The 144,179-nt window shown below is 37.0% G+C and overlaps 1 pseudogene; it reads right to left on the reverse strand.

The window, feature by feature from the left end:
* Positions 1-66,263: 66,263 nt before the first annotated feature.
* On the reverse strand, positions 66,264-67,307 carry LOC149145230 (B2 protein pseudogene; annotated as a pseudogene).
* Between the last annotated feature and the right edge of the window lie 76,872 nt (positions 67,308-144,179).

The raw sequence follows: 144,179 nt of genomic DNA on the forward strand, positions 1-144,179 counted from the left end.
TTAAGATGGATATAGGTTGGTTTTATGATAATGAAGATATTAAATAGACTTAGGAAATTATATTGTAAAAAACATCTTAAGGTGAATGGTTAAAGCTACATTTAGTCCCTTCACAAAATTTAGTAAAAAATACCAATATCTCCATTAATATTGGTTTTTCTGATCTAACGAAAAAAATTCAACATAGTAAAATCTTATCACTCTTTAGGCATCGCCCTCGCAAAAGAGATATAGTCACTGCCCAGATTTCCCACCATTTTTCAAACATTCTCAATATGATATCTTCATGAAAAAGTGAAAGAGTTAAGGTACTGATGTTGGATTAGTTGTTTGAAAAATATGTTGGTTTGTACAACGTTTCATCTTCTCTGTTATTCTTAGTTTGTTGTAATGATCTGTAGGGGTTGGGCCACTACACCATATTGTCCTAAATGGTGGAGATTGTGCACCAAGAAGGAAATTAATCCACATGCTACAATATTCTTGAAAAATTCAAGACGTATGAAGGTAGTGAATTATGGTAATAAGCAATTTAGATTAGAAAGACGTAATTAAATTTTATTAGTTAATTGAAGATTTCCAATTAAAATAATAATAAATATATATTTATATATTGATTGGAAGGCTTTTGGCAATGGTCACTTTTTTTAATTAGATCCCCTTTCGGCCTTTGGGATACCTACTACTTTCTTATATTATGTAATTGGGGCTTGCTACTTGTTGGTGTGTTGGGGTAAACAAACTTGATGTGTTTTCTTTTATCTCACAATTGGAGTCTATGGAATAAGAAAGAAATTTGATAGCTTGACAAAAGTGGTAGAGAAAAGATTAATCTCTCATATCTTGACAAAAATGGTAGTCAAGATCAACACCTACAGGAACTTTGTTGTGGAATATTATCAAAACTAATAGAGGGATATGAAAGAGTGTACAGTAAGAACCTTGACCTGGCAACCGAAACTTGCAACATTGTTTGTAGGAAGACAAAATTATGTTTCTTTTTTCCAAACATGTATATTAGCATATTACAGTTTAATGAATATGCTTTCCTATTATCATATATGGTTTCACACTTTAACAAAACATTCACCAAGACTTCACAATGTTTTATTATTCAGTGAAAGATTTGCCAAGATCTTACAAGATTTTATAATTTAGTGAAAGATTCGACATCACTTTTCAAGATAATATAATCTGGTGAGAGATTCACCAAAAAAATTAGATATACATATTATATTATTGATAAAATTACCTCCCATTTTTCCTATGTATCATGGGGATTCACCCATTTATTCTACGTATAAATTTAGGGTGGTTCTTAAAATTTTCCCTGGTCCAAATCCCCTATATTGTGAGGGCACCTTTAAGCCCATCTCTAGAGATATTCACTATGATTTTTGCCATCATGTGTAGGTCATGCACTGTGACTCTGCTTCTCACAAAGAAGAGACACAAGTCATGATTAGAACTATTTTTCATGTTGTTATGTAAAATTAAAATAATGGTTTTGGGTTTTTTTCATGTTATTATGTAAAAGGAGAAAAGTAATTTTATTTGTAATTTACTAAATATAAATCAGTTGATTTATATAAATGGTAATCTTTATTAAATTATAGATTTAAATTCTAGGAAAAAATAAGTGAGAGTGAAAATAACTAGGACAATAATTATAAAACAAGTCTAATATGCAAAGTTGTTGCTTAGTACCTATTTCTTATGCAAAAGTTATCCATATTAGTCCATATTAGTTGCTCTACTCTTTAGGCATGAAAGTAAGTGTATATCTAAATAATTGCAAAGTTCATTACGCACACAACTAGGAAATTAGTATTCAAAATGCTTTTTAAAATTTTATTAACTCTGAAAAAATAGAGCAATGAATGGATTTTATTAAAACTATATTAGTATTCAAAACACATTTTAAAATTTTATTAACTCCAAATTAATATAGAAATGAGCGAATTTTATTAAAATTATAGAAATATAGAAAGTTTATAGTTATTAACATTTTACTATGTGAGAGTTTTAACATATTTTGAAATTCCTTTGCAACTAGTAAACATATGGTGAAAATAAATGTAATTAAAATTCTTTTTAAATTATAAAATTTAAAAAGAGACGACAATAAATTGAAATAGAGGGAAGCAAACAAAAAAAACTTATAACTAATGAAAAAGCAAAAACCAAAAAATGTTTTATTGTTAAAAATAAGTATGATAATAAATGGAAAAAATATACTAATAATGGAAAAAAATTCTTCCACGTATTTCGTAATCTGTTTTATTGAGAAAACCTCAATTATTTTCAATTTATGAGGACACTTTTTTTTTTTTGAACAATTTTTAATTATGACAAATTGATTTTAAAAATTAGACAAATTCAAATTTTAAAACTTTAAAAATTAATTTTCAATTTCTAAAAATAATATTAATATTTTATTTTATGAGAACTTTAATAAAATTTGGAAATAGTCTTTAAAAATATGCAAATTAATTAAGAGTAAAAGGATTTTGACACAAATTAATTACAATATAGTATGCCTTTGATAGGTATAAAAACTCAAACTAAAGCAGATTATCCTTTAATTCATTGCTACTCACGTCATGTAAAAGAACCTAATTTTGAAAAATGGAAAGAGTTGCCATGCAAATTAAAAATATTTCCTCAGTGATAAAGATTTAGTAGTGCAAAGTGAAGTGAATATCGCAACATGCAATGTAGAGTTTCTCACACTCAACTTCTAACTTTAGCAGATTTTGTAGTCTTTGGTGTATGTCCAAGTTCCATTATTACATTGTAAAAGTAAAATATTATCTCAAGAGACTGTGAATCATATTCAATGAATGTGCACCTTGGGAAAATATAATTATTCCCCTTATGTATCATAAAATGGAGCAGGCCAAGGGTGTTACATCATCCAGTTTTGGAAGTTTCTTTAAGACATCTTTGAGCATCGATCCTACTAGTTCATATAATTCATTTAGTGAAACAATTCCACTTGGTTGATAGCACAATTTTCCATCACTTTCGTATTTTCAGTGAAATTTCCTATTTTGGTAGTTTTTAGGTTCTGAACTTCAACTGCTATTTTGAGGCCCTAAACAATTTTTTTTGCGAAATGGGAAAACATGGATTGACGATTGATGTTTTGATTCCGATGTTTCTCACCTAAGATAGAAATTTATAATGGGATATTGTGTGCATCAAACGGACATCTCATGCCAAATTTATGACCCGGGGAAGTTGATATTCCAACTTAACCCCATCAGGCCCCATAAGCCTTTGGTGCTTCATCTCCTAGGGTTAGGATTTTAGATGATTAGGGCTTCTCATTGTTTCTTCATGATAAAATGTTCTTTGAGACTCATTATAACAGAGTTGAATAAGGCACATAGCCATCACATCTCTTCTTAGAGATAAGCTACCACCATTCAAGCTAGTTCCCTTCATTTTTCATGTAAATAGTTTCAACATTTCTATTTATTAATTGCAATTCAATTTCAATGTATCCCTATTTTTTATTTTAATATGTATTTAATTTTGTTCTTTCCTTAAATCCAAATCAATGAGAATGAGAGAGGGAAGTGGGATAGAGAGGAGTGGAGAGATAGAGTGAGAGAGGGAGGAAGTGAGAGATAGAGTTGGAGGGGTAGAGAGAGGGAGCGTAAAACAAAGACATAGAGTTCTAGAGGTGGAAAGAGAGAGGGAGTAAAAAGGGAGTGATGGAGAGTGAGTGAGAGAGAGAGGAGGGAAGGAGGCAAGAGAGAGAGAGGAGAGAGAGAGAAGGAGAGGAGAGAGGGAGAGGGAGAGAAGGGGAAGAGAGAGAGGGAGAAACAAAGATGGATGGGGGAGAGAGGAAGAGAGAGAGGGAGAAAAAAATATGGAGGAGGGAGAGATGAAGAGAGAGAGAACGATATGGAGGGGAGATAGTGACAAAGTTGGAGAGATAGAGAGAGATGGGGCAAGAAATAGAGGGAGGTGGGAGGGGAAGGGAGAGAGAGGAAGGAATAGAGAGGAACTAAGAGAGATAAGGAGAGAGGGAGGGAGAGAGAGATGGAGTTGAAGGGGGAGAGAAAGCGAGGTGACAATAAAGATATAGAGAGAAAGATGGAGTGACAAGGGAGAGATGGAGAGATAGTGAGAGAAAAAGGAGAGCAGGAGGGAAGAGAATGATAAGGAGAGAGAGAGGGAGAGAGAGAGAGATGAATAGTTATGAAAAGAGTGTTTGTGTATTTTTTGGAGGTGAGATAGAGAGACAAAGAAGGAGAGACATAGGTAGATAGAGGTATAGATGGAAGGGGAAAAGAGTGAGGAAGAGAGAGACAGAGATAGTGATGGAGGGGGATCTAGATATATATGGAGGCAAAGAGCATGTGTCTTTAGGGGTTGGGATAGAGAGACAAAGAAGGGGATATTGAGGGCGATATATTTATATATGGAAATGGGAAAGAGAAGGAAGAAGAGAGAGATAAAGAGAGGGAAGAAAAAGTGAAGAGAGATAGAGATGGGGGAGAGAGGGAGGGGGGTAGATATAGAGAGAGAGGTGACAGAGAGGGAAGAAGAAAGACACACATAGAGACAAATACAATTATTATATAGTAGTATATAATATTGAACATTATTAACCATAGAGGAAGAGAAAATAAGGCTTTTAAAAAAAGGTAAAACAAGCTATATTTAGAAAGCTATTAATATTTTGGTTTTTCACTGAAATAGATGCATTGATTTTATTGTAGTTGTTGATTTCTAATCCTATTTGATTGCTTTTTGTTACATATCATTTTGGCGCATTAAGCAAATCACCACCAGTCTAGATCTTTTGCTATCCATTAAAGTGTTCCAAATGATCCCACTACAAGGCTAGAACATAAAAAATCCCAAAGAGAATGAAATTCGTCGATTACAAGGAACAAAAACTTATTTTTGACTGCCTATGCAGTTCCCTAATCAGTTTTTGTGCATACGCAGAAGTGACCATTAGAGGAAGCATAAATGTGCGCTCTGTCTTACCCTATGACCTACGCACATGAGTCAACATAAGTAAAAAAAAAAAATTTAAATTCTAGAAGCTTTGTTAGTCAAATATTTCTCAACTAACAACTTCGAGTTGATGCTTACTTAAGCCTGATCCCTCCCATCATGGAGCTACTTCCCTCTCTTTGTGGATTCGCTATCCCACCATTTTTGGATCTCATCTCATAAGAAGAGGATCTCAAACCTCCTACTCTTGGCCTATAAATCAAACACATGCCAAAGGACTGGGGAGGACCATTCAAGGTAAGCTTATGCTACAGAAATAGGGCTAGAAATATTTTCATCCAAGGAGAAGGTTAGAGATCATGGGAAGAGGCTTGTAACATCAAGGCAATGAGGTTGTAAGTTTTTTCTCCTTTTTATTTAAAAAAATGCAATTGTTCTTTCCTAATCATGTCTATTCTGTTATTGTTTATGAGATTCCTTTATCACTCACATAGTTTATGACTAGTTATTGATTCAATTTATGATGTATTCTGAGTTTAAAACTTCATTAATATTTTCTTATATATGCTAGATGCTTTAATCTTTTGTATGTTTCTGTCTATGCAAATATCCTTTGGAATATCATGGAGAACCTATGGAAATAACTAGAAAGGCCTCTAAATTATCAAGGAGAAGCCGAATGTGGAAGTAATTGAAATGAATTCGATAGGAACTTTGTTAAGTTGCTAAGTGATTCCTCACATAATACTTGTTTCAATCAATCATAAGCTAAGTAAAAGTAGAAGACCTTTTCTTGTTTGTTACTAGAATTCATTTGAGATCTAGGTAGATATATCTTGTCTGAAAGAAGGACTAGTTTGCCTAAAAAATTTGTGACTCCACTAAGGAACGTCTCGTTCTCCATCATCTCCTTGTTTTGAAATTTGATCCTTTTGTCATAGCCATCTCTGAGTGTTTGGAAAATATTGAAAGTCTGGATTTTATGATTTGTTTCATTTATTTTTAATTTTCATAAAATTTCTCATTTTGTGCACATTATATTTAGGCAAAGAGCGTATTTCTACACACTTAGCTTTTAGCAACAATGTGTATGCAAACTAGATTGAACTATTGCCTAGGCACATACCTTAAATTTTTGAAAATTTGAGTTTTTCATTCACTAAGTCTAGGAACTTTTGCTTTTTCTCCTTGATTAATTTTTTTTACACCTTTAAAAAGTATATGTCAGTTCAGTTGAGTGTTGTGAAAAAGTCTTCTTCAAAACATCTTGTTTTCACAAATTAGGTTAAAAGCTTCATCTAGTGTGTTGTAGATCTATCAAAAGAAGGATCAATTGGCCTTGGTTTTCTTTCTTCCTGTCTTTTTTCTTTTGATCAGATCATATTTTTTTGTTTATTTTACTTATTTGTGAAAGATTGTTTCGTTAATAAAAAACAATGATTTTCAAGAATGAGTATCTTTTATGAGAGGGCTTATTTTGCTGAACTTGAAATGAAAATCCATTTTTCTTTCCATACTGAAGTTTTTTAGAATTGTACTCTTCACAACATTAAATTCATAGAACTCATTGGGAGAAATTCATTTTAAGTTTTTGATTGGATTCCTCATGAATTTTGAAAATTTTGAGTGATTGTATGTCAAAGGAAAGTCTCATGATTTTTGAGTTATTGGATGAATTGAAATTTTAAAAGTTAATTTCTACATTTGGGTCCTTCGAAACTAAAGATTTGCATTCATGAAAATGGATGTACTGGGAAATTAATATTTTTTCCATTTTCTTTGAAAATTTGAAAAGTCTCTTTCCTTACTTTAGTTAGAAATTCATAAAAAAGAAAATATTACAATTTCATGTTTGATTGCATTAATGTTTTGTGTCAAGTTATATCACCATTAGTTTCACATCCATACACCCTTTGAGTAAGTAAAAAATTTAAAAAATAGTGGTAATAAAATCAATTTAGATTTTTATTTTTTTTATTTTAGGGCTCCTTTCCACCTACATTAGATCAGGTTGTAGGGAATTGGAATAGGGAAGTGAGTTAATTTTCCAAATCTACAAACAAACATTAGAATCTTGCGATAGGGAGTAAATCAATTTACAGTGATTTGGCTCTAGGAATCTCCCCTTACGAAGGAGTTAAGCACGAGATCATGGCTTACCTAGTGGAGTGATCGACCCCACTTCATTGGTTACAGTAGAGTGATTTACACCATTAAAAATGGAGTTAAAAGGTACTTGGGTTTCACTTGGACGTAATCCTCAAATTAACCATGTTGAGGAACCTTTAAGGGGATCAAGCTTTTTTACTCTTCCCTTGTGTGCACGTTCGATATGTGACTTCCACCCTAGGTTAAATTGTCTTGAGTAGTAACCTTAGAGACCCTAATATTAGGGCTATTACCCAAGGTGATGGTAGAGGAGGAGTCTCTGTTTTACCTGGAATAGACATTGGCTAGAATCACTTCGACCTTTTTGGAGGGTATTCTTCACTCAAGATGGCATAAGTGAATATTACTTTCACCAGATTGTGTACATTAAGTAGGTTGTCAGTGTAACTAGCCAATTTTCACATTGTTCTCTGTGACGTTGATTTTCATCACCAACTAGTAACTTTCTTATCGAAAGCTTGTTTGCATGGTTTTATTCCTTATATTTACTAGTGCATGCTATTTTCTTGTTTTTACTTTTTACAGACCTTAGGTGTGGATTGTGAATATTATCTAGTTTCTTAATAAAATTTCATTATGGTTGATTAACCAAGCCATTCGCATAGAATGCAGGATTTACCCCCTGAATATAAACCTAGTCAATTGAAAAATATTAAAGTTCACAAGTCAAAATCAACAGGGTTCAAAACCTCAGAAAAACCTGAAACATCTACAATTGTAGGATCTGAGACAGTAGAAACTAAAGTCATTCCAACCTAAGAAGTAGAATCAGGCTTAATTCATTATGGACTAGAAGTTACAAAAATTATTCAAATTGAATCTAGTAATAGAGAAGTTTTAGACACAGAAGTAACTGAACCAGAAATTGAAGAACTTGAGTTTGATATTTCTCAACCTGAATCACCTTCTGTTGTTATAGCTCCTACTCCTGAACCACCTTCACCTCAAAGGAAGGATATAATTACAACTAGACTACCTCTTGGTTTAATTAGTATTGAGGATATTATTGGGAATGAGGAGGAAGAATCACCTCATACTCTAGTTAATACTGGTGGACCAAGAGTTTCTCCAAGAGTTCCTTTTGATCCTTTCTAACCCGATCCTTAGTATTCTACCCCCTTGGACTTTTTTGGTCAAGGTATTCCACATCTCTACACTCCATTTTACTTTTGACTCATATGAACCATGTCATAAATTCCTCTTGGGATTCAACCCACAGATACCTCTATGTTTACTAGATCTCCAAAGTCATTATTGTATGGTGGTTGTTAAGTTCCTCCTGGGTACTAGTCACTTACTAGGATTTTTTCAGGAGCTACTCCTTCCCCTCAAGCTTTTACTTGGTCATCTAGCTTATCTACTGCTACTGTTCAAAGTATGAAATCCATTCCTAAAGCACCTTTGTAATTATACCAGTATGTTCACAAGGCATATGGTAACTTAGGTCATCATTAAGTAACCCCAACTAGTGTTTATTACCTGCCTCGGGGGAAACCACCTTATCCTTCACTTGGTGTAAAACCTATTGTCGAAGCATATCCTACAGTTGGAGGACAAACTTTCACTAGAACTTATGGTTAGATACCCCATGTTGGTCCATGTCAACCTATTGTACATCAACCCTTGATTGGCACTCCTTACCTTGGGATGAATACCATTTGGAACTCTTCTTTTGCTCTACGACTTATTCCAGTGGCTCCATAAGTGCTAGTTTATCAGCCTATTCAACCTACTCGAAAATCTATTCCATAAATACCTAGTCCAAGTACTTCAATACTTGTCCAGGGGATTTCTCAAACACATGTCCAATGACCTGTCTAAGAAACTCCACAAACACCTATTCAACAACTTGTCCAAAAACCTATTTAGTAGCCAGTTCAACAACGTGTTCAAAATAAACATCAAGCACATGTTCAGACTATTGTTCAGACATCTATTCAACAATCGGTTCCAAGTTCACCTCAAGTTTTGAAAATGAAGTTTCAATTCTATAGAGTTAAGTTGAGTCTCAAATTTAAGTAGGGGATCTGAATTTTCTTGGGGTTTCAAGTTTTTTTTTGTGACTAAAAAGAGAAACCCTAGTTAAAAAAACCAAAAGAAAAGAATTCATAAAAATCCCTAATTGAGGGGATTTACAAAACCTTACTTGAAGAAAAAATTGGTGGACTCAACAAAATTTTATCATTAATAAAGTAGGAAGAAATGGAAAAAATGACAAATGCTAAGTTTGAGGTGGAGAAATTCACCGACAAGAATAATTTTGCATTGTGGAAACTAAAAGTAAGGGATTTTCTGGTGCAACAAGGGTTGCACAAAGCATTAGACGAGGTTTAAAAAAAACCCATTGGCATGACATACTAGGGTTGGGAGGAATTGGAGGCCTAATCTCTCAGTACCATTAGGTTGTGCCTAGTCAATGAAGTTCCCTTCAACATTGTTGAAGAAACTATGGCATCAAGTTTGTGGGTAAAATTGGAAACATTGTATATGACCAAGTCTTTAACCAACAGAATTTATTTGAAGAGAAAATTGTATAGCCTTCAGATGAAGGAGGGTACTAAAATTTCATAACACTTAAATGTTTTTAATACACTTATTTTCCAATTTTCAAATATGGAAGTTAAATTTCAGGAAGAAGAAAAAGTTATTACCTTGCTGTGTTCCTTACCCAAGTCTTGGGATCACTTTTTGACTTCTTTCTGCCTGAGCATAAATGAATCTTTGGAATTTGATTCAGTTGTGGGAGCTTTGTTATCTAAAGAAGTACAGAGGAATTCCAACACTAAAACTTCTACACCAGAAGCTATGGTAGCAAGATGCCAGTCCAAGGAAAGAGGGGAGAAAATAAGAAGTTCTTCCAGATCAAAATCAAAAGATAATAAGTGTAAAGCTAAATTTTGGTACTGCAACAAAATAGGGCATCTCAACAAATAATATTGGAAAAGAAAGGAGTTTGTTGAAAAGACAATGAAAGAAGAAAAATAAAGTTAACTCAGGTATGATTGATGAGGTTTTATTTGTTGAATTAGGTATGATAGATGAAGCTCTACCTATTTGCAATGTCTCTCAGAATTATGAAAATTGGTTGTTAGATTCTAATGCTTCTCATCACATGATTCCGTACAAAATTTGGTTCACTTCATATCAAGTTGTGAATGGTAGTTCTGTGTTTATGGGAAATAATGTATCTTGTCATAATGTTTGGGTGGGAAACATCAAAATTAAAATGTATGATGATACAGTTAGAGCATTAACTGATGTTAGAAATGTACCTAAGTTGAGAAAGAATTTGATTTCTTTGGTAGTATTTGACTTGGAAGGTTACAAGTTTATAGTTCAAAATGGAGTGTTGAAAGTTTCAAAGGTGATTTGGTTGTTATGAAGAAAGAGAAGATCGAAAACCTTTATAGACACAATGGAAGTACTCAGGTCAGTGAGGCAGTGGCTGTATTTGAGAAGGCAGAAGAAGATACTTGCCTATGGCATCAATGATTGGGTCAAATGAGCGAGAAGGGCCTTCAGGTACTGATGAATTGAAAATCACTTCCTAATTTTAAATGCTTGAGTTTGGATTTTTGTAAACGTCGTGTATGTTGAAAACAGTGAATACAAAAATTTAAAATCGGAAGTCATAATAGTAAAGAAATTTTGGACTATATTCATTCTAATCTTTGAGGGCCATCTCCTACTGTATCTTATGGAGGTGCATTATACTTTGTAACATTTACTGATGATTTATCCAGGAAAGTCTAGGTCTATATGTTCAAAAGGAAATTTGATGTATGTAATGTTTCTAGAAAATTTAAAACTATGGTGGAAAAGAAAATAGGAAAATTAATTAAATGTTTAATAACTGGTAACGACAGTGAATTTACTTGGACCTTAGAATTTGAACAATATTACAAGGATGAAAGGACTGTTAGGCATAAAATTGTTGTCTACACTTCTCAACAAAATGGCATTGCTAAACGTATGAATCAGATTCTTATGGAAAGAGCCAGAAGCATGATCAACAATTCATCTAAATTTCTTCAGTTACCGGAATTAACCAAGATCTTTTACTTCTATGATGTTAATATAATTGCATTTAAAAGAGCATAAAATAACGAAATGTTCATGCTTGAACAAGAGGAAAAATAATGATTATCAACAATCTAATAACACAACACATTGACAACAGAGTTCACCGAGTGTGGGTTGTGTCTCCAAGCTCGGTGTCAAGATAGTGGAGGATGCTTCATATAATGTTGTAAATGATGATGATGTACATGGAATATTCTTTGTTGTAACAAGGACAAATACCCTCAACAAGAGTGGCTTGTCTCTCCACAAGATGTTCTCCCTACAGGAACTCCCACTCAAAATGGGTCTTCCTTTAGCATGACAAGCTAATATAATCTCATAGTGATGTGGCAAAAAGCGTCCCTCAACATAGTGTGAAATAGGGATCTTAAGAATAATACATCATCTCAGCAAAACAAAAGAAAGCATAACACAAATATATCATATACCTCCACTTTCTAAGATGGATGAAAAATGCAAAGCTCGACTCCTAAAATGGACTAAACTACTGAATTTTTGGTGATGAGTAGTGTAAAATGGACTTTCAACTCGTCCAATTCTAACACCACAAAATTTTGGGCCTTCGAGAATCTTGAAGATTCCCCAAATATTGAACTCCAATGGCCGAATGGAAATATGCTACTCTTATGACATATCTAATCTCACCATCACGATCCTTGCGAAATTCTGAAAAGAATGAGTATAAAGTTGGGTGCATTCTGACATTGGAAAAATTCATCCTCCAAGGGAATCTAAAGATTCCTCAAGATTCTTCTGAGATTCCTTATTGTGGGGAACCTACAATTATGCTACTTAGATGGTGGATCTGACTTCACCATCACGCTCCCTATGAAATTCTGTGAAATTTGGCTTTAAACTTGATATCATTCTGACAATGTGAAAAATTTACCTCTTCGGAAAATTCACAAAGTTCAGGGTTCCACATCTCCTTTTCCTGGGTAAGGTTCTGCTTCCTGGAACTATCTCATGGTTTTGCATTTCATGGTTCTGCTTCTCTTCTATCCCTCTCCCCTCTTGTTCGATGATCTCTATTCTTAGTTTCGATGCAACGTTAAGTATCTCTGGGAGGGCAGAGTTGCCAAGGCCGAAGTCGTTGGTGTTTTGGCTAATCGGAGCAAGTGGTTGTCGGGCAGGCACAGTTCAAACCTTGGCCCACCCATAATATTATTTTTTTATCATGATTTCCACGAGCTTATGTATTAATATCCAACGATTTATATATTGATACTCAATCGTTTGTCATGGGGTTGGTCAGGACTATCGAGGGTGGCTCACCCCCCCAACATAACCTTTTTATGTTAAAACTACAACCGTTGGTGGTTGGGGGGTGGCAGGTGTGACAACCTGCCCCTCAAATATATATTTTTCATTTTTTTATAACCAACCACATTTTTTAACTTAGCTGAAATTAAGGGTTCTTAGACAAATTAACCATTCGACAATTTCGCCCATTTGGTGTTGAAATTCCATGTCCCATGACTCGTTCAATTTGTAGGATCATTAAACCTAGCTCACTTTGACAAAACATTTTTCCAACTCTATCTCCTTCATACGAACTTGGATCTAAGTGTTATTTGCAATGTTGGAATCAGGGCGACAGGCACTTTGATGTGGTCATGGTTTGAGAGAAATCTAACCATTTTGAATTTTGAGCTATTATAAGCCCTCTTTGACCTTTGAGAGTCTCTGGAGCCACCTTGATCAACAATGATAACCTGAAAAAGCAGTTATGGGAAGAAGCAATGTCTACTAATGAAGAAATGGATTCCTTAGCCGAGAATAAAATTTGGGATCTTCTAGAACTTCCTGAAGGGAGAAGTGTTGTCAGATGCAAATGAATCTTCAAAATGAAGTGAAATGTTGATGGAAATATCAAAAGGTATAAGGCAAGGCTAGTAGAAAAATGGTATTCTCAAGTTGAAGGTATTGACTGTCATGATATTTTTAACCAATTATAAAACTTGTTTCTATTCTAACTATGTTAGTATTAATTGCATTACTTGATATTGAGTTAGATTAGTTAGATTTTAAAATAAATTTTCTTCATGGAGATTTAGATGAAGAGATTTATATGGAACAGTCGGAAGGTTTTGTACAAGGTCACAACAGAAGATTAGTTTGCAAGCTTAGGAAATCATTGTATGGCTTGAGGCAGTCTCCGAGGAAACGGTACAAGAAGTTTGACTCCTTCATGGTGAGCCAAAATTTACTAGAGGTGAGTATGATCATTATGTGTACTTTAAAAGTTTCAATGTCCTATTCATTATCTTGGTCTTGTATGTTGACGATATTCTTATTGCGAGAAAAAGCATGGAAGAGATCAACATGTTAAAAGCTCAACTCTCCAGGACGTTTTATTTGAAGGATCTTGGAGTGGCAAAACATATCTTGGGCATGGAGATACACAAAGGAAAAGAAATGGAAAGATCTAGTTATCACAGCAAAATTTTATGGAGAAAGTACCTGAAACATTCGGTGTGAACAATGTGAAATGTGTTAATTTTCCATTAGATTCCCATTTTAAGCTTTCATCGCTTTTGAGTCCTAGAATTGATGAAGAAGAGAAGTATATGTATCATATACCACATGAAAATGTGGAAGGAAACTTAATTTATGTGATGGTATCTACAAGACCTGACATCTCACATACAGTTGGAGTTGTTAGCAGGTTCATGGAGAATCTAGGAGAAGAACATTGGGGAGCAGTGAAATGGGTGCTTCGGTATTTAAGAGGCACAAGTGACCATTGTATCATCTTTAATGGTAGTGAAGGTCTAGTTTTCAAATATGTGGATGTTGATTATGCAGGTGATTTGGATAAGAGGAGATCTACTATAGTATATGTCTTTACTCTTGCAGGTAGAGCAATTAGCTCGATGTCAAAACTTCAAGAAACAATTTCTTTGTCTACTGCTGAAGCAGAGTATATAGTTGATTTAGATGCCTATAAAGAGGCAATCTGGTTGAAAGGTCTACTTGATGAGATTTCAAGGACACAGGAGAAAGTGAATGTATTATGTGATAGTCATAGTGCTATTCATTTGGCTACCAATACATCTTACCATAGCAAGACTAAGAACATTGATGTAACGTACCAATTTGTAAGACATGTGGTTGAAGGTGGAAAATTAACTCTCAAGAAGGTCCATAGACAAGAGAATAGTGAAGACATATTCATCAAGACAGTTTCAGTAGAGAAGTTGTGATGGTGTTTGGCTTATCTTGTTTTGCACAAGAGATGAAGAATGGGCATGGGCAAGGGATTAGTAAAATTATTGTCAAGCTGGACATTGTTAAAAAAGATGACAACAAACTAATGTAAATAATAATTATTTGGGCAAATGTACTTTATCGTTCAGTCATTTTTATAATGAAAGGAAGTTAGCTAATGAAGTAGTCCATATTAATTGGTGATTTCCAAATAGTTGGATGTAACTTGGAGAAACATTCTTGAGAAATAAAATTTCCAATCCATTTCTCTATGGAGGTTTCCTTGACACATTATCAGGATTTTACCACGATATTTCTTGTGTTAATATGTTCTGTTTCAGTATCTCATTTTTAAGCATTTCTTTCTTGTTGAATGATTAATCACTCTAATTACCAACATAAAATTTTGTTCACGAAAATATTGAAATAATTTTAGAAGACTTAGATTTATGAAGAAAATTGTGAAACTTTGCCTAACCATAAAAATATAACTCATCTGAAATATAATGATATAAATGTTAAATATTAAATATCAACATAGAGTATCTTAACAGGAAAATCACTTCACATGTAATGAACCAAATTTATTTAATGTTGGGTGAGCTATTCTCAAACACTAAGAAAAGGCTATCTCCAATATTAAATATAAATATACGTGAAAAGGCCATCTCTAATTTTTTTTTTAAATCATGCAAATTAATGATTAAACTTGTTAGACCTTGTAAGAAAATTTCATGCACAACATTTCACTCCTAGTTTCCATTCAAAATGAAAATAATGAAACCTTGATATGGTCTATTTGACTTGAGGATCCAGACATGCACCACTTTCGTTCGAATTTTTCTTATTTGAATCTTATGGAGAATTGAGACATGGAGGATTTATAGTCTCAAATACCTACAAAGTGGCTAAGTTATAGTCTAAACTACCTACAAAGTGGTTGGAACTCGAGAATCTAGGCAAGATTTGAGCATTGGACAAATAAGGGTTGAAGACATATGTTGTAAAAGTCGAGTCCATCAGGCCATTCCTAGGTTGAATTGGGCACCTAGTTGAGGAGTTTTAGGAGAATTTTGAATTTGGGCATTTTATATTGTTGGGTCATAGGATATTAATGAGGCAACAAGATATTTTCAGTGCAACAAGACTACCCAACAAAGGTCACACAGTGGGACCTAGGTTATTGGTTTCCAAATACGAATTCCATGGTCAAGTGAATTGGAAAGGAGGCTTAGAACACAAAGGATGTGATGAGATTGAAAAAATTGCATAGAGTTAGACAAATTTCAAGCATTACTTCTCTATGGATATGATGAAGGACGACCTGTTAGCTTGTCATAAAATGCCCAACGATGGAATTTGGGTTTCTCTTTTCCCATCATGTAAATTGTTTTTGACATTTTTGGTCCTTATGCTACTTCGTTATGTTTAAAATTTTTCCCTTGAAGAGTCATGTTCTCATAATAAATTAGCTCTTCACCAATAAAATGTTGATTAAAAATTACCCTTCAATAACATAACTATGTTAAAAAATTTCACATATTTATCATAACAAAAAATTCAAAATGACCATAACATACAAATCATTTATTTGTGCTAGAGCATATTAGTCTAGATGTGTTTGAAAAAGTGTTGTTATCAATCAATATGGGATATAGTAGCTAAAATGAAAGTTATATCAGGCCAAAAAATTAAAATGGTAAGTGAAAAGAACTCATAATATGCAAATTCATGTTTTATTAATGAGTTTTAGAGTTTCATTTTGAGAAACACACGTTCAAATTCAAAAATGAAGTTGAAGGGAATGCTAACCTGGGATAACCACTGTCCACTAGTATTTGAGGCTAATATTTGTGAGGTGTCATGGATGTATATTACCAAGCTCAAAGCTCCAAAACTCCAGCATCCTTCACATTAATTACTAGGGAGGTAGGTAGAGGGATCAAATGGTTGAATGAGTGGTCGGTAGAGGGCCCAAGTGGATGAATGAGTTTGACACACTGATAATTTTCTAGCGACAAATTGATGGCTAGAGGGAGGTGAATCTATCCTAAGTCTTGACTGTCTATTATTTAGGAGGCCCTCAAATCCATATTCATCAAAGCCTATAGGCATGAGATCATCAGTATTTGTTGAAATTTATTGTTGTAAATATCAAGAGATTAGCATAATCCTCAAGGAAATCATGACATTATGCATATTAACTAGATGAGTGAGCACTATTATAATCCACATCACCCCAAATCAGATTGGGAATCAAGATTCAACATAGTTGGTTTATTAATGGATGATCGATGATATCATAGTGTTTTCTTTACTCATATTATTCTAGACTCCAACCATCCTCTCGGTCGTCCGAAATGTGCATAGGCGTCCACTCAACTACTCCATGCTTCATTTATTATTATTATTATTATTATTATTATTATTATTATTATTATTATTATAATCTTAACATTGTTGCAAACTTGCAAGTTGCAACACACAACAATGAATTCCAACCCTCAGATGACAATCCCCTTGGTCCTTGACAATTCAGTTTCATAGAGATTTAATGCATGACTATATATGAAGCTACATTCCATAAATGTTTTCTAGTATATGGGTATACGTTTAGATACATATCAAATCACTATCAATCAATTGTTCAAAAGAATCAAACTCTTCGGTGTGCATAGTTTATAAAGATACGTAGCTTTTAATGTGAAGTCTCAGTATATACATTTTTCTGATGAACTTGTTACTTCTAAATACATTATCAGTGGATTAAGATGGAAAAAATTGTCCTTATATGTCGTGACACATATTTCTTCTTCCGAAAGGAAAAAAATTCAAAGTAGCTAACATGCTTTAAACATCTACCATACTAGATTGTAGGGTACGCTGAACTAAAAAAAGTGAAACTATACTCTGACCAGATATTATTATGAAAAATAAAACGTGTTTACATACCTGATGAATTCATGCAATGATTTTAACATGGTTCCATATGAACTCGATTGCCCTTGTTCTATTTAGTTTCGATTATCCCTAGTAATATTGTTCATATGCAATTTACATTAAATTGAACCTTGTACATAGAAAGTTGCAAGTTTGCGAGTTGCAACTCATCTCATATCTCTATTATTAATACAAGTAGACATACAATACTACAAAAGTTAGAGTGAAAATAAATAGTCTTTAATAACATTTTGAGAAAATCATTGCATGTCAAAAATATGTTTCCCACGATTCCAAGCATGTTCGAAAAGATGGGCATCCAAAAATTTTAGACGTAAAATATGGGTAAAATGCCCTATGACGAGAAAACTTCCCGTCAAATTCCATCTGTGGCTGCAACCCGTGCTCTCTGGTTATCATTACACAATAATGTCATAAATGTCTAGCCTGCAAAGTGATTTAATCCATGTACTCCTTATATCATTACATAATAATATCAACAAAAACATAGCCAATTAAATGTACCAAAAATAATTTCAAAATATTTGAAAAAATAAAAAATTTTAATGTGCAATGTTACACTATAGAAAATGTGTAAATAGTTTTAGTGAAAACTAAATTTATATAAACCTTAAATAAAAACCCAATGATTTATCACGCAGAGATAATAACAATAAATTTATAAAAATTTATCAAAAAATTATTATATTATATTTAATTAATTATATAACAACTCTAACTCTGACCCCTTGTGGCTTGATGAGGATGGTAACCTAGCTAATAGATTCAAGAGAAACTTTGAAGACATAATCTAGAACGTATTCGGCATCGAGCTCCTCAAAATTTCTATTTTGCGGGACCTAATAATTTGTAATGGTATTAAAAAGTGGCCTCTCTCTGGTGAGGTGACATGTTTCCATGGGTTGGGTACTAGTGTCATGGATTATCTGAATTCTGACACCTGTATCGTCAATTGTATTACAAAATTTGAGCTACTTAACGGGTACGAGTCTGACTCTAACCATAGACCTTTTTCTTTATCCCTTAATCTTGTTATACATACCACCCACATGCAGGAGACCAGTGAAAGAAAAAGGTGCATTCACTTTTATAGAAGTAATGTCGACCTTTTCTTAAGGGATTTAGGCTCCCTGACATATAATAACATCATTGATCAAATCTATTACCATTTTACTACTACGCTTTCCACTACCGTTAGCAAGTTCTCTAATGAGACATCGTATAAGAAGAATAATAGAACTTCCAATCCTTGGTATGACAAAGATTGTAAAATTACCTGGAAAGAAATCAAAGACACCCCTAATGAAATCATTAAGCTCCAGAAGATAAGTATATACAAATCTCTCATCAAGACGGATAAGAAATCATTTATTAACAAGAGACAAGAGCTTATTCTCCACCTTTCCAAATTTGCACCCAAAATTTTTTGGTAGAATGTGCTTATTTGTAAAACTAAATATAACCATTCTATCCCCTTAGAAAATTGGGATAACTATCTTAAGAAGTTGCATGATTCTTCAGACACCATGGGCACTATCTTAAACACTCCTATTAAGGAAGATATATTTTCTTTGGAAGGCGTTGAGTTTGGGATTAATAAGCTTGCTAATGGGAAAGCTAAAGGTATTGAAGGATACCAAGCTGAGATCTTTAAAATGGGAAGATCTATCCTCATTCTTCATCTCCAAATGCTTCACAATTTGGTTGTAAAGCAATACTTCCCTAAGCTTCGGATGCAAAGCCTTATTGTGCATATCTTTAAAAATGGGGACAAAAGCATTCCCTCTAACTACAGGACCATTATGATTAGCCACATCCTAGCCAAGATTTATAGGCTCATTTTAGAAAAGAAGCTTAGCCTTTAGCTTAAGAACAAGGGTAGAAAGGCTAAAGGGAAAGCTAGTTTCAGGAGACAACACTCGACTATCGACCACCTTTTCACTCTCAAGATCATTGTAGAGGAATGTCACAATTGTAAAATGGATCTCTTCTGTTGTTTTGTAGACTTTATAAAAGCTTTCAACACTGTCCCTCGAGATAAGCTCTAGGAGAGACTTGAACGGATCATGGTTCCTCCTGTACTGAGGATTGTTGTGATCCACCTCTATGAGACTTTCATTTCCAAGATTAAGACCAACAATGGATGGTATAAAGATATTAAATTCAATATCATGGTTAAGAAAAGGTGTCCCCTATTCCCTACTTTTTTTGGTATTTACATCGATAAGCTAGATGAGTGTTTCGAAATTGCAAGTTGCAAGGGCACCGAGCATGCTCTCATGATAATTACTATTCTCCTTTATCTTGATGTTATGTTCTCCTTGTCAAATCCCATGATGACCTCAGAAAGAAGCTTAAGACTCTTCATGTCTACCGCTCCAAGATGGGTATGATAATTAATACCAACAAGGATAAAGTCATGGTCATTAAATCCAAAAAGCTCACCCATGGTAGTTTTGTCTATGATAACCATTATCTAGAGCAGGTTTCTTCTTATAAATATTTGGGTATTCACATTCCTCATCAGCGCAACTAGAATTATAACATCGAGAAAGGAATCATTGGAGGTTGGAAAGCTTATTATGAGCTTAAAAACAATTATAAGTCAATTGATCTCTATTTGGAGTAAAAAAAGGTTCCTCTTTGAAACTCTTGTCACCCATTGTTGTCTTATACGGATGTGAATTTTGGGGTTGTGGTATATCTAGAGAGTCATGGAGAAATATTGAGACGATCCAAAAGAAATTCATAACTTATAACCTCAAGATCAAGGGAAGTACTCCCTATCCTATCCTCTTGACCGAAGCGAGCTTGTGCCCCATTGAAAGTACAACTATGTTTATACATCTGATGTATAAGAATAACCTTTACAACATGGAATCTAAGAGGCTCCCAAAAATTTCTTCTAACTTTAGTCAAAATGCCCACCTGCACCTCAAGAATAGGTGGTATAAGGATGCTTAGTGTTGGCAAAACCATTGGGGGGTTAAAGAGGAGATCATCATGGGAAGCAAGGATAGTATCAAAGTTACTATTACCTCTAATTTTAAGGACAAGATGTGGGATGGTAAGGAGCTAGAGGGTAAAAGGAAGCTAAGATATTATAAGGATGTGATCAACCCCTCCCCCCCCCCCCAATAACCAAAATTATTTCTCTATGTTGACCAGCACTAAGAAGAAAATGAACATTGCTAGGATAAGAACTATTTCTCATGAGCTTCGAAGTGAGACCTGATGGTGGTCTACTCCCAAGACTCCCTGGTGTGATAGAATCTGTCATATTTGTGATACTAAGAAGGTGGAAGATGAAAATAACTTCTTTTAGACTTTCCAGATCTTGCCCACATCTGCTCTCAATTCCTTATCATTAACCACACCTCCAATATTATTGACTTATTAAGCCAACACATTTATAACAATATTGGAGCACTTCTTTCCCTGGTCCTTGATCACAAAAACAAGATTTGAAGAATGAAAATTAGAATCTCTTTTTTTACTTGAGGTCCAATAGACCACATTGGTCTTAGTGGATGTTAATCATTATCACCATCATCGTCATCACCATTATATAATTACTATAACATTTATTATTTCAAATTCTATTTATTTTATGTCCAAATCATGGTAAATTTTATCCCAAGGGTGAAATTTAAGGGGTTTTTCGTTTTAGGGGGGCGAACGTTTTATAAAACACCCATTTCATACATTTAGGCCAACTTTTACTTTAAAAATAATTTATTCTTTTTCATTTTAGCCCAAGAAAAAGGGGCAAATAAACTATGAAAAGACTCATTTGACCCGATTCACCTGGTTTGGGAGGTTATATTCCATTACAATTGCCCGATTTTGTGCTTTGCAATGTTAAATTCGTTTGCAATCACCCATTTTATGGTTTGGGAGGTTTTATTTGCTCCCAATAAATAAAAGTATAAATAAAGTGGAGGTATGGTAAATAAATAAAACCTCTTGTTATTACTCCAAAGGTATGGTAAATAAATAAAAATATAAATAAACTAGAGGTATGGTACATAAATAAAACCTATTTTTATATTTAGTCCATAACCCTCTTTCTATTTAAGAGGGTTGTGAATCCTATGGCCAAATACCATATTTATAAAAGAGTATGGTAAATTAATAAAAATATAAATAAACTAGAGGTATGGTAAATAAATAAGACATTTTTTTTATATTTACTCCATAAGTCACCTTATATTTACGAACACGCAAGATTGTAAATAAATAAACATATAAATAAAGTGGACGTATTGTCAATAAATAAAAATATAAATAAACTAAAGGTATAGTAAATAAATAAAATCTCCTTTTATATTTAGTCCATAACCCTCTTTCTATTTAAGAAGGTACAGTAAATGTTTTATTTATTTACTGTACCTCTCGTTTATTTAAGTGAATTCTATGGGCCAAATAGCATATTTATAAAAGAGATATGGTAAATTAATAAAATATAAATAAACGAGAGGTACAGTAAATAAATAAAACATTTTTTTATAAGTCCTTATATTTAGGAACACTCAAAAAATGCGTTATATTTATCCAAATACTATGGGCCAAATTATTATTAATACCATGCAAAAAAAATATTATTAGTCCTAATCTTGGTATTAATAAAAATAAAGATGGCACATGGTATTGACCCAGGGTATTCATGTGGAATGTAGCCTATTTAAATGGGGGAATTAAACCAACATAGATCCATCTTTACTATGGATCTACTAACCACCGAGAGGATCAAATATCAAATATCATGATATGCAAACTAGCATAGAGTGAAAAAATATTTGATCCCACTCGGGGCTTGGTAGATCAAGAGTAAAAATGGATCTTGTAAATCAATATCATTTAAAAGTTTAACTTGGTTAAAATAAAAAGGTAAAATAAAAATCAATTATTAATTTTATTAATTTTTATAAATTACTAATAGTAGTTTTTAAGCTCCAGGTTTATGATAACCCATGGTAATACTATGTTATTCATGTGAGCATAAACTATTTAAAGGGGAAATTCTATCAGCTTAGATGCATCTTAATTTTGGGTCTACCAAGTGCTGAGAGGGATAAATAGATTTCATCCCACTAAGAGTGGTAGATGTGGAGTTAAGATGGATATAGGTTGGTTTTTATGATAATGAAGATATTAAATAGACTTAGGAAATTATATTGTAAAAAACATCTTAAGGTGAATGGTTAAAGCTACATTTAGTCACTTCACAAAATTTAGTAAAAAATACCAATATCTCCATTAATATTGCCTTTTCTAATTCAACACAGTAAAATCTTATCACTCTTTAGGCATCGCCCTTGCAAAAGAGATATAGTCACTACCTAGATTTCCCAACATTTTTCAAACATTCTCAATATGATATCTTCATGAAAAAGTGAAAAAGTTAAGGTACTGATGTTGGATTAGTTGTTTGAAAAATATGTTGGTTTGTACAACCTTTCATCTTCTCTGTTATTCTTAGTTTGTTGTAATGATCTGTAGGGGTTGGGCAACTACACCATATTGTCCTAAAAGGTGGAGATTGTGCACCAAGAAGGAAATTAATCCACATGTTACAATGTTGTTGAAAATTGCAAGATGTATGAAGGTAGTGAATTATGGTAATAAGAAATTTAGATTGGAGAGACGTAATTAAATTTATTATTTAATTGAAGATTTCCAATTAAAATAATAATAAATCTACATTCATATATTTATATATTGATTAGAAGGCTTCTAGCAACGATCACTTTTTTCCATTAGATCCCCTTCTGGCCTTTGGGATACCTACTACTTTCTTATATTATATAATTGGGGCTTGCTACTTGTTGGTGTGTTGGGGTAAACAAACATGATGTGTTTTTTTTTATCTCACAATTGGAGTCTATGGAATAAGAAAGAAATTTGATAACTTGACAAAAGTGGTAGCTTCAAAAAAGTGGTACAGAAAAAATTAATCTCTCGTATCTTGACAAAAATGGAGGTCAAGATCAACATCTACAGGAACTTTTTTGTGGAATATTATCAAAACTAATAGAAGGATATGAAAGAGTGTACAGTACAGCAACTGAAACTTGCAACATTGTTTGTAGGAAGACAAAATTATGTTTCTTTTTTCCAAACATGTATATTAGTATATTACATTTTAATGAATATGCTTTCCTATTATCATATATGGTTTCATACTTTAACAAAACATTCACCAAGACTTCACAATGTTTTATTATTCAGTGAAAGATTTGCCAAGATCTTACAAGATTTTATAATTTAGTGAAAGATTCGACATGACTTTACAAGATAATATAATCTGGTGAGAGATTCACCAAAAAAATTATATATACATATTATATTATTGATAAAATTGCCTCCCATTTTTCCTATGTATCATGGGGATTCACCCAATTATTCTACATATAAATTAAGGGTGGTTCTTAAAATTTTCCCTGGTCCAAATCCCCTATATTGTTAGGGCACCTTTAAGCCTATCTCTAAAGATATTCAGTATGATTTTTTCCATCGTGTGTACATCATTCACTGTGACTGTGCTTCTCACAAAGAAGAGACACAAGTCATGATTAGAACTATTTTTATTTTGTTATGTAAAATTAAAATAATGCTTTTGGGTTCTTTTCATGTTATTATATAAAAGGAGAAAAGTAATTTTATTTGTAATTTACTAAATATAAATCAGTTGATTTATATAAATGTTAATCTTTATTAAATTATAGATTTAAATTTTAGGAAAAAATAAGTTAGATTGAAGAAAACTAGCACAATAATTATAAAACAAGTCTAATATGCAAGGTTGTTGCTTAATACCTATTTCTTATGCAAAAGTTATCCATATTAGTCCATATTAGTTTCTCTACTCTTTAGGCATGAAAGTACGTGTATATCTAAATAATTGCAAAGTTCATTACACACACAACTAGGAAATTAGTATTCAAAATGCTTTTTAAAATTTTATTAACTCTGAAAAAATAGAGCAATGAATGGATTTTATTAAAACTATATTAGTATTCAAAACACATTTTAAAATTTTATTAACTCCAAATTAATATAGAAATGAGCAAATTTTATTAAAATTATAGAAATATAGAAAGTTTATAGTTATTAACATTTTACTATGTGAGAGTTTTAACATATTTTGAAATTCCTTTGCAACTAGTAAACATATGGTGAAAATAAATGTAATAAAAAATTCTTTTTAAATTATAAAATTTAAAAAGAGATGACAATAAATTGAAATAAAGAGAAGCAAACAAAAAAGAAACTTATAACTAATGAAAAAGAAAAAAATAAAAATAAAAAATTTGTTTTATTGTTAAAAATAAGTATGATAATGAATGGAAAAAATATATTAATAATGGAAAAAACATCTTCCACATATTTTATTGTATTTCATAATCTGTTTTATTGAGAAAACCTCAATTATTTTCAATTTATGAGGACACCTTTTTTTTTGAACTATTTTTAATTATGACAAATTGATTTTAAAAATTGGACAAATTCAAATTTTAAAAATTTTAAAATTAATTTTCAATTTCTAAAAATAATATTAATATTTTATTTTACAAGAACTTTAATAAAATTTGGAAATAGTTTTTAAAAATATTCAAATTAATTAAGAGTCAAAGGATTTTGACACAAATTAATTACAATATAGTATGCCTTTGGTAGGTATAAAAAGTCAAACTAAAGCAGATTATCCTTTAATTCATTTCTACTCACATAATGTAAAACAACCTACTTTTGAAAAATGGAAAAGAGTTGGCATGAAACTTAAAAATATTTCCTCAATGATAAAGATTTAGTAGTGCAAAGTGAAGTGAATATTGCAACATGCAATGTAGAGTTTCTCGCACTCAACTTCTAACTTTAGCAGATTTTGTAGTCTTTGGTGTACGTACAAGTTCCATTACTATATTGTAAAAGTAAAATATTATCTCAAGAGACTATGAATCATATTCAATGAATGCACACCTCGGGAAAATTTAATTATTCCCCTTATGTCTCATAAAATGGAGCAGGCCAAGGGTGTTACATCATCCAATTTTGGAAGTTTCTTTAAGACATCTTTGAGCATTGATCTAACTAGTTTGTATAATTCATTTAGTGAAACAATTCCACTTGGTTGATAGCACAATTTTCCATCACTTTCCTGTTTTCAATGAAATTTCCTATTTTGGTAGTTTTTAGGTTTTGAACTTCAAGTGTATTTTGAGGCCCTAAACAATTTTTTTTTGGGAAATGGGAAAACATGGATTGACGATTGATGTTTTGATTCAAAAGTTTCTCACCTAAGATAGAACTTTATAATGGGATATTGTGTGCATCAAACAGACATCTCATGCCAAATTTATGACCCCGGGAAGTTGATATTCCAACTTACCCCCATCAGGCCCCATAAGCCTTTGGTGCTTCATCTCCTAGGGTTAGGATTTTAGATGTTTAGGGCTTCTCATTGTTTCTTCATGATAAAATGTTCTTTGAGACTCATTATAACAGAGTTGAATAAGGCACATAGCCATCACATCTCTTCTTAGAGATAAGCTACCACCATTCAAGCTAGTTCCCTTCATTTTTCATGTAAATAGCTTCAACATTTCTATTTATTAATTGTAGTTCAATTTCAATGTATCCCTATTTTTTATTTTAATATGTATTTAATTTTGTTCTTTCCCTAAATCCAAATCAAGGAGAAGGAGAGAGGGAAGTGCGAGAGAGAGGAGGGGAGAGATAGAATGAGAGAGGGAGGAAGTGAGAGATAGAGTTGGAGGGGCAGAGAGAGGGAGGGTAAAACAAAGACAAAGAGTTCTAGAGGTGGAAAGAGAGAGGGAGTAAAAAGGGAGTGATGGAGAGTGAGTGAGAGAGAGAGGAGGGAAGGAGGGAAGAGAGAGAGAGAAGGAGAGGAGAGAGGGAGAGGGAGAGAAGGGGAAGAGAGAGAGGGAGAAACAAAGATCAAGGGGGGGAGAGAGGAAGAGAGAGAGGGAGAAACAAAGATGGAGGGGGGAGAGAGGAAGAGAGAGAGAACGATATGGAGGGGAGATAGTGACAAAGTTAGAGAGATAGAGAGAGATAAGGCAAGAGACAGAGGGAGGTGGGAGGGGAAGGGAAGGAGAGGAAGGAATAGGGAGGAATTAAGAGAGAGAAGGAGTTAAAGGGGGAGAGAAAGCAAGGTAACAATAAAGATATAGAGAGAAAGATGGAGTGACAAGGGAGAGATGGAGAGATAGTGAGAGAAAAAGGAGAGCAGGAGGGAAGAGAGTGACAAGGAGAGAGAGAGGGAGAGAGAGAGAGATGAATAGATATGAAGAGAGTGTGTGTGTATTTTTTGGAGGTGAGATAGAGAGACAAAGAAGGAGAGACATAGGTAGATAGAGGTATAGATGGAAGGGGAAAAGAGTGAGGAAGAGAGGGACAGAGATAGTGATGGAGGGGGATCTAGATATATATGGAGGCAAAGAGCATGGGCTTTAGGGGTTAGGATAGAGAGAAAAAGACGGGGATATTGAGGGAGATATAGTTATATACGGGAATGGGAAAGAGAAGGAAGAAGAGAGAGAAAAAGAGAGGGAAGGAAAAGTGAAGAGAGACAGAGATGGGGGAGAGAGGGAGGGGGTAGATATAGAGAGAGAGGTGAGAGAGAGGGAAGAAGAAAGAGACACATAGAGACAAATACAATTATTATAAAGTAGTATATAATATTGAACATTATTAACCATAGAGGAAGAGAAAATAAGGCTTTTAAAAAAAGGTAAAACAAGGTGTATTTATAAAGTTATTCATATTTTGGTTTTTCACTGAAATAGATGCATTGATTTTAGTGTAGATGTTGATTCCTAATCCTACTTGATTAATTACACTAGATGCATTGACTTTATTGTAGTTCTTGATTTCTAATCCTATTTGATTTCTTTTTTTTACACATCATTTTGGCGCATTAGGCAAATCACCACCAGTCTAGATCTTTCGCTATCCATTAAAATGTTCCAAATGATCCCACTACAAGGCTAGAACATAAAAAATCCCAAAGAGAATGAAATTCGTCGATTACAAGGCCCAAAATTGTATTTTTGACTACCTACGCAGTTCCCTAGTCAGTTTCTGTGCATACGTAGAAGTGACCATTAAAGGAAGCATAAATGTGCGCTCTGTCTTACCCTATGGCCTACGCACATGAGTCAACACAAGTAAAAAATAAAAATTAAATTCTAGAAGCTTTGATAGTCGAATATTTATCAACTAACAACTTCGAGTTGATGCTTACATAAGCCTGATCCCTCCCATCATGGAGCTACTTCCCTCTCTTTGTGGATCCCCTATCCCACCGTTTTTGGATCACATCTCATAGGAAGAGGATCTCAAACCTCCTATTGGCCTATAAATAAAACACATGCCAAAGGATTGGGGAGGACCATTCAAGGTAAGCTTATGCTATAGAAATAGGGCTAGAAATATTTTCATCCAAGGAGAATGTTAGAGATCATGCAAAGAGGCTTGTAACATCAAGGAAATGAGGTTGTAAGTTTGTTCTCCTTTTCATTTAAAAAAAATGCAATTGTTCTTTCCTAATCATGTCTATTCTGATATTGTTTGTGAGATTCCTTTATCACTCACATAGTTTATGACTGGCTATTGATTCAATTTATGATGTATGCTGAGTTTAAAACTTCATTAATATTTGCTTATTTATGCTAGATGCTTTAATTTTTTGTATGTTTCTTTCTATGCAGATATCCTTTGGAATATCATGTAGAGCCTATGGAAATAACTTGAAAGGCCTCTAAATTATCAAGGAGAAGTCAAATGTGGAGGGCACTGAAATGAATTTGATAGGAACTTTGTTAAGTCGCTAAGTGATTCCTCACATAATACTTGTTTCAGTCAATCATAAGCTAAGGAAAAGTAGAAGACCTTTTCTTGTTTGTTACTAGATTTCGTTTGAGATCTAGGGATATCTATCTTGTCTACAAGAAGGACTAGTCTACCTAGAAAATTGGTGACTCCACGAGGGAACGTCTCATTCTCCATCATCTCTTTGTTTTGAAATTTGATCCTTTTGTCATAGCCCTCTCTGAGTGTTTGGAAAATATTGAAAGTTTCGTTTTTATGATTTGTTTGGTTTATTTTTATTTTTTATAAAATTTTCTCATTTTGTGCACTTTATATTTAGGGAGAGAACATATTTCTACACGCTTAGCTTTTAGCAACAATGCATATGCAAACTGGATTGAACTATTGCCTAGGCACATACCTTAAATTTTTGAAAATTTGAGTTTTTCATTCACTAAGTCTAGGAACTTTTGTTTTTTCTCCTTGATTAAATTTTTTTACACCTTCAAAAAGTATACGTCAGTTCAGTTGAGTGTTGTGAAAAAGTCTTCTTGAAAAAATCTTGTTTTCACATATTAGGTTAAAAGCTTCATCTGGTGTGTTATAGATCTGGCAAAAGAAGGATCCATTGGCCTTGGTTTTCTTTCTTCCTGTCTTTTTTCTTTTGATCAGATCATACTTTGTGTTTATTTTAACTTATTTGTGAAAGATTGTTTCGTTAATGAAAAACAATGATTTTCAAGAATGAGTATCTTTTATGAAAGGGTTTCTTTTGCTGGAAGTTACAAAAGTTATTCAAATTGAATCTACTAATAGAGAAGTTTTATACACAGAAGTAACTGAACCAGAAATTGAAGAACCTGAGTTTAATATTTCTCAACCTGAATCACCTTCTGTTGTTATAGCTCCTATTCCTAAACCACCTTCACCTCAAAGCAGGCTATAATTACAACTGGACTACCTCTTGGTTTAATTAGTATTGAGGATATTACTGGGAACAAGGAGGAAGAATCACCTCGTACTCCAGTTACTACTGGTGAACTAAGAGTTTTTCCAAGAGTTCCTTTTGATCCTTTCCAACCCGATCCTTGGTATTCTACCCCCTTGGACTTTTTAGGTCAAGGTATTCCACATCTCTACACTCCATTTTACTTTTGACTCATATGAACCATGTCATAAATTCCTCTTTGGATTCAACCCACAGATACCTCTATGTTTACCAAATCTCCAAAGTCATTATTGTATGGTAGTCGTTCAGTTCCTCCTGGGTACTAGTCACTTACGAGGATTTTTTCAGGAGCTACTCCTTCCCCTCAAGTTTTTACTTGGTCATCTAGTTTATCTACCACTACTGTTTAAAGTATGACATCCATTCCTAAAGCACCTTTGTAATTATACCAATATGTTCACAAGGCATATGGTAACTTAGGTAATCATTAAGTAACCCCAACTAGTGTTTATTACCCACCTGGGGGAACCACCTTATCCTTCGCTTGGTGGAAAACCTATTGTCGAAGCATATCCTACAGTTCGAGGACAAACTTTCACTAGAACTTATGGTTAGATACCCCATGTTGGTCCAAGTCAACCTATTGTATCTCAACCCTTGATTGGAACTCCTTACCCTGGGATGAATACCATTTGGAACCCTTATTTTGCTCTACAACTTATTCCAGCAGCTCCATAAGTGCTAGTTTATCAGCCTATTCAACCTACTCGACAATCTATTCCATAAATACCTATTCCAAGTATTTTAGTACTTGTGCAGGGCATTCCGCAAACACATGTCCAATGGCCTATCTAAGAAACTCCACAAACACATATTCAACAACTTGTCCAACAACCTATTCAGTAGGCAGTTCAACAACGTGTTCAAAGTAAACATCAAACACATGTTCAGTCTATTGTTCAGACATCTATTCAACAATCAGTTCAAAGTTCACCTCAGACACCTATCCTAGGAGTATCACAAATGACTGTCCAAGTTACCCCTCAAATACATGTTCCACAGCCTACATAGCCTCTCCCTTAGACATATGCTTATCAAACTAGTCCTAATTTCCAGTCTACAACACAAATTCCTATCAGAAAACCTAGTATAAGGACAACAAAAACACCTTTTCAAGATCAAGCTTTTCAAAGACCACCCTTTCAAGGTCAATTTTTTCAAAGCCAATCTTTTCAAGGTCAATTACTTCAAAATCACCTTGTTCAAAGTAATTTGTTTATGGTCAGCCATTGAAAGATCAACCGTTACAATGGAAATATTACTTGGGTCAAATGGGTCAAAGTACACCTTTCTAGATTCAACAATACCTTGGTCATACTTATCAAGTTCCATTTCAACCACAATCTGGTATGATCCACCCTGGTTATCGTGGAGGAATAAAAATAACAAATACACAATCTATTCTAGGATATTTTGGTTATCCTTCTCCAGGGGTTGACTTAACCCTCAGGGTTATCAAAATCCATAAAAAGACTTCAACCGACAGTTACCATTCATCGCAAGCTTATATTTTCTAGATTTATCATGGCTTACAAATGATCCTATCTATTATTATCCTTTTTGGCCGACAATTACTAACACGTTATCGAGTGATATACCAAAATTTGAAGGTAAATCAGGAGAGGACCCATCAAATCATGTTATTACATACCATATTTGGTGCACATCAAATTCATTGATCGATGATTCTATCATCTTATGCCTTTTCCAATGAACTTTAACTGGTTCGGCACCAAAATGGTACATTGAGTTAGCTCATGCTTCTTTCCATAATTTCAACTCTTTAGCAACAACATTTTTCACACATTTCTAGGTACCAATTTGATATGACACTGGTAATAAAATTTAGACTTCCCTAAAACAATTTACATCCACTTACATTTCGGATCATATACATGAATGGAGACGTAGGCGTCGTTTAGTCAAAGTTTTTATTCTAGATCAATTTTGGCTGAATGGTTTACAAAATCATTACTTCTTGATATTACCGAGGATGTTGATAAAGGAGGTGTTGTAATGGAAGAGCAGGTAATTTCTTGTGCCCAGTACTTAGACTTAGTCTATACCCAATCTGGCACCTTGTACAAGAAAATCCCAAATTTACCTCGCCCAACAATTTTAGATCAACCAGATTCAACTCCTATAGGATCTAACATTGTTGATGGTGTAATTGGTTCTATCAACCATCAGTCTAAGAGTAAAAAGAATAATTCTAGAAACACTCAGACTTTGGATATACAAGATTCACCCAGTGAAAACCTTTCTCTGAAAATTAACTTTGAAATTAATGTTGTAGAATCATATACTAGAAAGAATCAACCATCTGGAGGTAAAAACAAAGGAAAAGGTCAAACGAAAAATAATCCTTCTTAGATTGAGAAACTAGCTAAGAATAAATGTACTGACGAGAAAAATAAGCCGCATTATCCTTGCCTAATCTATAATGAAGATATTTATATGAAGCAATTCCCACATCAGGCGGAGTTTACCAAATTCATAAAAGGTTATCCTACTCTTGTTTTTTTAAGGATCCTTTTCTTTCTCAAGACAGTGAAATGGTTTCACATAATCCATCTTCTTCTTCCTTATCGGAAGGTACCATGATAATGTCTTTGTAGTAATTTATGATAGAAACAATATCGAAAGATTATGGATCTAAGGATCCTGTAGTAAATGGAAACAATGCCAATCCATCTAGTCAACCTTCCAATTCAATTCCTCCTCCTTATGAACCATTACAGATTGAGAAACCAAACCCTGACATGATTATTGAACTATCTCCAAAAGTTTTTGTTCGAATATCATCTTTCAACCCACTTGCTAGAGCTTCTCAAACTATAACATTATTAAAGAACTGTTGATGTCTCCTTCAGCAATGTCAGCTCTTGAGGTGTTGCAAACATGTCCAATAGAAAGAAAGTTACATTTTTTTAGCTATTGGAGAAATTGATCATCAGGATTCTAATCTTATCATATTTCATCTTGAAATTCATATACCTAGACTCCCACATAAACTGACATTCCGAATACAAGTTTCTGTCAAAACCAAACGAGTGTTTCACACAGTTATTGATGAAGGATCATCTATGTGTATCATGTATATTTCTTGTTGGAAAGCTTTAGGTTCTCCAACTATCAATCAATCTCCTACCACTTCAAAATCCTTTGATGGAAGAGGTTTTCATCCTTATGGAATCTTAAATGATCTACCCATAAACTTAGAAGGTAAGACGGTCACGATCAAAGTTGAAGTTGTTAATTCACAGCTTGATTACAACCTTTTACTCAGTCAAATTTGGACCTATGTTACGTCTGCAATGGTCTCATCACTTTTTTGCATGATATTATTTCCCCAATAAGGGAGAATAGTGAAATTTGACCAGTTATCTTACTATACATTTGACCCTAAATTTGTTGGTAGTGTACCTTTTGTGGGGAAAATTATTACTCCTTATGTGTATATTAGAGTTGGTTTGCTTGAGGATTCATCACTGGTCAGAACTTTTGCAAACCCTCCACAAAATTTTCCTTCTAATACTGTTGAGGTTAACATGATCTCATCAAGCACTATGGAATCTTATAATCCGTAGATAGCACCTTTAGAATATGTATTAACCTTGTATGCCAATGAGATGCCTTTAAGCCCATTTGAATTGCTTTATCAGGTAGTTCAAACATTTTTTGATCCACCACCTTCTGAAATTTATCAAGTGAATGCACTCATTGATAATTATTCTCAATTACCTATTGGAAGCAATTTTAATACTAAGAGGGGGGTGAATCAATATTAAGGCTAATTTTTACTTCTTTATGCCAATTTACTTTTACTTTCTAACTTGGCATTCATCCATATGACTAGTAGCAATATATAATGTGGCAGCAGCATAAACGCAACACACAAGAAACCCAACCATAAACATCATACATATTAGATATAGGTTTTTCATGTGGAAACCATTTCACGAAAAAACCAAAAATATTTTTGTTGTTATTTATGTAAATAAGAGATCCTACTCTATTACATCAATCTATTTTGTGAGAACCCACTTACAGAGAGCACCAAATCCATTTATTTGTAGAACCCTGTCCAGCTTACCAGAACCACCATGTGAGGAACGAACCTCATGGATTTATGCAAGCACCAACTTGCAAGATGCACCGACCCCCAAGCCTTCTCAAGCTCCACTAGAGATGGAACCACCAAATTCCTGCATTATAGGCACCAATCCACATTAAAATAAGAATTATTTGTTCTCTGTATTTTGGCAACAAATCTTCCTGATCTTAGCTTTTGTTCTCAGCTCACTTTGCTACACTTTGCAGCTCTCTGCAACAATATTTAATAGCCCTCTGGTCTGCTTAACATCAATAGTCACTCAACTCTTGGCCTATCTTCTCTCCACAACACACAGTTTTCTCTCAGCATTTCTTCACAAAGTACAAGCTCATCTCTCTACCTTCTTCCCACAACAGCTCATAGGCTCCTTCGACCTTTCACTCAGCACATAGATAACTCACACCTTTCATACGAAGCTCTTAGGCAACATCATCCTTTTTCTCACACCACATATCTTCAGGTCCCTTTACCTCTACATAGGCAATATCAACCTTTCTATGATGATGAGGCTCTTTCACAGCCTCTCACATTAGTGCACTCACATAGACAATGTTTCTCTAAGGAACACATAACACTATGTTGCATTCCCCCCTTTCCTCATCAGAGCACATGTTTTTTTCCTTTGTTGTTCACACAATCGATGCTCCCACACTATCCTCCTTCATCATTGCGCACTGTGCTTACGCATGGCCTCTCCATGCTATTGTTGTGTCTACCACTGGTTAGTCCACCTGCATACTCAACCTAGGCACATTCCTCTCTATCTACAGTGCTCCCATCACTAAGACTCACCATGCACTTCAACGCTCACAGAGGTTCACATTACTCAAGCGTGGATTCTCTGTACATCAGGCATGGACATTCATTGGATCATTATCCTTGTTTCCTTGCATCAAGATCTTCGACCAACCCATGAAATTTTCCATTTACGAATGCAACTTTCGACCCATATGCCCCTCAATACTCTGTACTGTGATTTATTGGAGGAATTACACTATAGTTCATTATCGGAGGCTTTTCCATATAGAAACTTTTACTCTTTAAATTCAAACAAAAACAACAAAATCCAATTGTCCTTGACCCCTTTTTGTTTAATATTCTTTTCGATTTCCTCTCCATAGTACCAAGGGCGGTGACTAGGGGCTTAACTTTAAGTTGCTAATTCTTTCAGTGCCATGTCGAGAGCCTTTTCCCTTTGCTAAAGCTCTATGCCTTTGATTTCTTGTTGGCTTCATAACTAGGTGCTAACACTATCAGTACTCTTTTATCAACGATTTTCATCTGTTTACCTGTCCCAACAACCATAAATCATAGATTTTCAATTTCCGATATGCCCCTCTGCTAAAGCTTCGCCTTGGGTTCCTTAAGACTTTGTGACCACGTGTTATCCCTTACATCAAAGCCCTCTAATTAGTGATTTTGCAATTGTGACCAATGTGCCAACCATCACAAACCTTCGATTGTCGATCGCTGATGTGACATCATCACTTCCACGTGCCATCTCCTGAGTGGTGACACATGTTGACACCTATATGTGGCCCATTAGGCCACCTAAAAATACCAAAATTTCCTTCCATGTGTCGCTTTGTACCACCACGTTATGTTGTTGTCACCAGGCACGTGTCCCTTATTAGAACCAATCAGATCCTGCCACTTGTTGACATTGGAACTCATCTGAGGCTGCCATATATCCTTATTGGACCCAAACGGATGCCTCCATGTGTCCTTACTGGAGGAGAGAGAAGGAGGCGTCACCTACTCTTTTTTTCAACAAATTTATTTGTAAATTCCCTTTTTTCCTTCCCAGCGATTTAACAAAGAATGCACTATCCCCACTTGTTTAACTCAATCAGCGTTCGTTGATCGGTGGATTTCAAATGCTTGTCACCTATGAAATTGTTGAACGTTGATCACTAATATCGCCTTGTCCTCCAACATGTAGGATTGCAAGTCAATAATTGGTGAATTTCCTTTGGCTATGTATGACACCTTAGATCCTCTTATTGCCGATTCTTGGGGCCTCCGATATTGCGATATCACTAAACGTTAATCGATAGTTCACTTCTGCTGTGAAATGCACCCTAGAACCTCTGAACTCCAACTTGTGAGGCCTTCGATGCTCCGATCTCTGATTTGCGAGGGTTCTGATATGTGGGATCTCTGATCTCCAATCTTCCTCCCTACTTAAGGCTTTAATCACCCTAAACTTCAGCATGCCATATCTTTTGAACCACAAGTCCATTTATGGACTTCCATAGACTGTTGGAAAGCTCTTCCAAAGAAATTTCCAATGGAGGGAGTCTGATTAGCCACTGAGACCATCTGCTACCTCAAAAGATATCTCCAACATCTCTTGAACTCTCCTGATAACTAGAATCACTCCCACCATGGTGATCATTTGCATGAAACCTACTGTCATCTTGAGATTCCATCTTGACCAACACAATAGTTGGTCATTTTATGGCTTCCTCAGTAAGCCTACTACTATGGTGATTCTCTACAAGAAGCCTATGATTACAATGCACTTCTATTTGGTCCATCACTGCAATCATCATTTTATGGCTTTTCAAATAATCCTTCTACTATGATGATTTTCTACATGAAGCCCACAACTACCTTGAGATTCCTCCTAGGCCATCACTACCAGCATCTGCTAGAACAAGAAACCAATCTTGTCCAGTTGACATTAATGCCAACACTCCTACCAAATATTAGGCAAGCCAGCTTCCCAACACAACTCCTCAACATCATTGTTGACATCAATTCCAACACACCTGTAGGTGCCTTGTCAAGGCCATTGGTCATGCACACAATTCCAACTATCCAACAATCTGCCCCTTTGGCATTGATTGCAACACACCATCCTTTTCTCCAAGTGATAGCCAAACCTCATGTTGCTTCCACCCATCTCATTAAATGAGACACCAATAGCTTTCTTGCCATCACATCCAAAGATTTTGTCGCCCTTTTACATCAATGGCAAGGGGCTACAAGTTTCCTTTCTCTCCTCATGCAATCGCCAATTGTGAGGACCAGGTCCTAGCTATCGAGATGTGCATTCTACCTCGTAGACCTCTCTTCTAGGATTGTCTCTATTGTTGTTCCATAAATTGGGCATATATTGTATGCTCCCCCTAAAAATATACTACCTTTGATTTGTCCATCAATGTTTTGGACACCTTATGGCTGTTGGTCGATCTTTCTGTCCACCAATGCATCTTTTTATATCAAAAATATTGATGCCCATTAAACTGCACATGGTATTACTACTACAGCAAATACCAAGTTATAATGATGCATTTTGTTTCAAACTTCTTCATTGTTCTTGCTGCTACTCCTTCTGAGACTGTGCTCACATATTTTTACCATCACCACTTCTCCCCTTGAGATAATTCTCATACACTAGGGACTGCTTCTTATACCAATTGCACCAAGGGAAGTGATACAAATGGAACAATGTACTCAGAAAACTCTAATATTTCTTTTCAAAAAGAAATTTCCATCTTCACATAAGGTTACTCAACATGAACCCAACACAACCAATTGACATAGAAATACCAATTGAGAGTTAAGGGGCATGGAAAGCTTACACAAATTGTGTTTTATGAACACAAGACTGATAATCATTATCAAACTTACAACTTAAATGAAATAATGGTATTTCACCAAAGATGCAAACATTTTCTTTTCTTACCAATCTTCCTTTCTGAGGTTTCCCATTGTTTCCTACTACTTCTTATCAAAGTAGCTCCCCCTCATCCAATGCTCCCTGATATTTTGTAAAGCCATCTTGCCTTAGCATGGGAACTTATGGACATGATAAGACTATGAGTTTCCTATCATTCCACACTTCCACTACAGCCTATCTTCTTCCCACAACAAAATATATCCTTATTTATTCCTCATGCTTGTTTCACCCCTTCATCCATAATATGCACTATTTTTATTATTCTTCTTGGCCTCCTGCATCTGACTTAATCGGCCTCACTTGAGTCCCTTCTCTTCCTTCACTAAAGAGAAACAAAGGATCTACTCCCCCTATGAATATCATCCTCTTTCTTCCTCCAGATATTTAAAGTTCGAGCCCTGATAGAGAAAAGGGTAGAGAAAAATTTTCATTCAACTCCTCTTTCTTCACCCAAACCCACTTGGAGCCTGTCTTCCTTTTAGAAGGGACTACTACAAGAGTAGTAGGATCACTCTTTTGACTTCTTCCTCCTCTATGCACCTTTCTCTGTTAACAAAGAGCATTGAACACATATGAGTATGTTTTAGCTCTAATCTTTCTCCTTATCTTCAAATTCTGAGTTGATGAATTCGCATGCATATGTTGAGAAGCATTTCGTTCCTTCTCATTTTTGCAACCAACTCTCTTGTGCCTGAGATTTCCACAATCGTAGCATATTCTTTTTCTTAAGACTGAGGTAGAGGAGTTAACCTTTTGGCATCCCTTTCGTCAAAACTCCTCTCAAGGCAAACATGACTTCTTTTAGCCTTATTGTACATTCTTGGGTTGTTTCTACTGAACAAATCTTGTTTCCTTGCATTCCATCTATAGCCTATGGCTCTATGTCCAAAATTATTGCAAGAGAAACAATATCCATGAAAAAACTTTTGTTGACAAATATTACCTTTTCATTGTAGTCTTTGTCCTTAAGGAGGAGGGGTCATATGCTAGCCCTTCTTGTGCCTTCTATGATAGCAATAATTTCTATCATGCACTCTCCCTTGCAGATTCCTTGCCCTCTTCTGCTGCACTTGTTGCTTCTGCTGCTTGGGATTTTGCTTCCCTACAGGCTACTAATTCTTAGCCTTCTACTGTTGCCTTCTCTTCCCTTGTTATTGTTTCTTCTTTCCATGTTTTTTTTTGTTGTCCAACAACCTTTCTTTCCTTCTTGTTGGAACCTTGGACTTCCTTCATATTTTTCTATTGAGACAACTCTTTATATGAATTTTCTAATGCGAGTCTCAATGAGACTACCTTAGCTTGTATTCTCTCACAACAAGCCTCATTTATACTCAGCTGATGAGTTAACCTCCCAGTCAGTTTGCTAGCCTCTTCTTATTGAGAAATTAGTTCAACTATTGTTTTTCTCAACTTCTCATGCTCATGCTCATAGACTTTCATTTTCTCCTCCTACTTGAGAACTACTTGTGATAGATCCTTGACCTCTTTTAGAGCCTAGGTCAAGCTATTTCTAGAAATGGTTGTTTCATCTGGTTCCTTTTCTTCACCACCAGAGATGCTAGCTTCTGAGAAGCATTGTCTCTCTTCTGATACATCTTCCTCATCAATGGGAATGTGATTAGCAACAACTTCACCATGTTCTGGTTCGTTTCTAGAGAAACAAAGTTGCTCAACCTCTTCTTGAGCCACACGGCTATCTCCACCATACAAACATTGTAGTTTGCTCAACACTTCTTTTGTTGACTCACAATGCCTCTGTTGGGCGAAGGATCCCCCAAGGGAAGTTTAGGGGCTAAAAGACCAGATTTTGGTCACAAATTGTAACTTCGATGTAAAAGATTCACATTTTGTGGGTGCGGAGCGTGTAGCTTGTAAATGAGTCATAGGGTTGTCCTCCCTTAATTTTGTAATGTAAGGTCAGGTATAGAGATCTACCCATGGTCCACGGACCATGGCATTGTATAAATAGAGCGAGGCTCTAAGTCTAAGTCAACAATGGAATCAAGAAGAAGTCTAAGGATGAAGAGTTGAGTCGTATCTAAGTGTAAAGTCTAGCTTTGGGTCGTAGAGTAGGAGAAGGCTCTGTTGTTGAGTACGCAGAGGCCTAGTAGTCCACAGCTGAGTGTGCGAATCCCTGTAGTTGAGTTCATAGGGCGAGTCAAGTCTGTAATAGTTGGAAGCATTAATAAATAGAAGTTTTATATCATTCATGTGTATTTATTCCCTGTTTTCTACATTGAATGTATTGGGTATGAATTTAATTTCTACTGTTTATATGATGCCGGAACATATGTGACTGTGGTAATTAAGTGAATATGAGATAAAGTATCTGATTACGTGAAGTTAACTAAGATCCTTAGGAAGATAAGTAAGATTCACGGTATAGTTTGGGAAATAGCGCAGATTGCTGCCATAGTAGCGTGAAAGTACCTCGGCCCCTAGTTAGGGCTATGCGAAGGCAATTATAACATATCATAAAGGTCTCACAAGTTAGAAGAGTGCACGAAGTAACTTGTACAAAGGTAGGTACAGTTGGACTAAATCGACCCCTCAAACATCTCAAGGGTGTGGAAACTTGGTTCCAGCATCCCCCCATACTACTTCGGGTGAGACTTCAGTCCAAGCCCCATGGGCTGATGCCGAAAGGGCCAGTAGTGTAGGGATTTTCTTGGCTAAATAACTATGAACCTGGGTCAGGTCCCATGAAGCCAACAAATGGTTTTGTTGCACTGCACGTCAGGTACTCTGTCTAGCAGAAGAAGGAACTAGTGGTGCAGACGACAGATTTCTCTATCATTGTCGGCACCTATATAAGATGGGGAATGATGAGATACTGCGAAGGTATGTACACGAATTTGAATGAATCAATATCCTCGCGGATGCTTATATGGGCACTACGGGAGGACATTTTGTAGGGAGAGCAACTGCATAGAAGATTCTTTGTGCAGAGTTGCGGTGGCCGACCCTTCATCAGGATTCAAAAGCACATTGCAAGGCCTATGATGTATGTCAAAGAATAGGTAAACTATCACTAAGTGATGAGATGCCTTTGAATCCCCAAATGACATTGCAACCCTTTGAAAAGTGGGCAATTGACTCTATAAGACCTACCAAACATCAAGGAAAGACAGGTGTGAGGTATAATATCACTGCGACAGAATACCTGACTCGATGGACAGAAGCATAGCCAGTAAAGGATTGAACTGTTGCAATGGCCATGAAGTTTCTGTTTGAACACGTATTGATGTGATTCGGATGTTCAAAGATCTTGATCAACGATCATGGTACACATTTCCTTAATGAGATGATCAGCGCACTGACAGAAGAGTTTTAGGTGTATCATCAAAAAAGCACACTGTATCACCCACAAGCTAACAGGATAGTAGAAGCATTTAACAAAGTACTAGAGATTACACCCACCAAGATATGCAATGCGCATTGAAGTGATTGGGACCTACGCGTAACCGTAGTATTATGAGCTTATAGGACAACATGCAACGAACTGACACGACAGACACCTTTTAGGCTTGTCTGTGGAGTAGAGGCCATAATGCCTATGGAGTATATCATGCCTAGTTTACACATAGCAGCACTCATAGGTATGATGGATCATAGAGCCCTAGATGAGAGGCTCGTGTAGTTAAAGGAGCTTGAAGAAGAATAGATTTTGGTTGGATTTCACCAGCAGGTAGAGAAGCAGCGCGAAAAGGCCTGACACAATCAACATATTAAGTTGCACACCTTTACGGTGAATTATTTGGTGTTGCTATATGATAGTAAGTTTGATCAATTCCTAGGGACACTCAGAATGCATTGGTTGGGACCATGTGTTATTAAGGAGATCACAGATGGTCGCATGGTGCATTTGGTAAAGCTAAATGGAGAACTCTTCCTAGGAAAAGTCAATGTAATTATTTGAAGCTATACAGAGGTGGCCCAACCATCTGACTAGTTGGAGGAAGCATAGTCTTAGCACTCTAGGTAGCTGAAATGAGGCGCAAGAATATAAACTACTCTGCCCAGGAGCTGCGCGATGTTAGGCCTGCGTGCAGTAGTGAAGTGTCACAGGGTCTGTGACAACGTGAGGGTAGTTGTGTTGCCACGCAGATTGATTGGAAAGTAACCGTTACAGTCACTATTCATGATGTCATGCTTGGATTGAGACCAAATGGAGATGACGACAGGCATTTAAGGCAAAATTTATGGGCTAGATTTGGGAAAATCTGCTGCAAAGGGAGCATTAATGAACCAAAAATGTGGGGAATAGTCAAACTCGAATTCAAAAGGCACTATAAATTGCACAGGGCTGCCCATCAAACAATACTTAGCCATTTGAGAATTGAGTTGTTGCACACCCAAAGATTCATGAACCCAGATTTAATTGATCTTTTGAAGTCGAAGGCATTGTTTGAGCACTTACTCAACCCGTTGAGAGAATTTTGGAATAGCAGTATGGCAGCACCTGAGGAAGCCATGGAATCTACCCAATGACCACTGAGGAGGCCGCGCAGGCCATAACAGCAAACGAAGCCCCAGAAAGTGTCGGGATAGTTTTAGAAATCCCTAAATCATTGCACATGCTGAGACCCATGAAAGACAAGCAGCATATGGTACCAGTACACGTGTCCCCTATAAACCCATTGAGAACAAGGCTTACTATGGAAGAAAAGGGGAAGGCTATCAACTTGGAAGCTGATGAGGAGGAGGAAGACTTTGAAGAAATCCTGGTAGAAGAGGAGGAGGACGTAGAGATGGAGGTGGAAACCCACAGTGCAGACCCTCTGACTAGGCTGCTTGCATATGTTCTTCCATGGAAGGGCAAAGCAAGGGTGCCCAAGGACCTAGATGAGAGCAAGAGCTCTCTGCAAACTCCGTTGTTCCCTCACAACATCATTTTTTACATAGTGTAAATGGGGCAAGTTTTTGTGCTAAAATTTGAAGACTTGAATCTCGCGAAGCACGAGAAGTTCCCACATTTGGCAACCATGCAACTCATGCAGCAAAAGAAAAACACACCACCAAGAGTTATAGAGTTGGAGCCGTGCAAGAGGTTGCGAGGTGTAGAGAAAGCAGTATTGTTAAACTTGCTCTAGGTGCCGCATTACCATCACGCCCCAGTGACTATTTTCATCATTAGGTAGCTACTTTGCCCAGTGCATGATGGGTGTTTGTGGCTAGAGGAACCCATCCCCATCACAGATCATATGATTCACATAATTACCCGACTCCCTTGCAAAGGGGAGGATCTAGCTAATATCTCAGAGGGTAAAAGTGATGATTTGGCCATTGCAGAGGCCATGAAGAAGAAATTCAATTTGGAGAAGAAGAAAAGAGGGTATGCGATCTCCAACATCAACAATGTGATGGTCAAAGTCGTGACACAGATACTGGTTGGGAAGGTTATGCGGAAGTGCCAGGCGGATGAGGTACCCATGTTAGTGGTTGCACTTGTCATGCAATGCATAGAAAGCGTCTAGTTTAACTGGGTGGATTACTTGTGCAAAGAGTTCCTGGAAAACTGTTGCAAGGAATAGGAGCAGGGGAAGACTTTCCACTATGCACGGAATTTGCTATCCATAGTGTTGGTTGCTTGGGAATTGCTCAAGGATAGCTAGTTCCCAATGATTGCATAGGATCTTCTGGAGGCAGCAAAGTACGCTTCGGTGGGGGAAACCAGAGATGCGCAACAAATCAGAAAGAACAAAATATTTGAGGTGTTCATGGAGATGAACATCAGAATGGGGATTAACTGCAAGTAGCGGTTATCGCCCACAATTTATAACAGTCTACAGAGCTTCACGAAGTTCAAGGCAGACTTTCACCATGTTTATATTAGGGCGCGAAAGGACCCTGCAAAGACATGGAATGAGCTACCTTATCTAGTGACAGATGGTGTCATATTCATCGTGCTTGAGTTGTGGCCACCAGAGTGGCATGCTCTAGCTAGCTCCACAGTCGAAGCAGAGAAGTCCGCTGCACAAAGGAAGAAGGAGGAGGAAAAATTGCGAATGGCACAATTGGCAGAGAAGTGTTAGAACGAAGCAGTAGCAGCCAAGGTACAGGAAGTGCATGACGCTGTGAAGGCAGTAGAGAAGAAGCACGAAGGGTAGAAGTCACCTTTGCCTGAACAAAAAAAAATTCCAAAGGAAGGTGGCACGGACCCACAAAAAGCATCCACACAGTTGAAATGATAGTGCCCAAGAGAGCAGGTGGGGACATGGAAGAAGTCGAAGGCCTCAAAGATTTGTTTCAACCCAATCAACCTCACTAAGGGGTATCTACATGACATTGGGGAGACAGTGAGGGATGTCACTGCGGAGGCCCTCCAGTAGTTTGTGGAGGAACACCAAACTATGTTGGGGGCCCTCCAAGTGTAGATACGGGAGTTGCAGAAGCACAATCCATAGGTTGGTATCATGTCAACCAACCTCGCCCTAGGCACGACAGCGATGAAGGAAATGTTGCGCGCCCACATGACCAAAACTATAGTGCTTCCAGAGGGAGAGTTGGTTACAAAAAATGAGTTCAATAGGCCTATGATCAGTGCCCTAAAGAGAGTTTGGATAAATATGGTTGCGCTCCCTCGGGAGATGCTTTATGTTTTGTAGGAGAGATTTACTGCAGAATTTTGAGTTAGGGAGGGTCAGGCGCTCTAGTTCATTAGCGAGCAACGCATCAAATTCAAATAGTTTATCCTACAGCACAATAAGGTAGTGGCATAGAACTAACAAATTGTGTAGGTGTTCGACAACGCTGAAAAAATGGTCCCAGAGTTGGCCATCCAAGCAGAGGAACTAGTGAAGGCATGCATGCGGAAACTAGCAGTAGGGGTGCACGAGGTGAAGGAAGAGATGGCCAAGGTTCAGCTGGAGTTGAACCTTCAGATAGCCGAGCTACAATTTAAGGCCCAGCCTTCAATGTAGCTGAAGGTTAAGGAACAACGCACCAGCATGATTATAGCATCCATAGAAGAGGTCAACAATGCAGTGAAAGACTGCACCAAGCTATTTGAAGAGTCATTTGAGGTTCTCACCACTCTGCAGGAGGACCCGAACATACAGTGCTTAGAAATAGAGATGCGCGAGTTGCAACATAAATATGATGAGATAAAGGGGACCATACATATGGTTTCCCTTACATAAAGTCTTGCACGGATGCAGCAGGCAAAAGCTCTCAAGGACCAGGTGGATGTTGCTCGACACAAGGAATCCATTTTGAAGGCCCGTGTACAACCATGGATTGATGAGTCCTTCATCATTACAACCTCTATTGAAGCAAATCTCACACAAATGCAGGGCACAGAGGAACAGGTTCAGGGAAGCAATTCAGCAACAGCGGTTTTTGAACAACATGCCCAAGAAGTGCAGTAGGCAACTGCTAAGTGCGTTGCCGATCTTGCAGCAGTCCAGGCAGAGTTGGGAGGTCTTTGTGCCAAAATCTCCACACCAACAGAGTGACTCGAGGGTGAGTCACGATGTTTGTGTTAGGGACTTGTTGGGTGAGGGATTCCCCAAGGGAAGTTTGGGGCTAAAAAGCCAGATTTTGGTCACAAATTGTAACTTCCATGTAAAAGTTCCACATTTTGTGGGCGCTGAGCGCGTAGCTTGTAAATGAGTAATAGTGTTGTCTGCCCTTAATTTTGTAATGTAAGGTCGGCTATAGAGATCTACCCATGGTCCACAAACCATGGGATTATATAAATAGAGTGAGGCTCTAAGTGTAATCAACAATGCAATTAATTAGAACTCTAAGGATGAAGAGTTGAGTCACATCTAAGTGTAAAGTCTAGTTTTGGGTCGTAGAGTAGAAGAAGGCTCTACAGCTGAGTGTGGAGAGGCCTAGTAGTCCACAACTAAGTGCGCCAACCCCTACAACTAAGTGCACATGGCAAGTTGAGTCTGTAACAGTTGGAAGCATTAACAAAGAGAAGTTTTATATCATTCATGTGTATTTGTTCCCTGTTTTCTGCATTGAATGTATTGGGTATGAATTTCATTTATACTGTTTATATGATGCGTGAACATATGTGACTGTGATAATTAAGTGAATATGAGATAGAGTATTTGATTACATGAAGCTAACTAATATCCTTAAGAAGATAAGTAAGATCCTCAATATAGTTTGGGGAAATAGCACAGCTTGCTGCCATAGTAGCGTGAAAGCACCTCAGCCCCTGGTTAGGGCTGTACGAAGGTGATTATAACATATCACAAAGGTCTCACAGGTCAGAACAGTGCGCTACATAACCTGCACAAAGGTAGGCACATTTGGACTAAATCAACCCCTCAGACATCTCAAGGGTGCGAAAACATAGTTCCAGCATCCACCCATAGTTCTTCAAGTGAGACTTCAGTTCACACTCCACGGGCTGATGTCGAAAGGGCTAGTAGTTTAGGGATTTGTTTGGCTAAATAACTTTGAACCTAGGTTAGCCCCATCAAGCCAACAACCTCACTTTATCAGCATCTGACTCAGATAGCCCTTTTAGGATGACCTCCTTGGATTTTTCATTATTTTCTCCATTCAATATGGAGAGCCACGTATCCCCATCCAAGGACATCAAGGAGGCTTCCATTCTAACCTTCCATATTTCATACTAGAGCACATACTCTAATCTATCTAAGAATGGAACTCCTTCTGATATTATCCAAACTTTATTAGCCATTGTTTCCCTTTGTTCTACCTTCTAGCTGTTAAGTTATTCTTGAAGGAACCTTGCTCTAATACTAATTGTTGGGAACAATGTTAATACTAAGAGGGGGGTGAATCAGTATTAAGGATAATTTTTACTTCTTTGTGCCAATTTACTTTTCCTTTTTAACTTGGAATTCATCCATATTACTAGTGGCAATATTTAATGTGGCAGCAACATAAACTCAACACACAAGCAACCAACCATAACCATCATACATATCAGATATAGGCTTTTCACGAGGAAACCCTTTCGGGAAAAAGCCACAAAGATTTTTATTTTTATTGATGTAAATAAGAGGTCCTACTCTATTAGATCAATCTATTTTGTGAGCACCCACTCATAGGAAGCACCAACTCCATTTGATTGTTTGCTAGCACAAGCTAGCAGGAAACACCAACTCCCTATGTTTGTAGAAACTTTTCCAGCTTACTAGAAGCACCATGTGAGGAACCGACATCATGGATTTGTTGCAAGCACCAACTTGCAGCGAGCACCAACTTGTAGGAGGCGCCGACCACCATGCCTTGTCAATCTCCACTAGAGATGGAAGCACCAACTTTATGTATTTTAGGCACCAACCCACTTTGAAATAAGAACTAGTTGTTCTCTATAGTTTGGCAACAACTCTGCCTGATCTCACCTTTTTTTCTCAGCTCACTCTACTACACTTTTCACCTCTCTGCATCCATCTTTAGCAGCCCTCTGATCTACTTAACATCAAAAATCACTCAACTATTAGCCTCTCTTCTCTCCATACCACAGTCTTCTCTCGCCCTTCCTTCACATAGCATGGGCTCATCTCTCTGCCTTCTGCTCAGAGTAGCTCACATGCTCCTTCGTTCTTTCACTCATCACATAGGAAACTCACAACCTTTCATAGAGAGTGCTTAGGAAACATCGACCTTTTTCTCATAGTGTAGCTGTTAGGGTCACTTTAACTCTACACAGAAAATCTCGGCTTCTCTATGCAAATCAGGCTCTTTCACAACCTCTCACGTTAGTGCACTCACAAAGAGCACTTTTCTCTAAGGTTCATAGACAGCTACTTTCCATTCCCCCATTTTCTCATAAGATAAAATGTGTTTTGTTCCTTTGTTGTTCATACAATCGATGTTGCCCAACTATCCTCATTCATCACTACAAACTGTACTCTGGAATGGCCTCTCCATTTTTTTGTTGCATTTGCCACTGGTTAGTCCACCTGCATACTCTACCTGGGCACGATTCTCTTTGTCTACATCTCTCCCATCACTAAGACTCACCTTGCACTTCAAGGATCATAGAGCTTGACATTACTCAAGCATGGCTTCACTGTGCATTAGGCATCAACATTCAGTGGATCATTGTCCTTGTTGCCTTGTATCAGAGATCTTTGACTCACCCATGACAATTGTCATTTACTCACGCAATTACTAACTTGTATGCCCCTCAATACTATGTACTCTGCTTTATTGGAGGAATTACACTAGAATGCATTATCAGAACCTTTTCCATATCGAAATTTTTACTCTTAAAAATCATACGACAATAGAAAACTCCAATTTTCCTTGGCCACATTTTTTTTAATATCATTTTCACTTTTCTATCCATGTGCTTGAGGGCAGTGATCGGGGGCTTAACTTTAAGGTGATAAGTCTATCAGCACCATGTCAGGATCATTTTTCCTTTGTTAAATGTCTATGCCTTTGAATTCTTGTTAACTTCATAACCAAGCACTAACACTATCAGAGCCCTCTTATCGGGGATTTCCATCTATTGCACCTATCCCAGCAACAATAAGTCATCGATTGTTTATTTTTGATAGGCCCCTCTACTCAAAATTTTCCTTTGATTCCTTAATAATTTGCGACCACATGCTAGCCCTTACATCAGAGCCCTCTAATTAGTGATTTCATAACTGTGACCAATATGCAAACTATCACAAACCTTTGATTTTTGATGTGATGTCATCACCACCATGTGGTGTCTCCTGAGTGGTGACACGTGTCACCTGTATATGGCCCATTAGGCCATCTCAAAACACCAAAACTGCATGCCACATGTCCCTCCATACCATCATATCATACTGACATCAACAACCACGTGTCCCTTATTGGAACCAATCAAATCCTACCACTTTTCCACATCAGAGCTCATCTGAGACTACCATATGTCCTTATCAGACCCAATCAAATGCCTCCACATGTCCTTCCTAGAGGAGAGAAAATGAGGCCTCACCTACTTTGTTTTTCGAGTGAATTCCTTTGTAAATTCCCTTTTGGCCTTCTTGGAGATTTAACAAGGAATGCATTGTCCCGACTTATTTAACTCAATCGGCGGATTCCCAATGCTTGTCACTTATGAAATTGCTGAATTTCGATCGTCGATATGGCCTTGTCGTCCAACATGCGGGGTCTCAAGTCAGTAATGGGTGAATTTACTTTGGCGATGAACTGCACCTTAGATCCTATGATCATTTATTTTCGAGACCTCCAATATTGCGATATCACTAATCTCTAATCGATGGTTTGCTTCCATTGTGCAATACACCTTCGAACCTAAGAACTCTAAATTGTGAGTCCTTGATGCTTTGATCTCTAATTTGTGGGATTTTGATATGTAGGACCTCCAATCTTCGATCTTCCTTCCTGCTTAAGGCTTTAATCACCCTAAATTTCAATTGACCATATCTTTTGAACCAGAAGTCCATTTCTGGAATTTTTCATACTGTTGGAAATATGATTTAGAGAAATTTCCAATGGAAGGAGTCTAAATAGCCACTGAGTCCATTTTCTACCTCAAAATATGGCTCCAAAATCACTTCCAATCCTCTTATCCTAAACTCTTCGGACAACTAGAATCACTCCCACCATGGTGATCCTTTGCATGAAGCCTGCTGTTATCCTGAAATTCCATCCTGACTAGCACAATAGTTGATCATTTTATGGCTTCTTCAGCAAGTTTTCTATTGTGATGATTCTCTACAAGAAGCATGCAGCTACCATGGGCTTCTTTCTGGTCCATCAATGTAATCATCATTTTATGGCTTCTCCAATAAACCTGCTACTATGATTATTTTCTACATGAAGCTGACAGCTACCTTGAGATTCCTCCTAGGCCATCACTACCAACCTCTGTTGCAACAAGAAACCAAGCTTGTCTGGTTGACATTAGTGCTAACACACCTACCAACTATTAGGAAAGCCAACTGCCCATTGTAACTCCTCAGCATGACTATTGACATCAATTCCAACACACTTGCAGATTCCTTCTCAAGGCCATTAGTCATGCACACAATGCCAATTGTTCAACATTACCTTGGTTAGAACCAATTTCATTTCCTGATCCTTTTGATAATACATTTCCAACTGATGAAATTATTATGGAGATTATGAATTTGGATTAAATTTCATGGGATGATTATCATCATCATTCATCATTTCTTCCTAAACTTGATAAAATCAAGAATTATTTTTCTGCTATATTTTCATCATAGATCATAGATAATCTTGGATGTCTCATGTATGTTCTTCAATATGAATCTAAAAATAATTTGGGAAACATATCGACAATGATTGCAATTGATATCTCAATCAAATCAGGAATTATTGAGAACATTCACATAGGTGCTTCGTACTCACTTGAAGAAATTAAAATGTACAAAGCCCTATGCCCTATTTCAAGAATTTCATGACATTTTTCTTGGTCCTATGAGGAAATGTCAAGAATTGAACCAAGTATTGTTGTTCACGAAATTAAGACTTACCTGGATGTTAAACATATTAGACAAATATTATGTCCATTGCATCCACAAAAGCCTGATGTTATCAAAGTTGAGGTTAAAAAACTCCCTAAATTAGGGTTTATCTATCTTATTCCCTTGACTGATTGGGTTTCCAATATTGTTCATGTTAACAAAAAGTAAGGGACGATCAGAGTATGCATAGATTACAGGGATATTAATAAGGACTTTCTCAAAGAAAACTATCCTACCCCATATATCGACCAAATCATTAATGATTGTGCTGGTAACAAGATATTTTATTTCACGGATGGATTTTCTAGATACAACCAAATTAACCTACTCCCCATATATCAACATAAATCCGCGTTCATTTATCCATGGGGGGCTTTTTCTTATCAAAAATTCCCTTTTGGATTAAATAATGTCGGTGCAACCTTTCAACATGCCATGTCTTACACATTTCCTGATATCAAGCATATTGTACAACCCTAGTTCGATGATTTACCTGCTCATTTGCTAAAACGAAAAGATCATCCAATGCATTACAAAGCTATCTTTATCAGGTGTCGACACTACAATATACGTTTGAACACTTAGAAATGTGTATTTTGTGTGTAGTTCGATCAATTGCTGGTTTTTTTTTGTACCAAAGGAAGGCATTCGTGTCCATCCACTTAAGGTAGAGTTTATTATGAATTTTCCTCCTCCTTCCAACTTGTGCTCACTCCAAAGTTTGCAAGGGAAAGCAATTTTTTTACGTTGATTAATCTCGAACTACATTGAGCTAACTAAAGGTTTTAATCAATTGCTGAAAAAGGGCATCTCATTTACATGGATGAAGTTTCTCAAAAAGATTTTGATGCGGTCAAACATGTGTTCACTCATACAACAATGTTGCATCCACCAGATTATCAGGGAGACTACTTTTTGTATTTAGTTACATCTAATGTCACCATTCACATTGTTTTATTTTAGGAAGACAAGTTCAATGATGAGCATGTGATATATTATTTGAGCATAAATCTTATGAAAATTGAGATAAAATATGCACATGTGGAGAAATTAGCCTTGGCAGTCATTCAAGTTCTTCAAATATTTCATCACTACATTCCCTTACATAACAAAACAATGATTTCAGAATGAAGCCCTATGGTCTACATTCTTATGAGATAGTTGCTAGGGGGGAAATATTCTAAATGGATAGTTATCCTACAAGAATTTGATTTAGAATTCATAAAATCTAAGTCCAAGAAATCATTGGTGTTTGTCGAATTGTTATGTGACTTTCCCTATACTGAGACAGAAACCGTGGCAAAGGATTCTCTTCTAGATGAATCCCTCTTTCTTATCAGTACTTTAGACCCTTGGTATGGAGATATTATTGTGTATCTTCAAACCCTGACTTTTCATCCAGAATTGACTCGAATAGACCGTCATCATATTCGGTACCAATCCAAACAATACACAATTGTTGGTGATACTACGGTCCAGAAATGCCTCAATTTCCAAATCTAGGATCACCAAATGCATGCACCTCCAGCTCCTCTTCACCCAGTCATTGTTGTCTATCCTTTTGCAAAATGGGCCATCGACTTCCTTACATGTAACCCTCACTCGGTGAAGGGGCATGGATTCTTTTACAAAATGGACTGAGTGTTACTGGGATTAGTGTCTATTTAGAACTACTCTATCCCACTAAGGTATGGTAGCTACCTTAGAAACAACAGAAGAAAGTCTATCTTGATTCCTTTTATAATAAGTAGATAGAAGAAGAATGAAGGGGCCAACCTTTGTCTTTCGCTTGAACTCCTTGTTTGATTCTTCCTCTTTCTCACAGCCTTTCGATGCTTGCCCACTTGTATGCCCAGCTTCAAGGAATACCTGCAAGATCCCAGCAACACAAGACTATGCAAGAACAAAGATCTACTAATATAAATAATCTAGGGTCAGTATAGATTAACCATTCAAATGCATAAACATGGATTACACAAAGAAATGGAAGGAAACAAGAATAGCTTTATTGATAATCAAAGTGAAGTCAAGAGAGTTACAACCAGCTGTTCTGACCCAGCATCATCCTCTTGACAAGAAAAGTTCTCTTTTCACCTCATACAAAAGCTTAGATCACCCAACAAGCACTGATATCACCTCAAGAAACTATCAGCAATTCCTTACAATAAGCCCAATTCCAACCTCTGGATCTCTTGGATGAGGGATCCATATATAGCCTTGGCAAGGAAATGAGTCAGCTTCTATGTTTTTGATTAGTGTCCTCCCACTGATAGTCCTTGCTTCCACTTGGAGATTGAGCATCTCTGACTCATCCTTGGTCGAATTCTGAGAGGCAAGTGTCACAGGAGAGAGTTATGGAAGATTCCATGCCTTTCCACCTTGCAAAATGACACTGCCATTTGTCACTTTCCCGCTCAGCGCACCCCATAGAAGGGCTACCTGCTCTTAAGCGCACCCCCACAGTGTATTCAGGTGGGCTTAAACGCACCTGGACCATGGAGCAAGTGCTCTTATCTTGAATTGACCCATTTTGAGTAGTTTTTCATGGAGAACTTTCTGGGAGGAGCTGTAATCTTTTGACCTTGTTCCTTTAGGGGTTGGAACAACACTTTTAGGGACTTAGGATCCCTTGGTTTATGGATATTTACTACTTGGGGTTGTAGGGCCCAAAAATATCTATAACACTGAGGCGATGCCTACATATAATGATGATGATGAAACGAATTTTATTTTCATATTCAATCATGTGATTTCTAGGTTTGGTGTTCCACAAGCCATTGTCATGAATCATGGTAGGCATTTTCGAAATTTTATGATGACCGAACTTACTACGAAGCTAGGCTTATGTCACGATAGTTCCACTCCATATTACCCGCATGAAAATATCCAAGTAGAAGCCATAAACAAGATTTTGACTACCATGATTAAGCAGATTTTCAAATTCATAAATGAAATTGGCATCCGATAATTTTTCCAACCTTGTGGGCATATCATACCTTAGCAAAAACTTCAGCTAGTTTTACTCCCTTACAACTGGTTTATGGTCTAGAAGTAGTCTTTCCTATTGAACGTGAAATATCATCATTAAAATTGGCAATTGAATTATCACTAGCCACTTCTACAGAGGAGGAATGTTTTTTTTACTTAGCATGACTAGATGAGACTTGTCATGATGCTGCACTAGCTAGTGAGACTCATAAGAAACATAATAAGGAACATTTTGATAAAAATGTAAATCCTCGCTCATTTTTAGAAGGTGACCTAGTATTTCTTTATGATCAAGAGAACGATAAATTAGGTGTTGGTAAATTTGAGCCTATGTGGCATGGTTCTTATATTGTAAAATGTGTACTAGCAAAAGGGGCTTATCAACTAGTTTATTATGACAACATTTATTTAGGAAATACCAGAAATGCTCTTTACCTAAAGAAATATTATGCTTAATTCACTCCATGAAGAATTTGTACATTTCAATATCATACTTTGTGTGTGGAAAACTTAGTATCTTTTTATGATTTTCTGCTACTTCTCCTACTTATCTTGTGTTACACTTGATTTGTATATGTAGATGCTCCCTCAAACTTACATTGACTTTTCCAATGGCACTAGTCATAGTACTCATTATTTGTCTTTCACAACTTGGGCTATTTATTCATCCATTAATGAGATAGTTTCTATTAGTGGAATATTCCTTGGTCAAACAATGAATAACATCGCAGAATATAGTGCAGTTATTGAGATATTATCTGACACCATTTCATTTGGTATTCATTTGGAGATCATTAGGTTAGATTCTCAACTCATAGTATTAATTTTAAACGATGTCTATTTAGTAATAAGTTCTACAATGTTAAGAATGTTTTTGCAAGTTCATCTCTTGGAAAGAGAGTTTGATTACATCGAATATCAACACATTCCAAGACATTTAAACACATTAACTTATGCATTGGATGATTATGTGTTAAATAAGAATTTGTAACATCTGTAAAAAAGAAAAACAATATTCATATGAATATTATACAAGATAAACTGGGATAATAAGTAGTATTTTTCATTAGTAAAAATGTCTATAAAAAGTGTGGCTTTACAAAATGTCATCCAAGACATGAGCCCTTCTGGCCTTTATTATCCAAACATGTCGATACACCAAAAAACAAAAGCTAGCCCCATGACTAGTAGCTACACATGATGATAGCACGAGCTACTCATCATAGCAAGTGACTAATCATTCCAAGAACCCCCATGGTATGCCTCTTGTAACACAGAGCAAATCAACAATCTCAACATCTAGGATATATAGGGTCAAGCTCAGGCTATGTTGTGCTCCATCGCAAATAAAGCCTCTACTACATTAGGGTTCTATACTGCGGGAGATACTGGCTCCTCACCACATCTATCGAATCAATTTAGTCTTGTTGGTCTCACCAGGCCCACATTTGCATGATTATTTTGAATATTTAGTTTTGGATGTCGAAAAACAAAAAAAATGAAAAAGACAAAACAACCAAAATGTGAAATGTTTACCTAGGTCATCCCACTTGATTCTAGCTAGAAGTGGGATATTTGGATCACACATTTAATCCATGTCTGCATATGGAAAGTCCCCGCTCATAATGATATGATGTTCCAACCATCCAAATAAAATAGGAGTATATCGAATAGTTGGACCTCACCACCTCTGGGGCGTGCCATCAATGTAACCCACTTTATCATATGAGGATCCCGCGACCCTCCTATATATATGGCTACCTGTGGGGAGATAAGGGGAATCCTCTCTAGAGTGAATAAAATCATAATGGCACCATACCTAAAATTTTAGAGTTTTCTAGTTTTCACTCTAGTTAATTTCCCTTTGAGGTTGGCAACTACCCCTTCACACTAGTTTAATATCGTAGGCTACGAGAACTCTACAAAAATATGCATCTGAGCCTTGGTGAGTAAATGAAGTGTTTCACTTCAACATAATCATGGAACAATAAAATAAATAGTACTCAAAGGGAGCCTCTCAATGGTTTTGATATCAACTCATCCGTCTTTGACTTCAGACCCTGGAGAACAATGTTGCACTAGTTAAGTGGCATTTATTTCACTGCCTCATCTGTGCCCATGCAAAGAAATGTAAAATCCACAGTGTGAGAGCCCAATAAATAAATAGATGTCATCAACATCTATAGTGAGTTTATGATCCCCAATTTAGAAGCACTCTTATTGTACATTCCATTTTCTGACCATCTATTGCAACAAATCAAACTAGGCCTCCATGCCTGGGATGACAAAATATTTGTATAGGCCACAGTATTTCAAATCCTGTAGCATTTCTAGATGATTCAAAGATGCTACATCTTGTTCTCTCTCCCTCCACTCAATTTTTGTAGATCAAACCCTGCAAATAAACATGGAAGATCATTAGAAAACATTGTGATGTTTTTCACAAATAAATTTGGTCATTTTATTTAATTTTTTCAAAACCCTCGGCATTGTCCATAAGGTCTTTCGAGAGAAATGTGGATTTGCACAGTTCTAGCTTAACAAGTACGGAAAATCTCATTTTTACATGTAAAAAATCGGGTTGGTGTGTGCAGACCTAATGAAGAGATACTACGCACACCCACGAAGATTTTTGAATTAATAAAACCCCCAAAAAAACTAAATACATGGTGAAAATAAAAATGAAAGAAATCAAAACGTAGATATCAGAGAGATATTTTACCTAGAGAAAGCAACTCACGATTTGGTCCACTAGTTTGGCTAGAATCCACCTCTCGACGTTTGGGTGAAAAATGCACTCAGTCACCATCCAATGGAAGGAAACAAAAATGGTAAAAGATTTTCTACTTTTTGGATTTCATAAGCTTTTTGGGCCCAGTAAAATATAATGTTTTTGCCTATTAACCTCTAAAATCCAAAAAATTTAATGTTTTTACTATGTTTTTGAGCATTGATGATAATTTTTGAGCTTTAATGTGTAGAACACGGGTTATTTACAAAAATTAATCATTTTGGTGATGAGTACATTTTTATCACTTTTTCAAGCACGTTAAAAACTTACAGAAAAATGAAACCCAAGAGTTCCGCTTAATCCCTTTTCAGACTCCCTAAACATGAAAAGATCATCAAGTACTTGACTATTCAAACTCATAAAAGTAAATGGGCAATCATCTCTTCAGTATAAGTTTACCCATTTTACGGACTGAAGTAGACTATTTATGAAAAACGTATGTGTTGACTAATCATGGTCAATAGAGTTCTCTCCTTCATTATTTTACCATTTTCCAAGCTTGAGAGATTAAATTTACGAAAAAGGACACTGTGGAGTTTACTTATGTTTTTCTCCTAACTCCCTCAAAATGAAAAACATCGAGTTTTACTTTCTCCAGGATTGTTAAAAATTTACATAGAAAGAATTGAATGCGTTTTATTTTCATGTCATTTCAAACTCTTTAAACATGAAAATGGCGTCGAGTTACCCCTTCGCTGGACTCGTAAAACTTAAACATTGTAGGACTTGTTAATCATAGCAATACAGAACGACTCTTTCCCAGGGCTCATTAAAAATACTTTGAAGGACTCATCTAAAGGATGAGCTTGAAGGACAAGCATATGTTATCCTCCTCAAGCTTGCACAAAAATAAAGAGGTACTAGGAAGTAATGGTGGGGAAAATTGGGAAAGAACATTTGTTTATAGTGTAAAAGGCAACATGTCGCTCTTCAACATGACACTCTGTCACCTTTGTGTCTAGTTTGGGAAATCCGTTTTCCACTTAGTTGACCATACCTCATTGAAATTTTTCAAAGTGGTTTCCACTCCTATTATTTTTGAGTCAAATGTTGCCAAGTCAGAATGTCGTGTCATCAATATGTTTAAGATAATTCCAACCTCAGTAAAAATTAACTTGCAATTCATAGCGTTCAATTGTGTCGGCCATCCCTGTGTTAGTCTGGGATTACTCCAAATTTTTGTTCTTTAAAACTTGACATGAGTTTCATGTTATAGGCCCTCCTACGAACATTCACTTCCTATCGACTTCAGCTTCCTATCTAGGAAGTTTATCTTCAAACCTTCTTTAGTACCTTGGAGCATGCATGCCTTAAGAACAGGTGTCTTGCCTTCGATGACAGGTTCTCATCGTTGACCCCGATCGAATGATTCTAAGAGTGTTCGACTTCAGGACATATTTTCACACTTCATAGATTTTATTGGAAGTACCTTGGTAAACATTGTCCATTGAAGGAATTTTGAGGTCTAGAATGGGCCTCCTAGGAAGAATGTACAACCAAAATAAAATTTATAAGAACCAACAGGATTCAAGATGGTGATGTCAACCATGGGGATGATTCACCATTTTTGGAGTAAAAAAGTAAAAAGATTAAAAAATAATAAAATAACTTGTTCGACTCATATTTTCAACATATATCCTTAATGTTTTACTCAAATTTTGAGCGTGAATACATGTTGGATGCAAAATTTAATTCTTCATCCAAGGAGTACCCATTTTGCATACTTTTGATGGAGACTACTTTACGAAAAATGAGAAATACATGAAAAAATGTGATTACAATCACATTTTTCATGTATTTCTCCTTTTTTTGTGTAGTAGGGTCCATCGAAAGTATGAAAAATGGGTAACCCTTGAATGTGGAATCAAATTTTGTATCCAACCTACTCGAAATATGAGTAAACCCATGGGGAGATAAGTTGACTATACAAGTTGAAAAAATAGTTTTTTTCTTTTTTCCCTCTAAAATTTGATGATGTAATCTAATCTTATTTTATTATTTCCACTACTATTCTATAATTTCCTTGGGGGGGGGGGGGCATTTTAGACCTAAAAATTCCCCTAATGATTATTGGTGGTTTCTCTCGCACTTGTTAATGGCTCACATCATTAACTAGTAATCAGGTGGTTTCTATGATGTTAGACTATGAGACATTCACTCACATGGTTAGATTCATACTAAGGATCGAGAAATGGAGATCAAGACCCTGGATCTAGATTCATCTATCTAGGTTGCATGCATTTATTAAATATTTATGGTTGTAAACATAGATCCATTAATGGCTGCATCCATACTCTATCTTCTGTTGACATGGATCTTCAGGTGTATTTCCGTGCTACTTCTCTGAGACATTTATGCTCTCAGTATGGGAATGCCTACCTCAACGATGATTTTATATTGTATTGTAACATTTGATTGATTGTTTTAGGTCTCCAACTATGGTCTCTAATCCGAACCTTCGCATGATAAAGCGCTTCAGTCCTCAAACATATTTTCGGACTTTCCACTTTAGGGGGGAATTTGTTACACATTATTTTGTCGCATTAGGAAAATGAACATCAGTCTGGATCTTTCTCTATCCATCAAAGTGTTCCAAAGCATCCCCCTTAAAGGCTATAACATAAACAATGCCGAAGAGAATGAAATTCCTAGATTACAAGGCTCAAAAACCTATTTTTGACTACCTCTGTATTTCCCTAGTCAGTTTTTGCACATATGCAGAAGTGACCATTAGAGGAAGCACAAAACTATGCTTTGTCTTGCACTATGGTCTACACACATGACTCAATGCAAATAAAAAATAAAAAGTAAATTCTAGAAGCTTTGTTAGTTGAACCTTTCCCAACTAATAACTTTGATTTGATTCCTACTCAAGCGTGATCCCTCCCATCATCGAGTTATTTCTGTCTTTTTGTGGATCCCCTATCCCACCATTTGTGGATCTCATCCCTTAGGAAGAGGATCACAACCCTTCTCCTCTTAGCGTATAAATCAAACATAGGCCAGAGGATTGGGGAGGACCATTAAACATAGGCTTATACTGTAGAAATAGCACTAGGAATATTTTCATCCAAGGAGAAATTTGGAGATCATTCAAGAAAATTTTCTTTCCTAATCATGTCTATTCCGATATTGTTTGTGAGATTCCTTGATCACTCACATAGTTTATAACTAGTTTTTGATTCAATTTATCATGTGTGATGAGTTAAGAACTTCATTTATCTTTATTTCTATATGTTAGATGCTTTGATCATTTGTATGTTTCTATCTATGCAGTTTCCTTTGGAACATCATGGAGAAGTTGCGAAAAGCACTGGAAAAGGCCTCTAAAGCATCAAGGAGAAGTCGAATATGGAAGGCACTGAAAGGACTTCGACAAGAACTTCATTAAATCAGTGAGTGATTCCTCACATATTACTTGTTTCAATCAATCATAAGCTAAGGAGAGGTAGAAATTATTTTCTTGTTTGTTACTAGATTTTGTTTAAGATCTAAGGAGATCCATCTTGTCCGCAAGAAGGATTAGTCTACCTAACACTTGCACTAGATGCTTTCATTTCATTCTAGATGTTTATTTGTAATCCTCTTTGATTTCTTGCATTGGATATATTGATTTTAGTGTAGATGTTGATTTCTAATCCTATTTGATTACTAGCACTAGATGCATTGCTTTCAACATAAATGTTGATTTCTAATCCTATTTGATTGTTTGTACTAGATGCATTGATTTTAATGTAAACAAAAAAGAAGTATTAACAATGTTCATTGATTTCTATGTTACAGTAATTAAACCATAAATAAAATACTTGAATTTTGATCTTAAATACAATTTTTACTTACCTGAAACATTTGCTTCTTGAAATTGTACATTATTTGTAATTGCTTACATTCTTATTATTCCAATTTTCAATCATTCAACATTGTTGGTCACTTTGCATTCAAACGAGGTAATTAAAAATAAATACCATTGAAGGTTGGGGTTTAGCACTCAATAACTCACAATGATTAACTTTGGAGAAAATTGTTATTATTATTGGAGAGCAAAAGGACAAGGTATAACATTTAGTACTATAGCTTTAGTTAAAGATTTGAATGGTCCATGATTTCAACCACCATTTTCATATGATGAAAAGATGGTAAAACTAACAGGTGTAACAATAAGAATAGTAGAAGAAAACAATTTGAGACTGATCACAGTGAAGACTATTTGTATCTAACTACATTCTTATCATTCACATTTTCTATCATTCAACACTTTTACATTGTAACTTTGCATTCAAAATTTTTATGTCTCTATCACCTCAACAAACTTAGATAACTTAGTAAATTTGAAATTAAAATGAGCATATTAATCTTAGACATATTTATATTTTAAATTATTATGTTCAACAAATTTTGTGTGACTATGTTTGAATGAAACCAACATGGATCCATCTTAACCACAGATCTATCAAGCGTCGAGAGGAATAAATCTCTCGAGGAACAAATATTTCCTCAAGTTTCGAACTCAAACGAGATGGTTTCACCTCGAGAGGTTTAATCCCTCTTGATGTTTGATAGGTCGAAGGTTAAAATGGATCTAGATTAATTAACTGATAAGTATTTTCAAATTCAGACTTCGTGAACCATATTTTACAATTGAGAAAAAACTTTTAGCAATAATCACATAAGAGAAATTTTATCAACATGTTTCGAACTATCCAATTTGGTTTATTGTCAAGACAAGAAATACCTTTTTATTGCAAAAAAGTAATTATTTAATAAATATAATTAGTTTAAATAAATACTTTCTTGTTGAAAAAAAAATAAAATTTAAAAATTTTAATTTTAATAAAAGTGAAATGCATATTACACATAATTTTTAATTATAAAATAATATAAAAATAATTATTTTAAAATTTTAATTAATAATATATATATATATATATATGATAATTAAAATAATTTAAAATATTTTTTTATCAAATAGTTATATTGTATTAATTTTTGGAATAAGAAAACAATTGAGAATATAAACACTTAATTTAAATATTATTTAAAATAAATTTGAAATTCATAAAATAAGGGTTATGATCGTGTTGTGTGGTGAAATTGCTATATAATATTTATAATCCTAATCTTATCTTCATAATCTTATATTAAATGTGATTATATTAATATATTAAATTTTATTTATAATATTAATTCAATATAATATAATGTAGAATTATATTAAATTTTGAAAACTTAAAATCTTATTAATTTGTGTTAATAATTATTTTCATATATTTAATAAAATATGAATTTTTTAAATATTTATTTAGTAAATTATATATATATATATATATATATTTATATATATATATATATATATATATATATATATATATATATATATAATATTTTTTTATTGAATTTTTTTATATGAAAATATAGTTATGTTTAGGTATTTTATGTATAAGAAGAAGTTTTATAGTATGGATGTTAAGAGGTTTTTCGAAATTGTTTTTAACTCTAGCTAAAATATCCACTTTTGACTGAAGCAAATGATGGCATAAGGATGGCCAATCTTGGCTGAACCATTGTGGGATAAATTATGAGATCATCTTGGATAATAACGATAATATTGAAAATACTATTACTTCAAATTCAATGATAAATTGTGGGATGATAAAGAGCTGGAGGAAAAAATGAAGGAGGAGATGATCAACCAAATCCTTGTGGACAAAAATTATCGACCAAAATTACCTTTATTTCTTGACGACTGCTAAAAAGAAAATGAACATTGTGGAGATAAGGACTAATTCTCATGAACTTAGAAGTGAAAACGAGTGCTAAAATGAAAATGAACATTGTGGAGATAAGGACTAATTCTCCTGAACTTAGAAGTGAAAATAAGCATTGATCTATTCCCAAAAACATCTTAAGACAAAAAAAAATTGTTCTCTTTACAATCGTAAATCCTCATTGTTTTATATATATATATAGATAGTATTATTCTAATTGTAATTAGGAAAAAAAATATTAAACCATTTTATTTCATAATATGAAAATACTTGTAAGGTAATTAATTTTATTTTAGTTTAATTAAAAAACATAATTATTCTCTTATTTCATTTAAATTTATTTTCCTATTCATGTAAATTTAAATAATATATAAATAAATAACTTAAAATTTAAATAAATAATATATAAATAAATAACTTAAAATTTAAATAATATAAAAGCGAAAGAAAACTAACTAATTCGTCAATATTACTTTATAAAGTGACCCACTAACGCTGACATAAAGACGAGGACAAAGGAAGGTAGCTTCTCAGTCTTTTTCGCAGCAAGATAGTCATTCGCGTGTTAGACATTCGTGGGAAAATTGTAGATGGATCATCAAGTCATATCAATATCAATACATTTAATGACAGGTTTTAAATACAAATATTGAACTTGAAAAATTCACCGACTCTAATAAATTCAAGTCAAAAGAAGTGAACATCCAATCTATTACAATATAATGGGTAGAAAAAATAGAAAACAATTTTACCATTTATTAGTGGAATGTATCTTTGCCGAGGAAATTTGGTGTATTGTTTTACATAAACTGTTATGCACCACTTTGAAGAATTGCTACTTTTTGGGCGAAGAAATGCAAATATCTCTATGCTTTACCTATTTTTGTTGCTGGGGTATTTGGCTGTTTAGGAATAAAGTCTTTCTCAGAAATGAAAGTATTTGCATAATTCCACAATTCTCCAAGATAATTTCTAGCTTCAAGGAATACCTGTGTCTTCAAAATGCTAAAATCCAGCAAAGAGTCTGATATCTAGATATCCCCCAAGATCTTTTTATAAGATTTTTTGAAGGAGCTACTCAAAAGAATTTGTACGGAGGAGGGGGATTGATAAACTGTCAGGAAACCTGTCAGAACAATTCATTTCAGAATTGGCCACAGAGCTGGGACCAACACCAAATAAGAACTGATAGTTGTTTGGACACTCATGATCTTAGCTAAGCTAAAAAGAATTAAATGTATTTGGCTTTTTGGTGACTCCAAGTGTGTTATTAACCGGTGAACATACCATTTTTGGCTAAATGTCCTAAATCTAAGAGTATGGAAGCACAAAATTGAAGAAACAAAAAGTCGTTTTCAAGATTTTAATTCCCAACACATTTACAAAAATATAGCAGATCTATAGACGGGGTTTCAAAAAACGCTTTATCCTTGGATTCAGGCTACATTTTATATGAAGATCTTCATAACAACTATGTCTGAGGCATAAACTCCATTACCCTAACTATGAATTAAATTTCTTCTTCCAGCAAGCACATTAGCAGGTTGAGTTACAAAGTTTTTCAGCTCCCCCGATCAAAGAGTTACAAAATTTTCAAAACTACAGGTCAGAGTTATTGTAAATATCTCTGTAATATTAGGTTATGTTGGAACTGTAAATTTATGTTCCTTTGACAGTTCCTCTTGCAATTTAAGTGGGAATAGTTGAAAAACAGAATACAACAATGAGTTGTTTACTTTTTTTTAATGTCATGAAATTAAAAATAAAAAAATAAAAATCATTTACATTGAAAAGAAACATATCTATGTTTCACACCTTCCAAGAAAGCATTGAGGGAACGGTGTCATACACGATTTAGACATTCATAGACATAGGTGGGAAGAATGTCGATAGATCATAAACTCGTTTAAAACACCAAAAAATTATATTAATTCTGGAAAACTTGTTCTCTAGGACTATACAAAAGCATGATCTCTATCGGGTAGTATTCGAGAATAAACCATTTAAAATATAAATTCTTATAAATTCTTTGCACTTGCATCCAAAGATAAGAAATATATTATTTGCATCCAAATATGTATAGTATGCTATTTAGGTTGAAACAATGTCAAAAGTTAGAACAATTTGAATAATTTTTTTATCATTAGACTTTTTTTTTATTTTATAATTAGTGAAATTTCCAAACTATAGTAAGACATAGATCAAAGGCTTAATTCCATATTAGTTCAAATTTACAATGTCACACAAATAAATGGTATGGTTTAAATTAATTTGTAATATGAATATGACATTCCAATATAAACTTTATTTGGATATAAACCAATATTTAAAAATATACCAGCTTAAGTTAACATGCCAACCGGTAAATAAGTCAACAAGGTGGGTTGCTAAGCAACAAGGACTTGAAGTGTTGCTCGCTGAATAGTAACTATGATTAATTAGTAAATACGAGCTATTGCAGGGAGCAAATAGCTTGGAAGCTATTACAGGGAGCAGAAGCTTTTTTTTCCATTGCAGGTAAGCAATATTGATGCAAGGTAGTGCAGGGAGCAGAAGCTTATAGGGAACAGATGGTTAGCCCGTCGATCCGTTCACTGTTCACAAGTAACAGCAGTACATGCAAGTAGCCGATGACCATGTGGTGTGGTATATGGTATTTGGCGAATATGACGTGATATATATTACCAAACCAAATAATTGATGTTAATTTGATGCTAATAAAGAAATGCTAACATTAGTTTCAGTTCGAAAAAATATCAATCATATAAATCCTCTCAACCAAAAAATCATATGGACAATATAACCTCTCTCCGCCTTTCTCTCTCAGGAAGAGGCCACCAAAATCATTGCATCATTCCTTTAACTGAACAAATTAATATCAGCACGGAATTTCGATTACTAAGAGTACCATGCCGCGAGCCTCAAGGACTAGCAAGATAAATTTACAATATCAAATAAATAAATAGTATGATTTAAATTAATTTAGGTTACAAATATGACATTCAAATCAAAACTTTATTGGGATATAAAACAATGTTCAAAAAGATCCCAAGCTTAAGTTGACATGCCTACGGGAAATAATCAAGAAGATAAGAAATATATATATATAAAAAGGTAAATTTAAGTTGCCAGCGCCTACGATTTTTTTAATAAATATTTAATTTTTCTATATGAATAAAGCAATTGCAAAATATAAATGCTAGTAAAGACACTTAAACTTTATTTAATTGTACAATATAGATAATAAAATAGATATTAAATTTCACGTTAATATAATTTCCTTAAGTTATTTGGTAAGGTAGAAAATGGTATTGAGGTGGCAGCGGTAAGATCAATGGGTTTCCATCGATGGCGTTTGTATTTGCCATTATGATGGTAGGCATCACCGTTCAAAACATTGGGCTCTTGGCGCTTCCTAAAAGGGTTTTAACTAGCATTTGCACCAGATGTTGCAAAGGAAACGCCGTAAGGCATAAATTGAAAAAAAGCAAATAGAACAAAAAGATACTTTGATAAAGAATAAAAATATATTGAACACTGAAATCAATGCCCCATTAACTGAAACCACTTAGTAGACGTTCCATATGAAATGGGCATATGATCCAAGAGTCCCATCCCCAAACTGCTTCCTCTCAATGTAAAATTGTTTGGGTTATATTGTGATTCCATGGGATTGATGCCGACCTCGCAGGCAATGCCCATCCCTAGTGAGTATAGAGGTATTTTGGGTGGCATGATTGGAGGAATAGTACTGCAGACTCTAATTCTTATGTTTATCACGTATAGGACTCACTGGGACAGAGAGTTATTTACCTGTAATTCCAAATCTACTCTTTACTAACATTCTTCCTGGGCTTCGTAATTTAGTATATCGCTGGTTTTACCCATAAATTGCAGGCTTCACAAGCTAAAGATCGGATTAAACTTTGGGGAGGTTCAGTAGATTCAATCAAAGACAGTTTAAGGAAGGTAGATAAAGCAAACCCTTTATGATTTACTATGTGATATCTTGTATTATACAGAGATGTTTATTGTTTAGAAGATTAATCCTCTCATGTTATATAGAGATGTTTATTCACAAGATTAATCTTGTGGCAGGATAGTGAAAGAGATGACAGGGAGCAGTTATGAGGATTGCTACACTGTTACTCTGAAGTGATGCATGTACTCTAATCCATCCACATCACCAGTTTCGGCAAATAATAGACATTTTTAAGTGTATTTTAAGAGAACAGTGACTTCATGGTGAATTTGGTTATGGTGTCTTCTTCCACAATCAAGAACAAGGAAAGCCATTTTGTGCAATATTGACCAACAATGACCAAAACCATAGATCTGCCGAGGAATAGCATGAAACCTGGACATTAGACAACCCTGCACATAAAGCATCTGCAAAAGTTTGAACTTTGAAGACTAGGCTTGAAAATATTAAGATATACCGGCCAATACAAGCCAATCCCTCTACATGGGAAGAAACTATCCTAAAATTATCCTAGGATGTATGTATCATATGCTGTTCTCCTCAAACAGGTCTAGCAAGGCCAAAATCCTTGGGACATAGAGTGGTAGACGGAACTTGGGAACATCATAGTGATGCAAGATAGGTCTAAAAGCATCCTCTTCAAGTGGTTTGAACACCTTTTTAACACGAATCCTCACCTGTGCTGGAAACCTTGATTCATCTTTGCATTTTTTTGTCTTCCCAAGCTCTTGGATCAATATTGGATCCTCCAAAGCTGATGGCCTGATATATTCCATGCAACTGATGGATTGTATAATTATACAGAAAGAGTGGCAGACCTGGTGTTATGGCACGAACAAAATCCCGATATCGTTGAGGCAAACCAAACAACATTCGCTTGAGATATTTTTGCATAGTGTCGTTGTTGCATACAAAGTTGTAGCCACTTAGAAGATTAATCCTCTCATGTTATATAGAGATGTTTATTCACAAGATTAATCTTGTGGCAGGATAGTGAAAGAGATGACAGGGAGCAGTTATGAGGATTGCTACACTGTTACTCTGAAGTGATGCATGTACTCTAATCCATCCACATCACCAGTTTCGGCAGATAATAGACATTTTTAAGTGTATTTTAAGAGAACAGTGACTTCATGGTGAATTTGATTATGGTGTCTTCTTCCACAATCAAGAACAAGGAAAGCCATTTTGTGCAATATTGACCAACAATGACCAAAACCATAGCTCTGCCGACGAATAGCATGAAACCTGGACATTAGACAACCCTGCACATAAAGCATCTGCAAAAGTTTGAACTTTGAAGACTAGGCTTGAAAATATTAAGATATACCGGCCAATACAAGCCAATCCCTCTACATGGGAAGAAACTATCCTAAAATTATCCTAGGATGTATGTATCATATGCTGTTCTCCTCAAACAGGTCTAGCAAGGCCAAAATCCTTGGGACATAGAGTGGTAGACGGAACTTGGGAACATCATAGTGATGCAAGATAGGTCTAAAAGCATCCTCTTCAAGTGGTTTGAACACCTTTTTAACACGAATCCTCACCTGTGCTGGAAACCTTGATTCATCTTTGCATTTTTTGTCTTCCCAAGCTGTTGGATCAATATTGGATCCTCCAAAGCTGATGGCCTGATATATTCCATGCAACTGATGGATTGTATAATTATACAAAAAGAGTGGCAGACCTGGTGTTATGGCACGAACAAAATCCCGATATCGTTGAGGCAAACCAAACAACATTCGCTTGAGATATTTTTGCATAGTGTCGTTGTTGCATACAAAGTTGTAGCCACTGAGAATCTCATTTCTAGGGAGAATTTTTGAGGATGGTAATGTCTTGAACCGCTTTTCAAAGCTATTATTTTTTTAGTTGTTGTTTCCGTTGCTACGACTATTGCTGTTATACTTAATGCCATGGCTTATGTTATAACCGCCGTGTACAATTCCAACTCTGGTGCCAGATTCAAATGGTTTCCGAATCAAGTTAAATTGGTCGTCGTTAACTTCCTCAAGCTTCCTATTTAATTCCCCCCTGTTTCACTTGTGAGTATAAAGTTTTAGGCTCCAGACTCTTAATCCTGTCACTTTTTCCTCTCGTTTGTTCGAATATAGAGAGCTTTGAGGCAGCCAACGTCCAATCCTGATCCTCTGAGCTCCGACCCCGAAGGTCCTCCTCGAACTTCCCGAACACAAAAGAGTCCATTTTCCAAAACTTAACCGACTTAATTTCTACTGTTAGATTCCAGCCACCGCAATTACGATATAGAAATTCCAAAGCCCCGAAGCCAACAATTCAATCTGTGGATGTCACTTGCAGAAAATTTTAAATAAAGGACAAAACAACCTGGTTCACTTAAATCTTTTCATCTTCTTATTGCAGAAACTTTTCTGGTACAAATGGAGATTCAGTATTTGAGAGCCTAAAGCGCTCTAAAATTATTTATAGTTATCTCAATTGAAATTGGATCTAAAAAATCACAGAGATACCAGCATGATGCACGCCATTTGATGATGTTCCAGATAGCACATCGCCTGCCCAAATCAAGAAAACACCTCCATCAGACCAACAGAGGCCATCACTGCTACATTCCTCCTGGCTGGCGAATTTTTCTTCTCTCCGTTTCTCAAGAACGAAGTCCCTTGAGCACCCATAAACCTTCCAACAACGACAGCCATGATCTGTAACAAATTCTATTGTTAGATTCCAGCCACCGCAATTACGATATAGAAATTCCAAAGCCCCGAAGCGAACAATTCAATCTGTGGATGTCACTTGCAGAATATTTTAAATAAAGGACAAAACAACCTGGTTCACTTAAATCTGTTCAACTTCTTACTGCAGAAACTTTTCTGGTACAAATGGAGATTCAGTATTTGAAAGCCTAAAGCACTCTAAAATTATTTATAATTATCTCAATTGAAATTGGATCTAAAAAAAACACAGAGATACCAGCATGATGCACGCCATTTGATGATGTTCCAGATAGCACATCGCCTGCCCAAATCAAGAAAACACCTCCATCAAACCAGCAGAGGCCATCACTGCTACATTCCTCCTGGCTGGCGAATTTTTCTTCTCTCTGTTTCTCAAGAACGAAGTCCCCTGAGCACCCATAAACCTTCCAACAACGGCAGCCATGATCTGTAACAAATTCTACTGTTAGATTCCAGCCACCGCAATTACGATATAGAAATTCCAAAGCCCCGAAGCCAACAATTCAATCTGTGGATGTCACTTGCAGAAAATTTTAAATAAAGGACAAAACAACCTGGTTCACTTAAATCTGTTCAACTTCTTACTGCAGAAACTTTTCTGGTACAAATGGAGATTCAGTATTTGAGAGCCTAAAGCGCTCTAAAATTATTTATAGTTATCTCAATTGAAATTGGATCTAAAAAAAACACAGAGATACCAGCATGATGCACGCCATTTGATGATGTTCCAGATAGCACATCGCCTGCCCAAATCAAGAAAACACCTCCATCAGACCAATAGAGGCCATCACTGCTACATTCCTCCTGGATGGCGAATTTTTCTTCTCTCCTTTTCTCAAGAACGAAGTCCCCTGAGCACCCATAAACCTTCCAACAACGGCAGCCATGATCTGTAACAAAAATAGGATGATCCACAAACCTAGCTTGAATCCCCAGTGCAAAACAATTCAATCTAAATGTACAGAATGGGTGTACCAAAATCCAGTAAAATACTCAGAGCAGATATTATTGTAAATGTGGGAAAGGCAAGGAAAGCCAATATATCAAGTTTACCATCATTCGCTAAAAGGAATTCCAGGCGTCGGGGCGTAGGGCTCATACCAGGCATTACAGTGGCAGATTTGGTTTTCTTCTCGCTGGCATTTGCCGCTGTGTTTATCAAAAAAGCGAAATACAGAGAAAAGATCGAAGAATGGGAGCAAGATTTTTTTGGCCCCATAGATTCATTTACAAGGAACTCTGCATCGCCACCAGTGGATTTAGGCACAAAAATGTATTACGCCAGGGGATTTGGGAAGGTTTATAGGGGCGTTTTCCCTAGCAGTGGCCAGGCATAAACTAAGGAGTCAGTTCGGTCCAGATCCAACGGTGTAAAATGTTTTAATCGTCTAACAATTGATTATAGGGTGCAGATTGTGCCAGCGCAACAGCCAGGGGAGTTGTTTCCAGAGGGAAACGCCTTACGGCGTAAAAAAAAAAATACACTCTCGAAAAAAATTAAAATATCAAAATCACTAGTCAATTAATTTAAAACATCAAAATCACGAGTCCCTCTTGAATTAAGGTTAAATTAAATTTCAATATTTCAATTAAGGTTGGTCTAATTAATTTAAAATTAATTATCAAAATCACTAGTGAATTAAGGTTAAATTAAATTTCAATATTTCAATTAAGGTTAGACTAAATTTCAATATTTAAAAAAAAATATTTTTAATAATCTATCACTAAGCTTTTAAGTTTACAACAATTTCTAGTTTGGATCAGCGCATAAATATTTGGGAAATATTTTTATTAAACTCTCAATACGCTTTTAAGTTTACGACAATTTCGAGTTTGGATCAGCGTATAAATCACTCTCACTAGTGACAGTTTCATACAAGAGATCATTCAAATTCCACATGACCTCATCCCTTGAGTGCTCTTTCATAGAAGAGGCCATTCAAATTATAAATTCCTTGAGCACGTTTTCCTTACACCCTTTTTCTCCATTTTCATTTGAATTGCAAATTATCATCTACAGAAGGAAAGTTATCATTAGGAAAGTTATCATTCGACGCTAGACTATAAGGTATTCCCCATTATCCTCTTCATATCTTCATGAGAATTTGGTTTTTCATTCTATGGATTCTTTTTTGCAACACTCCTCAAAGTAATGGAAGCCTTCGTGGTCACAAAATGTATCCTAGGCAACACAGAATCCACACCCTAGGAAATCAACATTGTGGCTAGATACCCTGAATGCAATTGCTTGTCATTTCCTTCCATTCCAGACATGGGTGTTGGAGTTGTTTTCTACATTGTTAATGGTGGAAATTTTTATTGTCATAATTATATGAATATACCAACTATGAAAAGAATATATGTCTTATACCGAGAGTATTGGAATCCACAACTATACTGATCTCATTCAAACTCTTTCTTGTTTTGCTTCGTTGCTTAAATCCATATGGATTTCTTGTCCAACTACCATTTTTCATGAAACGTTTTTTCTCTGTCATAAATGTACATGTTTCCTTGAATGTTACAAAACATTATTCAACAAAGCAATGAATAACCTATTAAGAAATCTATAGTCAAATCCTATGGAATCTTGCTAAGGTTGAATTTTATCTATCTCAATCTTGTTGAGGGATTTTTAATTTATGTATTTACTCATTCTATTGTTTTTATTCATTTCATAGGTGTAAATATTGAAAAATGTCTCCTATTGGTCATCTTGAGAAGGATAAAAGGCAATTATCAATTGTTGAATCATTTAGCATTGCAAAACATTCTAACCAACCATGCAATATTCAAAATGAAGTTGATTCTCATCAACATGAGTATAATGAATCAAATAGTGTAGAGCTTATTGAAAGAAAATACTGATCAAAGAAACAAAAAATAACATTCAAATATAAATGAAATACAATATTTCCATCGACTTATGTTGTCAAATATTGTAATGGTAATGATAGGATAAAATGTTCTTGATGTGTTAAATTTAAAAGGGAGACTCCATTTGCAAAAGAGGGAACTACCACTCTTCAAGTTAGTGGTCTAACTGGTTGTTAGTCCTTACAATTTCCTAGGCTGGAAAGGAAATCAAGAAGGGTAACCTCAAACCACTTCAGCAGAGTAGCTAGCCCTATTAAGCATGGGAGGAGCTAGATATTAGAAGCTATGGTGTATTTACAATATTGTCAGTGTAGTATAGAGGAGAAAGTGTAGAAGAAACTAATGAGCACAAGTAAACATGATTTCATTAGCTTAGGAAGACATAAACATAACTATGAAAACCAGATAACAAAGCTTGAAAAACAAGAATTATGTATATTTCTTTGTAAGGCATACACAGAAAGAAGAGGTATAATGTAGATAAATATGTTTAGACCATTAGAAAACAAATAGAATGAAGTGCAAGCACCATGAACTCACTGGGCTAGAGTTCCTTGAAAATAGCTGCAACCTGTCTCTATATTAGCTCACAAGATGATTACATGCAAGCTTCCTTCATAAAAAGTTCAACCTTCTTCTCCTCAAGAGAAATGATACATATAGACACTCCTAGACCACTTTCCAACCTTTAGGAGTCGAATTCCTTGGTGGAGGAACTCACTCCAAGATTCTCTCAACCAACAAGTGAGAGTGAGAAGGTGAAACTCAAACACTTCATGGAGAGTTTGTTTAGGAGTTTGCTTCTTTTATGAGGCCTAATAAACATCAAAAACAACCTATGATGTACATTTATTCATGCCTACATCACCTAGCCTCGAAACTAGTGCCATTACATAGAGAATCTTGACTTTGACTAAGTCAAACTAGAAACTAGAAATTTTACAAAGTGAAATTTACAAGTTAAAACACAAAAAAGTGTAGAAGCACAGCGCCGAATTTGAGCTGATTTTGAGGTGCCTTCCAGGGGTCAAAATGAAAAACTGAGAGAATGGTCAACTAGCCCTTCAAGTCTAGTTTCCAGAACAGTTTGGAGTTTTGAATGTGGACCATAGGAAGGCCTTAAAATATCCATGCTCCCAAGGTCACTCCGTGTGCGCAGCACCTGTCAGAAAAGGGTCCAGAATGCTAGTTTTTTGTCACTTTTTTACACTTTTCTCCAAAATTGAGCCACCTATGTGAAATATGAGAAAATGGGTTTTTAGAGGATGGAAAGAGCTTTCCAAAAATATAAAATTTTCCTCAAATGGAGGCCTGAGGAAAAAGCGCAACGCTACTTCGCTTCTAGAGCAACCGATTTTTTGAATTTAGACAAAAAAATCTCAAAAAACTTAAAGTGCTCAGAACTTTCTCAAAATTGGATTGAAGGTGTAAAAGTATGTTTTTTAAACCTTCATAGATGCTTTAGTAAGCATCTCTAAGTTTCCCTCATCCTTTTGGTCTTTTTGGGCTTCCTTGAGCTTGTTTTCAAGTTGCTTTACCTTGACATTGACGATCATGTTTTGAGCCTAGTGGTGGTCCACCATATGCCTGAGAAACTGATTATCTTTGTTTGCCTTCTCAAGGAGCTTCTCCAAGTGTTCATTCACCCTGTTGAGCCAATATTCCTTGTCTTGATTGACCTCAAGAGCAATCTTATCCTCTAGGTCTAGGTCTTCATTCAATAGAATGTGCTCTTGCTCTTCTTGCAATGCCTTCTTTAGGCCCCTTGTTGTTGGCGTTTTCCTCTCTCTTTTCCCTTTTGATCCTTCAGGCTTGCTTGATTCTATGATCTCTTTGCCCTTGCCAACCTACTATAATAACTTGGCTTGTTCTTTTTCCATGATCAATTCCTTTGCTTTGAGCTAACTATTCTCCTGTTCAAGGAATGAAATGACATATTTTTCTCTTTCCATATTGATTGCAAGCTCCTTGATTTGATATTCTTTATCTCTGATTGTCTGTTGCAGGCTTGAAGTTTGATCCTCTGCCTCTAAATCAACTAGCTCAAACTCATGCTCAACTATGTCTTTATCTTTTGTTGTTGGTCCCTGCTTTGTTGATGAAGAAGGCTTGGCCCCTTTCTCTCCATGAGAAGAAAACACAAGCCTCTGTCCTCTCTTATACACTTTAGTCACCTTAGGCTTAGGTACTTGAGTTTTCTCCACTAATTTGCTAGAGGATCCCACCTCCATTTGTTGTTTTGGCACACTAGAAGACTGAGCTGCTACATTGGCTTCATGCCATTTCAGGGTTGTTTCCAAAAAGGCTTCCCAAGCCATACCTTTCTCTGCAAGCTGGTGAAGGACAATAGTTTTGATTAGACTATGATGAAACAAGCTTGGGGAGTGCTCTTTGTTCTTCACTTGTATCTTTTCCGACATTTTGGAAATGCTCCTGGATAGGTAGTTACACATGTTGAGTGGCTTTTGAGAGGTGAAATGCATCAGGAGGCGAATATGATAAGCATACAACCTAGAGAATCTTCCTTCACATGTAAAGAACTTCATGACAATCTTCATCAAAGGGGCATATTTCTCCAATAAGAATCTGAAAGGCATAATGTGAGCATGTTTTTCCTTGTATGGTCTTTTTAGGAAAGGCTTGTAATATTCAAGATCTAGGCTCATTCCTTTGAACCAATAGTCACCATTGTCCAGTAACCTTGTTGCAAGTGAGATGGAGGCCACTGAAAAAATGAACTCAACACCAGCGATGACAACACTTTCACCCTTCAACTAAGTTGCCACCGAATCTGTTAATTATTCGTGAAACCCCACCTCACTCACTCTTTTGCAAAACTCTAACAAATGTACATCCTCGAAGCACTATTTGATGAAAGGATAGGAGTGGATTTCATTACAATTTGATAGCTCATATTTGAGGATCTTCCCTCCCTTATGATGTCTTTTCCTCTCAGGTGAAGATTCTACCTCCATGATGACAAAAAATCCTAGCAGCATGCAATGAAAAATAAAGTGTGAGGTATGAATGGAAATGAAGTGATGTGAAGGTGGATTTTGACAAAATGATAGAGGAGGTTTAAAAAAGGTGGATATGAACTTTGGAAACTTATGAAAATGAGTGAAGAAACAGTGGAAGAGTGATCTACTTGCAAGGAGGAAAAACAGGGTTTTTAATGAAAATGCCCAAAAACATCTAGGAATGAGCTAGGGTTTTTCTTTTTGAGGGGTAAAACTTTGTTTTGAGGTGGATTAAATGGTTAAAATGGTTTATTAATATTCTATTCAGGTGTAGGACAAAATTTTACATGTTTTAGAAACCAAAAATTAGAAAAAGAAAAAAAAAACACACCATTATCTCACTATCATTTCCCATGCAAAATTTCACTACAAACCCTAAAACAATGTAAACTTAAAAATGGGAACTGATACTATTACCCGTTTCGTAGAGATAGCAAAAAAGTGACTCGATTTTGAAAATAGGTGATGTAGAACACACGTTTTTTTAGAGCATAGTTTCTGGCACTTTAATTTTTTTTATGTACATTGCGTTTTAGAATGGTAGTGATTTTCACACTGATTTAAAAAAGTGGTAATTCTACATAAGATCCTTTTTTTAAAAGACCTATCTTTTTACTTTAAATTTTTTAATGTATGAAATGTAAATAACTATTTTGTAAATTTAATAATTTTTTAAGTGGTTGTTTTCTTCATATTTTCTTGTTTTTATTTTAATCTTAATTTTTTTGTAGTGAGGTTTTCATTGTTTTGCATTTTGAAATTAGAAGGTTGATTTTTGAATTTTCGATATTCTAGATATTTATATATCATTAATTAATTTTTCAATCCATTTGAAATAATTGTTTCTAAAAAACAATATTTTTTAACAATGTACATAAAAATAACCATTTTTAACATAAATATAACTAAAAAAACTACACATTTTGATAATTTTTTGCTAAAAATTGACATGTCAAAATCACAATATTTATATGAAAATTTAGTCTTTTTTATGAATTTCATGTCAAAAAAATAATATTAATCATTTTTTTTCAAAAAATAATTATTAACTTAAAAATTAATGCGAAAATAACATATTACAAATATTGAATGCATAACAATATCAGTTCTCGTAATCGGAATCGAATAACCACCACCCGACTGCCCATGGGGGTGGCTCTCTGATTCTCGGAATCAGATAGCCACCACCTGGCCATCCCCACAGGTGGCCGAGCGGTAGCCATCTGATTCTAAGAATCAGATAGCCACCGCCCAACCACCCCCACAGGTGGCTGGGCGGTGGCTATTTGATTATGAGAATCAGATAGCCACTGCCCAGCCACCCGTGGGGGTGGCCGGGCGATGGCTATCTGATTCTCAGAATCAGATAGCCACCACCCGGCCACCCCACGGGTGGCTAGGCAGTGGCTATCCGATTTCGAGAATTGGATAGCCACCCCCATGGGCAATCGGGTGATGGCTACTCGATTCCGAGAATTATATAGGCACCCCCACGGCCATCCAGGCGATGGCTATTCAATTCCGAGAATCGGATAGCCACCCCCACGGGTGGTCGAGCGATGGCTATTCGATTCCGAGAATCAGATAACCACCCCCACCAGTGGTCAAGTGGTGGCTATCCGATTCTCGGAATCAGATAACCACCCCCTGACCGCCCTTGAGGTGGATATCCGATTCTCAGAATTGGATAGCCACTGCTCAGCCGCCCCCACGGGCGGCCAAGCGATGGCTATCCGATTCTGAGAATCAGATAACCACCACCCGGCCACCCCCACAGGCGGCCAAGCGATGGCTATCCGATTCTGAGAATCAGATAACCACCACCCGTCCACCCCCACAGGCGACTGAGTGGTGGCTATCCGATTCCGAGAATCAGATAGCTACTTCCCAATTGCCCGTGGGGGTGGCCGAGAAGTGGCTATTCGATTCCGAGAATCGAATAGCCACTGCCCAGCTGCCCGTGGCGGCAGTCGCCAATAAAATTGTTTTTTTTTAAATAAAAAAATAAATTTTGTTAAATATGTTTATTGTGTGTGTGTGTGTGTGTGTGTGTTAAATGTTTATTTTTAATTTTATATATATTTGTAAAATATATATATTTTAAATATTTTAAATGTTATTTTAAAAAATATCAAAAATATATTTAGCTTTTTTTAATTTTAATGTTTTTTTGAAAATGATGTTTAATTTGAAAATATGTATTTTTTTTAAATTTTAATTGTTTTTCGGGTTTTTATTTTATTTTTAATTTCAGCTTTTTTTTTTTTAGAGTTTTTTGAAAATGTTTTTAATCTTAATTTTTGTAGTTTTTTAATTTTTTTTTTGTTATTTTTCTATTTTTTTTAATCTAGTTTGTTTTTAATTTTATTTCATTTTTTTTGTTTTTCTTAATGCTTTTTTAAAATTTCTTATTTTTACTTAATTTTATAGTTTTTGTTTTTTTGCCAAATTTTTTATGGTTTACCACATTAAAAAAAAATGTTTTTGTTTTTGAAAATATGTATTTTTTATTATTTATTTTTTAAAATTTTTTTAATTTTTTAATTCTTATATTTAATAGGTTAATTTTGTTTTTGTTTTTTTTTACATTTTTTTTTTAATATATATTTCTATTTACGTTTTGGTATTTTTTTTAACATTTTTTTGTGTTTTTTTCATTGTTTTTATTTTTAGTTTTATGTTTTCATTATTTTTTTGAAATTTTAATGCTTTTCAGAGTCATAACAAAATCTTTTACACCATTATTCAAAATGTTGAAAATTTACCAACCAAAAAAAAAAAAATGTTATTCGAGCATCAACATTTTTCATTTTGAGGGTGTTTTTCGCACAATTTTTTCACATAAAAATTTAGTTTTGTTGGCATTTTTTTAAAATGTTGAAAATTAACCCGAAAAAAAAACAATATGTTGTTCCATTATTAGCAATTTTCATTTTTAGGCTAGTTTTTGCACAAAAAATTCGTTCACACCGCCATTTTTAAAACATATTCAAAATTGACCCTAAAAAAAAACCATCGTTCTAGTATACACACTTTTCATTTTTAGCACTGTTTTTCATGTTTTTTCGGGGTTTTTTGGGCAGAGTTCTCGTTTTGAGTTTATAGATCCCGTTTCAAAGTTTACATTGTTCTAATTTGAAGAATCATTGACATGAGATGATTTTGAAAAGAAAATGAGGGATAATGATGATGTACATACTTGTCTCTTGGCTTAGAAGTCAATGAAATTAGCTTGCAAGGCAAAAAAAAAAAATTGGGAGAGTTTTGGGTGAATTCTGGGCACTTTGTCCGAAGCACATTGCTTTGTTCTTGAGTGTAGCACAGTTCTTCTAAGCGCGGCACCTCTGCTTTGAGCACAGTGCTTTTTTCTTGAGCACAACACAGTTCTTCTGAGTGCAGCACCTCTACTTTGAGCACAGTGCTTTGTTCCTGAGCGCAACACCTCATGATTTTTGCCAAATTTTCCTAGGAAACTGACTTTTTAACTCTTTTAGACGGGATAACTCGTTACTCAAGAGTGAATAAGAGGTAGATGAACCAATTTTGGGGGATTTTGAGTTTATATAGGGAAAATTATTTCTCTTTTTAAAAAATAAATGGGACTAAAAACAGAGTTACCTTTACCACAAAAAACCTGAGCTACCTTTTACTTTCCTGAGTGTTGGAACTCCTTCTTTTGGAAGTTTTTGACATGAGAACATGATGAATGTGTGAAAAATCATAAATCAATACCCACGAGCTACTTGTCATGCTCTATTCACTGCTAGATTTATTCATGAGAGTGATGGACCTTGGAAACCCTAGCAACCTAATGAATGACCTAAGACTAAATGGAATGATGATGATGACTGACATGTTTTTATTATGATACCTCCATAAAAGTGTGATAGGTGACCAACATGAGTGAATTTCCAAAAGATTGACCTCATCTCTAGACTCACCAAACAGTGACCAAATTTTGTTGTGTAAACCTAGTGACATAAAAAAATTGATTTTGATAGTCTCGATAAGCATAGTAAAAGCACATTTGATCTAGGTGACAGGCTAACAAGACTGACACTAACACTGACCATGTAAAATCAAAAGTTCATAATTCTTTTTATAAATTTTGGAGGGAAAAAATAAACGAACCAATATTCCAATCACTAAACATATAGAACTAACTGTAGATGTTGAGAAGGAGAGAATTATATCATTGACTAAAAAAATGTATTTTGTTTCTATACATGATTTATATTAGAAATGTATAAGTCAATATGTGACTTGAATAGATATAAATATAGTCCATATGTGCTTCTAACAGATGAATATTCTACATACGCAAATACCACACCAAGGAAAGTGTTTATTCAAGTTTCTAAAGAGGTGTATTGGAATAAACTAAAAGAGAATATTTTACATAGCCCATTTTACTCAATTTTAGTTTATGAAAGCACTGATCAAATTATGGAACACTAATTGATTTTTTATTACATATTTGACAAATGGAGGAAGAGGTCAATGTTTAACAAAGTTTATATGTTTTCTTTAACTAAAGGATGTAATAACTCAATGTATATATGATCTAGTGAGAACTCTTTTAGCATAAATGGATTTATATTTCATGAAGTTTGTTGGTTTTCAATCAAATGGTGCATCTTCCATGAGGGGTATTCATGAAGGTTTATCTTCTAAGATTTGCATGCTCCTCATTTATTAGTTACCCATTACATAGCTCATAGGGAAGTGTTAACAGCTAATGAGACTTCATCTAATTTTCCAGAGTTGTAATATATTAACAAATTTGGAAACAAATTTTATTCATGTCTTGGAAAATGAACTAAAATACAAGGAGAATTTAGAGAGCTAATATAGACATTTCAAATCACTAAGTTAGTGGTCTTAAAAATTCATCAAATTAGGCGGTTCTCTAGAGGAAAGATCATGAAAAGACTTTTTAAACTCATGGATTCTTTGTTAAAGGATTGAGAGTTAGGGGAGAAAAAAAAATGTATGAGTTGGAAATAATATTTCAAGTGACATTTTGCATCCATCTACCTGCAGACATGCTTGCTGAATTAAATAAGTTGAATCAAAATTTTGAAGAGGATCATGTTGATATTATATCTATTGGAACTAATTCAAATGTTTCTATTAGCATGCTCAGCAAACAATTTTTTGAAAGAATTTTTGTGTAGATGCAGTGCACATGTCTTTTTTTTTAGTTAAAGCATAAATAGGAACCCTTGAATTTGTAGATAGCATAGGTATGGTACATTTACATCCATTGAGGTTTGAAATTTTTCCAAAGATGAAAAGGTCAAGGCTACTAGATGATTATATTCTTTTGGAAAAATGTTCTGTTGTAAAGCTGATTAAATATTTAGATAGGAGATTCATAGATTAGCATGTATTTAATGTCTCTACATCTTCCACTTCTCAACATTATTATGAAGAAATGAATGATATAGATTATCCAACAAAAGGATATTTGAAATGTTTATGTGAATAATTTAGCGTTTGGGAATCATCTATTGATATAGATTGGATCTTTATATATTTTTTTCATCAATCTCGATGCATTCAGAGTGGAAAATATGGAGGAATCAACTCATGGGACCACTTTTACCGGCAGAACCCAGTTTGGCGAAACGAGGTCTGAAACCTTCCTAGAGCATTTTGAGGCATCAAACGACGCTTTTTGGGGGTAAAATTTGTCGTTTTAGTGCAACATCTTTTTATGTTATTCTAGTTATAGATATATTTCCAATAACATAAGAAGTGGGTCATCCAGAGTCAGTATACAAAATTTATGCCACTCAGAAGTTGACCTTCATGTTTTCACACCTACAGTTCTGGAGGATGTCGCGTTAGCCACCATTATTCATGAAAAAGGGTCCAACCATGTGTTGTTGATGTAAAATACTCTAGAAGAGTCTATATTTTAGCTCTAGTTAATAGTTAATGTAGTAAAACTTAACCACTAGTAGGTTGTCGGGTTGTGTTGTAACCGAACCACTAGGAGGAAGGGGCATTTCATTCTTTCAAGAGAGTTTTATTCCATAATTGAGGAAGGATAGCCAAGAGAGATAGGAGGTAGAGCACACAGAGAGGATCTATGCATTTTAGAAACCCATGGTCCACAGGAATTACTTCTTTGTACCTGCAACCTTATTTCTAGAAAGAGAAAGAGAGCGAAGTGACCTCACCTTCTAACTAGGTTTTCTCTCAAAAGTGTTTCCCATAGCATACCTTCTGTCTTATGTGTGTGTGTGAGATTATTTTGTCATTCTCTACTTTTCTACATAATTTCCATTCAAATGCATGCACTAACTACAGTTAAATTTACAAATCTAAAAGTTTAATAAAACTATAATAGTGTAAAAATTCAGAATTTTAATATATTATTATCAGATGTGTTGTGACGAACTATCTAGTAGAATATCCACAGTAGTTTATGGATCATTTCGTATCAAAGCACGTTTCTTTGGGTATTTTGTACGGATTGTATGGATCTATATCAGTGGGGTCGAAAATTGTAAAAGCTTAATCATGGATGACAAATCTATAAACAAACCTTGTCATCCTATAGAGGTGAGGTTTACACGGTTGGAACAACAAGTCGCTTGTATCAACCACAATGTAAGCCTTCTCATGGCAGCCTTGAATAAAAATCTAGGGATTTTTGGAGAAGATGGGGGTTTGAATGCAGAGGCCAAATTAGAATTGGGGTGACAATATCAGGGAGAAACGAAGAACTAGTCAAAGAAAGAATCCATTAAAGATCAACCTAGTTTTAGTGTCGTGAACTAACCACAACCCCTATCTAAAATGGAAGCAAAAGTTTATATCAAGTCGTACCACGGTGATATCGATGCTTTGAAGCTAAAAGAATGGTTACAACAGCTGGAAGTTTATTTTAGCATCCATCAGACCGAGGAAGAGAAAAATATCTCATTCGTGTGACTCAAATTAGAGGGGCATGCACTGACTTGGTGGGAGAACCACACGGAAACCCTTAGCTTAGAGGAAGAACCTCTACTAACAACGTGGGAGGAGTTCATAACCCTCATTAAGTCATAGTTTTATCCCATTGGGTACATGGAGGACTAACGGATCTAGTGGAATTACTTCATGCATAACTCCAGCCAAAGCATGCAGGAGAACACTAAGGAATTCAGAAAAATGGCTATAATGATTGGTATCTCTCCAAAGAACCCATATGTACTCCTCAAGTGTTTGGGGGGTCTCCACTGCCATCTGTGTGAGAAAGTGATGCTATTCAAGACCAAATCAGTGGACGAGGCTTGAGTACGGGCACATTACCAAGAGAACATAGGCCTGAAAAGAGGACAATCAAGTGGATAGAAGAAAAAGGAGTAACAAGAAGCTTCTAAGGAGGGGAAGAAGAAGAAAAAAGGGGGAAAGAAAAAAATATGGTAGCCACAACACACAAGTGTGAAAATCCTAGAAACCTCTAGAACATTGATGACCATAAAGAAGAAAAATGTTAGAAGTTGTATAGAGAGTTAAATGCAAAGAACCAAAAGAAATGTAATAAGAAGAAGAATAGCATGGCCATGGATTCAAGCAACCAAGTTGAAAGTAGCTAGGACGTGCATAAGAAGATCGCATGTATATCAATGCGAAAGGAGGTGAATCTAAGTAGCCTTCAGCAACAGGAAGAGAAAGAAATGACCAAAGTCTTCCATATAAAGATACATGTCAAGAAGATAGATATTGATGCTTTGTTTGACTCAGGATCACAGAAAAATATCAATGTAGTAGAGCTGGTCAAGAAGTTGGGGATGGAAGTTCATGATCATCCAAAACCATATCCAATGTAGATTTATAGCTCCTGAGAAAGGAAAGGGATCTGATCATGCTCCAACTTCAGAGACAAAAAAAACAAATGAAGGCGGGGATGTGTACTTGGTTTCTTCTTTAAGTACACATGTAGATCATGAGACATGGTTTACTGACTTGGGTGTTCCTTTCACTTCAATCGTGATAAGGAGTGGTTCTACGATTATGAGAAATATGATGTTGGTGATTTATTCTTAGTGGATGATAGGAAGGGTAGGATCGTTGGACATGGAAAATTCAAGTTGAAGTTGCAAGGTCGATGGATTAGAACACTTCCTGGTGTTTGAAATATTCCTACATTGGCCGAAAATTTGATTTCTGTAAGGAATATAGATGATGTAGGTGTAAAAATAGTGTTTGAGAAAGATACCTGCAAGATGTTTGAGGGAGAACTAGTATTGATGTGGGGAGTTTGGATTGGAAATTTGTACAAGTTATTAGGTAGTATTGTTATTGATGGGTGAAAAAGTTGTTTCGTTCCTAAAAGTGGAGCACAAAATCTAGTGGTCTCCAAAAGAAATACCATGCTATGGCATCAAAAGTTTGGACATATTAGAGAAAAGGGCTTTTGAATACATCATGGTAATGGTATGGTAGAAGGTATGTATAATTTATCTATGCATTTCGATTTTTGTGAACATTTTGTATATGGGAAGACAAATCAAGTGCATTTCCCCTCTAGTGCTATGAGGGTGAAAGGGATATTAGAGCTTGCGCACATTGATGTGTATGGACCTATTTCAGTTCCATCACTGGGTAAATTTGTTTATTATGTATCATTTATAGATGAATTTTCAAGGAATACATGGATATATTTCCTCAAAAAGAAATTTGAAGTCTTTGACAAGTTTAAAGAATTTAAGGCTCTGGTGGAAAATGAGAGAGAGAGAGAGAGAAAGATAAAGGTGTTGATGATAGACAATGGTGGAGAAAACTACAAGAAGGAATTTGAAGAGTTCTTTTAGAAGTGTGGTATATCACAGCAGAAGACTACTCCATAAACACCTTGGCAAAATGGAGTTGTAGAAAGAGTGAACAAGATGTTGATGGGAAAGGAAAGAAGCATGCTCGGTGGTGTCGGGTTAGGACAAGAATTATGGGAAAAGGCGGTGGAGACTACATGTTACCTGGTTAATAGATGACCTTCATCAGTGCTAGAGGATAAGTCTCCACATGAGGTATGGAATGGTAAGAAACCCTCTCTTTCACATCTGAGAGTATTTGGTTGTGATGCATATGTACATGTTCCAAAGGAGAAAAGAAGCAAGTTGGATAGTAAATATGAAAGGTGCATGTTTATTGGGTACAAGGATGGTTTAAAAGGTTATAAGCTTTCAAAGCTAGAAAGAAGGAAGGTTGTGTACAACCGAGATGTAGTGTTTAGAGAGGTGAAATATGTTATTAAACATGAATTCCTACCAAAGGAACCTGAGAAGATATATTTTGAGCTAAAGGAGGAAGAATTAGACTCTATAACAGAACAAGGATTAGAAGATGAAGATCCAAAAACTCCAGCAGTGAGGAGATCTATTCGAGAAAGAAGGAAGCCAGAAAGTTATAGTCAATCTAATTTATATTCAAATTTTTCTTTATCTATTACTGAGGATCATCCCATAACTAACATGAAGACAGTAGATTTAGAGGATGGAAAACTCTAGAAAGAGACCTGGTTGATGAAATGGCATCTTTGGACAAAAGTTAGGCTTGGGATCTATTGGAGTTAGTGGCTGGAAGGAAAACCATTTGAATAAAATGGGTGTTTAAGAAGAATACAAATGTAGAAGGCAAGGTGGAGAAATACAAAGCTCGGTTGGTTGCAAAAGGTTATTCCCGGGTGTCGGGAATTAATTTTGGTGATATTTTTTCTTCTGTTTCCAATTTTAGGTCCTTATAATACTAGTGTGTTCCCTCATTTTTATTGTCATTATAGCCCCTTATTTTTATTGTTCTTCCCATGTTGTCCCTATATTGTTATTATTGTGCCCCATAGGAGCCCACTATTGTTATTTTTGTGCCCTTACATTATTATGATTATGTCGGATCTGATTATATTATGACCCCTTAGATGCCTATATATAGAAATGAGGTTTTTTCATTTATATCATCGAAGAATTGTTCATTTATGTAACGTAAAGGTGGTTTCCCCCTCAAAGAGGATAATTTTGAAGTCGTTGATCTATCTCTTCTTCTATTTTTTGAGATAGTTGCATAACATTTGGTATCAGAGCTTTGGATTCTAGGGTTTCATTGCTTCAAACAGGTCATCATGGCATTTTCGCTATACATTATTTTCTACAAAGTTTCATAAGTTGAAATTAAAATATGTTTGAGATGAAATCTTGATGAACCTTGTGTCCAAATTTTAGATCTTTCTTTGTCATGGTTTCTAAGATATGATCCAAGAGATTTAGGGTTTTTGTGGGTTCCTGAATTCCATCTCAAATAGGTGACCTTGGGAAAATTGTCATAACCCTCTTCTAAGCATCAGACCAATTTTTTTAAGAAGTCACAGAAACAAGATGGATTGTAGTTTTTAGGGTATCATTTTTAGGGTTGAAGGTTGAAACAGTGATACATGGAACTTCATACAATTTTGCTCTACTGAACCAATCTATAATCAGGTCATTGTGGGAGATTGGGCATAAATTTTTCTTGGAGAATCCAATATCAATCACAGTTATGGGGTTGGAAAGAGGTCTCAGGGCCTACCACGGGATGAAATTTTAGACCTTGGAGATTCGAAATTATAGAGATACAACAGATTCAATATCGAGCTCCTACAAAGTGAAAAGAAGGTGTGTACTTTTTTAAAATTAGCATAAGTTTTGTTTGAACAATTAGTTTGAAGTGATTCACAAGGCATAGTGAACCATAATAATAATTAATTGATGCCTCGAAGAAATAAAATGGAAACACCTAGTGAGCAACCTGAAATATCTACTATGACGCATGAAGAAGAAGAATAAATGCAAAATGATATATTAAAATTACGAGACCAAGTGCAACACATTTCTCTCTCACAAAGAGTAACAAAAGATGAAATGGAAGCTAAGATGGATGTTTTGAAAAATAGCTTAAAATCAGACATGGAAGATTTGAAGAATGATAGGAAAGCTAATATGGATGGTATGAAAGCTAATATGAAAGATTTTAAAAATGGTTTAAAAGCAGACATGGATGGTTTCAAGGAAGGTTTGACAAGGTTGCTACAAGAAATTCTTCCTAATGACGAAAAGGTATTATATGAAACTCATTGTGAGAACAAAATAAATGTAAATTATGATTTCATAGACTCTAACATTGGATTGAAGACCCACCATATTCCAAAGATAGATATGAGAAAGTTTGATGGCAAGGATTTGGTAACATGGATAATACAAATGGAGCAATATTTTGATCTTCATAATGTGCAACACACACAAAAAGGTACGCATTGCAAATTTATATTTAGAACCCAATCAGTTTGTATGGTATCAATTACTTTTTTCTCGTAAAACACTTGTCACTTGGTCAACTTTTACAAAGGAAATGATATCACATTATGAGGTTACAAAGAGAAACACCTTCTTTAGCCAATTAGTAAATCTCAAACAAAAGGGTTCAATTGAAGAGCACATTGAGGACTTCCAAAAATCAAATATAAGTGTAAATGATATTCCATAGGAGCATAGGATTGATGTGTTCATAGGGACTTTAAAGGGTAACATCCAACATGAGGTTCACCTTTGGGAACCCGATTCATTGGAGAAGACACTCAGGTTGGCAAGGAAAAATGAAAACACAATTATGGGAACAAGGAAGCCTACCACCCACAACTATAAAGATGGAAGTGTTGTTGCCCATAGCCTTCCACAACCTACAAGGTTGAAGCCACAACAATTGGAATAAAAAAGAGCAAAATGACTTTGTTACAGTTGTGATAGAAAATACATCAAAGGATATAAGTGTGCTGAGACAAAATTATTTTACATATATTTTGAAGAGGAGGAAGAACATGATCAAGAAAGGTTAAAAGAAGAGTATATACACTAGGAACCAACCCGAGAGAAGGAAGAAATGAATCCGACCATATATTGTAATGCATTGGTAGGAATTACCACTCCTCAAACTCTTAAGATAAAAGGACATGTCAAGAAGAAAAAGGTAATAGAGTTGATTGATTCAGGCAGTACCCATAACTTTATTCATTATAAGATAGATAAGGAATTAAATTTCTTCCTATATCCAACACCATAGTGTCAAATGATGGTTGAAAATGGAGGAACGATACTATACTCTTGAAACTGACACAATATTAAGTTATCCATTGAAGGGTATATATTTAATAGTCCAATGCTTTCCATTCCATTGGGTGGTGCTGATGTTGTACTAGGAGTCCAATGGCTACAATCTTTGGGTACAATAGCTTTTAATTTTCAAGAACTTTTCTTGAATTTTTTTTGGGAAGGAAAGGAAGTCGAATTAATGGGTATCACAGAGAAACTAGGAAATTTAATCAACTTTAATGGCATGAAAAAGATTCTAAAGAAATAACAACAGGACATAGTTGCATAATTATGTTCACTAGTGGTTCCCACATTAAAATCACATTTTTTTTCAGATCTCCAAAAAGTCTTGGACAACCATTCCAAGGTATTTGAGACTCCCAAAGGCCTCCCACCTATTCATGATCATGATAATGCTATTTAATTGACTCCAGGAACTGCTCCTCCAAAAATCAAGCCTTACATATATCCATATGCCCAAAAGAGTCATATTGAACTTATGGTTACAAAAATGCTAGAGGTTGGGATAATTCAACCTAGTCAAAGTTCTTTCTTTGCTCCAGTCATTAGGGTAATTTTGAGGTCTAAAATGGGCTTGCTAAGAAAAATGTACAACCAAAATAAACTTGATAAGAACCAATAGGTTTCAAGATGATGATGTCAACCATGGGGGATGGTTCACCATTTTTAGAGTAAAAATGTAAAGATATTAAAACATAATAAAATAGTAAAACCACTTTTTCAACTCGTATTTTCAACTTATCTCCTAATTGTTTACGTAAATTTTGAGCATTAGTACTCGTTGGATGAAAAATTTAATTCCTCATTCAAAGTGATGAGCACTAGTATTGTAGCAAGGATGCTGCAACTCCTAGGCTACCAGATTTACTTTATCAACCCAGGGTTCGTACAAACATGGAGGTGACCGTGTTGTATACACAAGTGAAAGTAATGGTTCTGCTTGTTGTCATTGTTCAGATGGCGAGAGACCACTGGGGTTTCAAGCCAAAATTCTATGGAGTCAGAAGAAACTTGATTTCTTGATGGAAGAAAGGTAAATCTACTCTAAGAGAGAGCTACTCTATTGCAATAATGGAGAAGGTCGACATTTAATGCTAAATCACACCATTTCCTAATTAACTGCTAAGAAACTATGCTTTGCAGAAATGCGAAATCAACATGAACCAAAAGCTACTATCTAAGTTATAGAAGAAATAAGAATCAAACATCACTAATGTGTAATTAGAGAGACTGAACTAAATCTGTTTTTGCCTTTTTGTCTTTTTATGCAAAATCAAGTATGCAAACTAATTTCTTCTGTTGATGTGGTAGGTGAATTAAGGATGTTTGAGGATGGATGGAAGGCTTACGAGATGGTTGGATGCTGTGGAAGACCCTTGGGAGTCTTTTGGTGACTTCCTAGAGGTTTTCCATCAATTCAGCCTCAAAACAGGCCATTTCAGGAAAACCTACATGATGTACTAGAAACCTACAAGATTCCCTGTAAACCTACAAGATACAGTTGAGAGAAAAATGTGAGGTGTTGGAGGTGATGGAAAGCCTAGGAAACGTGTGTGATTGGTGGAATGGAGTGGGAGAAGGTCTAGGATCACTTAGAAGTCAACAATAAAGATAGGAGATGGTTGGATTCGCTCAATGTGCTTGGAAGAATTTCTATGAAAAATGATGAAAACTAGTGAAGGTGATGGTGAAAACAAGGGATGGCTAAGGTGGGTGGAGTGGAAGGTGGCTGCTGGCTATGAATTCTTAGTCTCCTCTTGAGGCACTTTCTCTACATAAAACATGTATAGCTTCCAAAAAGCTATGTAAACAAGAAACATTCTCATAAACTAGAAAAGCAAAATTATTGAACTAACTACCTACATTATGCTTGAAGAAAGTTGTTGAAAAGGAATGAAAGCATGGATGAGATCTACTACAAATATGAAGATGAAAAATATGAAAATGGAATTCTACCTTGAAAAACTAACCAAATACTAATTTAAAGACAACAAACTCCAAACGTCATAAAAGAACTAGAAATCTCTGTTTTGGAGGCTGCTTAAGGGTCCCTCCCTCAAGTCATGATCCAAGAGGGAGGAAGTGAGGTCGAGACACCTACTAACAACCTTATGGTGCTCCTTTTATCGCTGCTAACCTGCTATTGAAGTAACACACAAATGGAAGCAAACTAATAAACAACCAATCTAATGTACACTACTTGTAATGGAAATGCATCTAAAAGCAAATTAATAATGAAGCTATGAAACTACACTAAACATACATATACAAGAAAGAGGAGCCTTGGCTGCTAGGGTAGGGCCCTAACCAAAGAGCTTCATCCCCCTGTGTTAACTCAGTGATGGCTCAAAACAAAACTCATTCTTATTACAAAAACAACAAATTACATCAATAGAACTTTCACAAGTCTCGAGCTCGAAAATAGCTTAGAGTTTTACAATAAAATTTTGAATCCTAATGAGTATCTAGGCCTCTCCACTTATACAACTGAAGTCCCCAATGACTTCCTTAAAATCAAGGGGGCTCGGCTCTCGAACTCAAGAAAAACTAGCTCTTTGTCTCTCACTTGCTCAGCTGCCTTCTAATCCTCATGGTTTGGTTACTTGCACTCTGAGCTGGTGTGATGGATGGAGGAATATTCGAATGGGGGATAAGTAAATGCGGAGGATTTACCTCCTACAATCCCTCTCCCTTGTACCATTTGAGTTTTAACCCTAGTATTTGCAAAAAATTCCTTGATTTTATCCTTCAGTCTTGCATTCAATTTATATTAGCCCACTAGGAATAATATCAAACTCTAACTCATTTCATAAACAAAATATAATAAAAAACATGTAATAAGTTGTGATAAAAGTTGGTTTGACTAAGCTAGGAGGTGAATTAAGGCCCATATAATTACCCAATGATGAGTCTCATCATCAACCCCATACTGAAAGTGTTGCTCATCCTCTGAGCAACTCAATCAATATCCATATCCTTCATAGCTCTAGTGGCCTCCCTGACATACCATGCCTCTGTTGTGGTATCCTCTTCTTGTTCATAGAAGCCTACTTTACTTTCTACCTCCTCCCATTGCCTCCTTTATTCTTCTTCTTTCCTTCCTTCTAGCATTCCTAAGAGTAGTGGTGGATTGAGTTTGAGGCCAATCCAATTGACTTTTAGTCGTTGCATAGATTACTTGTACATGGGTGTCTTGTTAAGTGCTGCTCTTAACCTTTGTGGAGAGTGGTACTCTCTTATATTTAAGCTGTATGGAAATGTGTTCCATATCCTTAGGAAAGCATATATGATATCATCCCCTAATAGACTGAACATTTCCTAAAAATGTGAAATTGCTTGCTCTTGGGTAGCAAGATATCTCAGTGCAAGCTGAGGATCATTTGCAATCAAATTATGGGTACCGATGAGGGCCATGGGATTTGATTGTTCAACTCTGATCATAAGAGGTTCAATTTTCTCTCTTGCCAATATCTTCTTCATCTCTGCAGCCCTTGAATCCTCATGGTTCATCCATGATGCCAAAGACATCAACTATAAATCTCCTAGCTTAGCATTAGGGTCCCATACATTCATGTCTATTAGAGCCATGTTGTGCAAATAAAACTTAGCCATCTTGGCCTTATCTTCTAGTGTGCTATGATCACAAAGATCAATGAACTACATGTAGTCCTGAAATGGCATGGTGCCTCTATGTGCCAGGGTCTTGATCTGGAACTACAACCACTATTCGTTAAGGTATAGGGCATAGGATTTAGCTGGCATCCTACACTAGATTGCTTCCAAAGAGAGACTGGCCATACATGCCAATTGATTCTCTCTTTCCTGCAGCTGTCCTCTCAACCATGCATTTTTTGTTTCTAGTTGATTTTTCATTATGGCCTCTCTATCTCTCAAGCTACTTAGCTCTCTACCCATCTCCTTGAGCTTCTCCTCCATGTGCCCAATGTCTTCCACCCCCTTTGATTTGGTGATCTGCATCCATCGGTGAGTTCTAGCCCTCTCCTTCTCAAGCTCGAAGAATAGTGGAATAGCAATTTTTGAGGTATGACCCTTCCTCCTTCAATAAACCTATAGTATGAGTCCAAGTTAGGTTGGGGGCTAGGTTCTTTTGTCTCTAGGTCCTCTTCTTTAGTTTCTTGTTGCTCTCCTACCTCCCTTTCCAATGTTTGTGCCTCCTGTAGGTTCAGCAGAGTATCTTGTAGGATTGCTTCTGATTCCTATATATTCTGTTGTGTGTCCTATAGGATTTCTTTTCCCTTGGAGGAGGTTGATCTAGTCATAGGCATTCTCACATAGGTGATAGGAGACCTAGGGAAGGCATTTTCTTCTTTTTTTTAGGGGTGTCTTCAATCACAATAGGAATTTTGGTTGGTGTTTGGGGTTTCCCCTGTCTTATTCTTGTGCTTTTCCTTTTCCTAAAATATAAGGGGGTCTGCCTCTATATTTTGCCTTTTTTCTTGATGGGGGTTCTAAGAGCAGTGAGGGAGGTTGTCACCTCTCTCTCAGTGGGTTCTGGAGACACCCTAGGTGACTCCTCCCTATTTTCTATCCCTTCTTTTCCATTTCCTTCTTCACCTATGTCTTTCCTTTCTTCTTCCTCTTGTAGATCCTCAACATCTTTATCAGTTTCCTCCTTAACATCCTCCTCTGTTTCTTCATCATCCTCCTTCACTTTCTCCTCTTCTTCTTCATCTTCCTCATTTTCTTCTGTTTCATCTCCTTCTTCAGCCATCTCATCTTCATCTCCTTTTGTTTCTTCTTCTTCCTACTCTACTTCTTCTTCCTCTTCCTCTTCACTGACAATAGGACTAACATCATATGTGAGAGTTTTGATGTCTTCCTTTGCCTACATATCTCTTAAAATTGACCATTTTATAGGAATTCTGAGGTTTTGGAGGGCATCTTCTATAAGGATCCTAATTAACCCATGGTGAGATAACTATTGGGAATTTCCCTCTTGCACTTTGATGCTGAGTCTATTAGTGATTGCAGCAGGAAGTATGGTATGCTGAGTCTGTGGTGAGGGGGTGTTTCTGCTCCCAATCTCAATTCTTCACAAAGCCTAAACTGATAGCCATAGACCACACTATACCTACCCTTACATGAAATATATTTTATTAGTTGGTAGCTTACCTCATTCCAGGGATATGGCAGACTTACTCTCCTTACTCCATTTTTTCCCTCAGTGGGTTCCTCACCTTCTAAAAAGAATTTTATTTTGGAAACCTCGCTATCTCCTTTGTCTTCTTTCCTCCATGGTATTCCTAGGGGAAGTGTGGGAACTCAGTTGATGAGCTCAGGAGTGAGTTCTATGGAGAGGCCTCTTACCACAATAGTGGCATGGATTCTAGTGAGTGGAATGAGGGAGAGAGAAAAGTATTGAGCCATCTTATCATCATACCCTCTGAATTTTTCGAAAAACCCCATCCAATTATGCCCGATAAAGATTTCTAGTACCTGAGGGTGTTGTTGGATTCTCACAGTGTTTGTGGGCTCCCTCTTATTAAACCCTCCTGTCATCTTGGTTGGTGAGGTTTTGAGGAGATGAGATGGTTGATACAATGCAGAAGTAAGAAATTGAGATGACTGTGTTGACAATTCTCTTGCACAGCTACCAAATTTACTTCAAACTAGAGGATTTTTAAATCAATTTATTTGGAAAGAGGAATGTAATTAGAGAGCCTACCTCTTCATAATGTGTGTTGTGGTCAACCCCCAATATTTCCCCTCTGAAACTCCTCTCGACCTATCTCGTAGATTGTATCTTTGTATCCTTTAGAAATTCCTGTGCACGATCCTATACGAATTCATGTGCAACCCTGTAGGAATTCTTGTGCAGTAAAACAATGGATTTTTTCTATCGGTAGGTTTCCTGGGTATGAGAGTGACCTGTGAGAGCAAGCTTCGAGGAAGTGAATGCATGAATGCATGGGGACGATGATTATTTCCTATTATGGTTATACAGGGTGAGGTGGTGTGCTAGCAACAAAGGTACATTTCCATTTTTGGACTGTTGGTCCCCACTACCACCTCATCGCTCACCACACCTCGTAATCAAATCCCACCTTATGCATCTGTAGCTTTAACTGCTTTTGTCCTTCTCCTTCTCTGTTTTTGAGTTTACAGCTGCCACGTGTGAGAGAACATCAAATTTTGTCTTTGTTGACTAAGTAAAGGTGGCCAAGTTAAGTTGCCACCTTTTCTCTTATAAACTAACTTGTAACTTTTACATTTTTTTGACTACATGATGCATATGAGAGAGAGAGCAGGATACTTACCTGTGGTGCCAATACCTAGCTGCAGTTGTTTAAGACTCGAGGTGCTTGCTATGGGTATTGGCTGCATGCTATTCTTCTTCCCTTCTTGTTGCTTTTTGATGATCCTTTTGTTTGTGCAGGTACCTATTATTGAAGATGGTGGTGGTGCTACTGCTTTGGTGCTCCTTCTGCTCTTAAATAATCATGATGGAGGCTTGCTGTTATTATGATTTGTATTTTGTTGGATAGGTTGCTATAGGATTTCCTACAGGATGTCCTATAGCTGCTTCTCCCTCGGAACTCTCAATCATACACTTTTATGGGGTTGTGAGGATGGTGACATGGATGGAGAGAAAGGTTAGGAATGTGGAGAACAAGGAATACTCAGGTGATGCTCTCTATTCCTTCCTATTTCCCTCCTTTTCGAAGACAATTTTTTTTTTTTTTGAAACTGATTTTTTTTTAAGGGTGAATGCAAGGGTCATGGAATGATGGTGAGTAAGGTATGGTGATGGAATGATGATGAAGTAGGTGCTATTTCCTTGACATAGCAGGTCATTTTTTGTTTTGGGTTGCTTCGTGTAAGATTTATGGGTCACTATGATTCCTACAGAATCATCCTATAGGTTTACAAGGGATCCTATAAAAAACACAGTCCCCTTGTAAATCGAAGGAAAAGAGTGGAAAGAATGAGAGAAATGGAGTGATGAATGAAAATGAGTGAAGAAAATAAAATGTGAGTGAAATAGGTCCCTTGGTGATCCTACTTTGCTTCCTGACCATCCTTCTTGTTTACCTGAAAAAATAGAATTTTTTATGATTTTTCTCTTTTTTTTTTCTTTTTTTTTTTTTTGGAAAACAACTAGGCTACCACTAAGAGGTTTTCATCCTAGTTGTTTGCCCTGGGCGCCTCAGGAGAGGTTTTCACTCAGGGATCGTTTTATTCTCTTTCTTTTTTCTTTTTCTTTTTTGACACTATTGGGCCGCCCCAAGAGGTTTTCAACCTGATAGTGGGACTCAGGTGCCTCATGGAGGTTTTCACCTGAGCCCTTATTTTATTTTTGATTTTTTTCTCAGTGATTTGGTGAGGCAGGAGCTGAAACTTGCTCCATTATCATCACTGTTTTATTGATATCATCAATGAACTCTTGTCTTGACAAAGGTCTCTTGTAGATTTTCAATCGGTGTCCATTAACAAGTAAAGGGATGGCCTCTTCATCTATGGTTCTAATCTTAACTAAACCATTATCATGGCATCTTTCTACAACATAAGGTCCTAGCCATCTTGTACTTAACTTTCCCTTAAAGTCTTTATACCTAGAATCATATAACAAAACCCAATCATCTTCTTGGAATTTATTTTCCTTGATGTTCTTATCATGCCAAATCTTCCTCTACAGTAGAATTACCTCTGTATGTAGGAGGGCCCGCATTCTGAACTCATCCAAACCATTCAACTGGAACAATCTCTCTTTTTGTGCACTGCTCAGATCTAGATCTGGTTGGGTTGCCATCCTTAATGTGTTATACTCAAGTTCAATGGACAGTAATGTAGGAATTTACAGGGTAAGTTCCTCAGAAAGAATACCAAAAGGACACCGCTCACAACCAGATCTCAAATCAATACACCAGTATTTTTGACGTGGTTAAAACCCTCAAAGTGCAAGGAGGGAAACAGTCCATGGCCTGTCCCAACGTGGGTACTACAGGCAATTTATTAATCAAAGAATGAAAATTTACATAAGCTTCTCTCATGCACGGATTACCCGAACAATGACCCTCCATGCGCTTTAAATAGAACTCATGGACCAATTGGGTGTCAAGCCACGGATCAAGTGTCGGTAATACCGAGGTGAGAGTGAACCGTCGGATCACTACATATCGTGACCGTCGGATTGTAAGTTACAAAATCTACAACGGTAAAGAAACACACTTTACCTAACTCTATACCTAACTCTAAACTAGACCAAGTTGAACTTAACTATATCCTATGTGTCGGAATATCCTAACATCCCCCCTTAACAACAACTTGGGATAGGATTGAAGGATTTACAAATATGACACAATAGGAGAAGGAAGGAGGCACTAGAGCCTATCCCCCCTTAGTGACAACTTCCTGAACTCCAAGCATATATCGAAGTTTAGTGAACTTCGCCTCTGTGAGAGCCTTTGTGAAGATGTCTGCAACATGATCATCTGTTGGACAATATTGCACTTCAAGAACATGGTCATGAATGAGCTTTCTGATGAAGTGCATGTGTAGTTCAATGTGTTTGCTGCATTGACGTTGGACTGGATCTTTGCATAGCTGAATGGCACTTTGATTATCACACCAAAGTGTGGTTGGATGTTGCTGCTCAAAGCCAAACTCTGATAGGATCTGACGAAGCCACAAGGCTTCCTTACTAGCTTCCACGGCACCACGATACTCTGCTTCTGCTAACGAAAGAGAAATGGCAGCCTGTTTCTTACAAGCCCATGTAATAGGTCCTGAACCAAGAGTGAAGACATAACCGGTAGTAGACTTCCGATCATTAGGGTCACCAGCCCAGTCAGAATCAGTGAAACCAACTAACAGAGGAGCTGCTTTGGCACTGTAATGAATCCCAAACTGTACTGTACCTTGAACATAACAGAGTATTCTTTTAGTTGCTTTCCAATGACTTTCACGGGGGTTTTGCATAAAACGAGCAACAAGGCCAATAGCAAAGGAAAGATCAGGACGAGTATGGGTTAAATACAAGAGTTTTCCAACAAGTTGACGGTATAAGGTAGCATCAACTTCAGGAGAAGTACAAGAGACTGAAAGTTTGACTCCAGACTGAAAGGGAGAAGGGGCTGGTTTACAGTCTTCCATGTGAAAATGACGAAGAATATCGCAAGCATACTTGGACTGGGAAAGGAAAATACCCTCCTGGGATTGCAAGACTTGAAGACCGAGAAAATAGTGTAAGTGTCCTAAGTCTGTCATTTCAAATTTCTTTTTAAGGCTGGACTTCACATGGTTTATAAGGTTGGGATCACTGCCAGTAAGAATAAGATCATCAACATAAAGAACAAGGATGATAAGAGAGTTGCCCACTTTCTTGGTGTAGACAGTATTGTCAGAATGACACCTAGAAAAGCCAGATTCTAAAAGAAAGCTATCCATTTTGGCATACCAAGCCCGAGGAGCTTGCTTGAGGCCATAAAGGGATTTCTTAAGTCGACAAACAAGGCTGGAGTCTGTTTGTATGAAGCCAATGGGTTGTTCCATATAGATTTCTTCCTGCAAGTCCCCATGCAAGAAGGCAGATTTAACATCCATCTGATGGACTTCCCATTTTAAAGAGGCAGCAAGGGAAAGAACAAGGCGGATAGAGTTCATTTTGGCAACAGGGGAGAAGGTTTCAGTGTAGTCAATGCCTTCAACCTGTGAAAAGCCCTTAGCAACGAGACGAGCTTTATGTTTGTCAACTTTCCCATCTGGTCCATACTTGGTTCTGTAAACCCATTTACATCTAACAAGTTTGCATCCCTTTGGTAGAGGAACAAGATCCCATGTATCATTTGTCATTAATGAATGATATTCTTCATTCATAGCTGCTTCCCAATGTGGATGGCCTAAAGCTTCTGCAAAAGTGTCAGGATCATGATTTACTGGAGCTTGAGCCAGTAAAGAAGAGGCTCTTTCGAACTGAGAATGTGTACGTCGTTGATCTGTAGGATCACCGACAAGATCACCTGCTGCATCCCGAGTAGCATGGACCCATCTTGGAAGTTGAGAAGTTGAAGGAGGATCCTGAGAAGGTGGGGGAGGATTATCATCCTCGCTTTCATCATCTGAAGAAGAAATGTTTTCAAAAGTAGAAGAGATAGAAAGAGGTGGCACATCCGCCGGACTAGGCTCGCAGGCCGATTTATTTTCATCAAATTTTACATCTCTTCTAATGATAACATTTTTGGACTTAAATGGAATAAGTCTATAACCTTTTACATCTTCAGAATATCCAACAAAAGTACATTTCTCACTCTTAGGTTCTAAAGCTTTATGCTTTTCATCTGGAATATGGGCCCATGCTTCACTTCCAAACACACAGAAGTGACTTACATCTGGTTTAATGCAACTCCAAGCTTCTTCTGGAGTGATATTCTCTAGAACCTTAGTAGGAGTGCGATTGATTATATAATTTGCACAATTAATTGCTTCGGCCCAAAAACTAAGACTGAGTCCTTTAGATTGTAGCATACAATTAGCCATTTCCTTTAAGGTGCGATTTTTCCTTTCAGCTACACCATTTTGTTGTGGAGTGTATGGAACAGTATGTTGCATTTGAATTCCATTTTCGGTGCAAAAGTTGATGAATGTGTTTTTAACATATTCTCCACCATTATCAGTTCTTAGCTTAAGAATTTGATGTCCAAATTATTTTTCAACAAAGGCTTTGAAGGCCAAAAAGGTGTTAAATACTTCACTCTTGAGTTTTAAGAAGTATACCCAAGTGCGTCTGGAGAAATCATCAATGAAAGTTAAGAAGTACTTGCAGCCAGAGAATGAAGCAACAGGAAGAGGACCACATAAATCACTGTGCACAAGCTGTAAAGGGGCTGAGGCGTGCCAAGAGGCACGTTTGTCAAAACTGTCCCGATGATGTTTTCCGAGTACACATCTGGAACAAACACCATCTCTGCAAGATACCATAGGAAGACCTGTCACCATACTTTCTTTACATAGATGCTGAAGGGAGCGATAGTTTAAGTGACCAAATCGCTCATGCCAAAGTTTGCTCACTTCATCATTATGAGCAACAAACACTGAGGGAAGATTTGATGACCCAAAGGTGTGAAACTTATACAATCTTTTGGAATCATCAGCAAGACCAGTAGCTAGAATCTGTTTAGGATCTTTTAGATCCTTGATTACAACATCATGAGGTGAAAATTCAACAATTTTACCTTCACCTGAATGAGTTATCTGATAGACAGATAGAAGGTTGCAGGATAAGGTTGGAACACATAATACATCATTAAACTGACCATTGTCTAGATGAACAATTCCAGTCCCTACAACATTAAGAGATCTATCATCACCAACATATATATTTTTGGTGTTACAATCATTTAAAGAAGAAAACATGGCTTGGTTTTTGGCCATGTGACAAGAGGCTCCAGAATCAATGAGCCACTCATGAGAATGAGAAGAAGAAGAAGATACATTTAATGCATAACCAGACTGAGATGATTGACAATGACATGCAGAAAGTGCCATTCCGGAAGTTGAAGTTGAAGTAGGCTCCACATGGATGTTATGTTTCTTCATTGCGGCTTCCAAGGCTTCCATCTTCTTAAAGCATTTAGATTCTAAGTGGCCATCTCGATTACAAAAGTTACAATGTCTATCAGTCTTCTTTCATTTGTTTTTATTGGTCTTATCATTTTGCTGAAATGATCTTTCATTTTGAGGCTGAGATGGTTTAGGACCATTCTTTTGAGGATATGACTTCTTAGGATTCTTTGAATTTGGTTGCTGCTGGGCGGCTAACGCTTTCGTGGAAGAGTTTCCAGGATTAAGAAGACCAAGGTGTAAGAGTTTTTCTTGTTCTCTTGTTAAGGAATCACAAAAGGAGTCAAAGGAAGGGGCCTTGTAGTCTTTTCCTTGACAAATGAAAGCTTCCCTTGTAGAATGGAAAGTGGAAACAAATACAGAGTACGCTGGTCCCAACTTAGTAAGGATGGAATAAATAAGGTTACCATCTTCTTTCTTAACTTTAACACCTTCCAAGAGATATCTAAGGTTCTTGAATTTGGACAAGAAATCTTCAATGCAAGAAAAATTATTAGGATCCAAAGTAAGCAACTCATTTTCAAGTTGATGGGCTCTAATTTCATTTTTAATCCCAAAAATTTTAGCGAGTTTTTCTAATGCTTCATGAGGAGTCTCAAGTTCTGTAATGTGGAATCTAAGATCAGGAGAAATAGACATCCCTATCAAACCACGTGCTTGATCTTGTCTATTTTCCCATTTTACAGCCTTGTCTTCATCTTTTGGTTTCCTCTCTTGGTCTGTGGTTATTCTGAAGAGACCTTTGCTTCTAAGTAAATCTTCCATGTAGGCTACCCATTGGAAGTAGTTAGTGCTGTCAAGAATGACTTGGCATGGACTTTCCATTTTCAGAAAAACTGAAGCTAAAGATGCTAAAAGTAAGTGTTCCAATGGATAGATCTCGAAAAAATAGGCGGTTTAAAAAAAAACGGCTCTGAAAAAGGCTTCCGGATGAAGAAGTTATGGCTTTTTAAAAAAAAATTGTTGACGTTGCCGGCAAAGTGCGCGAATGTGCGGGAATGAAAAAAATCCGCCCCCACAAAATGGAGACTTGAACCCAAGACCTCTACTCTCTTAAAATAGCTTTGAACCAATTGATCTATACAAAAAATTTGAGAGAGAGAGAGAGAGAGAGAGCGGGCGGGGGGGCCTTGGTTTGCGTGCTTGCCTTGAGAAAGCTCTTTTTCCCTACAAAACACAAAACACAAAACCCAACAAGAATATGCAAAGAAAAAAGAACCTTGCGGCTCGAAGTTAGCTTTAGCCAAAAAACTAGAAATTTTAAAAAAAATCTCAAAGTTAGCTTTAGCCGAAAAACTAAATATTTTTCTCAATGTTTCTGATTTTCCGAGATCGCACTAAGGTGCAGGGAAAAGAGCATACGCATGAGAAAAATCCTTCCTTTCTGTTTCTGATTTGCCCAGATCGCACAGAGTCGCAGGGCAAAGAGCATACGCAGAAATGAAAGGTATAGATCCGGTTAAAAAAAAGGCTAAACAAACTGAGACTGAAATAAGCAGAGAGAAAATAACAGTAAACTGCAAAAAACACTGTATACCTCCCGATCTGAAAAATGACGCAGCTAGGGCTACCGGAAACCTTTTCGCGTGAAACGAAAGGGGTTCCTCACTGGAACAGATGCTCCGAACGTAACAGAGCAGTCCTCTCGGCCCGAAAGCAGTCAGAAATAGCAGATCTAGGAACCGACAGCCGATGCAGTTCTACCGGCTTCAGATTTGGATCACCAACGGACGCGGCCCTCAAATAGCTCTGATACCATGTAGGAATTTACAGGGTAAGTTCCTCAGAAAGAATACCAAAAGGACACCGCTCACAACCAGATCTCAAATCAATACACCAGTATTTTTGACGTGGTTAAAACCCTCAAAGTGCAAGGAGGGAAACAGTCCACGGCCTGTCCCAACGTGGGTACTACAGGCAATTTATTAATCAAAGAATGAAAATTTACATAAGCTTCTCTCATGCACAGATTACCCGAACAATGACCCTCCATGCGCTTTAAATAGAACTCATGGACCAATCGGGTGTCAAGCCACGGATCAAGTGTCGGTAATACCGAGGTGAGAGTGAACCGTCAGATCACTACATATCGTGACCGTCAGATTGTAAGTTACAAAATGTACAACGGTAAAGAAACACACTTTACCTAACTCTATACCTAACTCTAAACTAGACCAAGTTGAACTTAACTATATCCTATGTGTCGGAATATCCTAACAAGTAAGGCCTTTTTCCCATAGACCAACTCATAGAGTGTGAATCTAGTGATGGTCTTCCATGTGGTATTATAGGCCTAGGTGGCCTCAACTAGTCTATCTGCCCAATCCTTCCTACTGCTGCTTACCACTTTGGTCAAGATGCCCTCCAGCACTTTGTTGGTCACCTCCACTTGCCAATTAGCTTTTGGATGATATGTATTGGAGGTCCTATGCTTGATCTTGTGCTGGCTCAGCAATTCTTCAATCATGTTGGAGGTAAACTTGTTGCCTTGGTCTATGACCAGCTCTTTAGGGTACCCGAATTTGTAGAATACATTCTCTCTTAGGAACTCAGCCACCTTCTCCTCTGTCGCTGCCTTAATTTCCTTAGTTTCAGCCCACTTAGTCAAATAGTCAGTGCACACAATGATGTACTATTTTTTCTTGGAAGGAGGGTCAATAGGCCTAATGAAGTCCATGCCCCACTTTTAAATGGCTCGAAAGTCACTTAAGGCTACAGAGGTATTTCATCTCTTGGAATAGGCCTTCCCATCATTTGGTACCGATCACACTGACTAGTATATATTTTCACATCCTAATGAAGAGTGGGCCAATAATAGCCTTCTTGTAACAATTTGCATGTTGTCTTTTTTGCTGCAAAGTGACATCCACAAGGCCCATCATGACAAGTCAGAAGGATGTCAAAGACTTCCTCCTCCCTGACACACCTTCTGAAGATTTTATCTGGGCCAAGTTTGAAGAGATTGCCCCCAAACTAAGTGAAGGGGTCACTCTTCCTTCTTCACATGCAGGCAAATTTACTCTGGACAAAAAGTCTGCAACAAAATTTTCATTACCAAGCTTATCAACAATAGTTAGATCAAACCTGCTATAATAAAAGTAACCATCTTATAATCTGAGCATTCACATCTGGTTTCTTCATTAAATATTTGATTGTAGCATGGTAAATATGCACAAATGTTTGATAGCCTATAATATAATGCCTAAATTGGTTCAATGAGTGCACAATAGCCAGGAGTTCCTTTTTGGTCACTGTGTAATTTAGTTTAGCCTTTTATAGATTCTTACTGATAAAATAGATAGCATAAGGCAATTTTTCATCTATCTAACCTAGGGCTGCTCCTATGGCTTTGTGTGAGGCATCAGCATGAATATGAAAGGGGAGGACCCAATTTGGGCCTTGGAGAATCGGTGCAGTGGTTAACTTGTCCTTTAGGATGTCTAAGGCCTCTTGACATCTTTTTGACCATATAAACCCAGATTCTTTGGCCAACAAACCAAATAAAGGAGAGGCCAACTTGCTGAAGTCCTTTATGAACCTTTAGTAGTATCCAGCTAACCCTAGGAAACTTTTGACATCTCTCTACTTTTGAAGAGGTGGGACCCTTTCGATGATAGCTATTTTGTTTGGGTCCACCTACAGTCCTTGCTGAGATATCGCATGACCTAGCATGGTCCCTGCAATCATCAAGAATTCACATTTTCCAGGACTGAGAGACAAGTTCATTTCAATGCATTTTTATTAATGCTTTGCCTAGGTTGGACAGAGCTTCTTGAAAATCAGAGCCATAAGGTGTAAAATCATCCATATAAATTTCCACCGCATCATGGACTAATTCAAAAAAAATACTCAGGACCACTCTCTGGAAAGTGGCAGGTGCCAGGAGCATTGCATAGGCCAAAAGAAAGGACCCTATAGGCAAAAATACCCCAAGGACAAGTGAAGGTGGTTTTATCCTATTCTTCTGGACTAATCTGGATTTGGTTGTACCCGCTGAATCCATCTAGGAAAGAGAAAAAACTTTTCCTTACCAGGCCATCTGGCACTTGTTCAATGAAGGCTAGAGGGAAATGGTCCTTCTTTGTGGCTTTGTTCAACTCCTTGTAATTGACACAAATTGTCCACTTACCAATTTTCTTTGGAACTAACACCGAAGGAGAGACCCACTCACTATCAGAGATAGGGTAAATGAATCCTGCATATAGTGGTTTTTGCAGTTCTTCTTTGACTATCTCTTTAAGAGATGGATTCATCCTCCTTTGGGGTTGTTGGACTGACTTGCAACCTTCTTTGATGTATATCTGGTGAGTACACACTGAGGGGTGTAGTACCTTCATTTATTTGTAACTCCAAGTGAGGCTTCTAGATTTTCCTTTAGCATGTTGCATAACTTCTCTTGTTGGGGAGCAAAAAGAGTTGGGGAGAAAAAAGAGATGGATTAATTTTCAAGGTTCTCTCAGGGCCGAATTCTATGTTTTTGACACAGATTCAGTTAGAATCGGCCAAGAATAAGTCAATTGGGTGATTGTTCTGGGTTTCCTTTACTACATCTTCTAAGGGCAATGAACTGGGAGTTGGACTTTAGAGCAAGTGTTCAATCAAATCATCCTCGTCCTGTTGTCCTCCTCCCATGATTGTTTCTAAAGTATAAAGATGGGTAGAATAAACTTCATCTTCTTCCTCCTCCTCCAACCATAAAGGTAAATCATGCTCTAGAGATGGTTGAGCAAGAGGGTATAGGGCTAACTACATGGACATATGCCCATTCTTGATGGTCATATTCCCAACTCCGTAGTTAATGTAAGCATCGACAGTGGCCAACCATGATCTCCAAAGGATGAGAGGGTAACCAGTAAGCTTAGCCTTAGGTTGGAGAACTAAGAAATCTATAGGGTACTCCCAAGAGTCAATGGATACCATCACATCCTCAACAATCCCCTTAGGGGTTACTGTGGAGCGGTCTGCAAGTTGCAGAGCTGTTGTGGTCTTCCTCAATGAACCTTGGAGGTTGAGCTTGAGCATGGTGTCGTTGATCATCACATTAATGGTAGCCCGCAGATCGATCAAAGTGTGTGGGATAATGGTTCCATTGATGTGCACATCTGCTACAGGGCTTACAGGGTCCAAATATTTCGGACAAATTACCTACCCCAGCTAAAAGTCAGAGAATTGTCCAATGACATTAATGGTAGGGGCATTCCTTCTTCACTTCCCTGGATGCTTTAAACACTTCTCCTTAATCAACTTATTGTAAATAGGAACATCTTTTATTTCTTGGAGAAGTGGAATCTTTACACATAGATTTTTCAATTCTCCCAGAAGTTTAGTTTCTTCTGGGGTAGGCTGGAGTGGTTGGGTTAATCTCTCAGGAAAGGGTGGATTCACGTTAAGATTTCTTTCCTCTCTTTCTTCCTCAACCTCCCTAGGTGGAGGTGGTAGTTGGTTATCGGGGAGAATTCTCCCAGATCTTAGGTTAATCTCCTAGATTTCCATAGCATAAGCTAGATATGATGTCTCTCCATTGTATACTTGTTGAGCTTGTCTATTTGTTTGGGTTTGGTTTTGGCTGGGTAGGCATTTTGGGTTGCTTGGGTCGAGCAAAGTGTAGCAACTATGGTTGGGAAGGTGGTGGATAAAGCTGGATTATTGTTGTATTGGGGCCTCCACCCTTTGGGCAGTGCATTCCACTGAGGTTGTGGTGGAGCATAATGTTGAAATGATTGGCTAGCTAGCTAGGAGTGATACTGAGATGCAAAGGACCAAGGAGGGGGTGTAGACTAGGAAGGATGAGCAGGGGGTCCCTAAGAAGGGATGGTTCTGGTTTGGTTGGGGTGGTAATATGCATGGGATGACCTTTGCATGCCCTGCTGGTATGGTCTACGCCCATGAGGTCTCCTTTTGGTTTATGTAGGAGAGCTGTTCAGTGACCCCTTCAGTGCCTTGATATACATATTTCAGTCCACGCAAAGAAGGGAACTTGTTTGTGGAGTGGTTTTCTTCATAGAATGAGCTAATTTCAATAGAGTTCAATGGACATTCATTCCTAGGATGCCTCCTAGTGTATCTAGGACAAAAAATGGCCAAGGCTCTCTTTACTTCCTCCTGATTTCTCTTAATGTGCATAGTGTCCATTTGCAAGGCAAGAGTTTGGAGCATCTCACTTTTGAAATCTTCCAACATGTTTCCAATTTAACCCGTGATGGATGAGTTGGAAGAGGATGTACTGACCATAGGTTGACTACCCCTACCCTTTTTCCTAGCTGCCTTAGAATGGTTTCTAAAGATAGTCTTGATATCCTCATAGGGTAATTGGTATATATCTCCTCCTACTAACAAATGTAGGGTATCCAGAATATCTTCCCTTACTCCCCTAAGCAGGACCAACTTTAGTGACTCAGGGTCAAGTGTGCACCTGGCCATTTTGTAACTAAGTTGGAATCTTTCTTCGTAATCTTGTGGGGATTCATCATTGCTTATGGTCATCTTGAAAATTTCCTCTTTAGTATCCTTTGACCGACAATAGTCCCAATATTTGTTGTTAAAGGATTTTTTCATCTAAGCCCAAGTTGTGATGCTATTCCCAGGTAAACCCATGAACTAGCACAACGTTGCATCCTTAAGGGTAGATGGAAATAGTTTTAACTTCTTCTCATCATCTGTATAGTCATAGGTTCGACATATAACAACAAACTCAAATAGAAAAGTGTCTCTCTATTCCCTCTGTCATTTCTGTTTTCGGCCATTGGTTCAGTAGGAACGGTTTCTTCTTGTTCTTCTTCCCATGTAGGTTCTTCAAATATCTCAAGTTTCTCAACTAAGCATTCCTCCAATTCATATCCACCAAAGAAGGGGGAAGGTTGGTTGTTTGATGCAGTGAGGGTATTTGGCAAAGATTTCCCTAAGTTGTCCCTATTCCTACGAGGGATGGGAGGAAATTTTTTTGGTTTGGTTTTGTATTTTTTTCAAACTTGGAAAGTACTTTGAAGAATTGAAATTTTTGATTGAATGAAGACCACTGACTAAATGAAAAAAGCTACTTGCTGAATTGAAATCTCACTTGCAAAATGGAAAGGAAAGCAGAAAATGCAAAATGGAAGAAAGGAAACAACTACATTACTTTTACAGAAATAAACTAATGGAAGAATATTGAAGACAAGAAATAGAAGAAAAGAAAGCAGTAACCACATTTTACTCAGACACCTCCCAGCAATATCGCTAAAAAGTGATCAGCGGCAGTATTAGATCAAGGATGCTACAACTCCTGGGCTACCGGCTTTACTTTATCAACCTGGGGTTTGTAGAAACTTGGAGGTGACAGTGTTGTATACACCAGTAAAGGTGATGGTTCTGCTTGCTGTCACTATTCAGCTAGCGAGATACCACTGGGGTTTCAAGCCAGACTTCTATGGAGTCAGAAGAAGATTTATTTCTTGATGGAAGAAAGGTAAATCTACTCTAAGAGAGAGCTACTCTATTACAGTAATGGAGAAGGTCGATATTTAATGCTAAATCACACCATTTTGTAATTAACTGTTAAGAAACTAAGCTTTGTAGAAATGCTAAATCAACATGAACCAAATGCTACTATCTAAGTTATAGAAGTAAGAAGCATAAAACATCAGTAATGTGCAAGTAAAGAGATTGAACTAAATCTATTTTTTTGCCTTTTTTCCTTTTTGTCTTTTTATGCAAAATCAAGTATGCAAACTAATTTCTTCTATTCATGTGGCAAGTGAATTAAGGATGTTTGAGGATGCCTAGAAGGGTTATTAGATGGTTGGATGGTGTGTAAGACCCTTTGGAGGCTTTTGGTCACTTCCTAGAGGTTTTCCATCAATTTGGCCTCAAAACAGGCCATTTCAGGAAAACCTATAGGATGTACTAGAAACCTACAGGATTCCCTGTAAACCTGCAGGATACAGCCAAGAGAAAAATGTGAGGTGTTGGAGGTGATGGAAGGCCTAAGAAAGGTGTGTGTGATGGGTGGAAGAGTGGGAGAAGGTCTAGGATCACTCAGAAGTCAACAACAAAGATAGAAGATGGTTGGATTCGCTCAATGTCCTTGGAAGAATTTCTATGAAAAATGATGAAAACTAGTGAAGGTGATGGTGAAAACAAGGGATGGCTAAGGTGGGTGGAGTGGAAGGTGGATACTGGCTATGAAGTCTTAGTATCCTCCTGAAGCACTTTCTCTGCATAAAACATGTATATCTTCCAAAAAGCTATGTAAACAAGAAACATTCTCATAAACTACAAAAGCAAAATTAATGAACTAACTACCTACATTATGCATGAGGAAAGTTGCTGAAAGGAATGAAGGCATGGATAAGATCTACAACAAAAATGAAGATGAAAAAGATGAAAATGGAATCCTACCTTGCAAAACTAACCAAATACTAATTTAAATACAACAAACTCCAAAGGTCGTAAAAGAACTAGAAATTTGTGTTTTTGGGGCTGCTTAAGGGTGCCTTCCTCAAGTCATGATCCCAGAGGGAGGAAGTGAGGACGAGACACCTACTAAGAACCTTATGGTGCCCCTTTTATCCCTGCTAAACTGCTACTGAAGTAAGACAAAAATGGAAGCAAACTAATAAACAACCAATCTAATCTACACTACTTGCAATGGAAATGCATCTAAAAGAAAATTAACAATGAAGCTATGAAACTACAGTAAACATACATATACAAGAAAGAGGAGCCTTGGCTGCTATGGTTGGGCCCTAACCCAAGGGCTTCAACCCTCTGAGTTAACTCAGTGCTGGCTCAAAACAAAACCCATTCTTATTACCATAATGACAAATTACATCAATAGAACTTTCACAAGTCTCGAGCTCGAAAATAGCTTAGAGTTTTACAATAAAATCCGAATCCTAATGAGGCTCTAGGCCTCTGTACTTATACAACTGAAGTCCTCAATGACATCCTTAAAATCAGGGAGGCTCAACTCCCGAACTCAAGATAAACTAGCTCTTTGTCTCTCACTTGCTCGACTGCCTTCTAATCCTCATGGCTTGGCTACTTGCACTCTGAGATGGTGTGATGGATGGAGGATTATTCGAATGAGGGATAATTAAATGAGGAGGATTTACCTCCTACAATCCCTTTCCCTTATCCCATTCGATTTTTAACCTTAGTATTTGAAAAATTCCTTGATTTTCTCCTTAAATCCTGCATTTAATGCATATTAGTCCACTAGGCATAATATCCAATTGTAGCTCATCTCATAAACAAAATATAATAAAAAACATGTAATAAGTTCTGAGAAAAGTTGTTTTGACTAATATAGGAGGTGAATTAAGGCCCATATAATTACCCAACGATGAGGCTCATCACAAGGAGTACCCATGTTGCATACTTTCGATGGACCTTGCTACACGAAAAATGAGAAATACATGAAAATACGTGATTGAAATCATGTTTTTCATGTATTTTTCATTTTTCATGTAGTAGGGTCCATCCAAAGTGTGCAACATGGGTAATCATTGTATGAGGAATCAAAATTTTCATCTTAGTGTTTCTACTCGAAATTTGCGTAAACCCATAGGGAGATAAGTTGAAAATATGAGTTGAAAAAATAGTTTTTTCTTTTTTCCCTCTAAAATTTGATGTGTAATATAATATTATTTTATTATTTCAACTATTATTTTATAATTTCCTTAGGAATCCCATTTAGACCTCAAAAATCCCTTAATGAGTATTGGTGTGCAAGAAGGATGGATCATGGTGCATGTGTTCGAATTATAGGGAGATCAACAAGCTCACTATTAAAGATAAATTTCCCATTCTTATCATTGATGAATTATTGGATTAATTACATGGAGCAATTTACTTCAACAGGTTGGATCTTCATTCAGGATATCATCAAATCAGTATGAAGACTGAAGACATTCTGAAATCAACATTTAGAACTCATGAAGGTCATTATGAAGTTTTGGTCATTCCTTTTGGCCTTACCAATGCACCTTCTACATTTCAAGGTTTGATGAATTCCATTTTCAAACCCTTCATTAGAAAATTTGTGTTAATATTTTTTGATGATATACTAATCTACAACAAGTCGTGGAAGGATCATGTTCAACATGTTGATAGGGTGCTCAAACGATTGGAGGAGAAACAATTATATCCAAAAACCTCCCAATGTTTATTTGGAGTATAGTAGGTGGAATATCTGGGTCATATTGTATCTCATGAAGGTGTTAAGGTAGACCCTACAAAAATGAAAGGAATTAAGGAATGGAAAATCCCCACATCCATAAAGAATTTGTGGGGATTTCTTGGGGTGGATGAGTATTATCACAGGGTTGTTAAGAATTATGGGAAAATCACGGCACCTATAACAACATTACTGAAGAAAGATGCATTTTCTTGGATTCCAGAAGCAACAAAGGCCTTTGAACATATTAAAGAGGCAATGTTCCAAGAACCGGTCTTAGCTATGCCAAACTTCACAAAAACCTCTATTGTGGAAAGTGATGCCTTAAGAAATGGAATTGGTGTTTTTTAAATGCAAGAAGAAAGATCCATTGCTTTTGAAAGTTGTCTAGTCAAAGGAAAGTATTTACACAAATCTATTTATGAGAAGGAAATGTTGGAAATACTACATTCACTTAAGAAATGGAAACCTTACCTAATGGGAAATCACTTGAAGGTAAAAATGGACCATGATAGTCTTAAATACCTTTTAAAACAAATGTTGTCTTCAGAAGAGCAGTAAAAATGGGCCACAAAGATGTTAGGCTATGAACTTGAAATCATCTACAAAAAGGGAAGAAAAATGTTGTTGCAGATGCACTCTCAAGAAAGGATGAGGATGTGGAATCATTTATTTGTTCCATTTTTCTTATCCAACCAGATTGGATAACTGAAGCAAGGGATGAATGGAAGAATGATGAAGAAGTGTGGACACTCATTCAAAATTTGTAGCATCCCAGTACATTTGATAGATTTGGCTAGAAAAAGGATTCGTTATGGTATAAAATATGCTTCTGAAATTGCATACCTATCCCTTAGGAGGGGATTCGGGGTTTTGAAAAACTTAACACAGGGTTAAGCAGGATTTCTTTTGGGATGGCCTTAACTCTAATATTCAAAAGTTTGTGGTAGAATGTTTGGTTTGCCAACAAAATAAAGTTGAGACAATTAAGACTCTGGGTATGTTACAACCTTTATCCATTCCAAGACAATATTGTGAGGAGGTTTCAATGATTTTATCACAACTTTACCCAAGTGTGAAGGAAAAGGTGTCATCATGGTGGTAGTTGATAGAATTACCAAGTATGCGCACTTTTGTGCATTATCTCATCCATTTAAATCCAATACAATTTCTACTGCATTTATGGAAACAATTCAAAGGCTAAATGGAAACCCAGAGATTATTGCAAGTGACAAAGATCCAATTTTCACTGGAAATTTTTGGATGAAATTATTTTCTTGTCTAGGTACTCAGTTAGTTCATAGCTCATCTTGTCATCCTCAATCTGACTGACAAACTGAGATAGTGAAAAAATGTTTGGAAGGATATCTTCATTGATTTGTATATAATAAATAACACAATGATTCAAGTGGTTGCCTCTGGTTGAATGGTGATATAACACTTCCTTCCATACTACAACAAAAAAGAACCCATTTATGAAACTTTATGGATATCATCCACCCTCCATCACATCATATTTAAGAGAAAATTCCAAGGTTCAAGTAGTGGAAGATCACATCAAGCATTGACAACAATTACTCCAACTCTTAAAAGATAACCTCACTTTGGCGTAGAATAGAATGAAACAATAGGCAGATCAACATTACAACAAAAGAAGTTTTGATATAGACGACTACATATTTCTACAACTACAACCATATAAAAAAATGTCCCTCGAGAAAGTTAAGAAGGATAATAAATTATTACCAAATTATTATGGTTCATACAAGGTGTTGCAAAAGACTGGTACTATAACATACAAATTGGAGCTTCCTACATCTTCCCAAGTGCACTCCATTTTCCATGTTTTATGCTTAAAGAAGGTTATAGGTGACAAGCTCCCAGTTCAAACATTATTTCTAGAACTTGACAACGAAGGAAAAATCATATTGGAACCTGAAGCAGTCACAGAAACAAGAACTCAATAGCTATGAAATCCATCAATTTCAGAGTATATCATTAAGTGGAAGAACTTACTCACCAAATATTCCACATGGGAGGATGATAATTTTATACAGAAGCATCCATAACTACTCAAGTGTTGAGGACAACACTTTTTTGAAGGAGAGGTGTATGTTATGTCCCTTTAATACTAGTGTATTCCCTTGTTGTTATCGTCATTGTATCCTCTTATTGTTATTTTTATGCCCATGTTGTCCCCTTATTTTTATTATTGTGCCCCATAGGAGCCCACTATTGTTATTGTTGTGCCCTTACATTATTATGATTATCTTGTCTCTAATTATATTGTGACCCCTTAGACACCTACATATAGAAAGGAGCTTTTTCATTTGTATCATTGAAGAATCGTTCATTTGTGTAATGTAAAGGTGGTTGCCCCCTCAAAGAGGCTAATTTTTAAGTCATTGATCTATCTCTTCTATTTTGTGAGATAGTTGCATAGAAACCAAGGTAGCTTCAATTAGATTATTTTATGAAACGGTTATTTAATATGAAGATGTCGGAAGGTGGATCTATTGTAGATCATTTAAATGATTTTAATACAGTTACAAGTCAGTTAAGTTCTATAGGGGTAAACTTTGAAGATGAAGTTAGAGCTCTATTATTCTTGTGCTCATTGCCAGAAAGTTGTAATGGTTTAGTAATGGCCATTAGTAACTCTGTCTCTGGATCTAGTACTTTAAAGTTTGATGATGTTGTCGGTGATATCCTTAGCGAGGAAATGCGACGGAAAAGCTCCGGTGAGACATCGGGAAATGCTTTGAGTGCAGAATCTAGGGGAAGAAAAATGGAGTTGCATAGAAACCAAGGTAGCTTCAATTAGATTATTTTTATCTATTGTTTATGATTTTGATTTTGAGTTAAAACAGATGGATGTGAAGAAAAAATTTCTTCACGAGGATCTAGAAGAAGAGATCTACATGAAGAAACCCCCAAGGCTTTGCAGTGAAGGGAAATAAAGAACTATTATGTAGGTTAAAAAATCATTTGTATGGGTTAAAACGATCACCAAGGATGTGGTATCAAAAAAATGATACATTTATATAGGGACTTGGCTTCACCATAAGAAAAGAAGATCACTCCATGTATTTTAAATTAATTGGTGGCCATGTTATTTATCTGGTCTTATATGTGAATTATATGTTGCTCATTGGAAATGACAAAGAAATTATCCAGGATTTGAAGACCCAATCGTACTCCAAATTCGACATGAAGGATCTTGGTGCAGCAAACTATATTTTGAGAATGGAAATTAAATGAGATATGGAAAAGAGAAAACTCTAGTTAAACAAGAGGAAGTTTGTCGAGACAATAATGCGGAGGTTTAATATGCAAGTTAGTAAACCAGTGAAGGTTCCTACTAATGTAGGTGTACAATTATATGTTGAATTAAAATGTAGGTTGCTATTAATGTAGGCTACAGTCAGTAGCCTGATGTGTGCAATGGCCTATACTGGACCAGACATTGAACATGTAGTGGGAGTATTGAGAAGGTTTATGTAAAAACTGGGGAAGGAGAATTGGACAATAGTGAAGCATGTTTTCATATATTTGTGTGGCACTAGTGATTATGGTATGTGCTACCAAGGAAGACCGGGATTGGATAGAGGTTTGGACATCTATTGATTTGTTGATGCAAACTAGGCTGGATATTTGAATCAGAGAAGATCTGCAAGTGGGTATGTGTTTAACCTCTTTGGAGGTGTAGTCAGTTGGATGAGCAAGAGACAGTCTATAGTGGCACTTTCAACTACAGAGGCAGAATACATGGATACCACTCATGCAAGCAAGGATGCAATTTTGGTTGTAGAGATTGTGTTCATGTATGGGGTTACTATAGCGAGCTATAAGGATAGACCATCATATCCAAAGTGAAATTTTCTTGGCAAAGAACCTTGCCTATCATTCAAAGGCAAAGCACATTGATGTTTAATATCACTTTGTGAGGGATATGATTGAGGACAAAAAGGTGTTGTTGGTAAATGTCGACACTTTGAAGAATGTTGCAGATGCATTGATAAAGTATGTGAGTATCGATAAGTTCTTGGTGTAGAGAAACAATGGGCATTGTAGGGCTGGACCAATGACTAAGTTCCCCTATGACCCCCTGCGTGGAAAAGAAAACAACAAGTGGGAGAATGTTGGGTGTGTGTTATATTCTTTCCACGATTAGTCACACGTGTGGGGGGGGGGTCGGGGGGGTGGGTGAGAGTCCCCCTGTTTGTTGTAGCAGACATAGCAAGGGGTTTTCAATGGGGTGGTAGCCCCCTATACAGGGTTCAAGGCAATGCCTTGAGAATTTTTTCTTGACCCTATATTAGGTGGGCGGATCTACCTATGGCTTTGTCCATGGGTTTTGCACATGGTTTTGGGCATAATATTTTTCTTCCCATGTCATTTTGTAGATATGGTCAAGGGAACTACGATTATGTTCTAATAAAAAAAAATCTAGTAGTCCTGATTTTAGGATTCAGAGGAAAATCTATGTGTATTTATTTTGTGTTTCTTGCCATTATATATTTTTTATTTTTTCAGAATTCATTTGCAGGTAATTATTGTACAAGGTTAAGACTTACATTTGGTATTCGGTGTGCATAGTCTCTCCTCATCAAGTCCACACACACTGACCCGATTTTTTACATGCAAAATAGAGATTTGCATGACTTCTAAAGCTAGAACTTCACAAATCCGTATTGATCTTAAAAGGCATCCGTGCACAACATCTAGAACTTAAAAGAAAAAAAAAACACCCAAATTTGTTCGAAAAAATCATCACAATATTTTCTAATTATCTTCCATGTTTATTTGTAGGGTTTTGATCTACAAAAATGGAGTGGATGGAGTGAGAACACGAACAACAAGATGTAGCATCTTTGAATCATATATAAAAACTAAATGCTTTGAGAGACTGTGGCCTATACAATCTTTTCGTAATGCAAGGCATGAAGGCCCAACTAGATTTGCTGGAATGGATGGTGAGAAAATGAAATGTGTAGGAAGAGTGTTTCCTGATTGGGGATCATAGACTCATGATATATGTTTATGGCATTTATTTATTGACTGGGCTATCACATTGTAGAGTCAAAATTTCTTTGTATGGGCATAAACAAGGTCGTGAAACAATTTCCACTTACCTAGTGTAACATTGTTCTCGAGGGTCCGAACTCAAAGTCAGAGGCATTGCTATCAAAACCATTGAGAGACTTCATTTGAGGAATATCACCTTTACTATTGCATTATTATGTGGGATTGTAGCACTTCGCTTACTCACCAAGGCTCAGATGTATATTTTTGTAGAGTACTCAAGCCTATGATATTCAATTGGTGTGAAGGGGTAGTTGCCAACCTCAAAGGGGAACTAACTAGAGAGAAAACTAGAAAACTCAAAAATTTTGGGTATGGTGCCATTATGATCTCGTTCGCTCTAGAGAGGATATTCCTTCTTTCCCCACATGTATTCATAGGTGTAGGAGGACCACGAGGTCCTTGTATGCTGAAGTGGGTTACATTGATAGCACACCACAAAGGTGGTAATGGCCCAACTATTCGATATACTATTGATTTCTTTAAATCGTTGGAATGTCAAATAATTATGATCGAGGAATTTCCATATCAAGGCATGGATTACATGGGTGGTCCATATATCCCACTTCTAGCTGGAAGGCAGTGGGGTGGCCTAGGAAAAAAAATTCAAATTTTGCTTGTTTTATGGTTTTCAATTTTGTTTTCTTTTTTGGCATCCAAAACTAACTATTCAAAATAATCATGTATCTGTGGGCCCGATGAGACCAACAGGACTACATCAATTCTACAGATGTGGTGAGCATCCAATAACTCCTGAAGTATAGAACCCTGATGCAGTAGAGGCTTTGTCTAAGTTGGAGCACAACATAGAGAGGTTGACCCTAGATATCCCAGATGTTGGGAATGATCATTTGCCTCTCTGTTACCAAAGGCATACCATGGGGGTTCCTGGACCAATTAGTCACCTTCTATGACAAGTATCTCACACTATTATATGCTACCATGATCAACATGTGTAGTTGCTAGTCATAGGGCTAGATTTTTCTTTTTGATGTATCAGCGTGTTCGGATGACATTTTGCAAGCCACACTTTCTACAGACATTTTAACTAATGAAAACTGCTACTTTTATATCATTTTATCATGTACAATATATCAATGAATATTGTTTTTACTTTCTTACAGATGTTAAAAATGTCGATCTAACACATAATTAGGCAATGCATCTGTTAATGTGTTTAAATGTCTTGGAATGTGTTGATATTCGATGTACCCAAACTCTCTCTCCAAGAGAAAAACCCATAAGAAATTCTTATTGAATAGACACTATTTAAATTTAATACTATGAGTTGATAATCTAACCTAATGATTAATCGACGAATACCAAATGAAATGGCATCAGATAATAACTCAATATCTGCACCATATTCTGCGATGATATTCATTATTTGACCAAGGCATATTCCATGAATAGAAACTAACTCATCAGTGGGTGAATAAATATCCCAATTTGTGGAGTACAAATTTTGAGTACTACGACTAGTGCCGTCGGAAAAGCCAATGTAAGTTTGAGGGAGCATTGACATCTGCAAATCAAGTGTAACACAAGATAAGCAGGAGAAGTAGTAGAAAATCGTAAAAAGATGCTAAAATTTCCATACATAAAATATGATACAACAATGTACAAATTCTTCATGGAGTGAATTAAGCACAGTATATCTTCAAGTAAAGACCATTTCTAGGCTTTCCTAAAGAAATGTTGTCATAATCAACTAGCTCATAGGCCCCTTTTTCCAGTACACATTTTACAATATAAGGACCATGCCACATGGGCTCAAATTTACCAACATCTAATTTATCACGCTCCTGATCATAAACCAAGGCTAGGTTACCCTCTAAATATGACCTAGGATTTACATTTTGATCAAAATGTGACCTAAATCATCTCTTATGAGTCTCACTAGATAATGCAACATCACGACGAGTCTCGTATATTCATGTTAAGTACAAAAAATGTTCCTCCTTTGTAGAAGTGGTTGCTAATAATTCAATTGCCAGTTTTAATGATGGTATTTCACATTCAATAGGAAAAATTTCTTTCAGACTGTAAACCCACTGGAAGGGAGTAAAACCAATTGATGTTTTTACTGAGGTAGGATATGCCTAGATGGCTGAAAAAAGCATCATATGCAAATTTCGTTTATGAATTCTCACAATCCATTAAATCATGGTAGTCAAAACCTTGTTTAAAAATTCTACTTGACAATTTTTTGCGGGTAATATAGAGTGGAATTGTCAACCTCAAGCCTATCTACGCAATGAGTTTGGTCATCATAAAATTTTGAAAATGACTACCATGGTCTGTCAAGGCAACTTGTGGAACAATGAACCTAGAAATCACATGAATGAATATGAAAGTAGTTGTTGTTTCACCATCATATTTATATGTAGGCATCGACTTAGCCCATTTTGTAAAATAATCCACCACTAGGATAATGTACCCATGTCCGTCGACTGAGTGAGGTTATGTGTAAGGAAATTGATGCCCCATTTTGAGAAAGGACCGGTAATAATGATTGGGTGAAGAGGGTCTAGAGGTACACGCATTTTCTGTTCGTATATTTTGAAATTGTGGAATTTATGGACCAGAGTTATACTATCTTTTAACATCTAAGGCCAAAAATACCCAATGTTCAAAATATTTTGGGTAGTGGAAAAGCATGACATATGACTGCAACAAGATCCAGAATGGAAGTCATTCTATGCATTGTCAGCTTCCTTGTGAGATAAACATTGTTTGAAGATGGAATCAGGACCATGAAGATAAAGTGTATCACCAACAATAGTGTATTTTTGGGATCGGTGCTGAATACGATAACGGTCGGTTTGAGTCAATTCTGGCCGAAAAGTATGGGTTTGAAGATACATGTTAATATCTTCATACTAGGGGTATAATATACTAATAATAAAGAGGAATTCATATGAAAGAAAACCATCCACTACGGTTTCCATCTCAATATGGGGAAAGTCACATAACAATTCGACAAACACTAATGATTTCTTGGACTTAGATTTTAGGAATTCTAAATCAAATTCTTGCAGGATAACTATCTGTTTAAAATATTTCCCCCCTAGAAACTATCATGTAAGAATGTAAACCATAGGGTTGTAGTTTGAAATCATTGTTGTTTTACATAAGAGAATGTAGTGATAAAATCTTTGGACAACTTGAACGGTTGCCAACTCAAATTTCTCCACATGTGTGTATTTTATCTTAGTTTTCATAATTTTTCTACTAAGATAATATATCACATGCTCATCATTCAACTCATCCTCTTGAACTAAAACCATTCCAATGGTTACATCAGATGCATCTAAATACAAAATGTAGTATCGATGATAATCGAGAGGATGCAACAACTATGTATGAGTCAACACGTGTTTCAGTGCATCAAAATATTTTTGAGAAACTTCATCGCATGTAAATGGATGGCCTTTTCAATAGTCTAGTAAAAACTTTAGTTACCTTAGAATAATTCAGGATGAATCGATGTAAAAAAATTCTTTCCTTTGCCAACTTTGGAGTTGGTGCAAGTTGGAAGGAGGAAGAAAATTCATAATAGCCTCTACCTTAAGCGGATCTACACAAATTCCTCCCTTGATATGAGAAATCCCAATAGTCAACTAGATTACACATAAAACACACATTTTTGAGTGTTCAAGCATATATTATAGTATCGACACCTGAAAAATATAGCTCTAAAAAGCATTGGATGATCTTCTCGTTTCAGTGAATGAGCTGGTTAATCATCCAAATAGGGTTGGATAATATGCTTGATATCATGGAATGGATAATACATGGCATGTTGAAAGGTTGCGTCACAATTCTTTAATCCAAGGGAGTTTCTAATAATTAAAACTCCCCCATGGATAGATTAACGTGGTTTTATGTTCATCAACAAGGAGTATGTTGATCTGGTTGTATCCAGAAAATCCATCCTGGAAATAAAATATTTCATTACCATCACAATCATCAATGATTTGGTCAATATAGGGGGTTGTATAGTTGTCATTTGGACAAACATTATAATGTATCTATAATCTATGAAACTTTGATGATCCCTTGCTTTTTCTTAACATCAACAATATAGGAAACCTAATCAATCAAGGGAAGAGGATAAATAAAATATTCCTTAAACAACTTTTCAACCTCAGCTTGATAGTAGCAGCCTTTCATGGATGCACTGAACATAATTTTTGTTTCATAGTTTTAACATCCGGGTAAGTCTTAATTTCATGAAAAACAATACTCGGGTCAATTCCTAGCATTTCCTCATAGGACTAGGCAAAAATGTCACGAAATTCTTGAAATAGGGCTTTGTATGTTTAAACTTCTTCAAGTAAGAACGAAGCACCTATGTGAATGTTTTCGATAATTCCTAATTTGACTGAGATGTCAATGGCAATCGTTGTAGATATGTTTCCCAAATTATTTTCAAATTCAGATTAAAGAACTAACATGGGCCATTCAAGATTTTCTACGATCTCAAGTGAAAATATGGTAGAAAAATCATTATCGATGTTACCAAGGTTAGGAAGAGAAGATGAACGATGATAATAATTGTACCATGGAAATTCATCCAAAGTCATAATATCCATAACACTTTCATCAGTTGGAAATGTATTTTCGAAAGGATCGGGAAATGAAATTGGTTCTAACCAAGGTAATTCAGAATAACCATCAGTAAACACATTCACTCGATCGATTTCAAAATGTAGTGGATCGGAAAATGTTTGAATTTCTTGATAAACCAATTTAAGTGGGATTAAAGGCATCTCATTGCTATACGAGGTCAATTCAAATTCTAAAGGTACTACCCAAGGATAAAAATATTTTATAGTGCTTTATGAGGTCACATTAACCTGGGAAACATTAGAAGGATAATTGGTGGAGGGAATGAAAACATTCCCATCAGTGATGATTCATTAATAAAAACAACACCAATATCGTCATAGCTAGTAATCATTTTCCCAATGAAAGGTACACTAGCTGTAGAGTTAGGGTCGGAGGTATAGTAAGACAATTGGTCTACTTTTACTATTCTCCCTTGATGGGGAAATAGTATCATGTGGAAAATTGATGTGATGGCTGTAGACATAGAATAGGTCCAACTTTGACCAAGTAAAAGGTGGTAATTGATCTAGGCATCAAAACCTTCAACTTTGATTGCAACCAGTTTGCCTTCTAACTCCATGGGTAGATCATTTAAGATCCCATAAGGATGAAAACCTCTTCCATAAAAAGAATTTTAAAGTCATAAGAGACCAATTAATAGTTGGAGAACCTGAAGCTTTCCAAAAAGCAATAGACATGATACACATAGAGACTCCTTCGTTAACAATTGCGTGAAAAATTGTTTGGTTTTGACAAAAACTAGTATTCAAAATGCAAGTTGATGCAGGAATCTAGGTTTATGAATTTCAAGATCAAAGATGATAATATTAGAATCATGAGGATCAATTGATCCAATATCTAAAAAAAAGTAAATTTCTTTGTGCTGGACATGTTTGCATCACCTCAAGTGCTGATATTTCTAAAGGAGACATTGTTTGGTCTTCAACAATGTTATAGTTTTGAGAAACTCTATCATGTGGGTTGAAATCTAATTTTCGAACAATAAATTTGGTAGGCAATCAAATCATAATGTCAAGGTTTGGTTTCTATATCTGTAATGGTTCTGAAGGAGGAGGAATTGAAGCGGAAGGTTGAATAGATGGACTAGCATTGTTTCCATTTACTGCAGGACCCTTAGATCCATAATGTTTTGATTTTTTTGCTACCATAACTTGTTGCAAACACATCATCATGATATCTTATGATAAGGAATAAGAATATTGTTAAAATTGGAAACCAGGGCCAAACTCCATATGGGTCATCTTATTCATGGCTGATAATATTTTTATTAGATTCCTCTCGTCGACAGGTGTAGGATTGATCTAAAGATCATCCGATTCAGATAAGTATTTATGGAGATATGAATTTATTTTAATTATGGAATAATTATCAAGCCAGCCAGAAACGCATGTAGGCTCAAAAGCCCAGCAGTCACATCTATTCAATCATCAACAGTTGTGTATAAATACAGGAGGTCTTTTCCTCATTTGGACTCACTCACTCATCACATCTCTCTCTCTCCTGCATAGAAAAGAGGCTCTTCTTCTACTGTGCAGAAAGAGACTCTTCTCTCACACGTGTGGAAGGAAGGTGCAGAATTTAGGGCTGTAACTGCAGAACCAAAGTTTGACCAACGTTTACCAAAAGACTCCCTCCTCAAAATTATGTTGTAGGTCCTTCTAGATCTCCTCTGAAGGCTACATGTTTTTGTGGTGGAATCAAGCCGATCCGATGGTCGGTTTGCAAGATATTGTCTACCCTAGTTTGGCTGATCTAGGGTTTACTACTGCTGACGTAAATCAGATTTATGTACTATTTCTATCTGGTGAATTATTGAAGATAAAGGAACATTTCATCAAAGGGTTTCCCCACATTTGGGTTTGTCCCTGCCTAGCCGCCACATCTTGTGTTTCTTGTCTTTGCTTGTTTTCTGTTGATCATTTAATGTTCTATCTGCACTTTACTTTATCTACATGTGATTGCTAATCTGTGGATAATAATAAGAAAGATAAGCAAACTGCTATAAGCATAGAACATACCATAACTTAACATGGTATCAGAGTTGAGGCGAAGACAAAGCCCGAGCAAGAGCAAGAGCAATCATCGAAGAGAAGATTGGCAAGTCTATCCGAAAAGAACTATGTGTTCCTCAACACTCTTGCCTACCGAAGAGAAGCTCCATGAGAAAGCTGACTATCATGGATGGAAGATGTCTCTAGATCTAACCTTAGAAGATCAAGGAGTGTTGGGCCATGTGAGAGGCAATATTGTCGAGCCTCCATCAAATGCACCTGCTGCTGCCAAGAACAAATGGAAATCTGGCAAAGTCAAAACAAAGAAGATCAACCAGGACTCTATCGACAAGCGCTTGGTGGCCTACATCTCCGACCTGAACACCTCCAAGGAAATCTACAATAGACTGGTGAGTTTATTTAAAGTTCATGATGCAAATCAAGTTTTGTTTCTTAGAAATAAGCTGAAGGAAATTAAGAAGGGCAAAGATGAGAGTATGCAAGCATACTTCTTAAGAATCACCGAGATAAGGAACGATCTCCTATCTATTGGGGAGACTATTACTGACAGGGAAATTGCACTCACGACTCTTGGAGGATTACCAGCGAATGGTACGTGTTCAGGACTACTCTTCTGAACAATAATGCAAATCCTGGTTTCGAGGAATTAATGGCTAGATGCATTTAAGAAGAATCAAGGGTAGAAGAGCAATAAATGCCCCTCCCTAAAGGTCCTCCTGTTGCCTTTCCTTCTCATGCTAAGAAAAGAAATAATTTCGGGACTAAATCAAAAAGAAAGGCTAGACCTAAGGGTGGAAGAAAAGGATGATGTTACATTTGCGATAAACCAAGGGAGTGCCCTAATAGAAAGGACTCACACCGGGACGATGACTGAAGTCCCTCTCATGGCAGTCAAAGGAAAGGCAAATTCAATAGCAAAGGTAAAAGGAGTGCTGGAAATCAAGGAAGAGGACAACCATTCAAGAAGGCTAGAAATTCCAGGTATGAATCCAACATTGTTGAAAATAAGTAGGATGAATATTATCTACTAGCTGCTCTATCTCACTCTGCTACTTCGGAATCAATGGGAATTTGGCTCATTGATAGTGGTGCCTCAAGGCACTTCACTAGTTACAAAGAAGTTCTCCATAATCTGATAGAGAAAGAAACTAACCTGGAAATTGTCCTTGGAGATAATATGAAATATCCCGTGAAAGGTGTAGGCAATATCAAATTGAATCAAGGTAATACGATCCACTTACAGGATGCATTATATGTACTTGACCTCAAAAATAACCTAGTGTCCATCTCGGCAATGGAAGACAAAGGCTACAACGTAACCTTCAGCAATGGCAAGGTACGTATATGGAAAAATAATGTTAAATATGCCTTCATTCTTGGGTTTCAAGTTTATTCATTATATCAGGTCGGTGGAAGTCTGCTAGGTGTCATGTCTTGTCACACATATCTTCAGTCCGAACTTTGGCATCGAAGGTTTTCCCACTTTCATTACAAAGCCCTACCCACTGTAAGACAAATGATAATAGGGATGCCCAAATTCTGAGTAGAGAAAGAAGGTGTATGTCTGGGATGTGCCAAAGGAAAGCTCAAAAGGGAACCATTCCCCTCAATCCAAAGCAAGACCTCCGATATATTACAACTGGTTCACTCAGACATATCCGGTATGATGCCTGTGAACTCCTTGGGAGGATATTCATATTACCTTACTTTTAAACATGACTATTCTAGAAAGACTTGGATATACTTCTTGAAAAAGGAGGATGAAGTGTTCTCTTGGTTTAGACACTTCAAAGCCTTGATCGAGAATCAAACCGAAAAGAAGATCAAGATCTTAAGGACTAATAATGGGACTAAATATGAATCTAATGAAAAGAGGCTGGCATTAAGAGGGAGACTATTACACCATATACTCCTAAACATAATGGTGTGGTGGAAAGGAAGAACTGTATGATTGTGGAAGTCGTCCGTGCCATGCTCCATGATCAAAGACTTATGAAGTTTCTATGGGCCGAAGCTACAAACACCACCATATATGTACAAAACCGATGCCCTCATCAAGCATTGGGTTCCAAGACTCCAGAAGAAATGTTCACTGGTAAGAAACCTGACGTATCTCATTTTAGAATTTTTGGAAGCCCTGTATATTTTCATGTGCCGAAAGAGAAAAGGAATAAATTGGGTGCATCTGGAAAGAAAGGAATCTTCGTGGGCTATGGTGAAAATACTAAGGGCTATAGAATCTATGTAGCTAGTCAAAGGGAATTCATGATTAGTCATGATGTCACCTTTGACGAAGATATGGCCCTCAGCAAGGTGGACAATCTTCCGAATTTGAGGAGATCTCAAGAAGTCGACACCAGGGAACCGAAAGAAAAGGATGATGAAACAATGCCTAATGTGGAAGAACCGATGGATCCTATTTATCCACCTCAGACTTCCTCTTCTAGGAATAGGCCCTCTTGGCTTAGGGGGCTACTCGATGATGTTGAAGGACACACTGCACCCAAAGGAACCTTCCGTGAAAATAAGAAACCCAACAGGTATCAGGGATACCTGACCATCATGAGCACGATCATACAAAATGAGCCTTCATCATTCTCAGATGCCATCAAGCATCAAGTATGGAAGGATGTTATGACCGAAGAATATGAGTCTGTTGTGAAGAATGATGTCTGGGAAGTAGTTCCTAGAACCCAGGATAAGAAAGTTGTCACTTCTAAATGGCTTTACAAGATAAAGCATGCAGCAGATGGAAGTACAAAAAAATATAAGGCTCATATTGTTGCTCATGGCTTCTCCCAGAAGGAAGGTATAGACTATGATGAGATATTTGCACTTGTTGCCAGATATACCACCATCCGCTCAATCATAGCCCTTGCGGATTCACAAGGATGGAACCTACATCATATGGTGTTGTTGGGAAAAGTATCCAATACGGAATGACCCTATCCCACTCTAAGGGTGATAGTACCTCAGCAACAACTGAATACAAAGCTATTCAAGATTACTTCTTTATGAGATGTAAGAGAGAGGAGAAAGGGATCCACTAACCGTTATCTTCCGCTAATGGTTGATCCAATCTTCCCTCTTTGCTGCTTGCTCCCAGCTCCTTGCTCTTTCACTGGCCCAGCTACACAAAGATCCTGCAAAAGCACAAGAAAAGGAAACTACAAGAAGCATACATCCATAATTGATTCAAGGATTCGAATAAATCAAATATACAAGCATCAATTCGCCATAGAGACACATGCATATAGAAGAACCTCAAATGCTTTATTAATGGAAGAAGTAAAGTTCTGAGAGTGTTACAACCATAAGAGGCCCAATCCAGCAACACTTCCCAGCAGAAAGAAATCTCCTCTTCACCTCCTTCAAATCAATCACCCAATAGTTCTATACACAAACCAACAGCACTTCCTTACTTGCACAAAATTCCAGCCTTCCTAGACCTCATGAGAGAGCTCTATATATAGGAGATTTGGAGAAAGGATGAGTCAGCTTGAGACTGACATGAAGCTGACTAGTGTCCTCTCCCACTTTAGTTAATCTTCAGTTCTTGAGTCCACTTGGAGATTCTTGCTTCCACTTGGAGATCAAGACCCTCTTACTCATCACAAGGCGAATTCCTTGACCCAAGTGTCAGTTTGGAAGCTTCCTGGGCAATTGACACCTTGCAGAATGACTGTGCCACTTGGACAATCTCGCCCAGCGCAGGTAGCCTTCATTAGATTTGACATTTAACGCAGGTACAGAGTGGAGCAGTTGACATTCAGCGCAGATGCTCAGTGGAGCAGCTGACATGATCCAGAAATAGCTTGTTTTTTAGTGTTTTCAGGTGGAGAACTGATTTTTAGTGCTGTGGTTTGCTGACCTTGTTCCTCTAAGGGTAAGAACAACATGTTTAGGGACTTTGGATCCCTCAGATTATTGACATTTCATGCTCCATGCTGTAAGGCACAAAAATGTCTATAACAGTTTCCCCCTAAAGTATGAGGTCGTTTATCGGGTGAAATGCTTTATCAGGAGGATCCGAAGTTCATTCAATCGCTGAGAGGTGTCCTGTAATAAAATACAATACAATACATTATTTTTCATTCTGCTTTCATGATCTAGCTGAGGCGGGCATTCCCATGCTCAGCTTTATAAATTCATTTTGGTACATAGAACAGACGATCGTCTGGTGGTAGACTGATAATTCTCTGCTGAAATTATCATCCTTTGAGTAGGATGATCATCTGCTACAATGATGTACATAACAAATGTCTTTATATCCTGAATATATATATCGCAACCCGGATGGATGAAACTAGATCCGGGGTCTTCAAACTCATTCGATCTTCACTCTAAGTACAAGTCGATCCATGTGAGAATTGCGCTGAAGTCGAACATGGAAAGACATCGCTTGATTACCGGTCAATAATGTAAACCGTTAACAGGCGCGAGAGGAATCACCAATAATGATAATGACCCTCAAGGTACTGCAGTACAATTCACGTGGTGTGAATAAAGGACTTGGCGTTGAACACCACACAAAATCTTCTGGTCGAAGGTCATTGATGTATACCTGTCGCCGGAAGTGAGAAACTTGCCATTGAGGCATGCAAGCTTCAAATTACTGGGGGGTTTGTTCCTAGATCAACTTCTTGGATAATGAGCTGAAGTCGACAAGAAGCGATCCGTCAAAGGAGGGCCTTAATGAATCCCACATCAATGACACGGAACGGAGCTAATGATTTTAGTGGAGGTGAAAACAATCTGTGAAATATGATTCAGGGTGGCGATCATGGGTGGATGAAGGATAATGTATGGCAGTGGATGGGACACGGTTGACTCTTTCTGAACACATCTCTTGAACATATAACGACACTGATGTGATGGATCGGTAGCATTACCCCAAATGTGGATGGTTTGGCGACGACCATGGTGATGAGACCGGTGAATGAAACAACCCAACCCGATGTGATACGGAGGACAAAGTGTCATGTTCAAGAGCGACTTGCTACCATTAAAGATTTTAGGTTCTCCCAATTTTTCCCCAGTCATTTCTGACCAGTACCTCTTTATTTTTGTCAAGCTTGAGGAGGATAACATATGCTTGTTCTATAACCTGCCCTTCGGGCAAGCCCATCGCTATGTTTTAACGAGCCTAGCGATAGGGAAACTCGTTCTCGTCTAAAGACAAGTTTGTCGCTATTTAATCATTTTAACGAGTCTAACGACAGGGAAAACTCAGTCCTTTTCAAATTTAGAGAGTCTAAAAAGGTACAAAAAGTTAACTCCAAAATTCCTTTTTCGTCATCTAATCCCTTAAGTCCGAAAAAGTATAAAACAATACAGAAGGGATGATTTTTCGATTACTTTAACGAGCCGAATAAAACAAGCACTCGACCTTTTTGTGCAATAATCCCTCAAGTCCAAAAAGATTAAAATCTAGAGGAGGGATAGCTCTTCTGGTCACTTCAACGAGCTGGAAGGCCAAAACTCGGCAAACTTTTCATATTTTACGAGTCAGGAGAATAGAGCTCAAAGAAGACTCGTCTTTTGAGGAACGAGTGATAAACAGGGATAGCAGCAGATTCCAGGTACAGGTTGGAATTTTCCAATCACAGCAGTGTCACAAGGATGGCTAAGTGAAATCACTCTTCACAGCTGTTCCTAAAAATGGGTAAACAATCATATGGGGGTGAATGATCGGCCAAATGGAATGGAGGTGGCAGGTGCAAACACGACCAAGGCTTTCATAGCTAATAAATTTATGATCACAATGGTTATTTACCGGTACTGGGTTCATTTTTTAAAGAGCTTGAATGCGCCAAAACACTGCTCAAAAGCTTATGTTTATTTTTTAACGAGCATGAACTACGATGCTAAAACTGCTCGGATCTCGCTTTTCTATTTTTTAACGAGCATAAATTCCGCGGTAAAACTGCTTGATTATATGGTCAAATTTTGATTTTTACCATTACTAGCTTTTCTCTTTTTCAAATATAGTACTGTATTTTCAATTGCTGTAACAAACTTCGTTAGAAATGAATAATATTTGCATGAAAATGAGATTATAACCCTAATATTTCACTTTAAACTGTGTAAAAAGCCATTAAAAGGTGTTTTTACCTCTCATTTACCATTTCATTTGCATTTGGTTTGTTGGAGCTCTGGAGGTGCCTCTTCCCCCTTGATTTTCACCAGCTGATTCCGAGGAGATTCTGCGGACGATTTTCGATGCCGTCTGGACCAGGTAGGAGCTAAACCCTAGCTCTTTCTTTTCACGGTTTCCTTTTCCTGTTTTTTGCCTGTTTTCCGGTCTTTCTGAGCCCCTGGGGTTTTGCCAGGGCGCCCTAGGATCAGCGCAGGTTTCCCTTTCGAAACCTGCGCTGAAGGTCAAGCTGCCTTAAGGCAGCCTGACCCTCAGCGCAAGTGGGAGACTTCTTGCCTGCGCTAGGCTCAAAAAGACTGAGTTTTAAGGTTATTTTTGATGATTTTTTCGCCAATTTTTCATCAAATCAGGAATTCACTCTTCCTCTTGTTTGCTTTGCAGGGAACCTTGAAAAAAATGTCCCTTACATGGCGAGAACGAGAACATGAAGAGGAGGACATGATTTCCCTCCATGACCCGGTCACGGTGAACGCACTGCGGAACTATGGCCTGCTGAAGTTTTTCCATATCTCTAGCATGAGAGCACAGATTTCTTTACTGCAGTATATGTTTGATGCTTGGGATCCTGTTAACAAAGTGTTCCAGATTAGGGGGAAGACCATCCCCTTGACCATAGAGGACATGTACTTCTTGACTGGACTGTCAAGACGAGGTGCCCCCATTTCCTTATCAGGTACGGCCCGGGGGACTGATTCCACCAGAGATTATGTCCGCCAGTACTGCAGGGAAGGTTCTCAGCCGAGCAGAGACGGCAAGATTGTTATCTGAGAGATTACTAATCGGGCTCTCAGGTCCATTCTGTTCACTATTGGTAGGATGGCTGGCAGCGCAGCTCTACATGTTGCCAACAGGTCTTATATGCAGCACGCCTTGGAGTGTCTCCAACCGAAAGTATTCAACTGGTGTGATGCAGTACTTGTTCAGATGAAAAGTCAATTGACCAAGGTAAAGGATGGGAAGCTGAAGAACTTTGAATTTGGTTCTATTCTGACTGCCTTCGCCTTGGAGAAAATCCCACTGATGCAGCCTCAGTACATCATACTTGACTTGCCTTCTCCGACCAAGCCACGCATGCAGAGGTGGGTTGACCACATGTCTAGGCATGCAGGTCAACCTCAGATTGCTTTCACTGAGGCCTTCTTTAGGTGGTTCGAGTGCCAGGAGATGGCGTTTTCTGAGTATCCATATGTGGGTATGGATTTCCAAGGTGATCCGGATTTGGTGTTACCAGATGGCGACCAGTGGGGTGCCATTAGTAAACTCTTTGACCATATTACTGTTTATTGTTCTTACTCATAATGTTGCTGTGCTTTATTCTATCAAGACTTTTAATTGTACTCTTGGGTGCATGCAGATATTGGTCCTGTTCGTCCAGCAGTTCGTCCGAGATCGCCAGCTGTTGCCCCGGCAGGGGAGCCTGCTGGGAGAGTTGTTATTCGCAATCTTGATGACACCGAGACCCTTACAGCTGTGCAGGAGCAGGTTGAGAGCCTTACTCGTGGCCTTCCGGATGTACAGATTGACGAGTTACCTTTACAGATGCAGCGGCATACCATTGGTGTGCCTAGACGATGGACTCGTCTCTTGCGCATGATTGCACAGGCCGTGACGTACTATCATGAGCACCACTAGGCTAGGGTGCCCCCTAGCATCTTTTTGAGTTCTTAGGTCATATGACCAATTTTGTCTTGGTTACGGAACATTATGTATGAACTTATATAAACAACTTGTATATTTTGATTTTCGGGTTTTACTCTGGTTGATTTACGTGATCCATATGTACAATTTTTTGATGATGTGTCCTTTTTATAAATGTTGCAAATTTCTATCTAACACATAGTTTGCCAATGAGTCAGTTAATGTGTTTAAGTTTCTTGAAATATGTTGATATTGAATTAAATCAAATCGTCTTTCCAAGATCTTAACCCTTAGGAACATGCGATAAATAGCTGGATTGCGAACAGAATATATACCATTGAGTTGTAGTATTACGAGCTGTGAGTCTAGCCTGACAATTAGTCGGCGTATGCCACGTGTGATGGCATTAGAGAGTAGTTCTATCAACGCGCTATACTCAGCGATGTTATTCGTTGATTGCCCAATACATACACCTCTGAAACTTACTAACTCGCCGCTTGGATAAAAAATGGCCCAGGCTGCGGAGGACAGGTTCCGCGAACTACGACTCGCTCCGTCGGCATATCCAACACATGTCTCCAGAAGGTTCAACATCTGCAACAGAAAAAGGTGGATCACTCGACCAGAACAAACACTTTAGCGAAAACAAAATACAACAAAAGCATGTAGGTTACTATTTAAGCATAGTAACGCTTGAGGTACAACCCGTTGCGGGGCTGTGCCAGTGGAATTCCATCATAATCCATCAACTCGTAGGCTCCTTTTGCTAACACCCTTTTAACAATATAGGGGCCCATCCATAAGGACTTGAATTTACCTACTCCCAATTTATCAGATTCTTGGTCATAAAGCAAGACCAAATCACCTTTCGAGAAGACACGGGGTTTGACATTTTTGTCAAACTGAGCCTTGACTCATTTCTTATGAGCTTCGTTAGCCAAAGCGGCGTCACGACGGGTTTCATCCAACTGGATTAATTCCAAGAAATGAGCCTCTTCTTTTGAGGCTCCGGGGAGAAGATCAATTGCGAGTTTAAGCGACGAAATTTCGCACTGGATCGGTAAGACAGCTTCCAGGCCATACACCAATTGAAAAGGTGTGAACCCGGTTGCGTTCTTTACCAACGTTCGGTAGGCCCACAAGGCTGAGTACAGGATTAGGTGCCACCTTCTTTTGTGAACCCCGATCATCCTTTGCAACATACGCTTCAGGACCTTGTTGATTGCCTCAACTTGTCCGTTGGCTTGCGAATAATATGGGGTAGAGCTGTCGTGAGATAGCCCTAGCTTGGTAGCTAATTCGACCATCATGTGATTGCGAAAATGCGACCCATGATCTGTGACTATAGCCTGTGGTACGCCGAACCTGGCGACTACATGATTGAAAAAGAAAAGGGCAGCTGTTTCACCAGTGTTATCCAATGTAGGCATCGCCTCGGCCCATTTGGTAAAATAGTCAACAGCGACTATAATATACCCATGCCCCCCGGTCGAGGTGGGGTTACATTGCATGAAATCGATGCCCCTCTTGGCGAAGGGCCCAACAGCAACTATCGGCTGTAAAGGTGCGGGTGGTCGTCTGGTTCTGCTATCAAAGATTTGACAAGCATGGCAACTTTTGACTGCGGTTATGCAATCTTTGAACATGGTTGGCCAGAAGTATCCTGCTCGTAAGACTCTTTGTGCTGTTGCATATCCAGACTGATGCCCCCCACACGCGCCTGAATGACAATCATTCAGGGCTTTTTCGGCCTCCTCATGGGTAAGGCACCTCCTCAGAACTGTATCGACACCACGACGGTAAAGTGTATCACCAACTATCATGTAGTCTTTTGCTTGGTATCGTATACGTTTTTGTTCGGAGCGAGAGGTATTAGGCCTGAACCTTTGGGTTTGGAGATAAACTATGATATCCCCATACCACTCATCGCTTGCAGATATCAGAAACAAACTTTCGTCCATGATTGACTCTTCCGATGTTTCATCGTTGGACAACAATGGGAGATCGCACAATAATTCTGCGAAAACTAGAGCTTTCTTTGATTTGGATTTTACAAATTCCAGATCAAACTCTTGAAGGATTGCTATCCATTTTGAATATTTGCCCCCCAGCAACTGTCACAACAGTATATATGTCATGGGGTTGCAATCTGACAAAATGGTAGTTTTCTGAAAGAGGACATAATGTCGAAACCTTTGAATCGCTTGAACAGCTGCAAGCGCTAGTTTTTCAACATAAGAATATTTACTTTCTGTATCGTTTAAGTTTTTACTTAAATAATAGACAGGATGTTCAATTCCATCAACTTCTTGAACTAAAACCATTGCAATGGTCGTATCTGTTGCAGCCAGATACAGGTTAAAATCTCTTTGATAGTCCGGGGCGTACATTAATGATGCTTTTACTAGACAATCTTTCAGAGCATCAAAGGAAGCTTGCGTCACCTGGTCCCAGACAAAAGGTACATCCTTTTTCAAAAGACGAGTATAACCCTTAGCAAGTTCTGCGTAATTTGGAATGAACCTCCTCAGAAAGATTGCTTTCCCTTGGAGTTTCTGAATCTGAAGCAAATTTGAAGGTGGAGGCAAATTAATGATTGCCTAAACCTTGCAGGGGTCGAGACGAATCCCATCTTTAGAGACTACAAAGCCAAGTAAATGACCAGAACCGACGCAAAACACACATTTGTGCGGATTGAGTCTTATCTTGTAGTGTCGGCAACGTAGAAATATGGCTCTTAAATGCTGCGGATGATCAGTCCGCTTTCGCGAATGAGCCGAAAGATCGTCAAGATAAGGTTGAACAATGTTCTTGATGTCATGGAAGGCATAATTCATTGCCCTCTGAAACGTCGCCCCTGCGTTCTTTAACCCAAAGGGTAATTTTCAATAAGCGAATGTGCCCCACGGACAAATAAATGCAGTCTTTGACTGGTCCTACGGGCGGATATTTATTTGTTTATACCCGGAAAATCCATCCATAAATGAAAAGATTTCACATCCGGTGCATTCATCAATTATCTGGTCGATGAAGGGTGTAGGGTAGTTGTCCTTAGGACAAGCTTGGTTTACATCCCTATAATCGACACACACTCTAATCGTCCCTTGTTTTTTCATAACAGGGACAATATTCGATACCCAATCGGTTAGAGGAACCGGGTAGATGAATCCAGCATGGAGAAGTTTTTCAACTTCTGCCTTAATGGCAGCGGCTTTCTTCGGGTGCACCTGCCGAAGCCGTTGTCTTACTTGTTTGACATCAGGATACATTTTAATTTCATGTTCAACTATACTCGAGTCAATGCCTGGCATTTCATCATATGACCAAGCAAAGACATCTCTAAATTCGCGAAAAAGAGCATTATATATTTCCAATTCTGAAGGGGAACAACCTTTGCCGACATAAATATTCTCTACAACATCTGTCTTGGTCGAGATATTTATGGCTATAGTCTCTTCAATATTGGATAGGTTTCGCTCGGAATCCACCATATTTACAGTATTCGTTAGGAATTCAAATACTGAAGGGTGATAGAGGTCACTTTGAGTATCTTCTTCATATTCCAGAAGAAGGGAACGATGGTGGTGATCATTCCATGGTGCCCCCTCAATCATCATTGATTGTAAGATTCCTTCGTCAGTCCCATGTACTTTCGACCAAGGATCTAATGGGGTTCCATATTCTCTAGATCTATCTACCCAAACGCTTGACGAGCGTTGATTTGGGCTCGCCTCCCATGCTTGAAACATTGATTGCTACAATATTTCTAAAGGGCTTGGGGGCAAAACCATTGAATGATCCGTGTTGACCTTCGTGGATGATATCATGTTGCAGGTTGCTACAAACGGTATATTTCCTATATAAATAGGAGGTGGTAGCGCGAAAGTTCCCATCAATGTGGGGTCCTTCAATAATCCTACTCCGATATCTTGAATTGAATGGTTGCTTTCATGGATCATGGGAATGCTTCCTGTAACTTGTGAACCATTAGGGAGGAAATTCTGTTGGTCGACGATCGTAATCCCTCCTTCAAACGGGAATGCGATCTTCCTAAAACAATTCGACACGACAACTGCCATGGCATAAATCCATGGTATACCTAGTAGGATGTTATAGTCAAGATTTCCATCAATGGCTTCTACATCAATTTCTACTGTCTTTCCTCCTAGTTCAACTTTCAAGTTATTAAGGATACCGTAAGGGGTATAAGTCCTTCCGTCGAAAGCTTTTAATGTCGTCGAAGACCGCGACAAGGTTGGAGATCCTAAAGTTTTCCAGCAACTCATTGACATAATACATGTCGAGGCTCCCTCATCAATTATCGTTCTGTGAACAGTTTTGTTGAGTGCTTTCACTTGAATAAGGAAAGCTAGCTGACCTGGTAACTGAGGATCATATCCCTTGTGATCAAAGGATACAAGATTGGAATCTTTAGGATCAACCCCACCAATTGCCGATAACAATGCCTGCCTTTGGGTTGGACAATTTTGTAGCACTTCAAGAGTCGACATAGCAGATGGCGATTGGGCCAAATCTTCCACTATATTATAATGCTGCGCCGCTCTGGCACGAGGATTAAATGTCAACTTGTGTACTACACCCTTCGGCGGTTTTATTGTTAATTCAGGGATGGTGGGCGTTACAACTTCTGTCGAAGTTGTTGTCGAACTACTTGGTTGATCTTTACCTTTTTCGTTCGACACCTGAGGATTCCCATAATCTTTGTTCCTTGTCGAAATCAAAGCATCATTCTGCTATTTCGAAACTGACAACATAAGGACTTGCGACGGGGAAGCATTTCCACTATCAACCAGATTTTGACCTGGGTTGGGAAACGGATCAGTTAACACAGCTGAGGTTTGGGAATTTTTAAAGAACCTCTTTAACTCAGCTTTGAATGGGCAATTCTTTGTGTAATGATCCTCATCATCACATATTTGACATGGATAATTTTGTTTCCCTTTTCCAGGAGGGTTTGAAGAATTTTTTCCAGGGGATGACTCACCCTGTTTCTTCTTCTTCCCTTTGTTTTGATTTTTCTTGCTTCCTGGTTGATTGGTTTCTTTGCCTTTATCTTCTGATACGGCATTTACTTCCGAAGCAAGAATTTCTTCTTTTGCATTTTGATCCGAATTCTTACGGGCTTTCTTTGACGAAGCCTTTATCGATTTCGCGTTTGCCGTGCCAATCACGCCGTCACCGCCATGAGAGTCACTATTTGATTTAGGAGGGGGAGGAATTGAAAATTCCAGTCTAGGGGCGTCAGGTATTTTGTCATAGAGTGTGCCGGACTGAGTATAAACTAAGTCCAAATACTGCGCACGAGCAATAACTTGCTCCTCTGTTACGACTCCCCCTTTGGCCACATCTTCCGTAATAGCTGGAAGTAACGACTTTATAAACCATTCAGCTAATAGCAGATCGGGAACATATGTTTTCACCATCCTACGACGACGACGCCACTCATGTATATGATCAGATATGTGGGTAGCAGTTGTCTGTTTGAAGTTGGTTAATATTTCTGTTCCCGTTTCATACCTTATCGGTAATTGGAAGTGGGTTAAGAAAGTCGTGGTTAGGGAACTAAAGTTGTCGAAAGAGGCTCTTGGCAATTCAATATACCATTTAGCCGCTGGACCTGTCAATGTCCTCTGAAAAAGGCGAAGTCTTATCGAATCGTCGTTAAGGGTGTTCGATGAACACCACAGATGAAAAGTCATCACATGATTCGACGGGTCTTCACCTGGATTTCCATTGAATTTAGGAATGTCAGATGGAAGTTTATGAGGAATCGCTGGCCACCAAGGGGCATAAGCAATCGGATCGTTTGTTAAACGGTGTAAATTGGGTAACTCTAAAGTTGCCACGAATGGTAACTGTTGATTCAGGTTAGTCGAAGCGTAACCAGGGTACGATGGAATCGCTTGAGCAGTGGGTCTTTGCATACCCGCATAATGTAATTGATGTTGGTATGACTGATACGGCTGTTGGACTTGACCACTGTAAAGTGGTTGGTTTTGACCGTTTTGGATATACGGTTGTCCACTGTTCGCAAAGATCTGCTGCTCAGAACCTTGGTACACTTGCTGGAACTGCGGTTGTTGGTATTGTACAAGCCATGGTTGTGACGCCATGTTCTGTTGCGCCATGCTAACCATTGGACCAAGGTGTGGGGTAATTGTACCCGTTTGTACTTGTGTCGTCCCACCAGTTGGCAATTGTGGTTGTGACCCATGGTCAAGCGACTATTGCATTACAACCTGAGAAATCTGAGGTTGACATGTAACAGGTATCGCTTGAACTTGGGACACGGTTACAATAGCCGGGGTGGTTGGGATGTTCATCACAGGTACACACTGTTGCATAGAATATACAATCCTTGGTTGTTGAGGTAGCATAGGTACCCAACTACTTGATGCGATTCCAGTATAACCAGAATACTGTTGAGAACTGCCATATGGATATCCTCCCGGAGGAGGTAATGAAAGGGCATACTGCCCCCCGTATGGTAGCAATCCAGAACTCAGAGGGATTGTTAGTCCTTGAGGACTAGATGGCCCAAATTGACCTCCATGAGGATCAATCTGTCGAGTTTCAACATAAGAATTACCGGGTATTACTCCGGATGAACAAACTGGAACAGACCATACTGTCGAAATAGTCCCTTGGTGGACTCCTTCTAGCTGTTGAGAGCTAGTTGGGACAGCTGGTATGCCGGCAAACATCGTTGGAGTGACGGCAGGGGCTTCTGCTGTCGCTGTGTCATTTGACACAGTCCTAGATGATGACGGTTGTTCAGACATTTTAAGTCTATCCAATAGATTGCCTAGCGATTCTACAGGGACTTCCACTTGTGGTGGATTAATCTCTGATGAAGGAAAGAGAGTGACCCCTACTCCAAAATGAGTTGGAGTACTTGCTTGCGGATCCTCTGCAATTTCCTCTATCGCAATCAAACCCGGTGGAAGAGGAAGACCGTCAGGTCCGTAAAATATTTCTGGTGCCGAAGAAGTGGTTGTTTCGACAGCGACAGTTGTTTGGGGAACAAAACTTTCTGGACCGGTTACAGATGGAACTGGTTCAGTTACACAAGTACTTGCCCCCAGACTAGGATCAATATTACTGTCCTTCTGTGGCTGTTGAACTTCTTCTATAGAGGCAGGGTTTCCAGAAATGTTAGGAGTAACCGGAACCTCGGATGTAGTAGGAACACTTGTTCTAACTTTCAAAGGAGATTTTGAACCGGTTAAACGAGTTCGCTTTGCCCGTACTGTTTTCGATTCCGGGGACAAAGACGGTTGACTCGTAAGCCTCCACGAACGACGGGGTTTCAATTGACTTTCTTCCACGATTGCGAATTACTCGATCAACTAAAATATTAAAAGGGGAAATTTGTGTTTCCGAATTGAATGAATTTTATTAGACGCTTTTAGACACAACTTGCTTTTTCACTTTTTAAGAGTCGAGAAAAAGCTAAAGATGACTCTAGTCTCCTTCGATGTATTAACGAGCCCGAAGTGACAAATGCTCGGTTGAAATTTTTCAGTTATAGAGTTTGAAAAAGGCCAAAAGAAACTGCTCTGGAGATCTAGGCAGAGGGTGTGCCAAACCTTTCGCAAAACCACAGAATACGTTTTACGGTACGAGTGGTCGATCTTCGTGAATGCTGTGTTCACTGTATTGCGATCAGTAGGGCAGCCGACACGGTTTCCTATTGGATAAAGGCTTTATTCCTATAGGGGTCTCCCAATATATACGCGACGGTACGTGGGAGCACAAGTCTGTATTAGTGCCACCGACTCTTAGGAGGAATCACCCACCTTCGTCGAGATCGACAGTCACTACGTTTAACGACGCCGGAACACGTCTCTAGCTTAGACCTCTAGATGTTTGCGTTATGTTTCAAAGCGTTGTTAGGTTCATTCAATATATTTTAAGTTGATCTTTTTAAAGTTTGCCTTTCAAGGTTCACCACGAGATGTATTGATACAAATTCCTAAATGCAGTCTAAGATGAGAAGCAAGCTTTTTCAATCTTTTTGACTTATGAAAATCTTAACTACTGAGGGAAAAGAGAGACAAAATCTTTTCACACAGATCAAAGAGCACTCGCTAATGCACTTTTTCCCTAAATCAACATACAAACTTATATGCAAAATGCAAAGATGCAGGTATTTCTTTTCTCTTTCTTAATGTTTGTGCGACAATACAAAAAGAAAGCTGTTGTATAATTTTGAATTCAATTTCAAGTGAAAGCAAACAAGCTTGTCCAAAATCAAAAGACACCTTAAGATTTACTTGTTTCGACACTAGAAATATATAAACTCAAACCAAATGATGAAAGTAAAAGCTCAATCAGCTATGAACAGCAAACAAACTAACTCTTAAGACCAAAACGACACTTTATCACAGGTCTAGATCTAAGAGGTCACAACAAGACTAGTTCACTTTCGTTATGGGAAACTGTAAATGCACAAGAAATACGCAAAGAACAAACACAGTTTCTTTATACAACCGAGGCGGAATAGTGACAAGGGAAGTTGGTTTCAGATAGGCACACTGACTGGTAACAAACAACAAAAACAAGAGTGAAAACAAGGCAAGAACCAGCAGGAAACCCCAGCAGCACAAGGCAGGACTGGTCCAGCGCAGGTGGAACACTGCCTATTTGACCTTCAGCGCAGGTAGCCCCTTCGGGAACTGCGCTGAAATGCAAACAGCCTTTGTACAGCCTGCACTGAAGAACGAAACTTTCGTTTCTGGTGGTTTCCGGGTCGCAAATTGTTCAAAAATTCACAGTTTTTACTCAAATCAGAAGCTATCAGTCAAGGACACACTAAGGGATGACAAGGAGGATGAAAAGCTATCACTAAGAGCTTATTAGAGTCCTTGTGGATCAGCTCTTCAAATCATAAACTTGCCCAGAAACTGAGCTAGAGTAGCTGCCCTCTACTTTGTATTTGAAAAAATTCAAACACAGTTCTATTCGGTACTCCCTTTCTTTATGAAATGAATAGCAAAAACACAAACAACCAACAAGATACGATCCCCAGCGGAGTCGCCAATTTGTTGTTGGGAAAAGTATCCAATACGGAATGACCCTATCCCACTCTAAGGGTGATAGTACCTCAGCAACAACTAAATACAAAGCTATTCAAGATTACTTCTTTATGAGATGTAAGAGAGAGGAGAAAGGGATCCACTAACCGTTATCTTCCGCTAATGGTTGATCCAATCTTCCCTCTTTGCTGCTTGCTCCCAGCTCCTTGCTCTTTCACTGGCCCAGCTACACAAAGATCCTGCAAAAGCACAAGAAAAGGAAACTACAAGAAGCATACATCCATAATTGATTCAAGGATTAGAATAAATCAAATATACAAGCATCAATTCGCCATAGAGACACATGCATATAGAAGAACCTCAAATGCTTTATTAATGGAAGAAGTAAAGTTCTGAGAGTGTTACAACCATAAGAGGCCCAATCCAGCAACACTTCCCAGCATAAAGAAATCTCCTCTTCACCTCCTTCAAAGCAATCACCCAATAGTTCTATACACAAACCAACAGCACTTCCTTACTTGCACAAAATTCCAGCCTCCCTAGACCTCATGAGAGAGCTCTATATATAGGAGATTTGGAGAAAGGATGAGTCAGCTTGAGACTGACATGAAGCTGACTAGTGTCCTCTCCCACTTTAGTTAATCTTCAGTTCTTGAGTCCACTTGGAGATTCTTGCTTCCACTTGGAGATCAAGACCCTCTTACTCATCACAAGGTGAATTCCTTGACCCAAGTGTCAGTTTGGAAGCTTCCTGGGCAATTGACACCTTGCAGAATGACTGTGCCACTTGGCCAATCTCGCCCAGCGCAGGTAGCCTTCATTACATTTGACATTCAGCGCAGGTATAGAGTGGAGCAGTTGACATTCAGCGCAGATGCTCAGTGGAGCAGCTGACATGATCCAGAAATAGCTTGTTTTTGAGTGTTTTCAGGTGGAGAACTGATTTTCAGTGCTGTGGTTTGCTGACCTTGTTCCTCTAAGGGTAAGAACAACATGTTTAGGGACTTTGGATCCCTCAGATTATTGACATTTCATGCTCCATGCTGTAAGGCACAAAAATGTCTATAACATATGGATGTCAAGACCGCATTCTAGCATGGTTTGATCAAAGAAGAGGTATACATGGAGCAACCCGAAGGATTTAAGATTTACGATCAAAAATCTCGTGTATGTAGTTTGAAGAAGGCCCTCTATGGGCTAAAGCAAGCACCCCCGAGCATGGTATGAGAGTATCGATAGCTAATTGATGAAGTTGGAATTCACTAGGATTGAAGCCGATCCTAACCTTTACTGTACGGTTGAAGATGACAAACCTCTCATACTAGTGTTGTATGTTGACGACCTCTTCCTAACGGGTGCAGACCCTCTCATTCACAAATGTAAGAGGGAGTTGGATTTTGAATTTGAAATGAAGGACCTAGGACTGATGCACTATTTCCTAGGACTTGAAGTCTGGTAGAAGCCAAGGGAAATTTTCCTATCTGAAGGAAAATATGTGGTGAAAATATTGGAAAGATTCGGTATGGTGGACTGCAAGCCTATAACTACCCCAATGGAGCTTGACTTTAAGAAGTTAAGTGGTAGCGTTGCTGGACCTGTTTTATGAAATGCCACTGAGTATCATCAACTCGTCGGAGCATTCATGTTCTTAGTGAATTCCCATCCAGACATATGCTTTGTAGTCAACACGTTGAGTCAACCTATGGTTGAACCTCACCACATACATTGGATTGGTGCCAAGAATCTATTAAGATATCTTCATGGCACAATCACATATGCGCTAAGATACATTGTCGGAGATGTGAGACTACTTGGATACACTGATACTGATTGCACAAGCAATGTGGAGGACTGTAAGAGCACTTCCGGGTGTTGTTTCTCCTTGGGATCTACATTGATATCCTGGATGAGTAGGAAGCAAAAGTCAGTGGCTTTGAGCACTACCGAAGCAGAATATATTGCTGCTAGCATTGGCCTCCTGTGAGGCAATCTGGTTGCGAAATCTCTTCAGTGAGCTATTTAGATTTATATTGGATACCACCATGATCCTATGTGACAACCAGAGTGGGATTCATTTTTCAGAGAATCCTATATTTCATGATCGCTCCAAGCATATCAATATCAGGTACCACTATATTCAAGATATGGTGCAACAGGGAGCTATAAGGCTCCAACATATCAGTAGAGATGAACAGGTCGTTGACATCCTGACAAAGCCCCTAGGGAAGGTCAGATTCTTGACTTTCTAAGAATGACTTGGTGTCGTTCAAAGACACTCTAATGAGGGTCTTGTATGATGTATTGAGCTCTAGGAGCTCCCAGGGGGTGCGGGGTAATTCTTGGAGTGAAATATGACCACAGGGTGACTCACCATCCCCTGGTGGTGTACATGTATAGGGAAAAAGAATCAAAACTTTCCCTGTGACACCCCGTGGCGACTATGTAGTAGGATGATTAGCTATCTTGTGAAGTCTGGATGATGTGTTCTCCATGACGACTATATAGTAGGATGATTAGTTCTCCTGTGAGGTTTGGATGATGTGTTCTCCATGACGTTTGTGTAGCAGGATGATTAGTTCTCCTGTTAGGCCTGGATGATGTGTTCTCCATGGCAATTGTGGACAGGATAATTCGCTCTCCTACGGACAAGATGATTCACTCTCATGTGGATAAGATGATTCGCTCTCTTGTGGGACAAGATGATTCGCTCTCTTGTGGGATAGGATGGTTCGCTCTCCTGTGGACAAGATTGATTAGTTCTCCTGTTAAGGCATCCTACCCATGCAGTCTGGGACTCATGGGAAGTACCTCTCATCTGATCAATGAGCAGGGAAATGAGGATAGAGACCATAGTAGTACCGATGGATGCATCGTTGTATTTACCGTACTTCCTATGTTAGGATGACCTTCATTGATCTAGGATCAATGATACTGGTCTAGGACGAGTGGTAGGAGTTGTACCCACTATGATGCTGACTTCAGGTTGTTTGAGACTAGTCTAGGACCAGTGGTATATACTTTGAGATTGACTTCGGATCATTGAAGGATTGGTCTAGGACTAGTGGTAGGAGTGGTAAATACTATGACGTTGACTTCAGGTCGGTTGAGACTGGTTAGGGACCAGTGGTACACACTTTGAGACTGACTTTGTGTCAGTGGAGGATGATACGGGTCTGGGACCAGTGGTAGGAGTGGTACATACTATGATGCTGACTTTGGGTCGGTTGAGACTGGTCTGGGACCAGTGGTACATACTCTGAGACTGACTCTGAGTCAGTATGATACATCCTCGATCATTTCTTCCTCTTCATAATTTAGACAAAGCAGAGCAGAGTAGAACAGAACATAGCAGAGTAGAACAGATCAGAACATGGTAGAATAGAATAGAGAAGTGCAGGCAAGATAGAGCAGAGCAGAATAGGGGTCAAGCTTATAGGGCAATGCATTTGATGGATGAGTAGTAGTGACCGACAAACAGATTGTAGATGGAGTTCTCCCTAGTTGAGAGGGAGTCTTAAAATTGGCAACTAGGGCCAAACTCCATATGTGTCATCTTATTCATCGCTGATAATATTTTTATTAGATTCCTTTTATCGAGAGGTGTAAGATTGATCTAAAGATCATCAGATTCCGATAAGTATTTATGGAGATATTAATTTATTTTGATTATGGAATAATTATCAAGCTGACTAGCAACTCATGTAGGCTCAAAAGCCCAAAATTCACATCTATTCAATCATCAACAGTTGTGTATAAATACAGGAGGTCTTTTCCTCATTTGGACTCACTCACTCATCACATATCTCTCTCTCCTACATAGAAAAGAGGCTCTTCTCCTACTGCGCAGAAAGAGACTCTGCTCTCACACGTGTGGAAGGAAGGTGCAAAATTTAGGGCTACAACTGTAGAACCAAAATTTGACCAGCATTGACCAGAAGACTCCTTCCTCAGAACTGCGCTGTAGGTCCATCTAGATCTCCTCTGAAGGCTAGATTTTTGGTGGTGGAATCAAGCCGATCCAATGGTTAGTTTGCAAGATATTGTCTACCCTAGTCTGGCTGATCTAGGGTTTGTTGTTGCTGATGTAGATCAGGTTTATGTACTATTTCTCTCTACTGAAATATTGAAGATAAAGGAAGATTTAATCAAAGGGTTTCCCCACATTGGGGTTTGTCCCTGGCTAGCCACTACATCTTGTGTCTCTTGTCTTGGCTTTTTTTCTGTCGATCATTTAATGTTCTATATGCACTTTACTTTATGTTCATGTGATTGCTAATCTGTGGATAATATAAGAAAGATAAGTAAACTGCTATAAGCATAGAACATACCATAACTTAACAAATATGGATTATGCAAAACCATTTTACCGTCTTGAGAAGGAAAAGGATCCTTCAAAATAGCAGGAGTTATAGAACCTTTTATGAATTTGGTAACCATTGCCTGTTGTGGGAATTCCTTCATATAATGATCTTCATTATAGATGAGGAAAGGATAACAAGATTTATTTTTCTCATCAGTAGGTTCATTTTTAGTTGGTTTCTCTTTCTGAGAAGAATTCTATTTTGTTTTACCTTTCCCTTTATTTTTACCTCCGGATGGTTGATTCTTGTGAGTAGATGATTCTACAACATTAATTTCAAAAGTAATTTCGAGAGAAATGTTTTCACTAGGTGAATTAGTATAGATAAAGTCTGTGTGATTTTAGAATTCTTCTTTTTACCCTTAGACTGATGGTTGACATAACTAATTACACCACCAACAGTGTTAGATCATTTAGGAGTTGAATTTGGTTGATCTAAAATTGTTGGGCGAGGTAAATTTGGGATTTTCTTCTACAAGGTACCTAATTGTGTATAGATTAAGTATAGGTACCTCCAAGAGACTCCAAAGTAATTTTTGGCACCATTTTTAATACATGTAAATCACTCTGCAGTAACCAATGAAGTGGGATCAATCACTCCACTAGGTCCGACATGATCTCGTGCTTAACTCGTTTGTAAGGGGAGCTTCCTAGAGCCAAACTGCAATAAATGGATTTACTCCCTATGAAAGATTATAACGCTTGTTTACAACTTTGGAAAGTTAAATCACTTCCCTATTACAATTCCCTGCAACCTGATCTAATGTAGGTGGAAAAGATCCCTAAAATAATAAAAAATTCTAAATCAATTTTATAAACATTGTTTTTTTAAGTTGTTACTTACCGAAAGGGTAAATGGATGTGAAACTAATGGTGTTATGAATTGACACAAAACATTCATGCAATCGAACATGAAATTGTAATCTTTTCTTTTCAATGAATTTCTAACTGATGTAAGGAGAGATTCTTTTCAAATTTTCAAATAAAATGAAAAAAACTCTTAATTTTCCACCATATCCATTTTCATGAATGTGAATCTTCAGTTTCGAATGACCCTAATGCAAAAATTAATTTATAAAAATTCAATTCACCCAATAACTATAAAATCATGAAACTTTCCTTTAACATTCAATAACTCAAAATTTTCCAAAATGCATGAGGAAACCAATAAAAAACTTAAAATAAATTTCTCCTAATGAATATTATGAATTTAATGTTGTTAAGAAGAATGGATTTTCATTTCAAGTTCAACAAAAGAAGCACTTTCATAAAAAATTATCATTCTTGAAAATATTTTATTTTCATTAATGAAACAATCTTTCACAATAAAATAAAATAAACACAATATCAGATCTGTTCGAAAGAAGAAAGATAGGGAGATAGAAAACCAAGACCAAGTGATCCTTCTTTTGATACATCCACAACACACCCAATGAATCTTTTACCTTAATTTGTGAATATATGAAATTTTGAATAAGACTCTTTCACAACACTCAACTGAAATGGCAAAGACTTTCTAAAGGTGTAAACAAGTGTAATCATGCAGAAAGAAAAAATAAAAAAATAAAAAAATCAAAATCAAAAAATCAAAAAATCAAATAAAATAAATAAAATAAAATAAAATAAAATAAAACAAAATAAAATAAAATAAAATAAAATAAAAAAAATAAAAAAATAAAAATAAAAATAAAAATAAAAATAAAATAAAATAAATAAAAAATTAAATTAAATTAAAATTAAAATTAAAATAAATAAAATAAAATAAAATAAAATAAAATAAAACAAAATAAAATAAAAATAAAAATAAAAAATAAAAATAAAAATAAAAATAAAAATAAAATAAAATAAATAAAAAATTAAATTAAATTAAAATTAAAATTAAAATAAATGAATGAATGAAATAAATAAATAAAATAATAAATAAATAAAATGAAAATTAATAAATAATAAATAAAAAAATAATAAATAAAATAAAATAATAAATAATAAATAATAAATAAAATAAATAAAAATCAAAATTCCAAGTCTAAGTGAAGGGAAAACTCAAATTTTCAAAAAATTCAAATATGTGCACACGCAATAGTTCAATATAGTGTGCATATGCACTATTTATAAAGGCGAAGTGTGCAAAATTACGCTATGTGCCTAAACATAAAGTGTGCACAATGGGAAAATTTTAGAAAAAAAAGAGCCAAACAATCAGAAAATCCAGACTTCTAATGCTTTTCAAACACTTAGAGAGGGATATGGCCAAAGGATCAAAAGTCAAAACAATGAGATGATGGAGAATGAGACGTTCCCCAATGGAGTCCCCAACTTGTTAGGGGAACTAATCCTTCTTACAAACAAGATGGATCTCCCTAGATCTCAAATGAAATCCAGTAAGAAACAATAAAATAATCGCTACCTTTATTGAGCTCATGACTAATTGAAACAAATAATATGTGAGGGATCCCTTACCAGTTTAAGGAAGTGCATGTTGAAGTCCTTTCATTTCCTTTCACAGATGTGTAGGTTTTAACCCCGTACAGAAATTACCTGCATACGAATTCTAACACACAGAAAATAAACAATGCGAGAGCATAAGACATAAAAGACATATAGACAGAGATTTTCCCCCGGATCCCAAAATTGGGACTACCGGATTGATTTTCCATTATGTTCCTTTCAATGTTACAATACATATTTATACATGTCGAAGCATCCAATACCATGGACGGAAAACCATCACATCAAAAACCATGTGCAAAAAATCATGCACATAACCATAGGTAGGTCCGCCCAACATAAATAGGGTCCAAAAACAAAATTTTCCGGGGCAACACCCCGGACCCCATAGAGTTGGGTTCCCTGCACCCCTCAAACCCCCTGTGACCCTCCCCCCTCCCCCTGCTACGCAATCGGTGCAATGAATGGGTGGCTCCTCCCCCCTTCTAACCCCCCAGTTAACTACGTGGGCTAGTCATGGAAAGAATATAACACAACCCAACATTCTCCCACTTGTTTTTTTCTTTCCACAGGGGGCCACAAGAGACCTTAGTCATTTATCCAGCAATGCAATGCCCATTGTTTCTCTACACCAAGAGAACTTCTCAGAGGTCATAGATTTTGTCAATGCATCTGCAGTATTCTTCAAAGTGTGCGCCTTTACTAGCAACACCTTTTTCTCTTCTATCATATCCCTCACAAAGTGATATTGAACATCAATGTGCTTTGTCTTTGAATGATATGCAAGGTTCTTCGCCAAGAAAATTGCACTTTGGTTGTCATAGTCTATCTTTATAGCTCCTGTACTAACCCCATACTTGAACACAATCTTTGCAACCAAACTGCTTCCTTGCTTGCATGAGTGGCTGCCATGTATTCTTCCTCTGTAGCTGATAGTGCCACTACAGATTGTTTCTTACTCATCCAATTGACTGTACCTCCAAATAGGTTAAACACATACCCACTTGTAGATCTTCTCTGATCCAAATCTCTAGCCTAGTCTACATCAACAAAGCCATGAATATCCAACACTCTATCCAATCCTTGTCTTCCTTGGTAGCACAAACCATAATCACTAGTGCCACGCAAATAACTAAAAACTTACTTCACTATTGTCCAGTGCTCCTTCCCGTGTTTTGACATAAACTTGCTAAATACTCCCACTACGTGTGCAATGTATGGTCTACTATAGACCATTGCATACATTAGGCTATTGCCTGCACTTGCATATGGAACACGGGACATGCCCTCT

The sequence above is a fragment of the Pinus tabuliformis genome, chromosome X (assembly GCF_031772625.1).
Source record: "Pinus tabuliformis cultivar Carrire ecotype Pingquan chromosome X, CPIR1, whole genome shotgun sequence".
NCBI lineage: Eukaryota > Viridiplantae > Streptophyta > Pinopsida > Pinales > Pinaceae > Pinus > Pinus tabuliformis.